Source organism: Arvicanthis niloticus, chromosome 18 (assembly GCF_011762505.2).
Source record: "Arvicanthis niloticus isolate mArvNil1 chromosome 18, mArvNil1.pat.X, whole genome shotgun sequence".
Taxonomy (NCBI): Eukaryota; Metazoa; Chordata; class Mammalia; order Rodentia; family Muridae; genus Arvicanthis; species Arvicanthis niloticus.
In genome coordinates, this window is record NC_047675.1 from 30,961,492 (window position 1) to 31,082,863 (window position 121,372).

Consider the following 121,372-nt stretch of genomic DNA (forward strand, 5'->3'; position numbering starts at 1 on the left):
CTAAGTCCTATTTGTACTCAATGTTGTTTAGAAACAGAATTCTGAAGGCAAAAAGACTTAGAGAAAGCAGATTTTCTAATGATAATTATAAATATGAGAAAATGTGAATTTGTGGAGAGAGGATACAGGATTCTGATGCAGTCAATCTTCTGTAGTCTACAGTCCCTGAAGCACCCATTTATTTGAAGAGGGTCTGGGGCTTGGAGAAGAGGAGACTGGGGATGGGGAGAAGACAATGGAAGAAAGGAAGAAAGAAAAAAAGAAAGGAAGGGAGGAAGGAAGGAAGGAAGGAAGGGAGAAAGGAAGGAAAGAAAAAAGGAGGAGCCTAGTCCAATGAAGGGTTTAAGAAGATGGGGGTACTTTGGGGCTCACACATCCACACTGTTATGAGAGCTTTTATTAACTCTAATGAAAGTTTGTCCAGAATGATAAGGAATAACACACAGAGTGGTTTTCATACATGTCTGAAAGAGCAAATGCCGAGGTCAGAAATGCTTATGTTCTTGTTGGAACAAATGATCACAGATAAATGGACTTCGTTACTTCAGAATTACCCCCATCTGCTTTTAATCTCATGCACCTTTCCTGACACAGGATGCTACAGCTCTGCATGCTTGTCCTGAGATCCCTTTAGCTCCTGGATCTTCTGGGGCAGAGTCTTGGTCCAGAACTGCAGCCTTCTGGCCTTCAGGGCTCGGCCCACAGCAGGCTGTGTGTTCAGCTGCAGATACTGCTCATCTTGGTCCAACACAGGCCAGTGGGGTAGACCCTCGCTGTTGGGGTTCCTGTGGGTATCCCAGCCAGCAAGGAAGAATGAGGGTCTCTCACCCAAAGCCTGATGCTCATATTTGGTCAGGGCAGTGGATAAGCAGACCAAGGGCCTCAGGGGACAGATGGACTGGTGTACTGATATAGATACAAGTGTCACCACTGTGTCTATTCCATGAGAAACAAGGGGAGCTGGCTAGTTTTGTATTTCTCTCTCAGATGCAAAATCTAAAGGACATAACCACAATAGTGTGACTCACCCACCTGGTCTCTGTGGGGTGAACAGTAACTGAAAGCTAGAAGGTATCTGCCTGAGTGTGCCCTGGGTTGAAGAGCATCATGTAATTAAGGACACATGCATACTAATGGAACACACCAACAATGGGGCCCTAGATGAAGACTTGACCATAATGAGGTTGAGAATGGGGTATATTCTCACCCATTTCTTGCAAAGTTGGCCCAGTACTTCATCATCCTCTGTTTTAACAGCTCCTCCTCCTCAGTGAGGTCAACTGTAGACAGAAGGAGAACAAGAGTCTAAGTGCTAGCCTCCTCATGCAGGTGCCAGCTCATGCTCTCCTACAGAAAGCACAGTCCAAGGGAGAACCCAAGACCTGGTTTATACCGTCTTCCCTCCCACTCTGAATCCAGGATCCATCCAAAGCACTAGTTGACGTTTTTTCAGGTTCATTTCTACAGCACTGTGCTCTCATTCCTTCCAGCACAAGCCAAACTAGGACGGGTTCATATTCTAACCCTAGGATATTTTAAGGGGAGCGTGGAGTTTTTTTTTTTTTTTTTTTTTTAAAGCTCATATATGGTAAACACTTGATCCTGTCTCCTCTCAGTTTCCCCAACTGGACAGAGAGCTCAATAATCCCTCAGTAACTCAACTGATGCTCCATTCAGCTCATGGAAACCATAAAAGACTCACATTTCATGCCCCAGAAATAGGAGCCGAAGACAAAGAGAACATCATCCCCATGGTCTGCCTTCGGATAGAATGGCCTGACATGCTTGACAAAGCTGAGCAGATGCTGGAACTCATAGAAGTACACAGGACCGTGGGAACCTGGAAGGGAGGACACATGTTGACATGACTTCTCATATTGAATTTATCTGTCTAACCTTTGGTGACAAGAAACCTTGCTCTTCAGTTATCTGGAATCACAGTTGAGTGGTGAGATCCAGACTGGAGCATTAGATATGGGAAACCTTTCTTAAACAGAGACCCTGGCATTCCCAGCTGAGTAGATGACAAGACACTGAGGTTAACTAACATGTTTCCTCTTCTAGCCCTGGATTGGATGCCAGCCTTTACACTAGACATGAAGATTTAGTGGGGGAAATCTGCCTGCTATCAGAGACCCAACCAAGACATGGGCCCGGCCTGGACACTACAGAGTTTGCCTGGGTTCCACAGCTCTGAGCACTCCCTGTCCTTGCTCGTGTCCTACATGTACTCACGCTGGAAATGTGCCACTTGGAGAGCAGGGATCACAAACATGAAGTCCCCCAGCATCTCTCTGAACTGTGCTTGGAGAGTCTCTGGGTCCTGAGTGTCCCCCATGTACTCTTCCATTAGCAGGTCACCACACTCAGGAGGCAGCATCTATACCAGGAGGGATCAGGAAGAATGGGTCTATGGGTAAAGTTAGAAGCTTTGAATGATCCTACATAGAAACACACACACACACACACACACACACACACACACACACACACGAGAGAGAGAGGGGGGGCGGGGAGGGGAGGGCAATTGGGAGTGGGAGGGAAGAAACATCTAGGAAAATATATGGGAACCTTCTCTACCAGGACAGGAGCCAAGATCTCTCTCACCATCTTTGCTGCTGTGCTCTTCAAAACAGCTGGCAGAGTCTCTCTAGTTATCGTCTCTATGATATGATAAAGGCCCATAATCTGGGAGGCAGAGCATATTCTTAAGTATTGGATAGTTCGGAACTACATCAAGGTACCTTTGAGTTCACACCACCCACCATTTGAGTTTATGTTCTCAGAGATTTAGAACTAGGTCTCACCGTTGGGACTCCCCAGCCACATTCATCTGTGTTGACACCAATGATGCTGGGGACAGGGTGAAAATCCTTAGAGGCCAACAGCTCCTGAGGATACTTGGGTAGGAATGTCCCATCCACCACTCCAGGAATCATCATGAAGACCTATGAATCAATCCTATGAATGTTCTAATGCCCATGAATAACCACAGCAATTCCCTATATCTTAGCTCATCCCAGGGTTCTATGCACACTCTAGGAAGAACTTTACATGATAATTAGCTTGTTTTGTTCTTTTTGCACAGTGTACTGAAAAGACCAAACCATAGAGATGATTCAGCACATTTGAATAGTAAGTAATGGTAATCCCACATCCTGTTCATCAGGTCCTCCAAGACACACAATTCTCCCAACCTGGTTAATAGCCAGGATCTCTTGTTTACTCTTTGCTCGCAGGCAGTGTATCAGGGCTTCTGAGTCTGGGGCCTCACATCCAGATAGGTTGGCTACTGTCTGTAAATGGAACAGACAATAGTTAGCTTATCCCTCTTGGCAGGGAACAGAGTTTCTTTGATTCTAGTAGATGTCATTATTCCTTGATACCACATCCTAGTATTTGTTGTGTATGAATGAAGGAAGTGGAAGTTTTCATATTTTCTCTTGCTCAGAGGTGACAGCTGGGAAAGAACATTTTCCCTGCATATCAGTTTTTTGTTGCTTTGGTGTGTGTATGTGTGTATGTGTGTGTGTGTGTGTGTGTGTGTGTGTGTGTGTGTGTGTTTGTGTGTTTTTGTGTGTGTGTGTGTGTGTTTGTGTGCATACTTGTGTTACAGATGACAATAGATATGAAAGCACATTTTGTCAGTAAAGATCAGAGAACAGTCTCAGCTATTACATGTCACCCTATCCCTTGTTCACATTTGTCTACAGCAGCTTAGCAGGCCTACAATGTTCCAGGGATGCTCTGTCTTTGTTTCCTGTATCTCCATAGGAACACTTGGTTTTCTTAAACATATTAAAACCACCAGCTTTGTATGGGTTCAGCGGATTTGAACTTGGGACCTCACACTTGCACAGCAAATACTTTTACCAGCTGGTTCTTTCCTTCAACTCATGTGTTCTTGTTAGATTTTCTTTTTATCAACTCAACACAAGCCAGGATCATCTGGAAAGAGGAGCATCAGCTGAGAAAATTGCCTCTATCTGATTGGTCCATAGGCAAGTCTGGGGATTTTCCTGAGAAATGACTGATGGAGAAGAACCCACCTCACTGTGGGCAGTGCCACCCATTAGCAGGTGTTCTGGGTTGTATATGAAAGCTAACTGAGGAAGCCATGGGTAACAAGCCAGTAAACACATTGATCCTTGGCCTCTGATTCAGTTTTGGCCTCCAGGTACATGCCTGAGTGTGTACTTCCCTTCAACATAGATTACAAGTTATGAGCTGAAATAAAACTGTTCCTTCCGAAGGAGCTTTTAACAATGGTATTTATCACAATGATAAGAAACCAACTAGGAAACCATGCATAAGTGTCTTTGCTAATGACAGAAGCCACTGGATAGAGATTTGCTATCATTTACTATGCTCAGCATACATAAAATTCACTCAACTGAACATCAGAGTATCAGAGGCATAGACTGAGGTAGCTTGTTTTCTTGAGAGCACTTACCTTGTAGACCACCTCAGAGGTGTCAGAGATGAGGCCAGGCAGCAGGGCCACTCCGCTCTGCATAATGGCTCCATGAAAGAGTCCTTGGGACATGGGGGACACAACATGGGAAGACACGCTTGTGCCTCCTGCCGAGACTCCAAATATAGTGACCCTGTCACGGTTGCCTCCAAAGTAAGCAATATTTTTCTGCACCCAACGTAGGGCAGCCACTTGGTCCAGGTATCCCCAGTTGCCTCTGGCATGCTGGTCTCCAGTGCTGAGAAGTAGCAGGAAGAGGAATTGCATGGCTGCCCATGTACTACTTAGTCCCCATCACCCAGCCTAGTCCCAGGCTTACCTGAAGAAGCCAAGGATACCCAAGCGATACTGGATGGAGACAATTACTATTTCCTCATTGGCTGCCAGTGTGGATGCATCATTCATGGAAGCCGATCCTATAACCAGTGCCCCACCGTGGATCCATACCATCACCTGGAGACAGCAACTCAGATGCCAGGAGGCCCACACACGTCCCAAACTCTCTAGATTCCCCACTAGGTTATCAGCTGCTTTGTTCTGAGCAGGTTGACCTACAGACAGATCTCCTCGGGATCTCAGGAAGTGAGCTGCAGATGAGGTGCTTTAGGCCTATGAGCATGTTTCCATTCCTGCTTCCCCAACAGGAAATCTTAGCATGGCTTAGACTCCAGATCTAAATTAAAGTAATTTTTACTCTCAGACCCATCTAAGTAGAACAAAAAAAAAAAGTGACTTTTGTGATTGCTAATCATAATGGCCATCACATCCCACTGGCAGAACAGATAACTTGCTGCTAGAAATTTGGGTGATGTCAATATTCAGCCCTTGTGCACCATCCTGAGTGAGTCTGCCAAGTTGATAAAACTATTCCTGGTTTAATCAAATACCTATACCCTCTTACATTTCAGGGTACCAGGTCTCTGAGTCACACACACACAGGTTTAGGCATCTCACCATGACATGACATGACTTTCTTGAACCCCAAAACATAAGACTACTAATAAGAGCTTAAACTGCAGTAGAGATCAGAGTTATTTTATCCCTTCTCATCTTCCAGAGAAAGCAATGAACTCTTCCCCAATTGACAATAGCCTGACACTCACAGGCAGGTTTGAGCCCTCCTGGGCATGAGCTGGTGTGTAGATGTTGAGATACAGGCAGTCCTCAGACATAGGAAGCAAGGTCATCCTCATCTCCTCCACACCCTCTAAATTCATCATATCAGTCTGCAGACACCTAGTGACAATGGAAAACAGGAAGTCTAATGTATGTGGTCATCAAACATATATCTTAGTCTGAATTTTCTCTTAGCCACTTATAGCTGCTGCTTTCCACGATGGCCTGCTAACATGATTCTTCTATAAAGTCCCTACCACAGTAAAGGCCACCAGTCCTGTGCAAATGGAAATGGAGCTGGATTTTTCAGGGAGGCCTCTTGATATATAGTGATATTCTGGGAGCTATTATATGGAGACTCTCGCAGCCTCTATGGAAATGATAGGCATTCTGTTCCAACATTCAGTCCTTATGTGTGTATAGTTTAAATCCTGATGTGGTCGTTAGTTTTGATTGTTGACTTGACACACTGTTGAATCACCAGGGGAAAGATCTTACTGAGGGATTATCTAGACCCTGTTGGCTGGTCAGCATGCCAGTGGAAAGTTATCTTAATAATACCCCTTGCAGTAGGAATACCTGCCCATGGTAGGAGGCACCATTCCCTAGGAAGGGGCTGCTGGATTGTATAAGACTAGACAATTAGTGAAGATTAGTAGGCATACACATGTCCTTTAAACTCTTTTCATCATTATGGATGTGATGCAATAAGCTGTCTTAGACTTCTGCCTCTGTGGTTTCTCACCTATGGTTGATTATAATCTGGAATTGTGACCTATAATAAAATCTATCTTTATTAATTTGCTCATGTAAGGATACTTTATCACAGAAATACAAAGGGACCGAAGACAGGACTGAGTGGACAGGACCATTCCATAGGGTAGTGAGACATTCTTCAGTTCACCTCCAAGTACCAATAAGGTACCTCCTTGTTCCACATAGTCTCCAGTTAGAATCATGTGTACGTGTCCTTAGTCAATGGCACAGGGACACAGCATTGTCACAGGGATGGTGAAGAATGGGCTCAGTCTCTGCTCCTTACTGAAGTACCTTTAACTAAGTCCCTATAGGTGCCAAGCTCTGACTCAGCAGGCTGGCACCGGTTTTCTACTATAATCCTTAGCATAATCATCAGAAACATGCACGGGAGAAGCCCCTCAGCACAGGCAGAAAACTGTTATAGAGCTGAGGTGGAGGAAGCACTTCACTGCGGCCTAGAGCACACGCCTGAAGTCCCCTGGGTCCCAGAACTTACATGGCCGGCTGTAAGGTCCCATCTCTCACACCACTCCATGGCTCAGGGTCCTCAGGAGGTGCAAAGCGCAGTGGTCCTACAGGAGGCTTGGCAAAGGGAATTCCCAGGAAGGCGTGGACACCAGATTTAGTGTCTTTTACATGGACAAAACTGCCTCTCACTTGACCTGTATGTGTGTTCCTGATGGGGCTGGTTGAGCCTTGGCCTGTAAGTGGAGAGATGTTATCAGCTGTTACCACATTTGGAAATTTCTACCTCATCATCGCCATGGTGCATGGGGAAGGTAAGCTAGGTAGTCTCTGTTCAGTAATAGGATGTGGAAATGAGGAAACAAGGGCTTCTGGATCACCTAGGGACAGAAACCTTGTCCACTGACCCTCTGGCATATTGACAGGGCTCTTCCCTAGGCAAAAAAGTGACAGGCTCAGTGCCACTTGGCATTATGAATGAACCATTGTCATTATCCAAGTTCAGTAGCATTTCTAGCCACAACCACACACAGAGAAGGGACATGTCCTGCTTGTTCTTCTGTCCCTGTTGCCTCCTCAGTATGTGGTAACCTCAGACATCTCTGATCCCTGTGTGCCCTGGTGGGACATTAGCAAGCACACAATCACCATGCTGTCATCTGTCATTCTCCATCAGCTCCTTTTCCCTCCCTGGTGCTTTCCATCCCACAAGCTCAGCCTCTGATACTGAAGACCTGGGGCAGCTCTGACCCATGTCTCCTGTCTTCATTTAGATAGTCTCACCATGCACATGCTGGAGGAGAAGCAGGAGCCCATAGACCACAACATACAGCCAACCAGGGAGTCTAGCCAAAGGCATGGTTGAATGTCAGGTCTAAACCTGTGCTGCTGCAAGATGAGAGTCTCACAGCAGGAAACAGAACACATCGGCCTGGCTCAGGCAGGAATTTGTACCTTTATGGGTGTAGGTGTGGACATTTGGTTGGATGGGGCAAAGTTCCCATTGTAAGAATTGATAAGGTAGAAGCCACAGGAAGTCAGTAGCCAGCAGGCAGGGCTAAGATACTTCTGCAGTTTCTGCTCCTTCCCTGGCCTTCTGAACAGACACAGCATGGCATCTGAAGTCCTTCTGGAATCCTAGGATCCCTGACCTCCAATATGGAGTCATCCTCATCCCTGGCTCTTTTACTCACCAACCCAATGTGGGTGCTGGTGTGAAATCACGGAGCAGAAAGCTGTAACAGGAGAAGCCCTGGGGCTCCTGTCAACCAGTACACAGTCATGATAGCAACTTAAAGAGAAGAAAAAGGACAGGGGCTTGAGTGTGCCTTTCACCCTCAAGAGTCCTCTGTGCTCACAAGACTCATAGAGTAGTGAGTCCACTCTGGAGGCTCTTGTCCCTTAAATGACCTTAGGATCTCAAATACAACACCCCTACCCCTCCCCGTCCCCAATTTGGTCATGGTAGCTTCATTGAAAGACCCTGAAATTCTGACACTTCTGCTTCCACCTCCAATGTGGTTACTCCCCCCCCCCCCCCGATCCTGTTTAGATCAACTTCACAGTCATTTGCCCATTGACAAACATTTTACCCTTTCCCACCATTTACTTATGTACTGTGTACATGTATGTATGTATGTATGTGTGTGGGCACTCATGTTCTATCACATGCATGCAGAGTTCAGAAGACAATTTGTAGGAATCAGTTCTCTTTTCACCATATGGATTCAGGGACCAAACTTAGGTTGTTATGCTTGGCAGCAAACTCTAACCTGCTAAGTCCCTTGCCAGCCCACTACCTTCCTGTTCCCCACAATCTGACTTCTTATGGACTTTAAGAAGAATGTGTATTTTGTAGCATTTAGATGGAAGGGGTCTGCAGGTGTCTATTGACTCCACTAGATCTATGATATCTTTTAATTTGGATGATAGTGTGTTTGTTTTTGTGTGACACTTCTTAAGTACCCTTTCCCTCTTCATCTCTCCTCTATGCTGTGGCTAGTGTGGTGGCAAACTCTTACTGAGAACAAGTTCAGAGTCATTTATCCCCCTGACAAACATTTTTAGATACTGATATTTCCAACAGTGGGAACACTGAACACTCAGAACATATGATAAAGCCGAAATACTGGGTTATGAACAGGAGTGTCACAATCCCAAGAACCCATCAGGATTCAATAAAGGGTACAGGGTTTTGTGGAGGAACCTGTGTGGGTGTCTACTTTAAAGAGCCATGTGTTCTACATGAGAACCAGTCTCCTTCTCTCCAGCCCTCAGCCTGGAGAGCAGGCCTTCCTCCACAGTGCTTGTCCCTCACCTGGGCAGAGAGCTGTATCAGGATAGTCAGATGGCTCCTATGAGAAGGTCACAGTAAGACCTCACAGGAGAGATGGGCAAATGCAGGAGCTTTGAATGTGACCTCATCCTCAAGATAACTGTGCTTTGAAGACTCAGTTTACTGAGGCTGCTTCCAGGGTTTCTTGTCCCTACACTCATCTTTGGATGTGCCTGGACCCTCTCCCTATTAGGTCACATTTCTTTCAGTAAAACACACTGAAATTGTGTTTTTATATGGTTTTAGAATCCACAGCCCCTGCTCTCTCCCTGTTATGTTGTGTCTCTAGAGCTCAGCTCCTACCAAGATCAACTTGCAGTCACTCATTCAATTAATAAATAATTGTGTTTACCTTTATTTTGCTTGCTGGGAGCCTCCTGGCTCAGAGAGGGTAGTGGGGGGGGGCACAGAGTAGGACTCTTGTGATGGCTTTAAAATCTGAGGGTTTCTGATGCTCCAGCTCTCAAACTGTATTGAAATGCTGATAAGAACCTCTGAGAAGACCTAAAAACTTTCTTGTTCTTTCTGAGGGTAAAAGATTGCTGGCTTAGGTGACTAACACCTGTAGCCTAACAGGGAAGGATTAGGCAATGTTGCCTTTGTTCTATCTCAGCAGGACCTGTGCTTTCAGCCCGATAATCAGAAGTTGCAGGAAGAAAAAGGGACACTTAGAAAAGTGACTATAGCATGTATTACTAAGATGTAAAAAGTTTCCTATGAAAGCTATCTAAGGGGAAAAGCGGAAAGATTCTTAAACTGGAGAAAGGGAAAAAATTCTACTAAGGGAAAAATTCTTCTAAGGGAAAAAATTCTTTCCTATCTGCTTCTCATTTCATTGTCCTCAGTACTTATACATCTTTCAGAATACATGATCGCATGTTAAAAAATTCATCACACCCTCATTCAAAAAAATCAAATCATAAATTGAAATAGAAGTTTACAACAGAGAATGTTTACATGCATATCCATTTAGGAGTAATTATTTGGCTAAACATTCATCACCTGTCTCAGCTCCGCAGGTTCACTAATGGTTTAAAACCATAACTAAGTGATTAGTGAAGGTTTGTATAAATAAACCCAGTCAATATTTTATCTTCTACCCTAGCACTTATAATAAATTGTTAGTTTCCTTTTTATGACCTTTGGTTAATTGTTTTACAACATCTTGGAATGTGCTTTGAATAGAAGAAAGTCTGTTTACTATCTAAGAGCAATTGACTGGTGACACTTGGGAGACTGGCAGAGTTCTCATTGTAGTTTTGACTATCAGAAAAAAAAGCTAATATCAGTCCCACTATAAAAGAGATTGATAATCACAGATATAATTTTAGGAATTCTTATAGGATCATTATTAATATATAAGAAAGCATCTATTTGTCTATATAGCATCACTACAAGACAGTACACCATAGATCTGCAGAGATCTGCTCCAAAGAGGTGGGCTATTACTTAGTGATTGTTATATCCATTTAATAATAACAGGAAAAGTATATTAACAGCAAGAATCTTTTCTAAAATGAATTCCCTTACAGCCTTGCTTAATGAGGTTGAACCCGTCCCAGATTCCATAATAATCTGAAGCAGGCCATCTCAGGAAGACCACTTGCTAGGTATTAGCTTGTCCTGTTATGGCTGCTGACATTTGCTCATGGACATACGCATGTGTGGGTGCGCCCAGGTCATCAATGGTTCATATATGGGGGTGAAAGGATGACTTGTGGTAAGTCCTTCCATTGTATCCATCTCAAGGCAGAACTTAGGTCATCATAATTGCAGGAACGCTCTTTTACCACACCCTGATCAATCTCATTCTTATCCATATGACCAGTATCTAATAGGACCTTAATAACTCCAACTGTGGGGTCAATCTATGATAAAGCTGATATACAAATCTAAAAATAGAAGTTTCGGAATTACAAAGAACCCTGACAGGATGTACCAAAGAATAAAGGATCAGGAGTCCATACACAATCCAATCTAACTCCTTGGAGGAAGTGTTGTGGCCATCAGTGTCAGACAGCCTTTAGAACCACTGCAAATTGACCTTGGCCCCTAATTATAATTGCCATCATAATTATCTAAATACTAACCAAGAGTCTACAGTATGCCACTATAAAACTTCTTCCTTGTGTCTCTCTGTCTGCTTCCCTGACATAACACAGCATGTTTTTTCCTGGTTTCTGTAATCAACAGGGCCCTTTGATTCAATTTCACCCCTCCAGTGCACTCTTGTCCTGTCTGTGGTCCTAGCCTTTCTAGGTAGTTGTTCTCTCTACACAAAGTTCCCCGACCAAAGAATTGCTGCACCATGAAGGCTGAGAAGTTCCCAGTTTGTCCAATCTTGGGATGAAGTAACCACATCTCAATGGATGCTGGGCATCCCTTTGCCTCTTAATCCCAGACATTTCTGTAGCTCAGCTCGGGAAATCCCCGTGTGCTCTGCTACTCACTGCACCATCACTCAGAGGCCCCGTGTTGATGATGGCCATGGCCACAGTGAAAATGTAAAACGAAGAAGACACTCAGGTTCTGCTCTGTGGAAGGAAAGAGTGAATAGGGAGAGCATGAGAGACAAATTCAAGAGACAGAGACAGATAGACAGACAGACACACACACACATACACACACACACACACAGAGAGAGAGAGAGAGAAAGAGAGAGAGAGAGAGAGAGAGAGAGAGAGAGAGAGAGAGAGAAAGTAGAGGTTTAGCTCCATGAGAATACATTCAATGACATGATTCTATATGGCCATTCAGTATAACCAGATGTAAGACCAATAGAACCATGTGTGGGCAAAGACAGGGAGCCCCTGGGCCTCTAGTGTCTAGACATATAGTCATTATAGATGACACTTTGACAGTTTCTTTAAAAGTTAAACTTATTTATCCCGTGACTGATTAATTCAACTTCAGGTCTTCAGTTCAAGGAAGAAGACACCAATCAGAAAGACTCATCCTTTAAAAAGTTCCTAAGAGCTCCATTGAAAGCAGTCACAATCAGGTCAGCTAGATGTGCGTCGACTGGGGAGTGGCTAAAATGTGTTGTGTGCATATGTGGAATGATACTGTTAACAAATGACATACTTACCTCTTAAAGAGGTTTTATTTAGTAACAGGACCAGTCACAAAGAATTTCTTTCCCATCATAAAACAGATGGGGCTCTGATGTTTTCAAATTATATGCAGCTTCCAAACTATAGCATCTGAAAGTGGTTGCTCTGGAACAGAGACCAAACAATGATTGACAAGAGAATAATAGTGAAAGAAGTAGTCTCAGACTTAAGTGTAGGTGGTTGTATATTTCATATTTTTATGCAAAATTTACCCATCTATTCTGGTAAATGAGCAAATTTGGTTGCATAGAAATAACTGACAAGAAAGGTTTTAAAAATATAATATAGATACTGAAATTCCTAAGACCATATGGTGAAGAATCTGTATGTCAGCATAAATGGTGACCTCACAGATGCATGTGTGCAGCAGGAGCTCAATACTGCATTGAGGCCCCAGGACACGTATCAACATCGACTCTCTTGCACTCAGAGGAAGAGGTCTTCTCTGCCCAGCTACTGAGCCAAGGCTAAAGGATAGTTCCATCTCTCTCTGGTATTTGGAATGTGCAATATAAGAATCATCTCATCTATAAGGTGTGCTATAAATTTACTGTCTCCACTCACACTCTCTGTGCTTCCAGGCTCTGTAGCTGCAGATGTTTTATCTCTTCTTAGCACCCTCTCTGGAGGAATAGCTGGCTATGGAGCTGAAAGCTTCCTTCCCCCAGCTCTTCCAAGCTTAATGACATAGAAGTAGCTTCTTTATGTGATCTTCACAGCCCGGTTTGTCCTCTTAATCCTAGGCTGCTATGTAACATGACTCGAGGGAAGGTCCCAAGTGCTCTGTCACCCACTGCACCATCATTCAAAGGCCATTCAATTGTGGATGGTGGAGACCTTAGTAAACATGTAGAATGGAAAAGACTCTCAAATTCTGTCTATCATGGAGGGGGTGAATCTAGCATCTTTCATTTGTAAGCAAGAAGGGAGAGAGCTACTAAAGTCTGTAGAATCATCTTCAAGGAAATATCACTAATACAGGAGCACATAATCAGTGTTGGCAAAGACATGGAGCCACTGGTGTGCTCACACATGATGTCTGGAGAAGATGCCAAATGGTGTAGTCACTTTGAAAGTCAGGTTGACATTTTCTTCAAGGGATAAATACATACTTGTGCTGGGACTCAACAAATCTATTATTGTTGATAGAGCCGACCTGAATTATCAAGTGTCTGTTCATACCTTTTCCTGTCTGCACCTGAGCTTGCTCTTTGCCTCTATGGCATCTACTATCAGATCAACTTAAATCTACACTATACCATGAGGATATTAAGAGTAGTGCCCAGAGTCTGGTGCTCCTGGGCACAGCCATAAGAGGTGAGTTGCACATACATTGTCCTCTGACCTCCATTGTCTGTCTCTTGGCTTGCCATGCCATCTGGAAGAGACCTTAGGGAGCTCAATGTCCCATTCCCAATGGAGGCTTGTTGGACCCCAAGAACAGTCAGCTTAGAACCCTGTCCCACCAATCTTTCCTAGTCTGGTCCTCCTGAGGCATAATTAGCAGAGCTGAGTTGCTCACAGGTGGTCATCTGACCTCTATTGTCTGGTAAGGGGTTTGACCCTCTAGCCTGAGGAAACTTGGGGGACTCCAAGAATTTCCTGCTTCCCCATGAAGGTGTGTGGATGCCACAAGAACCAGCTTTACACTCCCCCCACCAATTCCTTGCCAGTTGGCCCACTTGAGGCACCCTCTGCAGAGTTGGACCCCCGGATCTCCATTGCCTGGCTAATTCCACAACCCCCATATATACGTACTGATTAGTTAAGGGTCAAGATAGAATTTAGAAAAAATTACAGACTTTTTGTGTAATTGAGTGAAAATAAATATACAACATACCCAAATTAAGGGATATATTGAAGGCAAATGTAAAGTCCTAAGGGCCTACATAAAACATTTTGGAAAGATCTCACACTAGTAACTTAGCGCATAACTGAAAAGCTTTAGAAGAAAAAAAAAGGAATTACATTCAAAACAAGTAAATGGCAGAAGTAATCAAAACCAGGGATAACATCAATAATACAGAAACAAAGTACCCCAAAAAATCAATAAAACTAATAGATGGCTATTTTTAAAAAATGAGTAATTTCGACAAACCCTTATCCAAAAAATTAAAAGGAGAAGAGAGGATTTTGATTAACACAACTAGAAATGAAAAACAGGACATAACAATAGACACTGAGGAAATCCAGAGAATCATAAGAACATACTTAAAAAACCTGCACTCCACCAAATTGGAAAAGCTAAAAGAAAAAGATAATTTTCCTAGTACACACCACTTACCAAAGTTAAACCAAATAAGAGAAGCAATTCAGACAGATCTATAACCCCTAGTGAAATAGAAGCAGTCATTAAAACCCTCCCAACCAAATGAAGCCCAAGGCCCGATGGCTTTAGCAAAGAATTCTTCAAGAATTTCAAATTAGAGTTAGTGCCAGTGCTCCTCAAAGTATTCCACAAAATAGAAACAGAAGGAACCCTGGCCAATTCATTCTATGAACCAGTTACTCTGACACCCAAACCATAATTTTCTTCATAAATATAGGTATAAAAATAATCAAATACTTGCTATCTGAATCCAAGAACACATCAAAAGATTATCCTCCATGATCAAGTAGACTCTATTCCAGAGATTCAGGGATGGTTCAACACAGATAAACTGATAAATGTAATGCACCATACAAACAAACTGAAAAAAAAAAAAAACCCACATACTCATCTCCTTAAAAGCAGAAAAGGCCTTTGACATTGTCCAATATGTGTTCATGACAAAATTTCTGAAGAGATTACAGATGCACCTCAGGATAATAAAGGCAGTTTATAATAAAGGCAGTAATGAAGGCATAGTAAAGGCAAGGCCATAGGCAACACCAACTTAAATGGAGAGAAACTGAAAACAATTCCACCAAAAGTAGGAACAAGGCAAGTTTGTTTACTCTCTCCATGTCTATTCACTATAGTACTTGAATTCTAAGCTAAAGCAATAAGACAACTGAAAGATATCAAGGGGATACATATTGAAAGGGAAGAAGTCAAAGCACCTGTATTTTCAGATGCTATGAGAGCATGTGTAAGTGACCTGAAAAAAAAAATCCATCAGAACACTTCTACAGCTGATAAACACTTTCAACAAAGTAGCTGGATACAAAACAAGCTCACAAAAATCAGTCACCTTCCTATATACAAAGACAAGTGACTGATAAACCAGGGAAATATCTTTCACTATAGCTGAAAGTCATATAAAATATTTTGAGCTACCTCAAGATAAAAACTTCAAGTCATTGAAAAAGAAATCGAAGAACATATCAGAAGATACAAAGATCTACCATGCTCATGAATTGCTAAGATTCTTAAAAATCTTTTTAAAAAGGTTTATTTATGTTATTTGTGTGAGTACATTGTAGCTGTCTTCAGACACACCGGAAGAGGGCACCAGATCCTGTTATAGATGGTTGTGAGTCACCATGTGGTTTCTGGAAATTGAACTTAGGACCTTTGGAAAAGAAGTCAGTGCTCTTAACTGCTGAGCCATCTCTCCAGCCCATGAATTGCTAAGATTAACATAGCCAAAAAAAAAAAAAAAAAAAAAATCCTATGAAAAGGAATCTATAGATTCAATGCAACCCCACAAAAATCCCAGTGCAATTTTTCTTCTCAGAAGTAGAAAGGACAATTTTCACCTTCATATGGAAACATACACAAACACACACACACACACACACACACACACACACACACACACACACACACCAAATTAGATAAAACAATCCGGAATAATAAAAGAACTCCTGAAAGTATCAGCATTCCAGATTTCAACTTGTACTACAAAACTACTGATGATGATGGTGATGATGATGGTGATGATGATATGGTTGTTGTTGATGGTGATAAAGAACAGCATGCTATTGGCACCCAAAACAGACATGTTGATCAATGGAATTGAATTGACCCAGACATAAGTTCACACATCTATGGACACATGATTTTGGCGAAAAAAAAATAGGCCAAAAGTAAACACTAGGGAAAAAGACATCTTGAAGAAATGGAGCTGGTCAAGTGGATGGCTGTATGTAGACAAATCCAATTCGGTCCATATTTATCAACCTGCACAAAAATCAACTACAAATGAATCAAAGCCACCACCACCACCATCATCATCATCATCAACAACAGCAACAACAACAAACCAGATACACTGAATCTGATAGAAAAGAAAGTCGGGAATAGCCTTGAACTAATTGGCAAAGAAAAGGAGTTTTGAACAGAGCACCATCAGCACAGACACTAAGATAACATTTAATAAATGGGACGTCATTCATTGAACCGAGAAGCTTCACATGGCAGAGGACATTGTTATTCAGACAGAGACAGCCAACAGAATGGGATAAATGTTTACCAATTACACATTTGTCAGGGGGTTAATATCCAAAATATATAACGACCTCAAGAAATGAAATTCAAAGAAGCAAATAACCCAATTAAAAATGGGATACAGATCTAAACAGAGAATTCACAACAGAGGAAATTCAAATGGCTGAGAAACACTTAAGAAATCTTCAACACCCTTAGCTATCAGGGAAATGCAAATCAGGAGTACTTTGAGATTTCATCTTACACCTGTGACAATGGCTAAGATTGACAATACAAGGGACAGCTCATGCTGGTGAGGAGATGGAGTAAGAGGCACACTCCTCCACTACCAGTGAGTGTGTTTAATAAGGTGTACAGGCCTTACTAAATCAGTGTGGAGGTTCCTAGGGAAGATGGGAATCAATATTCAACAAGATCCAGCTATACCACTCTAGGCATATACCCAAAGATGATTCATTCTGCCACAGAGACACGGACTTGCTCTACCATGTTCATTGCTGCGCTATTCATGATAGCATGAAATTGGAATCAACCCAGATGACCCTCAACAGATGAATGGATAAAGAAAAGTGGTACATTTGCACAATGGAGTATTACTCAGCTGTTAGAAAATATTACATTCTAAAATTTGTAGGCAACTAGATGGAACTAGAATAAATCATCCTGGGTGAAGTATCCAACCCAGATCCAGAAAGCCAGATATTACATATATATTTGCTTATATGTAGAAATTAGCTGTACAGTCAACGATAAGTAAACTACTATTCATTGAACCACAGAGGACAGGAATAGAGAATGAGACCAGATGGAACAGAGTGGTCTCGTTAGGAAAGGACAATGAAATAGATCAGTATGGATGGAAGCAGAGAAGGAATTGGAGGTTAAAGTGATGAGGGTGAGCAGGGGTGTTGGAGGAGGAAGACAGTGAGAGACAGACAAAACTAAAGGGTATTTTAATGGTAGTATGGAAATCTAATACAGTAAAGACTTTCTAAAGTATATATGTACATGATGGTGGCCTAAACAAAATTGTCAAATAATGAGGGAGACAGAGTATCAGCTGGCCATCTTTTGTCACCAAATGAAGCTTCAAGTATCAAGATTAAATTACATCTAATTCAGTTGTAATTGGGTGTTTTGGCCCGAGCTGCTGCTCCTGTCTGAGGGTCAGGGTCTAGCAAGAGAGAGAGAGTGGGGATGGAGAGGAAGAGATGCGAAGAATGGAGACAAGACAGAGGTTCTGGTCAAGTCTCGTTTATTGAAGGGAAATCTGGGGTATTTATATGCTTTGCCATGTGCCTTGTAGGCATGGATACCGTGTGTGCCTTACAGGCATGTATGGCGTGGATACCACGTGCACCTTGCAGCTGGGGGCACTAAACAGCAAAACAAGATATGTGGGATAAACAAGACGTTTGTCAGAGTGTGCTCAGCTGTTGTAGGCTGTTGATAACAAGTCTCTTGTCAGAGTATATGGCTGGAGATGGCTGCAAAGATGATAGACGCTTCTGCTACGAGTCGGCTCCCAACAATTGGGTTGTTAGCCAAAAACATTCCATGGCAATCCCCCAAACAAGCCAGGCTGTTTCTAACACTATAGTTTACTCTCCACAAACTGACAGCAAGGTCTCACTGCTGAAGATGCAAGGCCCCCACAAATGGAGGACCTCACCCAAGCCTCGGGAATTTGCGGCCACCCATTAACTGCAAGACACCAAACTTGATGTAATCAGCAAGAGGCATATTTTAATCAGTATACTGAGGTCAAGACCTGTAGCCCACGCAGGGGCAATGGGGTCTGACCCCCGGGCTTTGGAGACAGAGAGAATTTAAAGCCCAAAACCACAACTCAGGGGGGGAAACCACAACCCACGGGGAGTAAAGGAGGGCTATTGGAGAGCACCTGTGGAAAGTCCCAGCCCATTATTCAGTTTGTGACAGGGTACAAGGAACAGGCTATTCTCTAAGAGTCTATACGTCAGCAAGTTCCTGGTATCCAGGGTGCACAGGCATGCTAACTTGAACTCCCAGCTCAAACCCTATTCAATTTATCTTATGGTCAGTTTTTTAGTTCCTGGTACCCATAGAGCTTGTCACGCTGTCCTGAACTCCCAGCTCTGAACTCTTATCTTACTTATTTTGTCTTGTGTATAGCTAGTTTCCTAGGACCCAGAATGCAGAACAAGCTGATCTGCACTCTTGACTCCATCTATGGAAGGTTTAAAATTTTTTAACTCTTTCAAAGACAACACCCAAACAAGTCATTGAACCCAGAGCTCCAGCTGGTGCCCACATAGAGCCCTCACCCCAACTTTCAGTGTCTTTGGTACAGAAGGGTTCCCTTGTGTGATACTCAAAGAGCCACAAACACTAAACCAGCTCCAAACCCTGTGATCTACAATGCAAGTTCTGTTAGGGCAACGGTGGCACCTAGCTGTAGAAGTGACCAACCAATATGTGCTTTTCCTTAAGGTCCGTTATTTTGATACAGAATCAAGGTCATCATTGGTATAAATTTCTTCTATTGATACAAAAATCTTAAAAGTACAAGGCTTGGACCCAGTCCTTCTATCATGTCACCACAAACTCATCTGAGATGTCTAAGCCTGTGAGTTAAGGGCCAGATAGCAAATTCATGGTTCTGACCTTATTGTTAGGGTGTTTTCAGATAATTTAATTATAAATAGATGAGAGTAGTTAATGGACAACAGTCCAGATTACTTTACATAGAGTAGGTATGCCAAGATGTTAGAGGTCCTGATTTAATCAAAACTTAGAGCCTCTTACCTCCCAGAGCCACAGGAATCTCTCTCTCTCTCTCTCTCTCTCTCTCTCTCTCTCTCTCTCTCTCTCTCTCACACACACACACACACACACACACACACACACAGAGGTTTTAAGCAGCTCACCATGGGTTGATGTGACACTCTTGAACTCAGTAAGGTAAAACTACTAATCAGAGTCTACACTACAATGGAGCTCAGTATTATTTTGTTCCTTCCCATCCTCCACAGAAATAAAGGACCTGTTCCCAATGGCCATAGCCTGACACTCACAGGGAGATTTGAGCCCTTGTGGGCATGGGCTGGTGTGTAGATGTTGAGATACAGGCAGTCCTCAGACATAGGGATGGGACCCATGGTCATCTTCATCTCCTTCATAACCTCTAAATTCATCATATCAGTCTGCAGACACCTAGTGAAAATAGAAGCCAGGAAGTCCAAGGTATGTGGTGGTCAAATCTATATCTTAGTCTGAATTTTCTCTCAGCCACCTATAGGTGTTTTCTTGATGGCCTGATAACATATGGTTCTCTAAAGTCCCTACCACAGTAAAGACCGCTAGCCCTTTGGAAATGAAAATGAAGCCATATTTCAGGGAGAACTGTTCATATATAGTAATATTCTGGAGACTAGTATATGGAGACTTCTGACAGCTTCATTGATAATGATTGGCCAGCTCTGAGGTCCCATCTCTCACACCACTCCATGGCTCAGGGTCCTCAGGAGGTGCAAAGCGCAGTGGTCCTACAGGAAGCTTGGCAAAGGGAATTCCCAGGAAGGTGTGGACACCAGATTTAGTGTCCTTCAAGTGGATGAGCCTGCCTCGGACCTGGCCAGTGTATGTGTTTCTGATGGGACTGGCTGTGTCCTGGCCTGTAAGTAGAGAGATGCCATCAGCTGTCACTAAATTTGGGAAACTTTACCTTGTCATCACCATGATACATGGGGGAGATAAGCTGGGTCCTCTCAGTTCTGCAGTAGGATGTGGAAACAAGGGCTTCTGTATCACCTAGGGACAGATACCTTGTCCACTGACCCTCTTGCAAACTGACAGGGCTCTTCCCTATTCAACAAAGTGACAGGCTCAGAGCCACTTGGCATTATGAAAGAATTATCATTATTATCCATGCTCAGTAGCATTTCTAGGTACAACCACACACAGAGGAGGGACATGTCCTGCTTCTTCTTCTGTTCCTGTTGCCTCCTCAGTATGTGTTAACCTCAGACATCTGTGACTCTCTGTGTACCATGGTGAGACATTAGAAAGCACACAATCCCATGCTGTCATCTGTCATTCTCCATCAGCTCCTTCCCCCACCCCCTTGACTTCCATCCCACAAGCTCAGCCTCTGATTCTACAGATCTGGGGCAGCTCTGACCCACGTCCCTTCTGCTCACTAAGATAGTCTCACCATGCTGGAGGAGAAGCAGGAGCCCATAGACCACAACATACAGCCAACCAGGGAGTCTAGCCAATGGCATGGTTGAATGTCAGGTCTAAACCTGTGCTGCTGCAAGATGAGAGTCTCACAGCAGGAAACAGAACGTATCTGTCTGGCTCAGGCAGGAATTTGTACCTTTTGGGGTGTAGGTGTGAACATTTAATTGGATGGTGCAAAGTTCTTATTGTAGAAGAACTGATAAGGCAGAAGCCACAGGAAGCCAATAGCCAGCAGGCAGGGCAAAGCTACTTCTGCAGTTTCTGCTCCTTCCCTGGCCTTCTGAACAGACACAGCATGACATCTGAAGTCCTTCTGGAATGCCAGGATCCATGACCTCCAATATGGAGTCATTAAAATCCCTGGTTCTTACCAACCCAATGTAGGTGTTGGTGTGAAAATCACGGAGCAGAAAGCTATAACAGGAGAAGCCACGGGGCTCCTGTCAACTGGTACACAGTGGTGATACCAACATAAGGAGAAGAAGGGCAGGAGCTTGAGTGTGCCTTTCACCCTCAAGAGTCCTCTGTGCTCACAAGACTCATAGAGTAGTGAGTCCACTCTGGAGGCCCATGTTCTTTATGATGACCTTAGGATCACAGATACAAGTCCCCTGTTAGGTCATGGTATCTTTATTGAAAGACACTGAAGTTCTAACACTTCTGCCTTCATCTCACAGCCCCAGATCCTGTTTAGATCAACTTCACAGTCATTTGTCCATCGACAAACATTTTAACGTTTCCCACCATTTACTTATGTATTGTGTGCATGTACGTTCAATCACGTTCAATTTGTAGGAGTCAGTTCTATCTATCCACAATATGGGTTCAGGGACCAAACACAGGTTGTTAGGCTTGGCAGCAAACTCCTAACTGGCTAAGCCCCTTGCCAACCTCCCCAATCCCCACAACCACAGTATGACTTTGATGGCTTCTGGTATACATGTACAGAATAGGAGTTTCAGAATCAAAAATCCTAGCAAACCATATCAAAGAATATACAAACAGGAGTTTACAACTAGCCACACCTGACTCTGGAAGAAGTGGTGTAGGAGTCAACATGGGGTAGTCTTTTTTATCTGAGGTTTGACTTTGGCTCTATGGATTGATCCCCAGAGACTATAGAATCCCATAGCCCGGCGCTGCAGGATTTCTTTTATAGCCCTGGTTTCTCCTGCCTCCTTGACACAGTGTCTCCAATATATGCTTGTCCAATCTGTGATCCCAGGCCTTCCTGGAGAATGTTCTACTTTTAGTATTCTGACCCAAGGATGTTTTGGGCTGTGGGGACTGAAAGGGCTCCAATTCCTTCAATCTCTGGGTCAAGCAGTCAATTTCTTTATGTTTCCTGAACCTTCTTGTGCTTTTTCCTAACTCCAGACTGTTTTGTAGCTAAGTTGGAGGTAACTTCCCATATCCTCTGTAAAGAATATTTACCATCATTCAGATGAGGTCAGAGACTTGGTAAAAAAAAAAAAAAATGTGGACTGGAGAAAGCCCAGATTCTCTTCTGTTGAGGGAGTCAAGGACACAGTGTAGCCGACAGACAGACGGATGGACAGACAGGCAGGCAGGCAGGCAGACAGACAGACAGACATTGAAACAGAGGTCTAAAAGCAGAAGTTCAAAGTTCATGGGAATATCTGCATTGAGCCACCACTCCATACCCATCTAGTATATTCAGTGTTGGCAGAGACATGAAACACTTGGCACCCCCATACATGACTGGAGGAGATTCAAAATGGTGTAGTCATTTTGAAAGACAGGGTGGTGTTTTTCTTCAAAAATTAAATATACACTTGTGCTATGATTGAGAAATTCTTCTTTCAGGACTTTAGCACTAGGAAATGAAATTATTGATCACAAAACAACAAATAAACAACAGGATCATTTTTTTCCCCAAAATGTTGATAAGAACTTCATTAACAACAGGAAAAAACCATGGAAACCATATTCATATATAGACTGATGCCCTTTGTCAGTGATGGCACTTGAATATCCAAGACTATTAATTAATCTATTAGTAACAGAATAAGTCACTAATGATTTCTTTTCTATGATAGAGTAGTCAGGGCCCTGATGTTTCTAAATCATACATCCACCCTGAGCAAAATGGGAAAGTTTATGACTTGGAAAACGATTGTCTAATTTTCCCTGATAATTTATTTTAAAACACATGGGCCGGTGGGTGGGAGCTTAGGCGCCAGGCCGGAAGGTCCTGGGAAAGCAGCAATACCGTTATTTGGAGAGATCTGTTAAGGATTGTAAGGACCGTTAGCACCTTAAGAGCCATAAGAAAAATCCCATCTATAAATGAGGTTATTGTGGGTGCAGAGGAGCAAGCAAGATGACTCCTGTCAGGAGGCTGGAAGACAGCTCCGATAGGGAGGGCTTGTTGGGAAAACCAGCCCCCAGAGCTCTAGAGCAGGGTCAAATCTGCAGGCCTGTTGAAGACCATCATTAACCATTTTGAGGGCTTCTCTAGCCTCTGAGGCGACTGTGATGACATTTTCTGCCATTTTAGACCCCTTTAAGAGCTTAAGTCCAGGGGAGGGAGCGCTAATTGCCCAGATGTGGTAAGCAAAGTAAGTGGGATCCAGGCCAAGTTTCCCAGAAGGGTTTGCATGCGAGAGTAGTAGGTATGGGGAAGGTGAATTGCACTTTGGATGATTAATAATATCAGCTGTGATGGTGTGACCTAGAAATAGGTAAGGTTCCTGTCTTATATCTTTTCTGGGCTGTGTACAATCCAGGCATCTGCAAGGCAGAGAAGGTGATCCACTGTCACTTTTGCTTTCGAACTCATCCAGTAGAAGGGGGAAAGCCTCTTGGCTGAGCAGTTCTTTTACAAGGGCAGCATAGGTGTCATCACTGTTTGTTCATTCACAGACACAGCAGGAGACACTCCCATCTTTATTAATAGGCACAGCTGGAGACTTTCCCAAAGCCTGGCTATTCTCTGTAGGCAAAGGGTGAGACTGTTCCGAAGCCTTGCTTTTGTTTACAAGAAGGTCACCTCATCTGAGTCATCTCTCTACCCTCCTACAAACTCAGTTTTTCACAGCCATGATCAGGGTGGCAGTTGGGAGGGGTAGCAACATCTGCATGGATATCTGTCAGGGACAAAAGTTCAAGACTTTGTCATAAAACTTGTTTAATTGCCTGTCAGAAAATCTAAGTTGCTTACTCTCCAATATTTCTTTTAACACTTTCAGCTGAGAGTTGGAGTTACCCATAATGCTTGGAGAGGTCCACTTACTGTCTTGAGAAATGTTGGGGTTCCCTTTTCAGGCACCAGCTGTGGAGACAGAGACCAGGAAGTGGTAGTCTAGGATTATGCCCAGGATTCAGACTCTAGAGAAGAGCACCAGAGTGTAGATATAACTTTATTGTTTATTACATGAGCTTATATAATAAGCTTATATATAGCTGATTTTTCTTTTCTTTCTCTTTTAAAAGATAATTATACATTCTGTTTATACATTCAAGGGCAAATTGGAGTGCAACCTGTGCTGTTCAGCAGAATCTGACTTGCCTGTTCAGAAGCCTGTCCAGAAGCCTGTAGGGGAGGGTCCAATCTCTCATAGAGATTTCTGTGAAGACAGGGGAAGCAGCCGCTGCTATGGCCTTGGGTCCTTTGAATTGTCTCACCAGTATGCAAGGAGTCATACTGGTCAGATCACATACTGTGCACAGTGGATCAGGACTCTTCAAGTCTCAGGAGCCTGTGGCACCTCACCCTCCGTCCCACTTCCTCCTCCACCAGGTTTATCTCCACACGGCCTTAAATCTGTTCACTCCGTACTGTATAGAACAGTGCTTTTCCAGACGGTGGTTTGCACCAACAGACTCTATTGTACAAGGTGCATGTGCCTGTATTTTGAGGAGGGAGGACGATCTGCACCTTGGTAACTAACACCCTCTGTCCAGAACCACCCACAAAGCACAGTAATAATTTACTCTTAAAATGAGCAAGGGTGCCACCATAAATGCTTACCAAAGTAAGTCGAGATTGTAGAAGCACATGGACCTATCACAACAGTGTCAGCAAAGCCAGGCTCAAGAAATTACCGGACACATTAGACGGAAGAAAGGGTGTGAATTGTACCTGCACTCCATAATGAAGAAGGTACTTAACAGCATGATGGTGAGGGCCTCTGCCATCTGATGTCTGATAACTCAGTATGTATGTCCATTATCAGGTGATCAAGAATTATTATCAAGGGACCAACACACAGAGAACTCAATGAAATCCTAGTGGTTTGGCTTGTTCCCAACAAATGACCTAACTCACTTTAACAGTCCACATACTCAGGTCAGTCTGGACCTGGTCTTATCCTTCTCTCCTACGGCATCGCCACGGGACCAACTCAAACCTTCAGTCGACAGTCCACCGTCCTGCAGCCCACCAGCAGGTTTTCTATCCCATCCCTACATTTTGACATTCCTATCAACCTCCTGCTTCCACCTCTCAGTGAAGCCTTTTTGAAAATTCTCGATTACTCTACATATGGCCTCATTAGTCCTTCATAGCCATTTCACTATAAATATATATAGAGAGAAACTGTAGTCAGAATGTAATATCTGAGAGAAGAATAAGTAAAAAAGAAAATATATAGTGATATATACAGAAAGAATATAAAAGTATTTATTGCATAATACGATCTAAGTGGTAAATAAATAAGATTACAATAAAAGAACCTGTGCTTGCTTCAGCTACCCAATGAGAAGAAAGTCCATTTGATAAATTGCTGCCAACAAAACCACCACCATATCTTGTGGACTTTACTGTTATCCAGTCAATTCTGACATCATGGAGAGACATAGACATGCATGTTCATCCATGTTTCTGACATGCACTCCTGATGTATCAAGGTGTTGGGTAGACAAAGTGTGTTCTCTACATCTATGCAGTGAAACTGTGAGACCACCCTGACAAATTCACCATAACAACCAAGGAAACAGAAAGAGCATTTAGAGACATAACCACCCTGCTGGTCAGGCTGTTCCTGATAGGGAGAGAGTTAAAAAAACAATTCAGAGAAAAATCACAGAATGCACTGATTAGTAACCAGCTGTGTCCTTCACAGCCCTAGATAAACATAGCCCACCAGAAATAATTGCTTGAGTGAGTGTGGCCAATAAGTTTAAAGGATAAGCAAAGTGTCCACTTAGGTTTAGACAAATTTTGCTGTTGCTAAAGTCTGCCTATGCTAAAGGATAAAAAGTGTGTGCTTCAGAAATTCAGGGTCCTTCCTTCTACGAGAGTGAAGTGTTGAGGCCCACACTCTGCCTCAACACTTTTCCTCAACGCTTTTGGGGCTAAGTGCTCTGGTCAAGAGAGAGTGTGGCTCTTGGGGCAAGAGACTCGAAGAATGGAGACAAGACAGGGTGTGATTCAGTCTCTTCTATTTTCTCAAGTCTCCCTCAAGTCTCTCTCTTATTGAAGGGAATTCTGAGGTATTTATATACACAAGTAGGAGAACACAGGTGAAAACATTTTACCACGTGCACCATATAGCTGAGGTCACTAAACAGCAAAAACAAGCTATGTGGGATAAACAATATATTTATCAGAGTGTGCTTCAGCTGTTATAGGCTTTTGACAACCAAGTCTTTCATCAGGGTATATGGTTCCAGATGGCTGCAAAGTTGATCCAGCCGCTTTCTACTAAAGTCAGCTCCCAACAGTGAAGTGACCCCTACGTGTCAGAATAAAAATTTCTCTTGCTGTTTGTATCAATCTTGGTCTCCGTGTCTCCATGCACTGCGTGTTGAGACTTTCAGGTCCAACAAAACCTGCAGGCAAGGGAAATCCCTGCTTGAATCTCAAATACACTGTCTTAGTGGCAGAGACAGTCACAGACAGATTCTGTCCTGACTAGAGAGATGGGCCATTAGTGGTTCCAAATTATATGCAGTTTCCAAACCACAGTGCCATAAAGCGGTTAGGTGGATGCCAGGAAGCAGGGTTCTGCACAACGGCTCATGTCAAGAGACATGGAGGAACTTTCTAGAGTAAAGAGAACATTCTCTACTTGAAGGAGGTGTGGTCACACATCTCACATATTTTCTCAGATTTTATAAACTATACAGTTAAATGAGTGAGTTAACTTGCATACAAATAATTATAAAACTTCCCAAATAAGACAACTGCCGAAAGTGTAAAAGGTGTCTTTTGAACCCCTTTGATGAAGTGTCCTTACTGCTGGCACAAATGGAAACCACACAGACTTACATTGGCAGCAGGAGCTCAAATGAGCTATGGCCCCAGTGGAAGAGTCTAGGACCAGCCCTCCTAGAAGTTATCCTTCTCTGATCCCATGGTGTCCAGGATGGACTTGACCCCGAAGGTCATGCTTTCCTGTGGTTGATTTCAATGCAACGTATTAAAAAGACTCTGAAAAGCCAAGAAAACTTGCCTAGTGGGATAAGATGATCAGAGGCAAGGGTGTATGGGAGTCTCAGGACCCCTCAGACAAGAGCCGGTGTCTTAATGACAGGGAGTAAATGCTTTAGGGGAACATGGTCACAATTTGGCACAATTTGGCTCCTTTGAAATGGGATAATAGACATACCCAGACCTGCTTCACATAAAAGATTATTCCACCTACCATTTTGAGACAGAAATAGGTGAATAGATTTGCTAACCATAATATATAATCTACAAATATAATAGGTAGAGACACTTTCAGTGGTTTTCAAATTCAGTGACTGAAATGAGAACCCCTGGGTGCTATGTTTTGAAAGTATCTATGAATCATTTTTCTATATTGAAATCTTCAGTGGGATATTATGAGTTCAGCACACGCAGGGATAATCTCTGTGTACTGTGTGGAAGCCTTACCTGTCAATCAAGAGCTGATGGCCTATTAGCAACAGGCAAGAAGTAGAAAATGGGAGTTCCACTAGAGAGATAGGAGCTCAGGTTCAGGAAGATTCTCCACCAGTACTTGGAGGAAGTTGAATGTGTGAAACTGAGGAGAAGTAACTAGCCACGTGGCAGACATAGAATAGTTTAAGTAGATTAAATAAGTTACAAGTTAATGACCTAGCGAAAAGCCATAAGCATTGGTAATAAATACTAAGCCTCTGAATTGTGACCTGGGAACTTGGCTGGGAGTGGAAAAGCCAATGGTTACAAGTACAGGTCTGCCCAGTGAATATTTGGGTCAGAGAGCTAGCCTTCTTCACGTAGATTTGCTAGAACAACAACAACAACAAAAAGTAGATTGAGCACAATTTGGCATCTTTGTAAAAACACAAAATACAAGCAACTTTGCACCAGTGGGCTTGAAAACATTAAGAACAACAACAGTAAGGTAAGACTGGGAATTAAGCACACGGAAGATCTGAGTAAGGGTTTACCAAGGCGTCAGGAGTTTTCAGGAATATATAGGAAAGGCAGGAAAGCATGCAGTCACAAATGATTCCTTTACATATGATATGATAGGGCCACAGTGTTCTCAAACCACATGTGTTTGCATACTACAGGAAAGTAAAGCTGTATGTGAGGCATGATGGATTTTGGGGGTCAGAGAAGCCCTCAGGAAGACCAGGATAGGAATCTTCTTCTGGTATAGATACCTGGACCTCTTATCTCTCTCATCTCATCTAAGATCTCATGCCATAACCAAACATCTTCACAGATGTGTGTGAGGCTCCCTTCTCCCCTGGAGGGCCACCAGCCCACAAGGACAAAGGAAGCGGGGGTGGGGGGTTGGGGGTGGGGGGTGAGGGGTAGGGATGGGAGTGGGGTGGGGGCGCAGGGGTGGTGGTAGTGCAGGGTTTGTATGGTGTGAGTACCAACAGAAGGATTGGCTTCTGGGATCAGCTTCAGTGAGACAGCTCAACTTTATTAGGGGTGAGCAAGTGTTATGTAGATCTGAGGAAGTAGGTAGGAATTTCCAGGGTGAATGTACATTATTTGTTGGGGGGGGGGATGTTTCCTTTACATGAAGAGGAATTTGCCAAGAACCTGCTGGACAGTTTGTATCTGGAGAGAGGAAGTTGAACCTGTAATTTGAATATAAGCTATGTGACTTTCCTCAGAGGATTTCTGGGGTTACAGGCAGGGGGGGGGGTAGGGGGGCTGGTTGTCATAACACAGTACCTATTTCTCATATGGTGGGAAGGGCTGAGTGGGACTTATGTGCTGAACCCTGCAGCACTTGCCAAAAGCTTTGTGTAGGGTAAGGTCAGGCACCTGTGCTTAGAACACTCTCCAGATAAGAGCAGGTGGAGAAGAGGGAGCCCCATTGAGAAGGGGAGTCTTTCATTTAGCAGCAGGCTCAGAGAGCTTATCTAGACATAGAGGACTGCAACCTTAATTGCAGGGCCGTCCAATAGATGTGATATATTCGTGCAAGTGTGGACCTCAGTGGCTTCAGAAACCCTAGGAACAAGAACAAACTTCACAAAGTGGACAACTGAGAAACCCACCGAGACCTGTGGGACTGCTTGACTAGCCTAGGAACAGGTCCAGTCCTGTTTCCCACGAAAATGAACCAATCACTGTTTTGAAAAGAAATAGGTGAGATTTCATATTCAAGGACAATATATACAAATATTCTCTGGGTAGTTGATACCCTCAGTTGTTGGTGCCAGAGAACTCTGATAGCTATTGTCTAAAAGCCTATGCAGCTCAAATTAACTTTCTGAAACCTACTCCCTAATATCTGACCAGGACCTGGCAAAATGGCTGTACTCTAACCCTTAGCACAAATTCATTAAAGACTCCAGAACACAGAGAGCAAATTGCTATGGAGCTGAGACGGAGGGAACATTATAGTGTGTTATAGAGCTCAGGCCTAAAGTCCATTGGACCACAGAACTTATATGGCAGGGTGGGGTGTCCCATCCCTGACACCACTCCATGGTTCAGGGTCCTCAGGGGGTACAAAGCGCAGTGGTCTTACAGGAGGCTTGGCAAAGGGAATTCTCAAGAAGGTGTGAACACCAGCTTCTATATCTTTCACATGGACAAGGCTGCCTCTCACCTGGCCTGTGTGTGTGTTTCTGATGGGGCTGGCTGAGTCCTGGCCTGTGGGTGGAGAGGTGCCATCAAGATTAGTTCTGTTCAGGCAGCTGCTACTACACTGTTACCAGGGTAGGTGTGGGAGAGTTCTTAAGGCCTCTCAGTTCCGATGTGGGATGTAGGGCTGGGGTTTTCCCTAACTTCCACAGCGGGGGACCTCTCCCAGGGTCCTTTTGAAGAGTACTAGGACACTTCTCAGAGTGTTCACCAAAGAGGTAACACACTGAGAGCACAGCAACACAAACATATATCATTGTCATTATCATCCAAGGTCAGTGATAAAGCCAGCCACAGTGATGGGAGCACACAGGAGGAAACAGGAGGGAACCATCGCTCCTACCCTCTTCCTCCTGACCTGCATCCCAGGCAGGACTCTTTAGATCCTCTTTTGTGGGGCGCTGAGAGGCATGTGCTTTACACACTTTCTTATTTCATCTCCACCTTGTCATCTCTTCCCTACCTGGTGTCTTCTTTTTCACAAGCTCAGCCTCTGACTCAGCAGAATTGGGCAGCTCTGATCCTGGTCCCCATTTCCCACTTAGGGAATCTTACCCTGCATGCGGCAGAGGAGAAGCAGGAGTCCATAGATCACAGCATTCAGCCAGCGGGGAAGCCTATCTCGTAGCATGACGGACTTCTAGGCCTGAGTCTGTGCTGTTACAAATGGCAGGGTTTCAACAACAGGAAACAGAAGATGTGGGCCTTGTTCAGGCAGGAATTTGACCTGACATGACATAGGCAGAAGTTTTATTGGGCGGAACAAAGTTCTTATTGCAAGGGAGCTTCACTGACTAGTCCTAAATGACAGAAGCAAAAGCCAGCTTCTGCAATTTTTGTTCTTTCCTTGCCCCCTAGAAAGGTATAGTGCCCTGGTTAACTTTATGTCAACTTGACACAAGCTAGAGTCATCAGAGAGGAGGGAGTCTCCACTGAGAAAATGTCCCAGAAAATAGCCAAGATTTGTCTATAGGCAAGCCTACAAAGCATTTTCTTAATTAGTGATTGACGAAGGAGGGCCCAGCCCATTGTGGATGATATCACCCCAGGCTGATGGTCCTACAGTCTATAAGAAAACAGGCTGAGCAAGCCACGAGGAGGAAGCCAGTGAGCAACACTGCATCCCTCCCTGTCTCTGGGTTCCTGCATGCTCTCACTGCTTTTCATGATGAACTGTCATATGGAATTTTGAGCAAGATAAATCCTTTCCTCCCCAAGTTGCTTTTGGTCATGGTGTCTCATCATGGCAATGGTGATCCCAACAAAGACTTGTAGAGAGGCTTCTGAAGCCCCTCTGGGGTCCCAAAAGCCCTGTCCTCAGATGTAAAGTCACCATGATTTCGGCCATATCCATCAACCCACTGCAGATACTGGGATGAAGATCAGGGAGCAGAAAGCTATAACAGGAGAAGCCACGGGGCTCCTGTGATACATAGCCAAGACACCACAGACAGAGAGGTGGGTGTGCAAGGGCAGAAGCTCTGAGTTTGACCTCTACCCTCAAAGATCCTGTGCACTGTCAAGACTCAGAGGCCCTACCCCCTTATAGTGATCTTAGGATCTATATATACCCTCCCAGTTAGGTCATAGTAGCTTCATTGAAACACTGCAATTCTGCATGAAAGTCCTCACTTCCTAGTCTATCCATCCTATCCACTTCTATACCACGGCTTCTCTAATGGTCAAATCCTTATAAGAAAACTTCAGTCATCTATCTACTTTGCAAATATTGTTTACTTTTTCACATGCACTTATCATTGTGTGTGTATGTGTGCATGTGTGTGCACATGCATATGCACATATGGGCATTCCTGTGTCATGGCACATATGTAGAAATAAAGTAAAGGGACACTTGAAAGAGTCAGTTGTCTCCTTTTACCATGTGGGTCCTGGAGATTAAACTCAGGTTGTTTGTCAGAGTTGGCAGTCCTTACCCTCTGGGCAATCTTCCCAGGCAAACACTTGATGAACTTTTCATGGACATTGCTGGGGGCAAGTAAGGGGTGGATGGGAATGAAGAATAGTGGATCTTGACAGGTGGGGAACCTGTGTGCTGGAGTTAGGTTTCAGCTGAGATTGTACATGTGGCCGCTGAATGGGGTGGCTAACATCATCATCAGGGTGGAGACAGGGACAGAAAGCCCAGCATGCACTGGGAAGGGCTCAGATCTAATCCTAGCACATCATTTTGAGCCATCAGAGCTTCTGTTTCCTCAGTTGGACAGTGAGCTCAGGCATTCCTCAAGTGATCGTCTGGGTCCCCATCCTGCTCATGAAGAGGGAAAAAAAAAAAAAAAGGAAGACTCATATTTGCTGCCACAGAAGGAGGATCTAAAGACAAAGAAAATATCCTTGCTAGGGCCTGTCTCCATGTTGTGTGGTAGCCTGACATCTTTGAAGAGGTTAGGTTCGTGCTGGAACTCACAGAAGGGGGAGTTCTCACAGGGAGGAGCCTGGGGGTATGGAAATATCGGTCATTACCTGGACCCTTTTGTGTAAGATATCTTGGCCTAAGATTGTCTGAAATCACGTGGCTAGAGGTGTGTGTGTGTATGCATGTGCGCGCGCGTGTGTGTGTGTGTATACTCTAAGGCTGAGACATGAGCCTTGGGAAGGGCCATGACCCTGACCTCTGCACCTACCTGAGTAGTTTGGGGGAATACCTAGAGCAAAATTTCCTCATCTGTGTCATAGTCTTATACCAGACATAAGGATTTACTGAGGTAAAAGCCCTGAGAAACCTGGAACCAAAGAAGAGATAGAGATATAGATGGGGACCTGGAGACCAGGGCTGTCCCTGAACCTACAGCTCTGAGATGTGTCCTTGGAATAAGACCACTTTGTCAGCACTGGAGATCGAACACATGGCCCCATGCATATGAAGCGAGTGTTCTACCACTAGCCAGAGTTCCAACCCAGAGGCATCTTTATAGACATAATCACTTTGAGCACATGCTACTTGCAGGCAGGGATCACAAACATAAAGTTCTCCATCATCTTTTGGAGCTGTACTTGGAGAGTCTCAAGAGTCTTCATTGTCTCCTAAATTCTCCTCTATCAATAAGTCAGCAAAACCAGGAGGCAACATATAGTTCAGAGCGATCCAGAAAAGATGTGTTAGTAAGACTTCAGCACCGGGAACAGTATCCTCAAGTTAAAAGAGGGGTCTGGGATGGGAGAAGGACAAGTTTGAGGGTGGCCCCATCTCTAAACTCAAGCATACCCCAGGTTTTGCTCAAGTGGCACCAATGATGCTGGGTACAGGTCAAAAATCAGCAGAGGTCAACAGCTCCTCAGGATGCCTGGATAAGAACTCCCCACCCACCACAGCGTGAAGAATGACTTTAATGACCGGAGGTACATTCAAAGTGAGAGATCAAATTAGGTCCCAGACACAGTCTGAAACCATGATGGTCATGATGTTTTGTGCAGGAATACAAACCCTGACTAAGACAGTGTATTTCCATATGAAGGTGGAAATTGTCCTTTTTAGTCCTGAGAAGAATTGCACTGAAATTTTTATGAGTGTTGCATTGAACCTATAGATTCCTTTTCATAAGATTTTTTTTTGCTATGTTAATCTTAGCAATTTATGAGCATGAGAGATCTTTGCATCTTCTGGTACTTCTGATATATTCTTCAATTTCTTTCTTCAATGACTTGAAGTTTTTATCTTGAGTTACCTCAGACATTGTATATTATTTGCAGCTATTGTGAAAAATATTTCACTGATTTTTTTATCAGTCACTAATCTTTGTATATAGGAGTGACTGATTTTTGTGAGCTAATTTTGTATCCAGCTACTTTGCTAATTTATCAGCTGTAGAAGCTTTTTGGTGGAATTTTTCAGGTCACTTACACATGCTCTCATAGCATCTGAAAATACAGGTAAACACTTCTTCCTTTCCAACCTGTATCCCCTTGATATCTTTCAGTTGTCTTATTGCTTTAGCTTAGAATTCAAGTACTATAGTGAATAGACATGAAGAGAGTAGAAAAATTTGTCTTGTTCCTAATTTTTGTGAAATCATCTTCAGTTTCTATTTAAGTTGGTGTTGTCTATTGCCTTGCTATAAACTACACTTATTATATTGAGGTGAATCTGTAATCTCTTCAGAAATTTTATCATGAACATGTATTGGACAATGTCAAAGGCCTTTTGTGCATCTTAGGAGATGACCTTGTGTTTTTTTCAGTTTGTTTGTATGGTACATTACATTTATCAATTTATCTGTGTTGAACCATCCCTGCATCTCTGGGATAGAGTCTACTTGATCATGGAGGATGATCTTTTGATGTGTTCTTGGATTCAGATAGCAAGTATTTGATTATTTTTTTAACCTATGTTTATGAGGAAAATTATGGTTTGGGTGTCAGAGTAACTGGTTCATAGAATGAATTGGCCAGGGTTCCTTCTGTTTCTATTTTGTGGAATACTTTGAGGAGCACTGGCACTAACTCTAATTTGAAATTCTTGTAGAATTCTCTGCTAAAACCATCGGGCTTTGGGCTTCATTTGGTTGGGAGGGTTTTAATGACTGCTTCTATTTCACTAGGGGTTATAGATCTGTCTGAATTGCTTCTCTTATTTGGTTTAACTTTGGTAAGTGGTGTGTACTGGGAAAATTATCTTTTTCTTTTAGCTTTCCCAATTTGGTGGAGTGCAGGTTTTTAAAGTATGTTCTTATGATTCTCTGGATTTCCTCAGTGTCTATTGTTATGTCCTGTTTTTCATTTCTAGTTGTGTTAATTAAAATCCCCTTTTAATTTTTTGGGTAAGGGTTTGTCAGTCTTCCTAATTTTTTAAAAAATAACCATCTCTTTGTTTTATTGATTTTTTTGGTATTTCTGTTTGTTTCTATATTATTGTTGTTATTCCTGGGTTTGATCATTTCTACCATAGCAAGGAATCCAAGGAAAATACAAAAATGATCATTGCATCCATGAAAATGACAATGTTATGATGGGTGTGTTCTCTGTTTTAAAAACAGACAACAGTCCTGCACAAAGAATGGGGAATAGGCCAGTCCACTGGAAATACCGCACAACCCCCCAAGGACAAGGCATCATAGAACAAGCCCACTCATCCCTCAACTAACAATTAAAGAAGGGGGTACTGGGAGACCAAGGTCTAAAGCCTCAAGACAAATTATCAGATGCCTTATTTACACTTAATCTTTAAAACTCTGATAAAGAAAGCCTTTTCCTGCCTATAAGCATTGGGGCACCATGATGCCCTGCATCACCCCTCTACCCTTGGTCTACTGGAAGGATTCCCTAACCAATATCTGGGAGAACTGGTCTCACAGCTAATCATGGGATGAGGGTTTGCTTGTTTTTTTCCTGAAGGAGCTAAGAAATCCATCTGGATTCCTGGCTGGTCCATCAAGCCCTGTACCACCAAATACCTAGGTGGAACAGATGGAAACTGAGGACCACATTGCAGATCCTCTCACAAAGGGAGTCTGATGGGGAGGAGGGACTACTGGCAGCTATGGAGCAGCACTCTCCTGACCACTGGCCAACAGGGGGAGGACCACAGAGAACATGCAGGAGGAGAGGATGCCCACAATCAGCCCTCACCCAGGTGACTTGGGGGAACCTCAAAGCCCTCATAAACCAACCCCAGAGAATTTCCCCTGAAGGGAAAGAGACAGGACCCTATACCCTATTCTTGCTCATGTGTGCAATTAAAGCAGCCAATTCACAGACACATGCTGCTCCCATTTTATGGACAGTGATGAGATAGCCACCAGTTCTACTCCCTGTGATTTGGGATTCCAGACTCCTTATAATGTATAGCAATAACCCATGGATGGGAGAAAACCTTTTTTCAGTTAATTCCACCCTAAAAGTAGCCTTTAATGGCTCATACTCTCTTATGGAGGGCCTGGTGGGATTCTGCCCGAATGTAACTGCTTGTCTACTGGACTTTGTTGCTCTAGACAAAGTAGTAACAAGTGATTTTTATAATTGGACTAATAGGCAATGTGGACCACAGAGATGTTGGGCTGTTTCCAATTATGCTGCTTCTGTAGACTATGACTCCTTGACTCATATCCGGTACACATTTATAAGAGGTTCAATGGCAGGTATTAATGGAACTTTCCCAGTAACCCCCAAAACACCTCTCTTTCAGCCGACTCTATACCTTTTGCTCACCTGGAGGTCTCCTCGTTATGTGAGTCATACAAAGGTACTCATGGGTACCTTTGTCCAGAATGGAGATCTACTTACATGGGAAGCCTCTCAACTGACTTGCCACTACCAGTGACCTCCTGAATGGCATTCTGGGTGCAAGCATTTTGCAATTTATTTGACCAATCTCTGCCTCATTTTTTTCTCCTGTGAGACCCACAACCAGATGATCACTGGGCTTTCCAATCACTCTGAGGCCAGTCATTTCTCTGTAGCCCCTGGTTCTGTATGGATTATAGGCCATTCATCCCTATTAAGAGTGGCTCCTCAAATATGGAGACAAAGTGTGGGACAGAAACTGAAGGAGGGGTTGTTTGGAGACCATTCCACCTGGGTATTCATACCATATGCAGTCACTAAAGATAGACGCTGATTTGGATGTCAGGAAGTGCATGCTGACAGGAGCCTGATATGGCTGTCTCCTTAGAGGTCCCCCAGAGTCTGACATACCCAGAGGCAGATACTCACAGCTAACCATTTATCTGATCAAGGGTTTCCCAATGGAGAAGTTAGAGAGAAGACTGAAGGAGCTGAAAGGGTTGGTGGCCCCATGAGGAGAGCAACAATACCAACCAACCAGAGCTCCCCAGGGTCTAAATCACCAGCCTAGGAGCACATAGGGAGGGACCCATGACTCCAGCTGTATATGTAGGGGAGGATGGCCTTGTTGGGCACAAGTGGGAGAGGAGATATTTGGTCCCATGAAGGCTGAACACTGAATGGGGGGGGGGGAATTTGAGGGTGGGGAGGTGAGAGTGGGGGGGTAGGTGGGGGCACACCCTCATAGAAGCAGGAGGGGGGGTGGGATAAGGGGTTCCTGGGTGGTGGGGCGAATGGGGTAAGGGGATAAAATTTGAAATGTAAATATAATATCCAATAAAAAAAAAAAAAAAAGAGTGGCTCCTTTTATGGCTTCCTCTCTGAAAAAAATCGAACCAGACTGTTCTTAGAGGTTCATTGGACTACCAACCACACCTCTCATGGTGGTCCAGCTCCCAATCTGACCTATACTGGGTATCCCTGTGTGAGATCTCCTTTTTTCTTTCTCATCTGGTTCCAAAGTAACACTCTTAATGCCAAGTTAAACTGCTCAGAAATGAACTTTCATTCTCTCCCCCATGAGAGGATCCAGTGTTCAGGGATACTGACATACCACCACCAATCTGGGTCCCAGTAAATGCCACTGATGGCTAGACTGGGGGACTTGTCATCTCTGATCATGTCCCATCTCTGCACCATTAAAAAAGAGATTTTGGCATATGTGCCATAATTTTTGCCACAGTGGTAAGGCTCTTAGCGACAGCAGCTACAGCCACTGAAGTAGCTTTGCAAAACTCTGCAGACAGCATGACACACAATATATGTAAACCCTATGCTCTCCCCCACCCTGCTTTAGATAAGCAGTTCCGGGTAAAACAGCTCTTTTAATTAGGTGTGTTAAATTTACACCATCCAGTGGGACTTTTACAGGATGATGTTAATCATCTATGGGATCTTGCCCAAGTTAATTGTGATCCACGCTATCCTGCTAGCTGCTTAACACATCAGACACACCTCAGTAGTATGGTAGCACTACATTTACAGCCTAGCTATATAACAGTGCATGGAATTCCCTGTTCCTTTCTCTCTTACATCAGCTGCATCAAGACACTGCTTACACTAATGCTACTTCTGTAGATGTTATTACCTTGTGCCAAATGGATAGATTCTTTAAGGATGTAGGGTCAAAGCTGCACCAACTAGTTTCCCCAGCAGCCCTTCTTTATTTATGGTATTATTCTTGTTGGAGGTGAAATTGTGTTTTTCGTAACCTGAGGGTGAAGCCATGGCCATACCATGCCAGTGTAAACACTCAGAAGAGCTAAGGAAAACCTGTACTGTGCCAGGCTGCAGATGTTTTGAGACTATTAGGGGCTGGACATAAAGAACCATGGTGAGTTCTTAGCTGGCATTGAAGTCTGTCTGAGCTTGAGCCGCACATCACTTCCTCTGGGAAGTCTGGCTGGGATAGGTGGGAGCTCCCAAACTTGTACATATTGATGTATCCTTGCAGAGTTTTCTGCGATTCCGAAACTCCTACTTATATGCCTCTATCTTCAGCTTTATCATAGGCTTGAGACCCTAGACTGTTCTCAGTGTTCAAACCGGTAAGGCCCCAGCACTGTTTCTGAAATGCATATAATTGACTGTGTACTTGTTTTTAATAAGAACTTGCCACCAACATAAGCTACAGGATAGAGGTGGGATGAGGAGGGGACTGGTACATAAGAAGTACCACATGACACCAGAGAAACACTAGAATTAAATGATATCCAGATATAACGGGTTCATCATACACCTACAGAATATTTCATCCAAACATTTCAGAATACACATTCTTCTCAGCAGCGCCCGGCATTTTCTATAAAGTAGTGCGTATATTAGGACAAAAAGCGAAATTTAAGAACTACAAGTTCAATGAAACAGAAATCAATTCTGTTTATTTGATTGCAATGGAAAAAAAAAACTGAAAAAAAAAGCAAGAGAAACAATGGAACATATATAATCTCATAAGATTAAACAACATGCTATTGAATCAAAACATCATTCAAGAAGTCAAGAGTGAAATACATAATGTGAAAACAATCTACAGATCCAATGCACAATAAAGAACTTGCAAGATCTTTCCTCCACATATAGAGAAAAAGCAACCTTAAAATTTTCATGAAACAAAAGGATAGCCAATAATTCTTGAATAAAAAGAACATGGTTGGAGGTATCACCACACTGAGTTTTAAGTTTTATTACAGAACCATAGTAGTCTTAGCAGTGTACTAAGGCCCAAAACAGACACAGGCTAATGGGATAGAATGTGGGAGCCAGATATAAGCCTATAGCCATCTGATTGTCTTCACAAAGATACCAAAAACATAGCTGAAGGGCAGCATCTTCTACAAGTTATACTAGGAAACCTGGATATCAATCAATACACAGAGTAATGATGCTGGATTTCTATCTCTAACCTTTGTACAAAACTCAATGGCAAAGGGATCATAGACCTTAACATAAAACCTGTCCTTTAAACTGCCAGAGGAAGCTTCCTGTTCTGGCCGCCATCGGAGAGCAGCAGCTATGGCCCTGCGTTACCCTATGGCCTGGGCCTCAACAAGGGCCACAAAGTGACGAAGAACGTCAGCAAGCCGAGACACAGCCGGCCGCGGGCGCCTCACCAAGCACACCAAGTTCGTGCGGGACATGATCCGGGAGGTGTGCGGCTTCGCGCCCTACGAGCGCGGTGCCATGGAGTTGCTCAAAGTGTCCAAGGACAAGCACGCGCTCAAGTTCATCAAGAAGAGGGTGGGCACGCACATCCGTGCCAAGAGAAAGCGAGAGGAGCTGAGCAACCATGAGGTGTTGGCAGCCATGAGGAAGGCGGCGGCCAAGAAGGATTGATGACCCCTCCCCCAATAAAGGCTCGTGCCTGTAAAAAAAAAAAAAAAAAAAAAAAAAAAAATGCCAGAGGAAAAGTACAGAGCATACAGGCACAGGTCATGGTTTTCTGAATAGGACTCAAAGCATAGGACCTCAAAGCCCGCCCACACTTCTTTCAACACCTACTTTAAGAAGGCCACACCTCCTAATGGTAACACTTCCCATTGGTCAAGCTTATTCAAACCACCACAGGCTTTAATATATAAATATGAGGCACAGAAACACTTCTGGAACAAGCACCTAAAGGTCCTGAATGAGGTAATAGAGTTGCCAACAACTAAAAATATCTCCAGATTTTATTATATCTGTTAAATAAATGTCACTAATGATTGACATTCAAGTTGATTCATCCATTTCTGTTCCATAGTTGTTTCTTATTTTTAAGAAATGACAATCCTGTCTGGGCACACTCATTAGCGTTCAAGTGGTTGAGAGTGACTGGAGCTGCAGAAGAACCATTTGGTTTCTTGGTGTCGACTGAGTATATATGTATATGAAAATTTTACAACAACCCCACACTCACAGAAGTGCACCAAGAAACATTTTATCTTGGAAAATCACCAGTAAACTCCTTTGAGTGATGTTCAATAAGTGGCAAATACATTTCCACTAGATGTGATGCCAGAGTCTAGCCTTGAAAAAAGCACCAGGATATGCAGAAAATGAAGGAGCTAGTTTCTTTAGCTAGAGATTGAAGCAATGGGGTATTTCCCAGCCCACAGCTCATGAATTCCCTGATCACATAATAATTTAGACTAGAAAGAACATCTACCATGAAGGGCTGTGACCACAAACTAGACAAGAGTGCTGTGGTGATTTGAATAAGAATGGTCCCCATAGACTCATGTGTTTGAACGCTTGGCCCATAGACTGTGACACTATTAGGAGATAAGGCCTTGTTGGAGGAAGTGTGTCACTGTGAGGGCAGGCTTAGAAGTTTCCTATGCTCAAGCTATGCCCATTGTGGCACACAGTCTCTCTTTGTTGCCTGCAAATCAAGATGGAGAACTCTCAGCTCCTTTTCTGGCACCATGTCTGCCAGCATGCTGCCATATTTCCCTCCATGAACAATAATGGACTAAACCTCTGAAACCGTAAACCAGCCCCAATTAAATGTTGTCCTTTACAAGAGTTGCCATGGTCATGGTGTCTCTTCACAGCAATAAACCCCAAACTAAGACAAGTGTACTGGAGAAGCTACAGTGAAAGAGCAGCAGACCCTGATGTTTAGAGGAGGCAAGAGCAGCCATGGCTGTGCCTTTCTAAAAGAAACAAAACCACCAAGGAGGACCGTCTTTAGTGCCAGGGTATGGGTACTCAAGACTTCTGGGGACTGGAACAATGGAAGCAAGACAAATCCTCAGATTGTACTACAGACTGTCTGATACTGGTGCCTGCACATCCTCCAGAAACTCAGGCTGGGCTAGTTGGAAGCTTCTCCTGACCCAGGATCCTTAAATGTATCCTGCCAGGGTTCTTTGTTATTCTGAAGTGTCTAACTACAGACTTATATAGGCTCTGAGAGCTTAGCTAGTCCCAGACACTGGAACCATAGTGTCCCCTATTAAACTTGTTGAGTAGGTAAAGGACTATGGACTTCTACTCTCCATAGGAGCTGGCCATGAGAGTAATGCAGGAGGGAGATGGACAGGGTAGGGGATAAGTTCTTCAGAGGAGCCAGGTTTGCAGTGCATTTCAATGAGACAGCTATGTTATTACAGGGAGGCAGATGTAGATGTGAAATCATGCCTGGGATGGGGTCTCCAAATGTAGACTCAGGAAACTAAGTCTTGAAAGCAGAGAGTGGTTTTCAGGGTGCTTGGCACATTCATTTTATCCATGTCACATGTCTCAGAGTAACATCCAATTCTCCTCCTGTGATATCCTCCACATATATCTACTTAGAGGAGACCGCCTGATATTTTCAGTGACAGCTTTCTGCAGTCTCCTGTCCATACCAACACTTGCCCTGGGCTTGTTACTGAAAGGACTGTGAACACTGATTCTAGGTTTGAAGAGAGGATTGCCAGTATCCTAGAAGGACCTTAGGAGTCTTGCTGTGCCTTCTACATGGGGCTAAAGGTGAAGCATGAATGGCAGACATGCCTTGGCCCCATCTGTTGCCTTCTGGCTCTTGTAACCTTTGCCTAGTGAGTTCAAGTTCTATGACTTTGCCCTGGCCCGGCAAACTTCCCACCTACTCCATGTGGGATCCAACTTCCTGCCTGAGAAAGGTCCCAATATTCTGTTTCCTGTCAATGACACACTGGAAACAGACTTGGGCCTACAGGTCTATCATAACACTGGACTACCTCCTAACTGGTTAAATGCTGTAGCCTATGGACTCCTGCCTCTCCCTCCCCTCATGCATGAGCAAGACTCTTAAGGGAGACATAGGGAACCTTAGTTAAAACTGGTAAGGTCTGCAGACTCAGGGGCTGAGACTACAGAGAGGTAGTAACTCACAGAGACGTCAGAAGAACTTGTTAGAAATGTGTGTCTCCAAATTCCCTCACCAGGGCTTGTGAAATGACTTGGCAAGTAAGGGTGCTTGCTTCCAAACTGGTGTTCAGAGTGCAACCCCAAGAACCCACCTTGTGGAAAGAGATAACTGACTCCAAATGCCACAATCAAAGTACATAGACCAAAATACACAACCAAAGACACAGAGTAGCCATCTGCCAAGCAAAGACTACCAGAGGAGGTCACCCATACTGAGGAGCCAGCCCAGAGTGAGGGGATCTGAGTTATGCTGGACCTGCAAGTCAGAGGATAAAGGATCAGATGGATCTTTTCCTTTAGTGTTTTTGTAGCTGTAGCTGCTACAGGACTTTTGGATAATAATATAATATATTCAGGTTGTCAAAGTATCTCTGAGTGTGCCAAGCCCTAGGATAGACCAGATTGGCATCCTTCAACAGGGCACTGTACCAAGTTATTAGGGTATACAGAAGTTCCTGGTGCACCCACCGTGCCTCAGTTGACATTAACAGTCCCTGGGTTCACTTTGTCATGCACATAACCTGGGGAAAGGCAGGTTGGATTTCAGTGCAAATGGCATGTGTGCTCTGAGCCTGTCAGCAACTTTCAAGCTCTTATCAGAAGTTGAGCCAGAATGGCTTTATGCCCAGAGTGTGTGCTACACTTGATGATCCCCGCCCACACCTCTTCCTGGGCCTCTCCAATCTGATAGTGTAAACTTCGTTGACCTCTTCCTAAGCCTTCCCAGTCCAATCCACTGAACTCACCTTACCTGTGAGCCCTGCTGTGGGTCACCAGACTCTGGAAGGTCACCAGGGTTCTCCATGTAGCAAGATCTGCCCGACTCACTCATGGCTACTGTTTAGGACATTCTTTGTTTGGATTCCTGGGCTTAGAATCAGTGACAATTGTAAGAAGGATGAAGTTGCATCCTTTCCCCTCCCTCATCTCACCCTATTCTGCAACATACTTGGGAACATCCAATTGACAGAGCCTTGTAAAGGATGCCCAGGATTACTTAGAGCAGATGCATTAGCTGAATGCTTTGTGTCACATCTGTAAACCCAGAACCCAAGAAGCTGAGATAGCAGGCCAGACTGGACTACAGATAATATTCTGACTCAAAAACTAAAATGAAAAGCAGAAAAAGAAGAAATGTGTTCACCTAATTTGAGCTCTGCCAATGGCTCCTGTTCTAGAGTATGGCCTTTTAGCTAACAGCCAGAAGGACATTTTACCTGATCACACAACATTTCATTGATTTTCTTAGAAGATAAAGCTTTGTGGGCATAGCCAGGCTCTAAGTACGACCATTTCAGTATTTGTTGTCTGTTACAGTAACTGTCAGGCGTCAGTGGCTGGTGCCTTCAGTATGGACAAAGGTGCTGTGTGGTAAGCCTTTGATTGAGGCAGCAAGTCACAGGAGACAGGGTGAGCATTTGGGCTCAGAGAGATGTTGAAAATTTCTCTTTAGTGGCCTTGGCATCATTCACAAATGTGGCACCCAAGATGCTGATTCACATGGTCAGATCGGGGAGGGCAGCAACAGAAGAGTCACCAGGCCAATGTAGGGCTTTTAACTTTTCTTGTTGCAACTCATCAAGTATGTCAACTTCTGCAGTGTCAGAAAGTGGTGCCTTGGGGGCAGGGAGTGCCTGGAGGTGGGAGCTGGTAGAAATCACACACACACACACACACACACACACACACACACACACAGAGAGAGAGAGAGAGAGAGAGAGAGAGAGAGAGAGAGAGAGAGAGAGAGAGAGATAGAGAGAGAGAGAGAGAGAGAGAGAGAGAGAGGTGTGTGTGTGTGTGTGTGTGTGTGTGTGTGTGTGTTAACAACAGGCTTCAGTTGGGTTCACAGAGGGAAGAACTCTTCTTGCCTGCAGGAGGGCTTATGCCTGGTACTTCCACTAGGCCTGAATGCATCATTCAACTCCCACTGCACACATCACTGAGGATTCCATGGCATTTCTGCCAATGAATTGGACATTGGCAAAGAGGTTTTTAGATTTTGAGTAACTATATTGTTGTTGAAAAACTTAATTGTTGAATGTTTGTACATAGCCTGGTTAACTCACAAAGAATATGAACTAGTCAACCAACTTCACTTCAGGCATGAGATTGTTTCTTTCACTGGAAAAAGGTTCCTTCTGTTCATTCATGTCAATCACTCTTTGATCTCTGTTCCTGGCAATCTCTTGACTGCTTTCTGACGGAATAGCTAGAAAATGGTCTATGATTTAGAAGCATCAGGGCCCTGGCTATTCTATCATGGAAAAGAAATCATTGGTGACTCATTCTGTTACTAATAGATTAATTAATAATCTTGGAGGTTCAAGTGCCATCTTTGACTAAGGGCATCAGTCATACATGAATATATATGTATCCACAACCAAGCTGATGGGCTTCAGAGTGGTTTCCATTGTTTTGTTCCTGTTGTTAAGGCTGCTACACTCTTACCAACTTTTTGTAAATTTTTTTTACTGTTGTTGTTTATTTGCTGTTTTTTGTGATTATTAATTTAATTTTCTTGTGCTAAAGCCCTGAAAGCAGAATTTGTCAATAATAGGACAAGGGTGTGCTTAATTTTTGAAGAAAAATGCCATCCTGTCTTTCAAAGAAACCACACCATTTTGAATCTCCTCCAATCGTGTATTGGGGTGTTTCATGCCTTTGCCAACACTGAATATATAACACTCAATGCAGGCATTTCCATGAATATTGAGCCTATGCTTTTAGACCCCTGTTTTAATGTCTGTCTGTCTGTCTCAACAGAAGAGAACCTGTGCTTTCTCCAGTCCACATTCTTACCATGTCTCTGGTTTCTGAATGATGGTAAATGTTTTCCGCAGAGGGTATGGAAACTTTCCTGCAGCTGAGCTACAGAAGAGTCGGGAGTTAGGAAAAAGCACCAGAATGTTCAGGAAACATAAAGATATTGGTTGCTTGACCCAGAGATTGGAGGAGTTGGAGACCTTTCAGTCCCCACAGCCTAAAAGTTCCTTGGATCCAAATACAAAAAGTAAAATGTCCACCAGGAAGGGATGGGACCACAGATTGGACAAGCATGTGTTGGAGACACAACACTGTATCAAGGAGACAGGAGAAAGCAGGGCTGTAAAGAAATCCCGCAGTGCAGGCCTATGGGATTGTATATCATCTGAGAATGAAACCACAGCACCAAATCCAATCTTAGATACAAAGGACTACCTTATGTTGATCCCTACACCACTTCTTCCAGGAAATCAGGTGTGGCTAGTTGTAAACTCATGGTTGTATATTCTTTGATATAGCTTGCTAGGACTTTTGATTAGAAACTTCTATTCTGGATATGCAAACTGAACCCCATTAAAGTCAGGTGGCAGAGGAGGGAGGTTGGCAAGGGGCTTAGCCAGTTAGGAGTTTGCTGCCAAGCCTAACAACCTGTGTTTGGTCCCTGAACCATATTGTGGATAGATAGAACTGACTCCTACAAATTGTCTTCTGACTTCTGCATGTACGTGATTGAACGTGCATGTGCACAATACATAAGTAAATGGTGGGAAACGTTAAAATGTTTGTCGATGGACAAATGACTGTGAGGTTGATCTAAACAGGATCTGGGGCTGTGAGTACCCACATTATGCAGATGGAGGCAGAAGTGTTAGAACTTCAGTGTCTTTAAATAAAGCTACCATGACCTAACAGGAGACGTGTATCTGTGATCCTAAGGTCACCATAAGGGACATGGGCCTCCAGGGTGGACTCTCTCCTGCCCTTTTTCTTCTCTTTAAGTTGCTATCATGACTGTGTACTGGTTGACTGAGCCCCAGGGCTTCTCCTGTTACAGCTTTCTGCTCCGTGATTTCACACCAGCACCACATTGGGTTGGTGAGTAAAAGAGCCAGGGATGATGATGACTCCATATTGGAGGTCAGGGATCCTGGGATTCCAGAAGGACTTCAGATGCCATGCTGCATCTGTCCAGAAGGCCAGGGAAGGAGCAGAAACTGCAGAAGTGGCTTTGCCCTGCCTGCTGGCTATTGGCTTTCTGTGGCTTCTGCCTTATCAGTTCTGCAATAAGAACTTTGCACCATCCAATCAAATGTCTACACCTACACCCCAAAAGGTACAAATTCCTGCCTGAGCCAGGCTGATCTGTTCTGTTTCCTGCTGTGAGACTCTCATCTTGCAGCAGCACAGGCTTAGACCTGACATTCAACCATGCCTTTGGCTAGACTTCCTGGTTGGCTGTATGTTGTGGTCTATGGGCTCCTGCTTCTCCAGCATGTGCATGGTGAGACTATCTTAGTGAGCAGAAGGGACGTGGGTCAGAGCTGCCCCAGATCTGTAAAATCAGAGGCTGAGCTTGTGGGATGGAAGAGAGGGAGAAATTGAGCTGGTGGAAAATGACAGATGACAGCATGGGGATTGTGTGCTTTTTAATGTCTCACCATGGTACACAGAGAGTCACAGATGTCTGAGGTTAACACATACTGAGAAGGCAACAGAGACAGAAGAACAAGCAGGACATGTCCCTCCTCTGTGTGTGGTTGTACCTAGAAATGCTACTGAACATGGATAGTAATGATAATTCTTTCATAATGCTGAGTGGCTCTGAGCCTGTCACTTTGTTGAATATGGAAGAGCCCTGTCAGTTTGCAAGAGGGTCAGTGGACAAGGTATCTGTCCCTAGGTGATCCAGAAGCCCTCATTTCCACATCCTACTGCAGAACTGAGAGAACCCAGCTTATCTCCCCCATGTATCATAGTGATGACGAGGTAGAAATTCCCAAATGTGGTGACAGCTGATGGTATCTCTCTACTTACAGGCCAGGACACAGCCAGCCCCATCAGGAACACACACACGGGCCAGGTGAGAGGCAGCTTTGTTCACGTGAAGGACACTAAATCTGGTGTCCACACCTTCCTGGGAATTCCCTTTGCCAAGCCTCCTGTAGGACCACTGCGCTTTGCACCTCCCGAGGCCCCTGAGCCGTGGCGTGGTGTAAGGGATGGGACCTCAGAGCCGGCCATGTAAGTTCTGGGACCCAGGGGCCTTCAGGCCTGTGCTCTAGGCCACACTGTAGTGCTTCCTCCACCTCAGCTCTTTCTGCCTGTGCTGAGGGGCATCTTCAATGCTTGTTTCTGACAAATGTACTAAGCATTACAGTAGAAAAATGGTGCTAGCCTGCTGGGTCAGAGCTTGGCACTTGTAGGGAGTTAGTTGAAGGTACTTCAGTAAGGAGCAGAGACTGCACTCATTCTTCACTGTCCCTGTGATCATTCATTGTCCCTGTGTCACTGACTAAGGAAAAGTACACATGCTTCCAACTGGAGACTATGTGGAACAAGGAGGTACCTTATTGGTACTTGCAAGGGAACTGGAGAATGTCTCACTACCCTATGGAATGGTATTGTCCATTCATTCCTATAGTTACTATGTGAGCACAGTATCTTAATACCCAAGTATCTTTGTTTTATTTCCATTGCTGTGATAACTTATCCTTAGATAGCAAATTAGTAAAGACATATTTTATTATGGGTGACAGTTCAAGCATATAATCAACCATAGGTGGGAAATCACAGAGGCAGAAATTTAAGAAAGCTGATTGCATCACATCCATAATGAAGAACAGAGTTTAAAGGTCACAGGCATGCCTGTTAACCTTCAGTTACCTTCTCCATTCTTATACAATTCAGCAGCCCCTTCTTAGGGAATGGTGCCTCCTACCATGGGCAAGTATTCCTATTGCAAAGAACATTATCAAGATAATTTTCTACTGGCATGCTGATCCACAAACAGGATCAAGACAATCTCTTAGAAAGATTCTTTTCCCAGGCAATTCTACAGTGTGTCAAGTCAACAATCAAATCAAACCACCACGCCAGGATTTAAATTTTATATACCGAAGGATTGAATGTTGGAACAGAAAGCATATAATTTTCAGTGAAGCTGTCAGAAGTCTCCATAAAGTAGACCCCCCAGAATATTACTATGTATGGCGAGGCCTCCATGAAAAAATTTGTCTCTGTTTCCATTTGCACAGGACTGTTGGCCTTTACTGTGGTAGGGACTTTAGAGAAGAATCATGTTAGCAGGCCATTGTGGAAAGCAGCAGCTGTGGGTACCTAAGAGAAAATTCAGACTAAGATATAGATTTGACCACCACATACCTAGAAATTCCTGCCTTTCACTTTCACTAGGTGTCTGCAGACTGATATGATGAATTTAGAGGTTATGAAGGAGATGAAGATGACCATGAGTTCCATCCCTATGTCTGAGGACTGCCTGTATCTCAACATCTACACACCAGCCCATGCCCACGAGGGCTCAAACCTCCCTGTGAGTGTCAGGCTATGGCCATTGGGAACAGGTCCTTTATTTCTGTGGAGATGGGAAGGAACAAAATAATCCTGAGCTCCACTGTAGTGTAGACTCTGATTAGTAGTTTTACCTTACTGAGTTCAAGAGGGTCATGTCAGCCCATGGTGAGGTGCTTATGTGTGTGTGTGTGTGTGTGTGTGTGTGTGTGTGTGTGTAACTCAGAGTCCCAGGGCTCTGGGAGGTAAGAGGGTCTAGGTATTAGATTAAACCAGGAATTCTATCAATTTGGCACACCAACTCAGGATGGTGCACAAGGGCTGAATATTGACATCACCCAAATTTGTAGCAGCAAGTTATCTCTGCCAGTGGGATCTGAAGCTCATTCTGATTAGAAATCAGGAAAGCCACTCAGGAAGACACTCCTTTTTTGGTCTACTTTGATGAGTCTGAGAGTAACAATGACTTTGATTTAGAACCAGAGCCATTCATCCATGCTGAGATTTCCTGTTGGGGAAGAGGGAATGAAAACATCTCACAGGCCTAAAGCACCTCATCTGCGGCTCACTTCCTGAGATCCTGAGGAGATCTGTTTGTAGGTCGACCTGCACAAAACAAAGCAGCTGATAACCTAGTGGGCAGTCTAGATGAGCTTGGGCTGTGTGTGTGGGCCTCCTGGAATCTGAGTTGTTGACTCCAGGTGATGGTATGGATCCACGGTGGGGCACTGGTCATAGGATCGGCTTCCATGAATGATGCATCCGCACTGGCAGCCAATGAGGAAATAGTGATTGTCTCCATCCAGTATCGCTTGGGTATCCTTGGCTTCTTCAGGTAAGCCTGGGACTGGGCTGGGTGATGGGGACTAAGTAGTACATGGGCAGCTATGCAATTCTTCTTCCTGCTACTTCTTAGCACTGGAGACCAGCATGCCAGAGGCAATTGGGGATACCTGGACCAAGTGGCTGCCCTACGCTGGGTGCAGAAAAATATTGCTTACTTTGGAGGCAACCGTGACAGGGTCACTATATTTGGAGTCTCAGCAGGAGGCACAAGTGTGTCTTCCCATGTTGTGTCCCCCATGTCCCAAGGACTCTTTCATGGAGCCATTATGCAGAGCGGAGTGGCCCTGCTGCCTGGCCTCATCTCTGACACCCCTGAAGTGGTCTACAAGGTAAGTGCTTTCAAGAAAACAAGCTACCTCAGTCTATGCCTCTGGTACTCTGATGTTCAGTTAAGTGAATTTTATGTATGCTGAGCATAGTAAATGATAGCAAATCTCTATCCAGTGGCTTCTGTCATTAGCAAAGACACTTATGCATGGTTTCCCAATTTGTTTCTTATCGTTGTGGTAAAGACCATTACCAAAAGCACCTAAGGAGGAAAAGTTTTATTTCAGCTCACAGCTTATAATCTGTCTTGATTGGAAGTACACACTCAGGCATATACCTGGAGGCCAGAACTGAATCAGAGGCCAAGGAATAACATGCTTACTGGCTTGTTACCCGTGGCTTCCTCAGTTAGCTTTATTATACAACCGAGAACATCTGCCCATATGTGGCACTGCCCACAGTGAGGTGGAATCTTCTCCATCCTGTCATTTCTCAGGAAAATGCCCAGACTTTATGCACCAATCTGGTAGAGGTAATGTTTTCAGCTGAAGTTCCTCTTTCCAGATGATCATGGATTATGTTAAGTTGAGAAAAAGAAATCTATCAAGAACACATGATTGAGGGAAAGGGCCAGCTGATAAAAACATTTGCTGTGCAAGTGTGAGGTCCCAAGTTTACATCCTCTGAACCCATACAAAGCTTATGGTGGCCATAAGTGTCAGAAACCACAGTGTTCCTATGGCAGTATAAAAAACAGACAGAAGACTCCCAGGAAGGTCATAGGCCAGCTAAGCTGGTGTAGACAAATGTGAACAAGGGACAGGGTGACAAGTAACAGCTGAGACTGTTCTCTGACCTTCATGGCCAAAATGTCCTACAGCATACCTATTGTCACCCATGAGTAACACACACACACACACACACACAGAGAGAGAGAGAGAGAGAGAGAGAGAGAGAGAGAGAGAGAGAGAGACCACAGTAACAACAAAACAATATGCAGGTAGAATGTCCTTTCCCAGCTGTCACCTCTGAGCAACAGAAAATGTGAAAACTTCCATTCCTCCTTTCACACACAACTAACACTAGGATGTGGTATTCAGGGGTAATAACTTCTACTAGAATCACAGAAACTCTGTTCCCTGCTAGGAGAGATGAACTAACCATGTCTGTTCCATTTACAGACAGTAGCCAACCTATCTGGATGTGAGGCCCCAGACTCAGAAGCCCTGATACACTGCCTGCGAGCAAAGAGTAAACAAGAGATCCTGGCTATTAACCAGGTTGGGAGAATTGTGTGTCTTGGAGGACCTGATGAACAGGATGTGGGATTACCATTACTTACTATTCAAATGTGCTGAATCATCTCTATGGTTTGGTGTCCTTTCATGCACTGTGCAAAAAAACAAAGAAAATTATGTTGTCAAGTTTTTTCCTAGAGTGTGTGTAGAACCCTGGGTTGAGCTAGGATATAGGGAATTGCTGTGGTTATTCGTGAGCATTAGAACATTTATATGATTGATCTTCAGCACTGACCATCGATGCTGTGTAGGTCTTCAAAATGATCCCTGGAGTGGTAGATGGAAAGTTTCTACCCAAGCATCCTCAGGAGCTGTTGGCCTCTAAGGATTTTCACCCTGTCCCCAGCATCATTGGTGTCAACACAGATGAATGTGGCTGGGGAATCCCTAAGGTGAGACCTAGTTCTAAGGTCCTGAGAACATAAGCTTAAATGGTGGGTGGTGTGAACTCAGAGATATCTTGATGTAGTTCCGAACTATCCAATACTTAAGAATATCCTCTGCCTCCCAGTTCATGGGCCTTGGCCATATCATAGAGAAGATAACCAGAGAGACCCTGCCAGCTGTTCTGAAGAGCACAGCAGCACAGAAGGTGAGAGAGACCTTGGCTCCTGTCCTGATAGAGAATGTGCCTATATATTTTCCCCAAATGACACACCCAAAAATAAAGTGTGTGTGTGTGTGTGTGTGTGTGTGTGTGTGTGTGTGTGTGTGTGTGTTTCTGTGGGAAATCAATGCAAAGCTTCAACTTTTCTACCTAGACCTTGTTTTATTGCTGGTCCCATTCCTTACTTAGAGGCTGCTGCCTGCCTGTCATCATTCTTCCTGATTCTTCCTGGTATAGATGCTGCCTCCGGAATGTAGTGACCTGCTAATGGAAGAGTACATGGGGGACACTGAGGACCCAGAGACTCTCCAAGCACAGTTCAGAGAGATGCTGGGGGACTTCATGTTTGTGATCCCTGCTCTCCAAGTGGCACATTTCCAGCGTGAGTACATGTAAGACACGAGCAAGGACAGGGAGTGCTCAGAGCTGTAGAACCCAGGCAAACTCTGTAGTGTCCAGGCCGGGCCCATGTCTTGGTTGGGTCTCTGATAGCAGGCAGATTTCCCCCACTAAATCTTTATGTCTAGTGTAAAGGCTGGCATCCTATCCAGCTAGAAGAGGAAACATGTTAGTTACCCTCAGTGTCTTGTCATCCACTCAGCTGGAAATGCCAGGGTCTCTGTCTAACAAAGGTTTCCCATATCTAATGCTCCAGTCTGGATCTCACCACTCAACTGTGATTCCAGATAACTGTAGAGCAAGGTTTCTTGTCACCAAAGGTTAGACAGATAAATTCAATATGGGAAGTCATGTCAACATGTGTCCTCCCTTCCAGGTTCCCACGCTCCTGTGTACTTCTATGAGTTCCAGCATCTTTCCAGCTTCATCAAGCATGTCAGGCCATCCCATGTAAAGGCAGACCATGGTGATGACATTCTGTTTGTCTTTGGCTCCCATTTGTTTGGCATGAATTGTGAGTCTTTCATGTTTTCCTAGAGCTGAATGGAGCTTCAGATGAATTCCTGAGGGAGAAATTGAGACTCTGGGAATGGACAGGATAACTGTTCTCCATATCTGAGCTTTAAATAAATCCCCAGGCTCCTCCCCCTAAAGTATTCTAGAGTTAGAATATAAACCCTTCCTATGTTGGCTTGCACTAGACGGAATGAGAGCACACCACTGTAGTAACGAACCCGAGAAACATCAAGTTGTGCTTTTGATCAGTCACGGATTCGGAGTGGGAGGGAAGACGGCATAAACCAGGTCTAGGGTTCTCCCTGGGGCTGTGCTTTCTGTAGGAGAGCATGAGCTGGCACCTGCATGAGGAGGCTAGCACTTAGACTCTTGTTCTCCTTCTGTCTACAGTTGACCTCACTGAGGAGGAGGAGCTGTTAAAAAGGAGAATGATGAAGTACTGGGGCAACTTTGCCAGAAATGGGTGAGAATATACCCCATTCTCAACCTTGTTATGGTCAAGTCTCCATCTAGGGCCCCATTGTTGGTGTGTTCCATTAGTATGCATGTGTCCTTAATTACATGATGCTCTTCAACCCAGGGCACACTCATGCAGACACCTTCTAACTTTCAGTTACTGTTCATCCCACAGAGACTACTGTGGTAATGTTCTTTAGATTGTACCTCTGAGAGAGACACAAAACTAGCCAGCAGCCCTTGCTTCAGATGGAGTAGACACTTGCATCTATATCATTACACCAGTCCATCTGTCCCCTGAGGCCCTTGGTCTGCTCATTCAGTACCTTCACCAAATAAGGGATCAGGCTTTGGGTCAGAGAGACCCTCATTCTTCCTTGATGGCTGGCATATCCACAGGAACCCCAACAGTGAGGGTCTACTCCACTGGCCTGTGTTGGACCAAGATGAGCAGTATCTGCAGCTGGACACCCAGCCTGCTGTGGGCCGAGCCCTGAAGGCCAGAAGGCTGCAGTTCTGGACCAAGACTCTGCCCCAGAAGATCCAGGAGCTAAAGGGATCTCAGGACAAGCATGCAGAGCTGTAGCATCCTGTGTCAGGAAAGTTCTTTGATATTGAAAGCAGATGCGGTAATTCTGAAGTAATGAAGTCCATTTATCTGTGATCATTTGTTCCAACAAGAACATAAGCATTTCTGACCTCGGCATTTGCTCTTTCAGACATGTATGAAAACCACTCTGTGTGTTATTCCTTATTATTCTGGGCAAACTTTCATTAGAGTCAATAAAAGCTCTCATAACAGTGTGGATGTGTGAGCCCCAAAGTACCCCCATCTTCTTAAACCCTTCACTGGACTAGGCTCCTTCCTTTCTTCCTTTTTCCCTCTGTTTGTCCCTCCATTAGTCCCTTCCTTCCTTCCTTCCTTCCTTCCTTCCTTCCTTCCACTATCTTCTCCCCATCCTCAGTCTCCTCTTCTCCAAGTACCAGACCATTTTTAAATGAAGTGGATGCTTTGGGGACTGTAGACCACAGGAGACTGTATCAAATTCTGTATCCTCTCTCATCAAGTTCACGTTTTCTCATATTTATAATTATTAGAAATTCTACTTTCTCTAAGTCTTTTTTCTTCAGACTTCTGTTCCTATAAGTTCATTAACTACAGATACAACTTAGTGTCTGTGTCCTCAGATGTGTGGGGAGAGATAGGCGGATTCTGTAAATCTGAGGCAAGATAATAAGACCCACATCTCTGAAGCAAAACAAAAATCGTAATTTCAGTAACTTACAACAACAGTAACAAATGTACATACAGTCTTATACATTGTGAAATTCGGGATTGAGGTGCCCACAGATTTGCTGTGTGGTGAGAAACAGTTCTCTGGGAAGTTAGTCTCAAGGATTACTTCTTGCGCCCTCTCCTGGTGGGATGCATAAACAAAACCATTGTAAGGATAATATTGTAAGGATAATATCCTTGCTGACTTGAACTGAGGGCAGGGAAGACCTTCCTCTCAGTGAGACTGACCATGTATGATGTTTCCATTCTATATGCACCGTACTGATGGAAGTTCTTACTGCCAGCATGTCTCCACTCATCAGCTTTAAGAGACACTCAGAATATGCTCTAGACTTTTAACAATTATCTCATTTGTGATAGCTTGAGTGTGGGTTGTTTTTATGGTACTAAGGATTGATCTTAGGACTTGTGCCTGTTAGGCAATGGCTCCACCCATGACCTACACACTCAGACTAGTGTGGATTGTTTACATGCAATTAAATTAATCTATTTTAGGTGTGTGGTCGATAAGCCATGAGTAAGTTCTATGCTTCCCTCAGGCCCTTTTTTTCCTGCCATTCAGTATCTTAAACCCTGTTTCAGAGTAAACATGACATTACTTTATCTTACTATCCTGGGACTTGTCTCAAATCCAACATAACTAGAAGGGTTTGTGACTGGTTAGGTCACTGCACATAATGTTTTTGTTTCTTTTTATTGTGGAATGTCATCCACGTGTGCACACAACACATTTTATCCACTTACCCAGTCTGTGAAAACCTGTTGTCCTTGTTAATTAGCACTTCCTTCAGGATACACGGTTTCTACATAGACCAGGAGGGACCTGAACACATGATCTTACTGTCTAGCCTTCCTAAGTGGTTGCATTACAGAATTATAAGTCCAACCATCCCAGGTTTGGGTTTTAATGAGCTGTATGGATATTTCCACACATGATGTCAGGTGATCACATGTACTAAATTTTTAAATTTGCGACCTAGAGCAGAATTGCTAAGTCATGAGATATATGTTAAACGTTTAAAGCAATGGTAAGGCTGGGGATATAGCAGTGGCAGACAGCTTTGCCTATATTTACAAAGCCCTGGGCACCATAAAAAAATAAAATAAAGCCAGATCAGACAAAGTAGGCTTTCAATCCTAGCTACTTAGCTAAGAGGCTAGGGATCTCAAGGTAAGACCTGTCTGAGCTATAGAGCAAGCTCCAAGCAAAGCTGGAATATTTAGTTGTGGTCTGTCTCTACATAAAAAGTACAAAAAATGACCCATAGGTGGCGACTTTGCACACTATTTTTTAAATTATTAATTATTATATTTATTTAAACTTCAAAATTCCCCCTTCCTGGTTCTCCCTCCATGGGCCCCCACCCCACTTCCCCCATCCCTTGATGCTCCCCCAGCCACCCACCCACTCCCACTTCTCTCCTTTAGCATTCCTCTTCTCTGGGGCATCAAGCGTCCAAAGGACCAAGCACAACCCTTCCCACTGAGGCCAGACAAGGCAGTCGCTGCTACATATGTAGCAGGGGCCATAGACAAGTCCAGTATGCTCTTTGATTGGTGGCTTAGTCTCTGGGAGTTCTGAGGGGTCCAGTTACACTGTTGTTCTTCCTATGAGGTTACAATCCCCGTCAGCTCCTTCAGTTCTTCCTCCATCTCTTCCACAGGGCTCCCCAGGCTTGGTCCAATGGTTGGCTGTAAGTTATCTTCATCAGTCTCAGTCAGGTGCTAGCAGAGCCTCTCAGAGGGCAGCCATGCATGGTTCCTGTCTGCCAGCTCATCTTGGCATCAGCAATAGTGTCGGGGTTTGGTATTTGTGCATGGGATGGAACTCAAGGTAGGACAGTCTCTGGATGGCCTTTCCTTCAGACTTTGCTTTGGTTTTTGTCCCTAGATTTCTTTTAGATAGGAACAATCTGGGTTAAAATTTTTGAGATGGCTGTGTGGTCCTATCCCTCAACAAGACTCCTTGTCTATCTACTGGAGGTGGTCTCTTCAGGTTTTATCTCTCTGATGGTGGGCATTTCAGCTATTGTTATCCCCATTGGGTCCTGGGAGTGACTGAGCACACCTTTAATCCAGCATTTGGGAAGCAAAAGCAGGTCCATTTCTGAGTTCTGGACCAGCTTCTTCTACAGAGGGAGTTCCTGGATGGCCAGGGATACACAGAGAAAGACTGTCTTGAAAAAAAGTACAAAAAAAGTCTAAAAATTTAATTTTAATTAGTGAATTATAAAAGAAAGGGGAATAGAAGAAGGAAGAGGAGAAATGAAGAAAGAGAAGAAAGAAGAGGAAAAAGAGGGGGAGGAGAAGTAGGAGGAAGAAGAAGAAGAGGAGGAGGAGGAAGAGAAAGAGGAAAAAACAGCAGCCTACATATAGACTGGGAAAAGATTTTCACCAACTCTACATCTGACAGAGACTCAATATCCAAAATATATAAAGAAATCAAGAAGTCAGGACCAAGAACCCAAATAATCCTATTTTTAAAAGGGGTATAGAGCTAAACAGAATTCTCAACAGAGGAACACTTAAAGAAATGTTCAACATCGGTAATCATCAGGGAAATGCAAATCAAAACAACTCTGAGGTTCCACCTTACACTCATCAGAATGGCTAAGATCAAAATCTCAAGGGAGAGCACATCCTGGTTAGGATGTGGAGTAAGAAGAACACTCCTCCACTGCTGGTGGGAGTACAAACTTGTACAACCACTCTGGCAATCAATTGGGCCTTTTCTCAGAAAATTGAGATAGTACTACCTCAAGACCCAGCTATACCACTCCTGGGTACACCCAAAAGATCCTTGACCATCCCAGAAGGACACTTGCTCAACTATGCTCAATCAGCTTTATTTGTAATAGCTGCCAACTAGAAGGAACCCAGATGTCCTTCAACTGAAGAATAGGTAAAGAACAGATGGTTCATTTACACAACGGAATACTACTCAGCTATTAAAAACAAAGAAATCATGAAATTTGCAGGCAAATGGATGGAACTAGAAAATATCATCCTGAAAAAGGTAACCCAGAGCTAAAAGGACATGCATGGTATATACTCATTTATAAGTGGATATTAGCCAGAAAGGACAGAATCATCCACTTAGCCAAAGAAGCCAAATTAACAAGGAGGGCCCAAAGGAGATGCTTGGATCTTTCTCAGAAGGGGAAATAAAACAGATATCGAGGTGGATGGATGGAGAGAACTAGGTGGGAGAGGGAAGGGGAGGGGAGCTTAGCTGAAGGGTGATCAGGTGTAGGGACAGTAGGGGAGAAGAATGGAATTTGGTGGGGGGGGGGCATCTCTAGGATATGCCAGAGACCTGGGTGGGGAGAAGGCCCCAGGGAATGTATGGGAGTGACTCTAACTGAGACTCCTAGCAGTGAGAGATATCGTGTTTGAAGTGGCCACTTCCTGTTGCCAGGCATGACTCCCAGTGGTGGTATAAGGACAGTGACCCACAAAACCTTCCAAAACGCTCCTGTTTAAAGATGTTCAGGGACAAAGATGGAGCAGAGACAGAGAGAATGTCCAACCAATGACTAGCCCTTATTGAGACCCACCCTATGGGCAAGAAAGAACCAATCCCTGGCACTATTAATGATTCTGTGTTATGCTGGCAGTCTACCATAATCCTCCTCTGAGAAGTTTAACATGCAGGCAATGCAAACCGATACAGTGACCTACAGCCAAACAGCTTGGGAAATCTTGCAGAAGAGTTGGGGTAAGGCCTAAGGAACCCAAAGAGGACAGGAACATTACAGGAAGACCAAAAGAATTAATTAAACCGGACCTTTTGGTACTCCCAGTGATTGAACCAGCAACCAAAGAACATACATGGGCTGGACCTAGGCTCCCAGCATGTATTTACCAGATGTGTAGTTTGGTCTTCATGTGGGTCCCCCAACTACTGGAGTGGGAGCTATCTGTGAACCAGTTACCTGCCTCTAGATCCTGTTCCCCAAACCTTGCCTGGCCTCAGTGGGAGAGGATGTACCTACTCCTGCAGTGACTTGACCTGCCAGAGTGAGGTGATACCCAGGAAAGGCCTCCCCCTTCTCTGAGGAGATAGGGAAGGGGGACTGAAGGAGGAGCTGTGACAAGGGGACAACGAGGAGGAGGTGGATGTTGGGATTTAAAGTGAATGAATGAAAGAATGAATGAATAAATGTATAAATAAATGAAAAGAGAGGAAGAAGAGAAGACAAATGAGGAAGAGGAGGAGGAAGAAGAGATGGAAAAGGAAGAGGAGCCTCGAGTGTCTTTCTTCCAGCTGTTCCAGGCCTGCTTTACCTGGTCAGGCACTTGAGTGTCTGTCTAGGGGCCACCCTGGCAAGTGTGGCTTGGGTAGAGGCTTGGAAGTCATTCTTCCAGGCACCTGGGCATCACAGGCACTTGAGTGTCTTTGTCAGGGCCAACCCACTGGCTAGCCTGAGTTTTATTTTTTAATCTCGGGCTAGAAATATGAAAGTAGATTTGCTGAATCAAAGCACAGTGTGTCTAACTGCTGAAGAAAATGCCAATCTGTCATTCAAGTTGACTACACCACTTTGCATTTGTTCCAGCCATGAGTGAGGACAACAGTGACTCCATGCATTCGCCAACACTGATTATCTAACTATGTAGTAATGGTGTCCATTTGCAACTCATTGGTGGATGTTTTTTTTTTTCTTCCTCCCAAATAGAAAGTTTTTGTTTTGTGAGGAGCAATTTTCAAACTTTTAACTCTTCTTTTTATTTATATTTATTTCTTCTTCTTTAAATACTTTTAAAATGGGAAATACATTTTTTTTTCTCACATAAAACACTCTGATTACCACTTCCTCTCCTTCAACTCCTCCCAGTTCCTCCTCACCTCATCTCGATCTAGATTTATGTCTTTTCTGTCTCTTAATAGAAGACAACAGGCTTCTGAGAGATAATATTAAAATATAACCAAAGTAGGACAAAAAATCACCCACAAAACTACCACCTCAAAGTTGGACAGGACTAACCAACAAAAGAGAAAAACACAAGAGAAGGTAATAAAATTAGAGACACACTCATCCACACACTCAGGATTTGTTTGAATAAAAACATTAAGCCAGAATATATAACCTGGTGCAGAGTTGTGTCAGCTGTTCCAGCCTCTGGAGTTCTGTGTGCTTTGCTTGTGTTGATTTAGAGGGCCATGTGTCCTTGGTGTCCTCTGTCCCCTCTAGTCTTACAGTCTTTCTGCCTCCTCGTCTGCAGGGTTTCCTGGTCGTTAAGGGGCAGGATATGAGGAACACATCTCATTTAGGTCTGAGTGCCCCAAGGTCTCTCACTGTCTGTGTAATGTCTGGTTTTATGTCTCTCTATTTTTTCCCATTTGCAACAGAAGGACATTTCCCTGATGATAGCTGAGCAAGGCACTGGTCTATGAGAACAGCAGATTATCATTAAGAGTAATTTAATCACTCCTTTTTTTCTTTAGACCAGGAAGACTTTTGTTTCACCCTAGGTCCTTGGGACATTGAGTCTCTGGTTCTTGGGCACCAACCAGTGTTGAGAATGGGTTCCATCTCATGGAATGGACCTTAAGTCAAACCAGATATTGGTTGGTCACTTCTACAGCTAGGTGCCCTAACAGAACTTGCAAGAAGGAAACCATTGTAGACCACAGGGTTTGGGGCTGTTTTGACGTTTTTATACCACTCGAGAGTACTTTTCTATACCAGAGACGTTAATGTTGGAGTGAGAGCACTATGCATGCACCAGCTCGACCTCTCTGTGTTCTTTAGGTGTTTGCTTCAGCAGTGAGGTCTTGCTGTCAGTTTGTGAAGAGCAAACAGTTCGGCTTGTTTGAGGATTACCATGGCACTTCTTTGGCTAACAACCCAATTACAACTGAGTTAGATGTAACTTGGTCTTGATATTTGAAGCTTCATTTGGTGATAAAAGATGGCCAGCTGATACTCTGTTTTCCCCATTATTTGAAAATTTCACGTAGATCACCATCATATACATACATACTTTAGAAAGCATTTACTGTATTAGGTTTCCATACTACCATTAAAATAACCTTTAGTTTGTCTGTCTCTCCCCGTCTCCCTCCTCCAACACCCCTGCTTACCCTCATCACTTTAACCTCCAATTCCTTCTCTGCTTCCATTCATACTGATCTATTACATTATCCTTTCCTAACGAGATCACTCTGTTCCATCTGGTCTCATTCTCTATTCCTGTCCTCTGTGGTTCAATGAATAGTAGTTTGCTTATCATTGACTGTACAGCTAACTTTTACATATAGGCAAATATATATAATTATCTGGCTTTCTGGATTTGGGTTGGTTACTTCACCCAGGATGATTTATTCTAGTTCTATCTAGTTGCTTGCAAATTTCATGATGTCATGTTTTAAACAGCTGAGTAATACTCCATTGTGCAAATGTACCACTTTTCTTTATCTATTTATCTGTTGAGGGACATCTCATTTCATGCTATCATGAATAGAGCAGCAATGAACATGGTTGAGCAAGTCCATGTCTCTGTGGCAGAACGAATCATCTTTGGGTATATGCCTTAGAGTGGTATAGCTGGATCTTGTTGAATATTGATTCCCATCTTCCCTAGGAACCTCCACACTGATTTAGTAAGGTCTGTACACCTTATTAAACACACTCACTGGTAGTGGAGGAGTGTGCCTCTTACTCCATCTCCTCACCAGCATGAGCTGTCCCTTGTATTGTCAATCTTAGCCATTGTCACAGGTGTAAGATGAAATCTCAAAGTACTCCTGATTTGCATTTCCCTGATAGCTAAGGGTGTTGAAGATTTCTTAAGTGTTTCTCAGCCATTTGAATTTCCTCTGTTGTGAATTCTCTGTTTAGATCTGTATCACATTTTTAATTGGGTTATTTGCTTCTTTGATATTTTGTTTCTTGAGGTCTTTATATATTTTGGATATTAACCCCCTGACAGATGTGTAATTGGTAAATATTTTATCCCATTCTGTTGGCTGTCTCTTTGTCTGAATAACAATGTCCTCTGCCATGTGAAGCTTCTCGGTTCAATGAATGACGTCCCATTTATTAAATGTTATCGTAGTGTCTGTGCTGATGGTGCCCTGTTCAAAACTCCTTTTCTTTGCCAATTAGTTCAAGGCTATTCCCCATTTTTTTTTTCCTATCAGATTCAGTGTTCTATCAGGCCTTGTTTTTTTTGTTGTTGTTGTTCTTGTTGATGATGATGGTGATGGCTTTGATCCACTTGGAGCTGAGTTTTATGCTGGGTGATAAATATGGACTGAATTGGATTTGTCTACATATAGCCATCCACTTGACCAGCCCCATTTGTTGAAAATGTCTTTTTCCCCCAGTGTGTACTTTTGGCTTCTTTGTCAAAACTCATGTGTCTTATGTCTGGATCTTCAATTTGATTTCATTATCCCCACCTGGGGATCCACCGCACATGCTGCCACCAAACCCAGACACTATTGCTAATGCCAAATAGTGCTTTCTGACAGGAGCCTGATATAGCTGTCTCCTGAGGGGCTCTGTCAGAGCCTGAGAAATACAGATGCAGATGCTTGCAGCCAACCATCGGACTGAGCACGAGGAAGGACTGAAGGAGCTAAAGGGGTTTGCAACTCCATAGGAAGAACAATATCAACCAGCCAGATTGCCCCCCACCCCCACCCCCAGAGCTCCCAAGGACTAAGCCACCAACCAAAGAGTACACACAGAGTGACCTATGGCTGCAGCTCAATATGTAGCAAAGGGTGGCCTTGTTGGGCATTAATGGGAGGAGAGGCCCTTGGTCCTGTGAAGGCTAAATGCCCCAGTGTAGGGGAATGCTGGGGCGGTGAGGTGGGAGCGTGTGGGTGGGGGAGCACCCTCATAAAAGCAGGGGGAAGAGGGGTGGGATAGGGGGTTTGTGGAGGGAAAGTGAGATAACATTTTAAATGTAAATAAATAAAATAATAAAAATGTGTCTGATTTGGTGCCAATAGCATGCTGTTATTATTATTATTATTATTATTATTATTATTATTATTATTATTATTATCTGTAGTTTTGTATACGCCTTGAAATCTGGAATGTTGATACTTCCAGGAGGTTTTTTTTTTTTTTTTTTTTTTTTTTTTTTTTATTCTGGATTGTTTTATCTAATTTGGGTTTGTGTGTGTGTGTGTGTGTGTGTGTGTGTATGTGTGCTCACGCACTCGTGTGTGTTTCTATATGAAGATGGAAATTGTCCTTTCTAGTTCTGAGAAGAATTGCACTGAAGTTTTTTTTGTGGGGGTTGCATTGAATCTATAGATTCCTTTTCATAGAATTTTTTTCTATGTTAATCTTAGCAATTCATGAGCATGGAAGATGTTTGCATCTTCTGGTATGTCCTTCAATTTCTTTTTTCAGTGACTTGAAGTTTTTTTTCTTGAGTTAGCTTAAGATATTTTATATTATTTTCAGCTATTGTGAAAGATATTTCCCTGATTTCTTTATCAGTCACTTGTCTTTGTATATAAGAGGGTGACTGATTTTTGTGAGCTAATTTTGTAGCATCTACTTTGTTCAAAGTATTTTCAGCTGTAGAAGTTTTCTGGTGGATTTTTAAAAAATTTATCTTTGCTAATTTGTATCTATCCAGAAAAATCATCCATTTAGTTTAGATTTTCCAATTTTGTAAAAGTATAGGCTTTTGAAGTAAGATCTAATGATTCTTTGAATTTCTTCAGTGTCTGTAGTTATGTCTCCATTTTCATTTCTGATTTTCTTAATTTGAGTACGGTCTCTCTGCCTTTTAGTTAGTTTGGTTAAGAGTTGGTCTATCATGTTGATTTTCTCAAATAAACATGTCTTTGTGTTATTGATCTTTTTTGTTTCTTTGTTTCCAATTGATTGATATCAGCCATGACTTTATATTCCTAACATATACTCCTATTGGGTGTGGGGTTTTTCCCCTAGATTTTTCAGGTGTGCTTTTAAATCATTAATATGAGAAGTCTCCAATTTTTTAATGAGGACACTTGGTGTTATAAACTTTCTTCTTAGCACTGCTTTCATTGTGGCCAATAAGTTTGGGTATGTTGTGCCCTCATTTTCATTGAATTCTAAAAAGTCTTTAATTTTTTTTCTCTATTTCTTCCTTGACCTAGTGATCACTTAGTAGAGTTGTTAAATTTTCCTGAGTGTGAAAGCTTTCTGTTGTTTCTGTTGTTGTTGAAGTTCAGTTTAATCCATGGTTATTTGATAAGATTTAAAGTGTTTTTTCCAATCTTCTTATATATGTTGAGATTTGTTTTTTGATCAATTATATGGTCAATTTTGGAGAAAGTTCAGTGAGTGCTGAGAAGAAGGTATATTCTTTTGTGTTTGGGTGAAATGTCCTATACATATTTTTTAGGTCCATTTGAGTTATAACTTCTGTTAATCTCATTATTTCTCTGTTTAGTTTTTATCTTCAATGCCTGTCCATCAGTAAAGTGGGGTATTGAAGTCTACCACTATTACTAATGTGTGGGGCTCAATGTGTAATTAAAGTCTTAGTAATGTTTCTTTTATGAATGTGAGTGTCCTTGCATTTGGGGCATTGATATTCAGAATTGAGAAGTCCTCTTGTTGAATTTTTACTTTGATGAGCATAGAGTTCTTCTCCATCTCTTTTGATTAATTTTTGTTGAAAGTCTATTTTAGTAAATATTATAATGGCTAATCCAGCTTGTTTCTTGGGTCTGTTTGCTTGGAAAAGCATTTTCCAGCCCTTTTCTCTGAGGTACTGTCTGTTTGTTGCTGAGATGTTTTTCTTGTATACAGCAAAATGAGGAATCCTGCTTACACATCCATTCTATTAGCATGTGTCTTTTTATTAGGGAATTAAGTCCATTAATGTTGAAAGTTATTAACAACCAATGATTGTTAATTCATTTTGTTTTGATGGTGGTGGTGGTGGTGATGTGTATGTTTATGTGTGTTTGTTTGTTTTTATTTTAATGGTGTGAAAGTGTGTTTTCTTGAGTGTAGTTAGCCTCATTGGGTTGGATTTTTCCTTCTAGTATCTTCTGTAGGGCTGGGATAGTTGAAAGATACTGTTTAAATTTGGTTTTGTATAAAATATCTTGGTTTATCCATCTATGGTGATTGAAAATTTTGCTGGGTATAATACTCTGTGCTGTCATCTGTGACATCTGCCAGACCCTTCTAGCTTTTAGGACTTCTCTGTTGAGAAGTTAGGTGTAATTTTGATAAGTCTGCCTTTATATGTTACTTGGCCTTCTCCCCTTGCAGCTATTAATATTCTTTCTTTGTTCTGTACATTTAGTATTTTGATTATTATATGGAAGAAGGATTTTCTTTTCTGCTCCACTCTTATTGGTGTTCTGAAAGCTTTTTGCACATTTATAAACATCTCTTTCTTTAGGTTAGGGAAATTTTCTTCTATTATTTTGTTTAAGATGTTTTCTGGGCCTTTGAGCTGGGAATGAAGATGTTTTCTGGGCCTTTGAGCTGGGAATCTTAGGTTTGATTGTTTCATAGTATCCCAAATTTTCTGAATGTTTTGTGTCATGAATTTTTAGAATTTTTTTATTCTTTTTGACTGATGCATCAATTTCCTCCATCATATCTTTTATTCCAGTGATTCTCTATTCCATCCCTTGTATTCTGATGGTGATGTTTGTGTCTGTAGTTCCTGCTCTCTTTCCTGGGTTTTCCATCTCCAGGATTGTCTCAGTTTGTGTTTTCTTTATTACTTACATGTACTTTCTCTGTTCTTGGACAGTTTTATTCATATATTTCACCTATTTTATTGTATTCTCCTGTATTTCTTTATATTTATTTGTTTTCTCTTTAAAGTCCTCTACCTGTTTGAGCATATTTTCCTGTATTTCTTTAAGGGGTTTATTCACTTCTTCTTTAAAGGACTGTATCATCTTTATAAGATTGGATTTAAGATCATCTCCTTGTGCTTCAGTTTTGTTAGGATATTCAGGGCATGCTATAGCAGGATACCTGGGCTTTGCTGATGCTGTATTTCTCTGGCTCTTGTTAATTGTTTTCTTGGGCTGTCCTTTGGCCATCTGATTTTCCCTGGTATTGACTAGATGATCCTGATGCCTTGAGAAGGCAGAGGGAGTCATGGGCCAGGCAATGGAGGTCAGAGGACCCGACTCTGCAGACTGTTTCAGGTGGGCCAACTGGCAAGGATTTGGTGAAGCAGTGTCAAGCCCGTTGTTCTTGCCCCCCCCCCCCACGCACACCTTCATGGTGAAGCAGGAAACTCTTGGAGTCCCCCAAGTCTCCTTAGGATGGAAAATCAAACCCAGTACCAGACAATAGAGGTCAGATGACCACCCGTGAGCAATTGAGCTCTGCTGATTATGCCCCAGGAGGACCAGACTGGGAAAAATTGGTGGGGTGGGATTCTAAGCTGGTTGTTTTTGGGGTCCCACAGGCCTCCACAGGGAGCAGGACACTTTTGGAGACCCTCAAGGCTCCTCCAGATGGCAGAGCAAGCCCTGAGGCAGACAATAGCGATCAGGGGACTATGTGCATGCAACTCACCTCTGCTGGCTATGCCCCAGGTGCACTATACTCTGGGTACTACTCTTATTATCCTCATGGTAGAGTGTAGGCTTGAGCTGATCTGATAATAGATACCATAGAGGCAAAGGGCAAGTTCAGATGCAACAGGAAAAGGTATGAACAGACACTTGATGATTCAGGTCGGCTCTATCAACAATAATAGATTTGTTGAGTCCCTGCACAAGTATGTATTTATCCCTTGAAGAAAATGTCAACCTGACTTTCAAAGTGACTACACCATTTGGCATCTTCTTCAGACATCATGTGTGAGCACACCAGTGGCTTCATGTCTTTGCCAACACTGATTATGTGCTCCTGTATTGGTGGTATTTCCTTGAAGATGATTCTAAAGTCTTTAGTAGCTCTCTCCCTTCTTGCTTACAAATGAAAGATGCTAGATTCACCCTCTCCATGATAGACAGATTTTGAGAGTCTTTTCCATTCTACGTGTTTACTAAGGTCTCCACCATCCACGATTGAATGGCCTTTGAATGATGGTACAGTGGGTGACAGAGCACTTGGGACTTTCCCTTAAGTCATGTTACATAGCAGCCTAGGATTAAGAGGACAAACCAGGCTGTGCAGATCACATAAAGGAGCTACTTTTATGTCATTGAGCTTAAAAGAGAGAAGCGTTCAGTTCCATAGCCAGCTATTTCTCCAGAGAGGGAGCTAAGAAGAGACAAAACATCTGCCTATACAGGACAGAGAATGTGAGGGGAGACACTATATTTATAGCACACCTTATAGGTGGGATGATTCTTTTTTTTTTTTTTTTTTTTTTTTTTTTTTTTTTTTTTTAGGTGGGATGATTCTTATACTGCACATTTCAAATACCAAAGAGAGATGGAACTATCCTTTAGCCTTGGCCCAGTAGCTGGGCAGAGAAGACCTCTTCCTTTAAGTTCAAGAGAGTTGATGTTGATACTTGTCCTGGGGCCTCAATGCAGTATTGAGCTCCTGCTGGACACACGCATCTGTGAGGTCCCCATTTCTACTGATATACAGACTCTTCACCAAATGGCCTTAAGAATTTCAATATCTGTATTATATTTTAAAAGCTTTCTTGTTTCTATGCAACCAAATTTGCTCATTTACCAGCATATATGTGTAAATTTTGCATAAAAATGTGAAATATACAACCACCTACACTTAAGTATGAGACTACTTCTTTCACTATTATTCTTGATGTCAATCATTTCTTGGTCTCTGTTCCAGAGCAACCACTTTCGGATGCTATAGTTTGGAAGCTGCATATGATTTGAAAACATCAGAGCCCCATCTGTCTTATGATGGGAAAGGAAGTCTCTGTGACTGGTCCTGATACTAAATAAAACCTCTTTGAGAGGCAAGTATGTAATTTGTTAACAGTATCATTCCACATATGCACTCAACACATTTTAGCCACTCCCCAGTTGATGCACATCTAGCTAACCTGACTGTGACTGCTTTTAATCGAGCTTTTGTGAACTTTTTAAAGTATGAGTCTTTCTGATTGATGCTTTCAATTCCTTGAACTGAAAGTTGAATCTGAAATTGATCTGAAGTTGAATTAATCAGTCACGGGATAAATATGTTTAATTTTAAAGAAACTATCAAAGTGTCATCTATAATGACTATGTCTAGCAATGTATGAGAGGGCCAGGGGCACACACATGGCTTTATGGGTCTTAAATCTGGTTATGGGCATGCAGAAGTATGTCATTGAATGTATTCTCATGGATCTGAACCTCTTCTCTCTCTCTCTCTCTCTCTCTCTCTCTCTCTCTCTCTCTCTCTCTCTCCCTCTCTTGCATTTCTGTCTATCTCTCATTCTCTCCCTACTGACTCACTGCTTTTACAGAGCAGAACCTGAGTGTCTTCTTCATTTTTTGTTTTCACTGTGGCCATGGCCATCATCAACACGGGTCCCCTGAGTGATGGTGCAGTGAGTAGCAGAGCACACAGGGATTTCCCGAGCTGAGCTACAGAAATGTCTGGGATTAAGAAGCACAGGGATGCCCAGCACCCACTAGGATCTGGTTTCTCTATCCCAAGACTAGAGGAACTTGGAACTTCTCAGGCCTCATAGTGTAACAATTCTTTGGTCAGGGAACTTTGTGTATCGAGAACAGCTTCCAAGAAAGGCTAGGACCACAGACAGGACAAGAGTGCATTGGAGGAGTGAAGTTAAATCAAAGGGCCCCTATTGATTAGAGAAACCAGGAGAAACTATGCTGGGTTATGCCAAGGAAGCAGCCAGAGAGATACAAGAAAGAAGTTCTGTAGTGCCATACTGCAGGTTCTGGATTATTATTTGGATAATTACGATGGCAATTATAATTAGGGGCCAAGGTCAATTTGAATTGGCACTAAATCTGTCTGACACTGATAGCCACTTTCTCCATGGAGTCAGGCTGGAGTAGGTATGGGCTCTTGATCCTTCAGTCTTTCTTACATCCTGTCGGAGTTCTTTGTAAATGTGAAACTTCTATTTTTAGATTTGTTTATCGGTTTTATCATAGACTGATGCCAGTGTTGGAGCTATTAAGGCCCCATGAAATACTGGTCATATGGATAAGAGCAAGATTGATCAGGGTGTGGTAAGGGAACGTTCCTGCAATTCTGATGACCTAAGTTCCTCCCTTGAGATTTACATGGTGGAAGGACTTACCACAAATTATTCTTTCACCTCCATATCTGAACCACAAATGGAGCACCCACACGCACACACACATATGTCCATGAGCAAAATAAAGGCAAACACAATTATTTGTTAAATGGGTTTGTGACCGTGAAGTTGATCTTGGCAGGAGCTGGCCACTAGAGGAGACCCATCACAATAGTGGAGAGAACAGGGGCTGTGGACTCTAAAAGCATCAGAAGTTTAGTGTGTTTTATTGAAACAAATGTGATTTAATAGGGAGAGTGTCCATGCAGATCCTAAGATGATTGTAGGAACAAGGAACCCTGGAAGCAGGCTCAGTAAACTGAGTCTTCAAAGCACAGGTATCTTGAGGATGCAAGTCACACTCAAAGCTCCTGCATTTATCCATCTCTCCTGTGATGTCTTACTGTGACCTTCTCAAAGGAGCCATCTGGCTTCTCCTGTTACAGCTATCTGCCCAGGTGAGGGGGACAGGGTTCCTGGTATCCCGGATGAGCTCCAGAATTCATGCTGTGCTTTTCCAGAAAGCCAAAGATAGAACAGAAACAGCAGAGGCGACTTTGCCCTGACTCCTGGCCACTGGCTCCTATCATTTCTCCCCAATCACTTCTACAATAAGAACTTTGATCGACCACAGGTTCCCCACCTACATATTTTGGTTTAAATACCTGCCTGAGCAAGACTTACACATTCTGTTTCCTGTTTGTGAAACATGGTCCTCCAAGCAGCACAGACTCAGACCTGAGAGCCGACCATGTCACAGAACCAACTGCATAGCGGCTCAATGCTGTGCTCTTTGGGCTCCTGCTTCTCGTCCATGTGCAGGGTGAGGCTCACTAAACTGGCAGTGGAGAGTGATTGGAGTTGAAGCTGCCAAGTTCTGTGCATCAGAGCTGAGCTTGGGGGAGGGAAGGCATGGAGAGCAGTTGCTGATAGAAATGATGCATAGTGGTTTTCAACCTGTGGGTCACGACCATTGAAATCCCGTGTTTCTGATGGTATGAGAACCACCCAGACATATGTTTACTTTGGTTACAACTTCCTAACTTCATGTTGCTCTTGAGTGGTTTCTCAGCTCCCAAGAGCATCAGAAATAATGTGTTTTCCAATGGTTGTAAGCCACAGGTTGAGGACTGGTGCAATAGGTAGAAGTATGAGAGGCGTGCCAACCAATTCCCCGACAAAAGCACACACCTTTTGTGAACTCACTAGCACCTAGAGGGTCAGAGACATCTAAGATTCATTCCTCTATACTGAAGAGACAGTTTAGTATTAGGAGCTCTGTAGAGAATAGCAGACAATTCAAGGAAAAATGTGGAGACATTTTTCCCTCCTCAGTGTTTGGCTATGACTGTAGCTACTACTGAACTTTGGATAACAGTGACAATTATAAATTCATGTAGTCAAATGGCTCTGAGTTTGTGACCTTTTGACCAGAGAAATGCTCTGGTAGCCTTCAAAGGAGTAATAGAAAGGGTTCCTGGGGCTAAGGGTTAGGGTAACTCCCACGTTCATACCCCATAGGAGAACTGTGGGACCCTGGGTTTCCTTCTCCTGTGCCCTGATAACAATGAGATGAGAATCTCACAACCTACAGGCAGCTGATTACAGAAAATTAACCATGAAGCATCTCCCCACCAGGTCAGGACTCATCAGAGGCCAGGCCCATCAGAAACACAACACTGGCCAGGTCCGAGGCAGGCTCATCCACCTGAAGGACACTAAAGCTGGTGTCCACGCCTTCCTGGGAATTCCCTTTGCCAAGCCTCCTGTAGGACCACTGCGCTTTGCACCTCCTGAGGACCCTGAGCCATGGAGTGGTGTGAGAGGTGGGACCTCACAGCCGGCCATGTAAGTTCTGGACTCAGAGGGTTTCAGGCACTGGGGAGACTGTGCTCTAAGCTCTGGGCCATGCTAAAGTGTCTCATCCATCTCAGCTACACAGCAGTTTTCTCTCCTTTGGGATGAGTGCCCCATGTGTTTTTCTGGTGATGTGCTAAGGCTGAGTGAAACAACTGGGCCAGGCGTCTGGGTCAGAGCTTGGCACTTATAGAGAGCTAAATGCAGGTACTATTTTTTCCATTAATATATTTATTCATATTACCTCTCAATTCTAGTTTTCTATCTTCTCCAAGCCCTCCCTTATATAGCCTCTCTTTCATCCCCCTCCCCTTCACCTCTAAAAAGGGGGAGGTCCCTTACAGTGAAGCAATGCACTCTGGCACCTCATGTCACTGCAGGACTATGTATATCCTCTCTCACTGGGGCCAGACAAGCTGGCTCAGATAGGGGAGTAGGATCCAGACGCAGGCAACAAAATCAGGGTAAGCCCCTGCTTTCATTGCTTGGGGCCCACATGAAGACCAAGGTGCACACCTGCTACACATGTGCCAGGCCTAGGTCCAGCCCTTGTATGCTCTTTGGTTGGTAGTTCAGTCTCTATGAGTCCCCATGGGTCCAGGTTCATACTGTTGGTCTTCTTGTGGAGGCCCTATCCCCTCTGGGCTCCTCAAGTCTTCCCCCAACTCTTCCACAAGACTTCCGAAGCTCTATCTAATGTCTGGCTGTGGGTCTCTGCATCTGTTTTGGTCAGCTGCTGGGTGAAGCCTCTCAGAGGACAGTTATGCTAGATTCCTGTCTGTGAATCTAAGCTGACAAGAACAAATGTAGCCCGAAGCTCCAAGGTAATTAGAGGAAGGCAGGCCTACAATGTGTCTGAATAGATCTTCTGAGAACAGCCCAGACCATTTCCTCCCTAAATTGGCAGGGCTTGCTACTGGATTTATTTATGTCTATCTCACAAAGAATATCTGTGTATCTAGGCCAGCAGTGACAAATATAGATGTCAATAGTATCTTCACATGTTGTTTCATTGTGACAAGTCTTTGACCAACACAGAGTCATCAAGGTCTCACAGTGTGTTCCTGTGAATCCACTACCTCTGCAGACACTGTGTTTGTTGTTTCCACTGTCCACACATAGACTTCCATGGAGATATGGCTGAGTGTCACATTCATCAAAGTTGAGTTCACAGTGGTCTCCCAGGAATCCATAGTCACAGAAGTCAGCCCCAAGAGCATCCTGACATGGGGCACCATGTAGACATGGCTGGGATCCACAGTCATGAATTTCCAACTCAATTTATACCAGAGTACTCTTGAGGACAGACATGTGTGTATCTTCCTATATATTGAGGTATACAGCACCATTCATACAGGGAAAAGAAACACATTTATGTATGTGCAAGTCACAATGCCTGCCTTGATATCCATGTACACAGAAGCAGGAATAGCTATTGATTTCATCCTGGCACACAACCCCATGGTGGCAAGGTCTGAAAGCACTCTTATTCTGCTCTGTCTCACAAAACCCTTCCAGCATACCCAGCAGGGGAGATGCAGACATGCTGCTCAGGGTTTATGTGTCAGGTGCTTCCGTGTTGGTAGGCACTCCCTCCATAGGGGTTGGTTGCACTCTCCAAGGTCAGCCCATTCTACCTAGGATGCTATTGAACTGCAGGCACCATTGAGAAGAACAAAGATAAAATTGTTCACAGATTCAAATTAATCTCAGTGTCCTCTGTCTCAGTAGGCGGGATCTCCAGGCATGAGTTAATGTGACCTATTAGGCATTGGTCAATACTGAATCCAGGAAAATATACTTCAGGTCTCTGAGGAGTGCAACGGTGATCGATACTTGCTAACTCCACCCTCATGGTCATTGTGACAACCTATAGGGCCAAGTGCCATAGACCAGGAAAAAGTATATGTAATTAATTCCCTCTGGAGACACTGCAGGCAAGAGAAGTTCCCTGAGAGTCTGCACATGTGATGAAGGACTACCCACTACCCTTTAGAGCAGCACTGCCCACTGAATCCCCTAGTAGCTGAGTGAGTCCAACACCCAAATATTACTGTCTTAGATTGTTTTCTGTTGCTGTAATAAAGTACCAACCAAAGCATCTTAGGGAAGAAAGCTACTATTAGAGGCTCCAGATTACAATCCATCCTGTGGGTAAACACAGTGAATCAAAACTACAGGAGCTGCTCACATCACAGCCAAGCCCAGGAACAGAGACTGGAGAATGCTTGCGTGCCTGTTAATGCTTAGCTCTATTTTGTATTCTTATACAATCCCATGAACGTCACTACAGACAGCCAATCATTTCCATACGAACACCTAGATGTTTCTCTATCCCAGACTCAGAAAGATAAAAGCCCAGGCTCCACATGACTGGTGGCCTCCCTAAAAAATCTGTCTCCAAAGCACTTTTCACAGGCCCTGTGGCTGAGAGAAAATCTCCACACACACATTGGGTTTTGATCACCATCTGTGTCTTGGACTATCTGTCTGCTCTTTTCATCAGGTGTCTACAAAATCTTGAATTACTGTATCCAGAGGGCCTGAAGGAGATGAAACTGAACCTGTTTCCCTTCTCTATGTCAGAGGACTGCCCGTATCTCAATGTATACACACCAGCCCATGCCCATGAGGGCTCTAACCTACCAGTGAGTGTCAGGCCATGTCCAGCTTGGGGAGAGGGCATTTTTGTCAAGATGATAAGAAGGAACAAACCTGAGTTCCATTGCAGGGTGAACCCTGATGAAAGTTTTAGCTTACTTGGGTCAAAGGTCATCTCAGTCACATGATGCAGCTGAAACCTGAGTATGGGATGCAGCACTGGAGCACCGAACCATCAAAAGTTCCAGCTCTTTGATAAAACCAGAACTCATTCTACAACTTGTGCTCTGCCAAACCACTTGGGAGCTCAAGACCTCAACACTGAGGTCATCCAAGTGTATAGTTTTGGATTATCTGTTGTGACAATGAGAGTTGATTAATTTTTAATCTGAAGAGATATCCATGGAGATGCCTCTCTTTGTTCCACTGTGAAACCCCCGAGAAATGATGACATTACTGTATACATAGAGGCATGAATTAAAAGTGCAACACATGGTAGGAATGGGCACTAGTAGCTACTAGAGGCCCCTGGCTCTGGCCAAGGATCTGAAATCCTGAGGAGTTTTATGTATTTGTGTAGCTGCACAGTAGTTGATATTCTAGTAAACAGACCAGAGGGCTTGGACAGGCTAGGAGTTTCCTGGTATCTCTCTTGACTTCTCCAGGTGATGGTTTGGATCTACGGTGGTGGACTGGTTGCAGGCATGGCTTCCATGTATGATGGATCCACACTGGCAGCTACTGAAGATGTGGTAGTGGTCATTATCCAGTATCGTCTTGGTGTCTTGGGCTTCCTCAGGTGAGTTTGTGTCTGGGCTGGGCAATGGTTGCTGATCACAACCTAGACATCCCTTTGATCCATAACCCTTCCATTCTCAGCACTGGAGACCAGCATGCAAGAGGCAACTGGGGATACCTAGACCAAGTGGCTGCCCTACGCTGGGTCTAGCAGAACATCGCCCACTTTGGTGGCAACCCTGACCGGGTCACTATTTTTGGCGAGTCTTCAGGTGGCACAAGTGTGTCTTCACATGTTGTGTCTCCCATGTCCCAAGGGCTCTTCCATGGAGCCATCATGGAGAGTGGAGTGGCCCTGCTGCCTTACCTTATCTCCAACACCTCTGAGATGGTCTCTACTGTAAGTGCTCTCAACCCTGCTGCCTAAGCCTTTATATTCTGGTACTCTGGTGTTCTATTCATTAGGGAAATCAAGGACCATGGAAAACAGCCTCTTTCCAATAATTTCAGAGAAACTCAGGGGTTAGCATCTACTCACCTCTACTTCATCCTGAGTGACTATGTTATCTGACCAGCAAACTCGCCCTTGAAGCTTCTATCATTGGCAAAGTCAATAAGTGTGTGCTTGGAAGATCTTCATTGATTTTTAAAGGTGCTGGGAGTGCAAGCCTGAGAACGTAAGTTCAAATACCCAGAATCCCCAAAGGGCTAGAGATAGTAACACATAACAGTAAATCAGATGTTCCTCTGGTCAGGTGGGAGCCAGAGACTAGAGAATCTCTGGATGTTCACAAACCAGCTTAGGTAGTCTAGGCAGCAAAAAAGAAAAGGCACCCTGTTAAATAAAGGAACAGAAAGACTGATATTTTGTCCTCTAATCTTCATGTACAACCCTTGATAGACTTACTCCTTCCCTCATATATAAAATAGAAAAAGGACAATGGAGAAAAAAAGCTACCCTGAACAAAACAAACAGGTATGCAGGTAGAAAGGGTCCTGCTTCCTGGCTGTCACCTTTGAGCAATAGGACAATGGGAACAACATGTATTTATTCCAATCCACGGAACACACTCTATAGTGTCGGGATTAGGCACAACTGCATTGACTTGGAATTGAGAATTCTTCTTCATGCTTGTTCCCTTTGCAGATGGTGGCCAAGCTCTCTGGATGTGAGGCCATGGACTCAGAGGCCCTGGTGCGCTGTCTGAGAGACAAGAGTGAAGAGGAGATCCTGGCCATTAACAAGGTTGGGAGACTTGTGTGTCTGGGACAACATGGTTTACATGATGTGGGATTCTGAACGAAATACCTCATCTTTATGACTTTGTGTTCTTTCAGTTCTGTGTGCAAAATGAATATCAAGATAAACTAGTCTAAATGAATATTCTCCTCCAGGGTAATCAGATCACCCCGAAACTAGTGAGAAATGAGAAAAAGGTGGAGATGACTCGGTGGATATCAGGGTATTTATTTCATTAACCTTCAGCATTGACCACTAATGCCTCACAGGTCTTCTTCCTGATCCCCGCTGTGGTGGATGGGGAGTTCCTACCCAGGCATCCCAAAGAGTTGTTGGCATCTGAGGATTTTCGCCCTGTCCCCAGCATCATTGGTGTCAACAATGATGAGTTTGGTTGGACAATTCCCAGGGTGAGTCACAATTCCAATCATCTGGGAGCCTGGAGACTCAGATACTAAACAGATGTATTGATAGAAACTCAATATATATTTAATCCAAGTCCATCAGACATCACACTATATTCTGTCTCCCAGGTCATGGGCTTTGCTCAGACAATAAAGGAAATAACCAGAGAGAACCTGCAGGCTGTTCTGAAGAATACAACAGCACAAATGGTGAGATATTTCTCATTTTGTCCTAATAGTCAGATCCTTTATATCTTCTCTGACAGCATCCCTATTAATAAAAATCAGTATACGTGTATGATTTAGCATGGGGTTACCTCAGATCATGAACCTTTTTACCTATACCCTATGTCATCCTTGGTGCCATTCTTCTAATACTGAAGGTGGTTGCCAACACACAATAATATGCCAACTTCAATGTTCCTGATCCCCTTGGTGTAGATGCTGTCTCCTGAGTGTGGTGACCTGCTAATGGAAGAGTACATGGGGAACACTGAGGACCCCGAGACTCTCCAAGCACAGTTCAGAGAAATGATGGCAGACTTCATGTTTGTGATCCCTGCTCTCCAAGTAGCACATTTTCAGAGTGAGTACATGTGGGACAAGGTTTAGGGGAGCAGCTCCGAGATGGGGGTCATGGATGAGCACTGTGGAGTGGTGTGGTGTCCAGGTCTCCTCATGCTTAGTTTAAGAGAGTGAAATTGGGTACTGAGGAGAAAATGGGTTCCTGATACTCTGTGGACCTAACAAAACCACTCAGCTGGGAAGGTCATGAGCACTGATTAGTTAGGGCTTTTCCATAGCTAGTGCTCCAGCCTGGGGCTCCTTTCACCATTTAACTTTTGTGATTCCTGGTAACTTTTTGTCAAGGTATCTTGTCACCACATATGAATCAGAAAAAAATTCAGGTTCGGGGCCACTATGTCTCTCTTTTTCCCACCTCCAGCTTCCCATGCCCCTGTCTACTTCTATGAATTCCAACATCAATCCAGCTTTTTCAAGGATATCAGGCCACCCCACGTGAAGGCTGACCATGCTGATGAGGTTCCTTTTGTCTTTGGGTGCTTGCTCTTTGGGATGAAACGTGAGTCTTAATTATTTTATTATTATTATTATTATTGTTGTTGTTGTTGTTGTTATTGTTGTAGCTGAATGAGGTCCCAGATGACTTCCTGGGTGACTGATGAGCTCTCAGTCCATTTGAGAAAACACAGGTTCTGAGAGAGGACAAAATCAAATGTGTACCATATCATGGCCTAAAAATCTGTAAGGGTTTAGAATCTGCATCCCTCCCAGTCTAGCCTGTGATGGAGGATCTGACAGCACATTGGGGGCAGAACTTAAATTAGAGGCTCACATGGATCTTTGCTACTGGATAATAAAGAAGCGAGGCACCAAACTAGTAGTTTGGGGTCCAACAACAGTTGGGATTGTGAGTGTGGCGTGAGGTGGCGTATACTTGGATTTTTGTCTTTCTCATGACTTCAGTTGACATCACTGAGGAAGAAAAGCTGCTGAACCAGAGGATGATGAAGTACTGGGCCAACTTTGCCAGACATGGGTGAGAATACACCTCTTTCCCAATATGTCAGTTGTGTGTTTCTCTCTAGGGCTAAATTCTCGATGGTGACTTTCTTAGCATGCGTGAATCTTTGATCTCATGATGGAGTCTTCTCTACACAATAGCCCATTTACACGAATACTTTGTAGTTATCAGATACTGGTCATCTCATGGGGACATAGCTGGTGGGGTACAGTGCTGTGGTAATGCTCTTTAGATCTTGCCTCATAGAGTGAGACATAAAAGAGCTCGTTCAGTCTTCCTCCACATGAAGCAGAAACTAGGGAGTGACACTTGTATGCACATATCACAACTGCTTTCCCACCAGTCCCCTTTACCACTGTCTTCCTTGTTCCACTTTCATGACCCAAAACATGGAATCAGGCTTTGGACCAGAGTGACTTCACCCTTCTTTGCTTGGTGCATATCCACAGGAACCCCAACAGTGAGGGTCTACCCTACTGGCCTGTGTTGGACCAAGATGAGCAGTATCTGCAGCTGGACACACAGCCTGCTGTGGGCCGAGCCCTGAAGGCCAGAAAGCTGCAGTTCTGGACCAAGACACTGCCCCAGAAGATTCAAGAGTTAAATAGATCCAAAAATATGCACAAAGCTATGTAGTGCCCTTTGTGAGGAATGGTATGTGAGGTTGACTGCTGAGGGAGCCAGCTTCAGTTTCCCAAAACATACTGATACCTGAGTTGATTCTAATATTCACAAAACCTCCATACTTGTCTGTTTTTCTTATTTATCACAAATTCTCTGCATGTGACTCTTTATCAATCCAGATTATCTTTGGTTATACCCACTTGATAAATACTCCCATAACTGTGGATTTGTGAACCCCACAATGCTCCATTTCCTTTCAGAGTTCACTGGAATTAGGCCCTTTTATCCTTGCTTGCTTAATCTCTCGTCCTCATTCTCTCCTCTTCCCTATGACCTCCTTAAGGGAGGCAGTAATGGGTGGGACTGTGGGAGCCAGCCTAAAGTAAGAGTGGTTTGAAATATGTTCAAACCCCAGAAATTTCTTCCTGAGTTTAGAAGAAGTAGGAGTGCCCTCCCCACTCCCCAGGGCCTTATGAGGTCATGTCCTGCAGCACCTGGAATTTCTCCTTATGTACCCATGTCACAGCCTATGATGTACTTTCACCCCAAAGACCCCTACCCACTCTCCAGTGGTTTAATTATCCTTTGTTCCCCGCTTGTTAAATCAACCTGTGTCACCAACGCTGTCTCCTGAGATACTGTTCCAGATGTAGTCACACTGCCTGAGGTCCCCCCACCCACAGCCATTCCTGACTTGCTTTCCTTCTCAGAATTCAACAGCTATGAGTGCAGGCAGATCAAGCAGTGAGTATCAAGGAGTGGAGATTCTACCCTATGTCTTCTAATAGCCTCACAGTCACCAAGTCAATGTGTGTTAACTCTCCTGCCTTTCTCTGATGAAATATTACTACAGGTTCCTGTTAACTCCCCTTTCAAGGTTTCTGCATGCCTCTAAGGATTGTTCCCCAGGTTTATGTCCATGAGCCAGAACTTGCTTTACAGCTGGAAGGGGACCAAAAGAAAAGGGAGGTGTTAGGTTTTCTTGGACTGTGTCTCACAGTCTCACTGAGTGCCATGGGAGCCGCTAGAATAGCATTCGAAGACACCATCTGGTTGTCGACTTCCAGGACAAGTTTGACCAGGCCATGGCTTCCACCTTGAACAGCCTCTAGTCCCTTCAGCCACAGATAACCTCCCTCATGGGGATTGCCCTACAAGACAGGGGAGTGGTCAACCTGCTGACTACTGAGCACAGAAGAACTTGTGTCGTACTAGGGGAGAAATGCTGTTTCTGTGTTAATGAGTCTGGGCTAGTTGAACAAAACATACAGGTATTTAAGGATCTCCTGCCACACCTTTGAGCCTGTTATGATCCAAGTACCTCCACACCATGGTACTAAAACCCTCTGGTAGCTTGTCTTCCTCCCCTCCTTGGCCCTGTACTGGCCATTGGGGCCTTCCTCCTCCTGGATTCCTCTTTCATCCAATTTCTAAAACAGCAGCTAAGCAACAATGCTAAAATCTCTACCAATCAGCTTCTGGTACAATCCCAAACCATTCCTAACCTAGGAGCTGATGACCATGATGATATGTCCCCTTTTTAAAAGTCAAAGTGGGGAGATGTGGAGCCAGGGAGTTAGTCTCAAGTAAGAGTGGAGTGGAGGCATACCCATAGCCCATAAATCTTGTCCTGAGATCTGCTGGGGTAGTACTGATTCCCACCCCTGGCCCTGGCTTGCATGTCCACATGCACACCTCCCTGTATCTTCACCCGTGTCCTCCAGAGGATGTCACACAGCCTGGTAGCCATGTTAAACTTCCTTTCCCCTTATAAGGTCATGTCCCGTAGCACCTGGAATCCCTCCTTACTCAAATGAAGGATCCCTGCACCTGGATACCAGCCAATGATATACTCTTACCCCAAAGACTACTCCCCACTCCCCAAAGGTTTAAATGGCCTTTGTTTCTCCCATTAAATCAAGCTGACTCACTGAAGCTCTCTCCCAAGAGTCTGTTCTCATTGAGGTCAGGCCACTTGAAGTCCCTTCACCCCAGGCTATCCCCTTAACTTCCCCTCTCAGGATCACAATGTGAGGAACAGGGAATGGAGCCTGAATGGGGTTTAGGTAAAGCAGAAGTATTGGAGAATGTTAGTATGGGTTTTCCAAAGAATCCATATCTCATGAGTGGCCATGTCAAAAGTCACATGTTCTCTCTCATCAAGTTCATACTTTAAGAGACCATGAATTCCAAGGTCAAGATACCAACAAGTTTGCTGTATGTGCTCTTGGACTCAAAGATGATACCTTGTGTTTTCACTAAGTAGATGGAATAATTATAGTTCTCATGACCCAGGTCTCAAGTAGGCCTCACTCTTACTAATATCCCATTGGAATCTAAGTTTCAATATAGAAATATGCTTTATAGGTACTTTCAAACCTATTGATGTTCCCATGTCAGTCACTGGAGTTGAAAACATCTTAAAGTGTCTATCTATTCTGTTTGTAGATTAAAAGTCACCTACAATTTCATTTAAGATAATCTATCCATTCTTGGATATTTGTTTATTTATTTCACCCTTCCGACCACCGAATGTCATTCATCTAATCTTTCCCAAAGTAATTACTGGCACAATTTTATATGAAAATTAGGTTCAGGATATATCATATCATCTCCTCAAGTCTTGGACTGTGTGTGTGTGTTAGTGTATGTCTCCGTGTGCCCTGTGTACTTGTGCATGCATATACACATCATATACATCTACATATGCATTATATACATATACCCTTGATATCTATCATGTCAGGTGTCCAGTGTGAACTTTGATGACCTCCCACCAGGATTGCCAATCTAATCCAACCTAAATAGGCCATACTTACCTTACCCTGAGACCCTTGCATGCTGTTTCCCAGGCTCTGGGATCTCACCAAGACTTCCTAAGTTGAATGTCTACCTTACTTTCTCTACTGAGATGCCTGGATTCAGAATCAATGATAATGGTAGAAGACACAGAGTTGTGTCCAGTCCTTCTTTATCTCTTCCAAGCCTGGCTCATCCACCTAACACTAGTGTTATGGGCTGGGATTACTTAAGAGGGTGGGTATAGCTGTGTATGGTGGCACATGTCTGCAACCCAGCACTCTGCATGAGGCAGAGAAACAGCAGAATCTAGCTGCAGGCAGCCTGAGCTACACAGCAAGAGCTTGTCTCAAGCTAGCCAGAAACGTTAATAATAAAATAAAACATCCTGAGTGTTCTGCCTAGTGTTTTTCAAATTGACACAAGCTATAGACATCTGAAAGAAGGGAATCTCAATTCAAGAAATTTCCTTTATAAAACCTAGCTGTAGGACATTTTTAAAATTAGTGATTGAGGCTGGGCAGTGGTGGCGTATGCCTGTAATCCCAGCACTTGGGAGGCAGAGGCAGGCGGATTTCTGAGTTCGAGGCCAGCCTGGTCTACAGAGTGAGTTTCAGGACAGCCAGAACTACACAGAGAAACCCTGTCTCAAAAAAACAAAACAAACAAAACAAAACAAAAAAAACAAAAAAAAATATTAGTGATTGATGGGGGGGGGGGGAAAGCCCAGACCATTTTGGATAGTGTGATCTCTGGGCTGGTGGTCCTCAGTTCTATAACTTCAGGGAATTATAGAGTTGGTCTGGTCTAGCTGCCTTGAAAGGCATGCACAAGTCATGCTTTTCCAGGTTTGAATCTGAAATTCCTGGTACATTTTGTTTGCCTTTCAGTTCCTGAGAAACTGAGGCACTTCCTCAGGGAGTGAGGCATACAGTGTATCTCTCTGGGTACCATAAAGCTTGGTGAAGCATGTAGAACTTAGCTGAACATTAGTCTGGCATCCCCTGTCTAGCTTGCACCCACCATTATATTATGGGAACTATATTGTATTCTGTTTTGATATGTAGATTAAAAGGCTGATTGCTTGGAATGATATAGCAGGACTTTCTGGATTCGACAATGCTTGAAGACACAGAGACTTATTAATTTTTAGTATACTAGGCCTTTAGCTGGGAAGACTCTCAGATAGCTCAATCTGAATTGACCTGACTATTTTTCAGGAACTCCTATGTGCCAGAGAAAAGAAAGGTATTCTGAGATGGAAATGAGCCTAGGATTAGTAAGGGAAAGGAAGATGGGAAGAGGTTAGGCCTGGAACCTAATAGGTAGAGGAGGAAAGAAGGGACCATACCAGAGACCCCGGATCAGGTTAATCAGGGACGGTAAGCGTGGAGCTGGATCTGGCAGCAGCATGGTGTGGTCAGCAAGGTGTAGCCTTGTCCTCCTCCTATCTGAAGTTGACCTCACTGAGGAGGAGCTACTGACCAGGGGGAGGGTGTACTGGACCAATATTTCATAACATGTGTAAGCTGATGGCACTCTCTCAGTCTCCTGGTGGTGGAGAGGAATTCAGAGTTCTGTTTATCTTTGCTGCCCTCACTACCAGGCACTACTTGGTCACATGGTAGCCTCCTTCCTCCGTGCCAAGATCCATTTAGACAGGGATAACTTCTAGATGCTGGCTCTTGGTCATTAAACAAATATCTACTGAATTTAGATATTATGGTTTTTATCTATAGAAGCTTACCTCTGAAGGAAAATAGAAACATCTCCATCATATGGCTCTACATGCAAAAGATACTGATCACTCTGATTGTTGAATCATCGTATTCATACCTCTGTGCTCCATTCCATGACCTCCTTCATTGCCAATACTAATCCTAGTGGCTGATAAGGCTTGGAGTCATCAGGACCCTGAGTGACATTTTTCTCATTCTGCTGGAAGAAGGTATTTGCAGTAACTGTAACATTGATGGCCAGCTCTAGTAGCCTGTGTTCCACCAGAATAAGTGGCATCTGCAGTTGGACATGCAGCATACCATGGACCATGGACTGGAAGTCCACAGGCTGAAGTTCTGGATCCAGACCCTGTCCTCAGATGATCCATAAGATCAAATGGGCTTAGGACAAGCATATAGAGCTGCGGCGTGTAAGGACGGCACTATCCTGAGTGCAAGTGAGGGAATCCTGAAATGCTTGCCCACACTCAGAAAGCCAGGGGTGGCTACATTATATTTGTCTCTATGTATCTATTCTCCGACAGCCTGTTTACCTAGCATTTATGAGAAATCCTCTCTATGCCCCTAGTTACAAAGCCTATATTGTTCCTGTCTTGCTTTATTCCTTGAGTAAATGTCTCAAGTAAAAGTACACACACACACACACACACTACAGTAAATTCCCACAAGACGATGTATATGTATGAACCCCAACAGGTGCCACCTTTCTCCACATCCTCCCCTGAGCCTGGGTTTCTTCGTCTCTCCATTGCCTCATCTTCTCCCCACTTAATCTCCAAGTCTCAAACATTAAAAGTTAGCAGGTGCTTTGAGAAGTGTTGGCCACATTATGTGTAGGTACCAAATTTTTATACTCATCTTTGACCAAGTCCTGTATTCTTGCATATCTATCTATAAGTGGCCATTAAAATCTTGATTAGCTGAAAGTCTTGCATCTTAATAAGTTTAAGCTACAGCAATGTTAAATTTGATTGCCAACTTCATAGTATCTGAAACCAACTAAGAGACACACCTTTGGTTGGGTCTTGAAGATCATTTCTGGGGAGGATTAGCTGAGGAGAGAGGAGCCTCCTTGACAGTGTGTCACAAACATAGAGGTCCATGCTAACAGCAGCATTCCTTGCCTTTTTACCTCTGTTTCTTTCTGGTGTACATCTACCTGGCTCTGCTGATGGTGCTGCCATCTTTCGATGACATCAGACTTTAGTTTCTTCAAGCCTTCCAATGTGTGTTGAAGACAAGAGATTCCAGGAATCTTCCAGGCTTTCAACACCAGATTGGAACTGCTAGGGTATTGAACATCATGGACTAAGCAGCTACCAGGATTCTAAACCTTTCTAAAGTGCAGATGGTCACCATTAGAGAACCTAGTACTTCTCATGTAAGCCAGCCATTCTAGTAAATCCCCCTATATAATGTACAGTTTAACAGTTCTATTTCTTTAAGAGACTCTGCATGATGCAGCTGTTGTAGCAAAATCATCCTAAGCTGCTAGCTTTGTGTTGAGGCGGATGGCTATGGCCTGGCTACTTGGAAGGCAGAGACATGAGGATTGCATGAGCTCAGGATTACAAGACTAACACATTTGGTACAGAGGAATGACACATCAACAATTATATATAAAAATATTGGTATGGCTATACATATCATAAGTTTTCAGCTTATAAACAATAAAGTTTTGCTCATAGCTTTGGAGATTTGTAAGTCTATGTTTAAGATGCTAGTAGATTTGCTGAGCTGTAAAGGACTAGCTTTCAAGTCCAAAGATGTAACTTGTATCCTCACAGCATAGAAAATAGAAGCAGTGTTGCCTATGACTTGACAACCGTATTATAACTGTCCCAGATTCTTAATATTATTATGTTTAAGAATTAGCTTCTACTGGGCTGGAGAGATGGCTCAGTGGTTAAGAGCACTGACTGCTCTTTGAGAGGTCCTGAGTTCAATTCCCAGCAACTACATGGTGGCTCACAACCATCTGCAATAGGGTCTGATGCCCTCTTCTTGTGTGTCTGAAGAGAGCAATGGTGTACTCATATACATAAAATAAATAAATAATTTTTTTTAAAAAAAGAATCAGCTTCTACACAACTTAGGTGTCACCTATGACTGACATTTAAGACAATCCAATCATTTATCTATTTATTTCATAAGTGGTGGGTGATGCATATTTTAAGGAGATCTGGACTTGGACTTGCCGATTAGTCCCTCTAGCCTGAGACAGTGTGTGTGTGTGTGTGTGTGTGTGTGTGTGTATGTGTGTGTGTGTGTTTGCATATGATTGTGTATATTGGAGTCTGCTGAAGTTTCTCCTCACACCTCAGGGCATGGAGGTTCATGTTCCCCTGCTCAGAGCATCATGTTTGACTGTGACGTGTGTCCATATATGGACAGCTATCTCTAACTTTCATAGATCCCGCCCCGCCCCCAGACTCTTTGGTTTCTTGTGACACAATCCTCTCCTTCAGTTTCCATATTATTAACTTATATTCCTACGTCATTACCCTAAACCTTTACTGAGACCTCCATTGAAATACTTTCTCTTACACTTTATGCCACCATATAAAGGTGACGAATCGTGCTCAACCTGTCTCTGTGTTCCCCTAAAGCATGTCATTAAAGGTTTCTGTCCTACCTAGCCCTGCCACAGGTACCTGGTTACAGAAAATGGTCACTTCATGCTTCGCATCCTCTGTTACTAGGAGTCTTTGCTAGGGTTACCCTTGTAGATTCCAGGGAGTTTCCACTGCACTAGCTTTCCACATCACCCTCCAATACCAGTCATCTCTCCCAGTACTCTCTCCTCCATCCCTCCCCTGCTCCTGATTCCTCCTGTTACCATTCTCCCACACTCCCACTCCACCCATAACACCTGTTTTATTTCTCCTTCCCTGGAAGATCCATGTGTCTTCCCTTGAGACCTCCTTGTTACTTAGTTTCTCCAACCCTGTGGATTGTAGTGTCATTATTCTTTACTTAGCAGCTAATATCCACTCATAAGTGAGTACCTACCATGTTTGTCTTTCTTGGTCTGGGTTACCTTACTCAGGATGATTTTTTTTTCTAGTTTCCTCTGTTATACAAACTTCATGGTGTCATTTTTCCCCTAACAGCTGAGTAGTACTCCACTGTGTAAATGTACCACATTTTCTTTACCCATTCTTCAGTTGAGGAGCATCTAGGTTGTTTCCAATTTCTGGCTAGTATGAATAAAGCTGCTATGAATATAGTTGAACAAGTGTCCTAGTGGTAGGATGGAGCATCCATTAGGTATATGCCTAAGATTGTATCGCTGGGTTCTGAGGTAAATCAATTCCAATTTTTTTTTTTTTTTAGAAACTGCCATATTGACCTAAAATTTGTCCTGCTTGCAATGTGTTCTGGGTCAATAGTGGTACAGAACATGTGAAATGGTCAACTAATGACTGATCCAATTTGAGGCCCACATCATGAGAGGGATCTCACACCTGACATTGCCTGAATGGCCAGAAACCAGAGGCTGGATAGCCCAGAGACCTAGGATAGAACTAAGTACAACTTGCCAAAAAGTTTAATGAAATGATTCCCAGTGGTAATGTGCTATGCTCACAGATCTATGCCCAATCCGGTTGTCATCAGAGAGCATCAATCAGCATCAGATGGGAGCAGTTGCAGACACTCATAGCCAAATATTAGGCAGAACTTGGGTACTCCATGAAGGGGTGGGGAGGCAGAATTGTAGGAGGGGCTAAGGATAGCACAAGAACACAGCCCACAGAATCATCTAAGTAGGGCTCATATGGGTTCACAGAGACTGAAGCAGCAATCATGGAGCCTGCATAGGTCTGTGTAGGTCCTCTGCATGCATATTATGGTTGTATACCTTAGTGTTGTTAGTGTTCTTATGGGACTTCTAACAGTGGGAGTGGGGTGTCTTGCCTACTCTTGAGACCCTTTCCCTCCTCCAGGGTTGCCTTGATGATGAGGGTTTGTACCCAGTCTTATTGCAACTTGTGAAGCCATGTTCAGTTGATATCCCTGGGAGGCTAGCTCATTTCTGAGAGTAAAGAAAGGAAGAAGTGGATCTGGGTTGGAGGACAGGGATCCGGCATTCCAGAAGGACTTCAGATGCCATGCTGTGTCTGTCCAAGAGGCCAGGGAAGGAGCAGAAACTGCAGAAGTGGCTTTGCCCTACCTGCTGGCTATTGGCTTCCTGTGGCTTCTGCCTTATCCGTTCTTCTGCAATAAGAACTTTGCCCCATCCAATCAAATGTCCACACCTACACCGCAAAAGGTACAAATTCCTGCCTGAGCCAGGCCGATCTGTTCTGTTTCCTGCTCTGAGATTCTCATCTTGCAGCAGCACAGGTTTGGCTGTATGTTGTAGCCTGTGGGCTCCTGCTTCTCTTTCAGCATGCGCATGGTGAGACTGTATAAATGAGCAGAGGGCGCTTGGGTCACAGCTACCCCAGTTTTGCAGAGTCAGAGGCGGAGCTTGTGAATGGAAGGAACCAGGGTGGGAGGAGGAGCTGGTAGAGAAGACTGTCATTGGACTGCCTCAACCCGCCAGCTCCCAGTAATGACACAGAAATTATTATTATTTATTATACCTCGGGTCTTAGCTTAGGTTATTTCCAAAGTGACTCATATTACTTAAATTGACATGTTTATTCTGTTGTACATTTGTCCCATGGCCTGTTACCTCTAACTCAGTCCCAGTGCATACAACTTCCTCTGTTTGGCTAGCCAATCCCTCACCTCTCAGTTCTTCCCACAGTTCCTATCTCTACCCAGATGTCCCTCCTTATCTCGCCTGCCTCAGCTATAGTCATCAACTCTTTATTAAACAAATCAGAAGACGATGAAGAAGATGTTTACAAAACACTGAAGCAGGTGGCACTTCATAAAAAATAACAATACCAAAGTCTGGAGAGCACCCAGCTCTCTGCTGGCACAGAAATCAAAGGCAACCTTTGCACAGTGCATAAAAAGATTTTCCCAGCTTCTCCTTCTTTTTATCCAATGAAAGACTCTTTCTAACATAAATTATATACAATAAGGAAATTATAAGAACTATCTGGTAAGATTACATTTACAATGACTAGTCTATTGTATTTGGCAACTTTGGAGAAAGTACTCAATCTATATCTTATCTTGGTGAGTTCAAAGTTCTGTACATAAATCACTTTCTACTATGAATGGCATTACTAATATAAAAGTATCTCTTTTAAACCTCAAAGCATTTTCTTAAATCCTAAACAACTTAAGCTTAATGTTAGACTATAACTATCTAGTTTTCCACCCCATCAGAGACTTGAGAAGGATGAATATTACCTGAGTAAACAGGAAGTACAGAGCAAACCATTTCCAAAACTACAGAAATTGCAAAGACTACTTGCTGCCTGGACAGTCACCCAAGTTCCTCTGCAACACTGGGGCATCCATCTATCTTTGGCCTACAGGTCCAGAGTATCTGACAGACTTATCTATGAAGCAGGAATATTGAAACATGGACCTACCTTGATAATGTAAAGTTAGTCAATTGATTTTCCAGTGTGCTGTTCATCCACAGCTTGGACAGCATGCTGTCAACAGTCAAAACAAGGGCAGTTTTTGCCCAATGCCTAGCTTTACCACATTTGAAGCAAACCCTATATGGAGGTTCATCGATGCCCATCATCTTCTTTGAAATAGTATGGGGGTGCTGCCAGGAACTGACGTGTCTCACAGTTATGAAAGTCTTTTGTTATTAAAACATATTAAATACCATAACATCTCTAAGGGGATAAGAATAATGGCTCATCTTCTCCTCATTTCCAAGTTTCTAGAATATTTTTTCCCTGCAATTTAGTAATTGTATACAATATAGGTTGACAGAATATAATGCATCATTAAAAGGTCAAACCTGATGAGGAGTGAAAAGAAATATTAAGTCATTAACCAATAAGGGAAACTCTGGGATAAAAAAATGAAAAAGTAAAAGTATATATTCTGACTTGTTATGTGCTGAACAACCCTTGGAAAGTGTCCTATCTATAAAAACCCCTAATAGTTCCATGATAGGAAAAGCAAGAAATCAGAGAAAGGGATTCATTCAACTCCACTGTCTGACAGTTTTAGAGTCACAAGAGAAGGGTGAATAAGTTTCTGTGGATTTAGCTTTGTAAGTGTTACTTACACCAAGTCTAGGAGTATGTAGGGGCATGTTTTCTTCCACAAGAGAAAATTATGAGAATGACGTGTGGAGGGGTTCACTGGGACACAATTCCTACAGTTACTGAACAGCTAATGTTACTAACACTCTTACATGTTTTGTTTACTGGAAATGTAATTTTATAAACATAATGTAAGTCATCACTACAGCTACCAGGTCATTTGCGAATGTTTACACCTAGCTGAATAGCAATTTGAAGTCCATTCAGTTCTCACACTGTCAGGTAGAAGGTTCCTGAGGAATTTGCAAGAGTATGCTCAAAATGGAAACATCAGCTCATTAATAAATTACTTTGGAAATGGAAAAAACCTAGCATATTAAATGCTATATTCTGTGGCTCTCTGAAGTCTTTGAAGACCTTCTAAGTATATCTGAACAGGCAAATGTTGCTTGTTTCTAGCTATTTGCTATCTGCTTAACTTTAAAAACTAACTTTAATTTTTTTAAAGCCTACTTTTAATGATGGTTCTTAAATGCTTTAACCCCTCTTCTAGCCCACCACCCACCAGAGGTGGTGGAAAAGAAAGGATACGGGGGAAGTGGACCTGTTTAGAAATGGTTCTTTGGTGCAAATCCCATCTGCATTACCAGGAAACCAACAGTTCAGTTCATAGGTCAGTAGTGGCAGCTTGATCCGCTTGCAAACACTTCAGAGATAGATCAGCAGTCCAGTTCAGTAGTGTCAGGAGAGCAGCAAATGGCACGACCTAGCAGAGCAACCAGGCAGAAGAGATTTAAACCATCAGGAGTGTCAGGAGCAGGTCTAGGCTGTGTCTCTCTCAACAAGCAAAAGATCAGTGAAGATGCAAGACCAACAAGCATTGCACAGCTAGCTCCATAAGCAAACTAAACCCAGCCAAGCCTCACGGTCCTCTCCCAGTCTATTGAGTCTTATTTATACTCCCTCCAAATATCATGTGTCCTCCACAGGTCTTGCTTGCCTCATCACATGTGTCTTACCTCAGCATGTGTGTCTGTCCCAGCTAACATCACTCAGCCAATCGGCCTGAGTACTCGGAAGCAGCAAGAAGCTACAGCATACCACCAGTTTTTTAGTGCGTTTCTCTCTATGGAGTTCTGATAAATGGAGCTTAACTATGCAATGTCAGGCTGACCAATATGTGTTCACGTGTCCTTTCACATGATTGCTTTAGCAGAACATCCTTTCACCTGTGTCTGCTTCAGCAAAATGCTCCTTCACAACTCTGCCATAACCTTTCACCTGCACCCACTGCAGTGAAATATTCATGTTTGCCCCAGAAAAACACCATCCAACACAACTGACTTTCCAAGGAACCTTTAAGTTTTCACTTCAGAAAACATCTCCAGAGGGCTAAATAAAGCTAATTTCTGTAACGAACTAAACTAGGACCTAGCAAGACTACAAGTTTGATTGTAATAGGTGACAAACTACTAACCTGCATTTCTTTATTATCCTACAGTTTGTAATAGTAGCTTTCAAGGACTAGAACTTTACATTACATTTTAAAATGAGATGCATAGGTACAATACCTTAAAGAAGAGCTGAAACATATGTACAGTATGTTGTAACAAAATAACCTTAAATTTATATCAATGTACAAATAGCTATACCAATACAAAATATTTGAGACTTATAGGGTTTTTTTTTTTTGCTACAAAAGTAGAACCAACAATCTACTCTTTTATTCTATCTTTCCTATAGCCGCCCCCCCCCCCATGCACGTTTCTGATGAATATATTAAGGGTTAGAGTAGAACAGTTGTGCCAGCCTGCTGGGTCACAGCTCTGCACCCATAGAGACTTAGTTGAAGGTACTGCAGTAACCAGCAGAGACTGAGCCCATTCTTCAGAGTCTCTGTGACCATCTACTGTCCCTGTGCCATTGACTAAGCAAAAGCACACATGCTTCCAACTGGAGACTATGTGAAACAAGGAGGTACCTTATTGGTACTTGCCAGTGAACTGAAAAATGTCTCACTACCCTATGGAATGGTATTGTCCATTCATTCCTATAGTTGCTATGTGGGTACACCACCCCAATCAATACCCAAATATCTTTGTTCTATTTCTGTTGCTGTGATAACGTATCCTTAGATAGCAGATTAGTGAAGACATATTTTATTATGGGTTACAATTCCAGCTTATAATCAACCATAGGTAGGAAAACACAGAGCAGACGTTTAAGAGGGCTGATTATATCACATCCATAATCAGGAACAGAGTTTAAAGGACGCATGCATGCCTACTAATCTCCACTTACTCTCTCCATACTTAGACGATTCAAAACCCTCTTCCTAGGGAATGGTGCCTCCTACAATGAGCAGGTACTCCTATGGCAATGAACATAATTGAGGTAACTTGTTACTGGCAGGTCAACTAGCCAACAGGGTCTAGGCAATCCCTCATTGGGACTTTTTCCCTGGCCAGGCGGTGGTGGCGCACGCCTTTAATCCCAGTACTTGGGAGGCAGAGGCAGGCGGATTTCTGAGTTCGAGGCCAGCCTGGTCTACAGAGTGAGTTCCAGGGCAGCCAGAGCTACACAGAGAAACCCTGTCTCGAAAAACAAAAACAAACAACAAAAAAAGACTCTTTTCCCTGGTGATTTAACAGTATGTAAAATCAACAACTCAAATGGCTACACCACAATTTAAATTGTACATACAGAAGAGATGAATGTTAGAATAGAAGGCCAAACAGTTTAATAAAGGCTACCTGAAGTCTCCATATACTAACCCCCAGAATAATACTATCCAACCAGAGGCCTCCCTGTAAGTCCTGATCTACTTCCATTTCCACAGAGCTGGCGCCCTTTACTGTGGTAGGAACTTGAGAGAAGAATCATGTATTAGCAGGCCATCATCAAAAGCAGTAGCTGAAGGTGGTTAGGAGAAATTCCAACTAAGATTTACGTTTGTCGACCACATATCTTGGGCTTGCTGTCTTCCATTTTCACCAGGTGTCTGCAGACTTATATGATGAATTTAGAGCATGTGAGGGAGATGAAACTGAACATGCTTCCCATCCCTATGTCTGGAAACTGATTGTATCTCGACATCTACACACCAGACCAGGCCCATGAAAAGATCCAAGAACTAAAGGATTCTCAGGACAGGATTTCTATGAGTGTTAGGCTATGGTTCTTGGGAAGAGGTCATTTCTTTCTCTAATTCTGAGCTCCACTGTAGTTTAGACCTGGATTACTAGCCTTAACTTATTAGGTTCAAGGGGGTCATCTCAGCTCATGGTGAGCTGCCTAAACCTGTGTGCATGTGACTCAGAGTCCTGGCGACCTAAGAGGTAAGAGGGTCTAGATTAAACCAGGAATACTTTTATCAACTAAGCAGACTCACTCAGGATGGTGCACAAGGGCTGAATATTGACATCACTCAAATTTCTAGCAGCAAGTTATCTGTTGTATCAATGGGGTCTGATGGCCATTCTGATTAGCAATCACAAAAGTCACCTTTTTTTTTTTTTTTTTTTTTTTGTTCTACTTAGATGGGTCTGAGAGTAACCATGACTTTTATTTAGATCTGGAGTCTAATTCATGCTGAGACTTCCTGTTGGGGAAGCGGGAATGAAAACATCTCACAGGCCTTATCTGCGGCTCACTTCCTGAGATCCTGAGGAGATCTGTTTGTAGGTCAACCTGCACAGAACAAAGCAGCTGATAACCTAGTGGGCAGTCTAGATGAGCTTGGGCTGTGTGTGGGCCTCCTGGCATCCGAGTTGCTGTTTCCAGGTGTATGGATCCACAGTGGGGCACTGGTTCTAGGATCAGCTTCCATGAATGATGCGTCCACACTGGCAGCCAATGAGGAAATAGTGATTGTCTCCATCCAGTATCGCTTGGGTATCCTTGGCTTCTTCAGGTAAGCCTGGGACTGGGCTGGGTGATGGGGACTAAGTAGTACATGGGCAGCCATGCAATTCTTCTTCCTGCTACTTCTCAGCACTGGAGACCAGCATGCCAGAGGCAACCTGGGCTACATAGATCTTTTTCTACAAGGAATGTGAGGTCCCTGGGGAAGGGGATAACCTAGTAGATTGAAGTAGAGACTTGGATGTGTCCTGGATTCTAGGTGGTGAGGGAAGAGGGTATAAACCAGGCCTAAGGTTTAGCATTGGACTATGGTTGCCTGAGTAGGGCCTGAGTTGGAACATGCATGGAGTGGCTAGGTCCTTGTCCTCCTCCTGTCTGTGGTTCATCTCACTAAGAAGGAGGAGCTGAGGAACGAAAGGATGATGAAGTACTGGGCCAACTTTGTAAGACATGGGTGAGATTACATCCCTCCCTTAACTTCTTTATGGTCAAGTCTCCATCTAGGGCCCCATTGTTGGTGTGTTCCATTAGTATGCATGTGTCCTTAATTACATGATGATCTTCAGCCTAGTGCATACTCAGGCAGATACCTTCTAGCTTTCAGTTATTGTTCATCCCACAGAGACCAGGTGGGTGAGTCACACTACTGTGTTTTTTAGATTTTGTGTCTGAGAAGGAGACACAAAACTAGCCAGCTGCCGTTGCTGCACATGCAGTAGAAACTGGAGGTGACACTTGTATTGTACACCAGTCCATCTGTCCCCTGAGGCCCTTGGTCTGCTCATCTACTGCCCTAACCAAATTAGGAAATCAGGGTTTGGATCAGAGAGACCTTCACTCTTCTTTACTGGTTGGCAACTGGCCTGTGTTGGACCAAGATGAGCAGTATCTGTAGCTGGACACCCAGCCTGCTATGGGCTGAGCCCTGGAGGTGAGAAGGCTGCAGTTCTGGACCAAGACTCTGCCCCAGAAGATCCAGGAGCTAAAGGGTTCTCAGGACAAGCATGCAGAGCTGTAATGTCCTGTGTCAGGAAAGGTGTCTGAGGTTGAAAGCAGATGAGGTAATTCTGAGGTTATATAGTCCATTTATCTATATTTATTTGTTCCAACATTTATGTAAGCATTTCTAATATCAGCATTTGCACTTTCAGAAATGTATGAAGAACAGTCTGTGTTATTCCTTATCATTCTCGACAAACTTTCATTAGAGTCAATAAAAGCTCTCATAACAGTGTGGATGTGTGAGCCCCAAAGTACCCCATCTTCTTTAACTCTTCACTGGATTAGGCTTCTCTTTCTATCCTTCCTTCCTTTCTTCTTTCCTTCCTTCCTTATTTTTTCTTTTGTTCATCCTTCCTCCCTTCCTTTCTTCCTTCCTTCTTTCCTTCTTCCCTCCCTTCCTTCCTACCTTTCGTTATTTTCTCCCCATCCTCATTCTTCTCTTGTCAAAGTCCTAGACCCTCTTCAAAGGAAGTGGGTGCTTCAGAGACTGTTGACTGCAGGAGACAAATCACAGAAAATCCTATATCCTCTCTCAGCATTTATAATTGCCATTAGAAAATCTGCTTTCCCTAAGTCCTTTTGCCTTCAGAATGTTGTTTCTAAAAGATCATAAACTACAAATAGGAATCATAGTATATGTGGTCTCAGGTGCGTGGAGACTGAGATAGAAGGATTACATAAGTCTTGAGCATGATAACAAGACCCACATCTCTGAAACACACAAACAAAAAATCATAACTTCAGTAACTTACAAACAGTAACAAATATACAGTTTTATAGATTGTGAAATTTGGGGTCAAGATGCCCACAGGTTTGCTGTGTGGTAAGAAAAAGTTCTCTGAGAAATCAGTCTCAAGGATTACTTCTTGAGCCCTCTCCTGGTAGAATCTGCAAACAAGGCCACTGCAAGAATAATATTAAGTCCTTGTTGACTTGAACTGGGGGCAGGGAAGACCTTCCTCTCAGTGAGACTGACCATGTAGGATGTGTCCATTCTATATGCACCGTACTGATAGAAGTTCCTACTGCCAGCATGTCTCCGCTCATCAGCTCTGTGTAGACACACCAAACTGGGTGTCAGTTATGTTTGAGACTTTTAATAATTATCTCATTTTTAATAGCTTGGGTGTGGATTGTTTTTATGGTGCTAGGGTTTGATCTTAGGACTTATGTGTGTTGGACAATGGATCCACCCATGAACCCTAAGACTACTGTAGGTTGTTTAGATGAAATTGAATTAATCTCTTTTAGGTATCTGGTTTAATAAGCCTGAGAAAATTCTCAAGACATGCAACTGTCATCCAGTCAGATTTAGAACATTGCCCCCTTGCCTCCCACGGGGCTTCCCTCAGGCCCTTTTGCTGACATTCACTGCCTTTAATCCTGTTTCAAAGTAAACATGACAATACTTTAATCTTACTATCCTGGGTCTTGTCTCTAATCCAATATAAATAGAATGTTTTGTGACTGGTTAGGTCACTTCATGTAATATTTTTGTTTCCTTTTATTGTGGAATGCCATTCAAGTGTGCACACAACACATTTTATCCACTTATCAGACTATGCATAACTGTTGTCCTTGTTTATTCCCTCTTTGTTTTGGAGACACAGTTTCTATGTAGTTCAGGAGGGCCTTGAACACATGATCTCACTGCCTTGGCTTCCTCAGTGGGTGGATTACAGGATTATAGGGGCACCCATCCTATGTTTGAGTTTTGATAAATTGTATGGATGTTCTCACGCATGATTTTATGTAATATCAAGTATTCTATTTTTAAATTTACAACCTAGAGCAGAATTGCTATGTCATGAGACACATATATTAAATGTTTAAAGAAGTTGTAAGGCTAGGGACATAGCAGTGGTAGACAGCTTGCCCTGCATGTACAAAGCCCTGGGCACTATAAAAAGTAAAAGAAAACCAGAGCAGATGACATAGGCTTATAGTCAGAGAGCTGTTGTGACCATGTATGATTGTGGTCAGTTAAGACCAGCCTGAGTCATGGAACAAAACTCCAGGCAAAAATTCCATAGAACAAAACTGGAAAAATTAATGGTGGTCTATCTCTACATAAAGAGTAAAATACATGGCCTCTAGGTGCAGTGGTTATGCCTTTAATTCAGCACTCTAGGGAGAGAAGCATATGAATCTTTGAGTCCCAGGCCAGCCTGGTCTACAGAGGGAATTCCAGGATAGCCAGGGCTATACCGAGAAACTCTGTCTTGTAAAACCCAAAACCAACTCCAAAAAAATCTTTTAAAATGTAATTTGAGTTAGATTGTTATTAAAGATGGGGGAGGAGGAGAAAAAGGAGGAGGAGAAAGAAGAGAAAAGTGGATGAGAAAGGGAGAGGAGGATGGGGAAGAAGCAAGGAGTAAGAGCAGGGGTAGGAGGAGAGAGAGAAGAATGTGGAAGAGGGGGAGAAAAAGGAGGAAGAGAAGAAGAGGACGAGGAGGATGAAGATGAGGAGAAGGACAGCAAGAAAAAAATGAAGTTGGTAGGAAAATGTGGTGGTGTGGTTTTGGGAGGGTGACAGTGAGGGGAGTAGGGTGCATTGTGTTAGTTTCTTAAATTATCAAAGGGAAAAATCCCCAAGGTTCTGGGACTAAAGCTCGCCGGTATAGAACTTATCTGATGTATGTGAGACCATAGATCCAATCCTCTGTGCCCTCTTTAGAAGCTCTGGGGTAATTGTCTTCATTGGAGCTGGTTGAGTGTCAAATGTCCACATCCACTTCTTATCAACAACCAAGCTTTCTCATGTCTACCAATGACTTATAACACATCTGATAAGCTGCAGACCTGTGGCCTCCATCAGTTCAAGCTGCCATTAAAAAAAAGAGCATAAGCTGCCAGCTAGTTCAGTCCTGAGATGGAAGACTGAAGCAAGAAGGTTTTATGAGCTCAAGAGCTAGCGAGCTACTCATAATATATATGTATATGTATATATATCTGCATCATAATAATATATATGGTATATGTGTTTGCATGTGTATGTTTCATTCCATGTGCGGTTTATAAACAATAGAAATGTGCTTATAGTTGTGGAGAGCACAAAGCTCAAGGTTGAGATACTAGCATATGTGCTATGTCATGAGAGCTAGCTCTCTTTGCCAAAGACACAAAGTTGAGCCTTGTGTCTTCAACTGGGCAGACAGGATAAATAATGGTGTTCAAGATCTGGACACATTGTGCTCATGTATGAAACTACCAAAGAATAAATTAAACCCCAATGTTACAGGGATACAGCTTAGTGGTGGAGTACTTATCTAGAGTATGAAGACCTTAGATACAGTTCTCTGTAATAACTCCTAAAGACCAAACTCATACTAACATCCCATTAGTGAGGAGGTTTCACCATAAGCGTGTGATACATCAACTTTCAGAACATAGCACTGAGAGGTCCCCATATCAGCCACAACTCTATCTTTGTGTTTGTAAATCAAATGTCACCTGTGATTGACATTTAAAACAATCTATTGTCAGTCCCAAAATAGAAAGGAGTGTATAACTTTTATTAGAAATAGGTCTGGGTATCAGTTTTTTGAGCCTTAGGAGGGCTCTCTCTCTCTCTCTCTCTCTCTCTCTCTCTCTCTCTCTCTCTCTTCTCTCTCTCTCTTTCTGTGTGTGTGTGTGTATCTATACATGTGTGTGTCTATGTATGTGTGCCTATGTATGCGTGTATGTGTCAATTTTGTGTGTGTCTATATGTGTGTGTTGGGAACACCAACCCACCCAGAAAACCTTTCACCCAAAATTTGTCCTGCCTACAAGATATACAGGGAGAAAGATGAAGCAGAGATTGAGGAAATGGCCAACCAATGTCTGGCCCAACTTGAGACCCACCCCACAGGAGAGTGCCAACTCCAACACTAGCATATCTATCTTCTGAGAGGCTTCATCCATCAGCTTATAGAAACAGATGCAGAGACCCACAGCCAGACATTAGGCAGAGCTCAGGAAGGCTTTGTGGAATGCTGGGGGAGGGATTGAGGATTGAGAACCTGGGTGGTGGGCCAGTCAAGGACCACATAAGAAGACCATAACATAACAGAGTCAACTAACTTGGGCCTATGGGGACTCACAGAGACTGAACCACCAACCAAAGAGCATGCATGGATTGGACCTAGGCCCCTGACACATATGTAGCAGCTGTGCAGCTTGGTCTTCATGTTGGAACCCCAACAATTGGAGTGGGGGCTATGTCTGACCCGGACTCTGTTGCCTGCCTTTGCATCCCTTTCCCTTAGCTAGGCTGTCTCAGTGGGACACTGGGAGAGGATTAGCTTAATCCTGATGAGACATGATAAGCCAGGGATGGTTGGTACCTGGGGGCAGGGTGAGGATCCCCTTCTCCTCCGAGAAGGGGAGGAGGAAATACAGGAAGGGGGGAGGGGAGGGGAGGACTGGGAGAAGAAGAGGGAGGGAGCTGTGACCAAGATGTAAAGTGAATAAATAAGTAAATTAATGGAGAAAGATATTTTATATTATCTAAAGCTGTTGTGAAAGATATTTCCCTGATAAAGAAAGATATTTATCAGTTCACTTGTCTTTGTATACAGGAGGGCAACTGATTTTTGTGAGTTAATTTTGTAGCCAGCTACTTCGCTGAAGCGCATGCTATCATATCATCTGAAAGCACAAGTGCTTTGACTTTTTCCTTTTCTGTTTGTATCCCCTTGATCTCCTTCAGCGGTCTTAGTGCTCTAGCTTAGAATTCACGTACTATACTGAGTATGTATGGAGAGATTAAATGAACTTGCCATGTTCCAGATTTTCCTGGAATTGCGTTCAGTTTCTCTCAACTAAAGTTTTTGTTGCCTGTGGTCTTGCTGTAAAATGCCTTTATTGTGTTGAAGTATATCCATAATCTCTTCAGGGCTTTTATCATGAAAAGGTGCTGGGTTTTGTCAAAGGCTTTTTTCTGCATCTAATGAGATGAACATGTGTTTTTTTCTCTCTCTGTTTGTTTACCTATATTGAACCCTTCCTGCATCTCTGGGATAAATCCTACTTGATCATGGAGGATGATCTTCTGATGTGCTCTTGGACTCAGATCGCACGTTTTTGATGAGGAATTTTGTGTTTTGGGTACCAGGGTAACCGCAGCTTCATAAGATGAGCAGGGCAATGTTCCTTCTGTTTCTACTTTGTGAAATAATTTAAGAGTATTGGCATTGATTTTTCTTTGAAATTTTGGTAGAGGGGATGAAGGAGGCTGCCACAGGTGTTTGGATGCAGAGCTGAGGACGAGACTGGATTTGGAGGAGAAGGAGAAGTTAGCGTTACCTGTTCCCTTGGTTAGATTGTGTCTGTGATCTCTCTCTCTCTCTCTCTCTCTCTCTCTCTCTCTCTCTCTCTCTCTCTCTCTCTCTCTCCTAAATGTAAATGACTTCACAACTGTCCCTTGTACACAGATTTGACACTCTTCTCCACTCTACATATTTACTCTGGTCTCTGCTAACCTCACTGAGGGGCCTCTGAATGGTGGTGCAGATGAGTGACAGAGCACATGGGACCGTCCTCCAAGCCACGACCCACAGCAGAAGGGACTGGGGTTACAGACAGTATTGAATGGAGACACTGAATCTGTAGAGTTCTGTACTGGAGGCAGGTGTTGTTCTGAGTTGTGGGTGCACTAGACTTGGGGTCTGGTCAGCAGGACCTAGTCCTGGAATATTCCTGAAGTCCGAGGTTGCTCACTGTACCACCTCATCCAGGAATTTAGACCGAGATGCTTCAGACTCTTTACCATGTACTCTGTGTATCCGGGCAGGGTTCTCCAGGATTCTGAAACTCAGGGTCTGAAAATGTTAGTCAGGTGAAGATAAATGTCTTTAAGTTTGATCTCAGTGGGAGCTTGCCATTAGTGTGCCTACAGAATGACAGAGAGACGAATAGAATATGGGCACTTAAAGAGAACCACACAAAAAATAAACAGAAAATACGATTCAAATGATATCATAGATCAAATGGACTTAACAGTTACCTACATACAGTTCTATCCAAAGACTACAGAATACACATTCTTTTCAGTAGCCCTTGGGACTGTCTGTAAAACAGTTCATGTATTAGGACACAAAGCAAGTTTTTTTTCTTTTTTTTTTAATTTATTTTTTATTGGATATTTTATTTACATTTCAGATACCATCCCCTTTCCCCTCCCTAGAAAACCCCTATCCCATGCCCCCTTCTCCTTTTTGATTTTATACATTTTTTAATGTTAACCAAAGGCTTTGTAAGTTTGGTAATGCTCAATATCAATCAGAAGTGTAACCCAATACCCAACCTAGATGTATCAACTATCTTTGACTGGCGGAGACATGTGAACATCCGCCTCCATGTCTGTCTGTCTGTCTGTCTGTCTGTCTGTCTGTCTGTCTCTCTCTCTCTCTCTCTCTCTCTCTCTCTCATGACCTAGCTCCTCCTCTCCTCTCCTCTTCTCTTTACTCATCCTCTTTCTCTCCGTACTCCTCCCATCTTAGCTCCTCATATCCTACATATCACCCTTCCTGTTAAAAATAAAACTTTTTTTCTCAAAATACAATTAGAGCATAACTATATCAATTTATGTCAGTAAGGTGCAAGATAGACCTAATACCCAGTCATCATTTTTTTGACTAAGCAGAACCTCTGTCATCTCTCCTAACTAAAAGACTTAGTTTTTAACTTTTTTTTTTTTTTTTTTTGGCTTTAGAATGAATGTCAGCTGAAAACCATCCTCTCAAATCTTTTCTCTCAAAGTAAATAGCCAGGATTGGCTATAAGACTATAAATATTCAACCCTGTCAGAAATCCAGAATGACTGAGTTAACTGAAATTATGGGAAATACAAAGCACAGCTTCTAAAACATAGTCAATTTATAGAGACCACTGAACACCTGGAAAGCCCCTATACTACAGAACATTGGAGCATCCAATCTTCAGCCTTCTGGCCCAGGATCATCTAACAGACATAGTGATGCAGAATTATTAAGGGCTGATTACTCTGTCTTGGCAGATATAATCGGTTGACTATTCTGCAAATGTGTCCTTTTCTGGACAGTAATTTGTCTGTAGATGAAAAGAGGCAATTCTTGCCTAGTGGCTGTTTCACCACAATTGAAATGAATCCAAAGATGCTCAATTTCTTCTTAGAATCCAAGACAGGAAGTTGTCAGGAGCAGACAGGTCTCTAATCAAAATGAACATTAATACAGAAATGTTTGTAACGTCAATTCTGTGGATTTCTGATGTTTTGAAAACCAACTATCCATGTAAGGTAATCATGACTGTTGTCTGCTAACTCCTCTCAGCTATTTCTAAAGAAAATATAGAAAACACCCTAACAATAAACTCAGAGCCATGAATTTGCTATAGGCCCTTAACTCACAGTCTAACCATCTCAAATCAGTTAAAAGAGTTAAAGAAGGACTGGGTCTAAACCTTGTATTTCTAAATGTGTTATATAGGCACAATGCCTATGAGAGTAACAATATTCATCTCTTTTATATCAATAAGAAGCTTGTGCCAATTAAAACCTTAAATTTGAAATCAAAGTAAATTTTGTACCATAAGAAATTATGACTTCATCTTAATAACAATTATACTTATTACTACCAGTAGGTTATGGCTATGTAATAAATCCTAGCTAATCCTCCCTGTTACAACAAAACCACTACTTTTCCCTAGAAAGACAGCCCAATATTAACCACCTCAGTCCCCAAGCTCAGAGAATAGGGGCGCTGACCCTTCATTAACTTCTTCAAGCTGATTATGGGCGTTGAGATATTAGAAGAGGGGCGGGGGAAAGAGTAAATTGATAAGCCTCTGACACTGTGTCTTCACTGCATCCAGCTGGAATTCCAGGACATCAGAGGTTCAAGCAGGTCTGCTCAGTTTGCTTGATTAGAAGATATACCAAGGCTATGTATTCTGCAATATACAATTCTCAAAACAAATTTTAGTATCAAGATAACTTTTTGTTTGAATTCTGGAATCTAGTCTTCTGGCAGCCTGCCTCTGTCATGTCTAATCCATATAATTCTGGGAGTTTTTGTGAGGGTGTGCTCCCACCATCCTCCCATTCCCACCTCCCTGCTCTCAAATTTCCCAACACTAGGGAATCCAAACTTTCAGGCACCAAGGCTGTCCACTTCCATTGATGCCTAACCCCTTACCCCATACCCCCTCCTCTAATTACTATCAGGGTGTGCTCCCACCATCCTCCCATTCCCGCCTCCCTGCTCTTGCAATTCCCCAACACTAGGGAATCCAAACTTTAAGGTACCAAGACTCTCTACTTCCACTGATGCCTGGCAAGGCTACCCTCAACTACCTATACAGGTGGAGCCATGAGTCCCTCCCTTTGTGTTCTTGGGCTGGAGATTTTAGAATGGCTACTCCAGCTTGTTTCTTAGGACATTTGCTTGAAAAATTGTTTTCCAGCCTTTTACTCTTAGAGTCTGTCTATTTCACTGAGGTGGGTTTCCTGTATACAGCAAAATGCTAGGTCCTGTTTATGTATCCAGTCCATTAGCCTATGTCTTTTAATTGGGGAATTGAGTCCATTGATGTTAAGAGATATTAAGAAACAGTGATTGCTGCTTCCTGTTATTTTTGTTATTAGAGGTGGAATTATCTTTGTGTGGCTATCTTCTTTTGGATTTGTTGGAAGAGGGTTACTTTCTTGCTCTTTCTAGGGTATAATTTCCCTCCTTGTATTGGAGCTTTCCCGCTATTATCCTTTGTAATGCTGGGTTTGTGGAAAGATATTGTGTAAATTTGGTTTTGTCGTGGAATATCTTAGTTTCTCCATCTATGGTAATTGAGAGTTTTGCTCGGTATAGTAGCCTGGGCTGGCATTTGTGTTCTCTTAGGGTCTATATGACATCTGTCCAGCATCTTCTAGCTTTTATAGTATCTGGTGAGAAGTCTGGTGTAATTCTGATAAGTCTGCCTTTATATGTTGCTTGGCCTTTTTCCCTTACTGCATTTAATATTCTTTCTTTGTTTTGTGCACTTGCTGTTTTAATTATTATGTGACGGGAGGTATTTCTTTTCTGGTCTAGTCTATTGGGCGTTCTATAGGCTTCTTGTATGTTTATGGGCATCTTGTTCTTTAGATTAGGGAAGTTTTCTTCTATAATTTTGTTGAAGATATTTATTGGCCCTTCAAGTTAGGAATCTTCACTCTCATCTATACCTATTATCCTTAGGTTTGGTTTCCTCATTGTGTCCTGGATTTCCTGGACAAATTTTGTGTTAAGAACTTTTTGCGTTTTGTGTTTTCTTTGACAGTTGTGTCAATATTTTCTATGGTATCTTCTGCACCTGAGATTCTTTCTTCTATCTCTTGTATTCTGTTGGTGATGCTTGTGTCTATGACTCCTGATTTCTTTCCTGGGTTTTCTATCTTGAGGGTAGTCTCCCTTTGTGATTTCTTTATTGTTTCTACTTCCATTTTTATGTTCTGGGTGGTTTTGTTCAATTCCTTCACCTGTTTGGTTGTGTTCTCTTGTAATTCTTTAAGGGATTTTTGTGTTTCCACTCTAATGGCTTCTACCTGTTTGCCTGTGTTCTTCTCAAATTCTTCGAGAGTGTTATTTATGTCCTTCTTAAAGTCCTCCATCATCATCATTAGAAGCGATTTTAAATCTGAATCTAGCATTTCTAGTAATACGGGGAATTGAGGACTTTCTTGTGGGAGAACTAGGTTCTAATGATGCCAAGTACCCTGGGTTGCTGATGCTTATGTTCTTGCGCTTGCCTTTTGCCATCTGGATCTCCTTAGTGCTACCTGCCCTGTCTCTGACTGGAGCCTGTCTTTCCTATTATCTTAGTTGTATCAGAACTGTGTGGGGTGGGTTTTACTACTGGGGTAAGAACTGGGGCCCAAAATCTGATCAGTGCTCAGGGGCAGACAAGATACTGCCCGGGTTAGAGCTCCTGGGAGCCCTGCTTCCTCTGGGTTCTGTGTGATTGGGGCAGAGCTGCCTTCCGGGATCTGCTCAGTGCTCTGGCCCAGACCGGAAGGAACCAGTGCTCTGGGCCAGGAGTGACTTCCTGGGTCCTTGTGGGTCCCAGTTACTCCCTGTTGGGGGTGGGCATTGCTGTCTGCTTACCTAAGATACTGCCCGAGTTAGAGCACCTGGGAGCCCCACTTCCTCTGGTTTCTTAGAGATTGGGGGCAGAGGTGCCACCCAAGATCTACTCAGTGCTTGGGCCCAGACCGGAAGGAAAAAGCAAGTTTTAACAAATATAGAAAAATTGAAATAATTTCTCCTATTTTATTACAAAGCAATAAATCTCTCAACTCACACCAACTATGGAACACACACAGTCTCATGAATATTAAACAACACACTTTTGAATGGTGAATGTGGCATTCAAGAAGTTCAAAATGAATTTAAAATTCCAACAATCAATTGACAATGAAAAGGGAAACAAATGAAAAGCAAAAGACTCCTCCTGAAGATAGAGCAGCCCTACCAGGGAGCATTTACAGGCCTAATTCCCAGGGTGTACATTTCACCTGTCCAACCCCTTCTCCATTTATGTTTTCTCCATCCGTGGGATCCTCAGCACACACCAAAATCTCCATTGCAGAAAAAGAATCTTCAGTTTCCTGCCTCCATACCTTTAACCTTGCTGGATCTGTGACAAGAAGTGACCATGGTTTGGGGTGAGGTTTGGGTAACCGTTACTGGCATTTGGAATGACTTCAGAGTCCATGCTATGCCTTCTGAAGCTGGTGGGGGTGGGGCATGCACAATGAAAAAGCAAAACAGGTGAGGTGGCCTTGCCAGCCTGATAAGCACTGGCTTCTTTACCCTTGCCTGGCCTTTCAGTTCTCCTGCAATAATACCCATAATGCCCTGCACTTCACCATGGAGCTGTGTACTTCACCATCTGTACTGTGTTGGGTGCAAATTCCTACCTGGCAAGCCCATAACCACTTCCTCTTGGGAAACACAGTGCATCCCATAGCAGCCCAAACTCATGCCTAGAAATTGATCATGGCCCTGGATCACTGTGCTGGCCAGCTTCCTGACTGCTCTGGCCTACACACATAGCATCTCCTCCTGTGGGTGTGTTCAGTGTGAGACTCTGAAACAGGCAGATGGGAAAGAGGTCAGAGCTGCCAACTACTGCAGACTCAGAGACTGAGAGAGGGCAGGTGGCAATAGATTAGGGAGGAAGGAACTTACATGGATGACAGACAGCAGTGAGGGAAAAACACCTCCACTAAAGCCCACAGGGTGGCCCCTGTAGCACACACAGGGTCATTGATGTCTGAGGACACTCAGCACTGAGGATCCAGCACAGTGTGAGAGATTCTGGTGAGTGCTGGGCCTTGAGTTCAGAAGGACCAAGCAGATGATCAGGAACAGAGGGGAAGATGGGACATTTCCCTGTTTGTGTGGCTATAGCTAGACTGTGATTGCTCATGCTGAGGACCCTTGGATAACAATGAAACTGTTAACACCATCCCAGTATCCTTGTGCTCTGATTATTCAATTCCTTGGTCAGAGATTTACCTAGATGCCCCAAAAAGACTTTAGAAAGTTTCCTGGCTCTGAACATCTAGAACTTTCTAGCCTCATACCCCACAGTTGAAATGAGAGGCCCAGGTTCCCTTCCCAGTGTATCTGGCCTTGGGCAAAGGTATAGTTTGGTTTCTAGGGCAAAGACCATGTGGTCCTGCCCTGTCCCTTATCAGAAGCCGAGCCAACAGAGTACTGGGGCAGCATGTGTGTGCTCATACCTTGGTGCCTCTTATACCCAGACATTCTACTGAGAACTCTGGAAAATTCCTACCATGTCCTCCAGTCTGACCCACTTTGAGGAAGCCATACTTCCCTCAGCCTGTGGCCCTTGCCTGCTGTTTTCCAGGCTCTAAAGATCACTTGACCTTATAGGCAAGAAAATTTGCCCAGTCATGCATGGATGCTCTTCTGAACATTCTTGGTTCAGGTACCTGGGTTCTGAACCACAGACGATTATAATAAGGCACAGAGTTGTATCACACCCTCTTCTGTGGCACCCATAACTGGCTCATCCACAGGGACATCAAGGTGACAGTGTCTTGCACACAATCCCCAGGATTCCTTAAAAAGATAAGCATGGGCAAGGTCTGGCTCCACATGCCTGTCAATCCAGCACTCTTGATGGAGCACAGTAAATAAGAGATTCTCCAACTGATGTCAGGCAAGAATCCATTCACACAGCACAAACCTGATATATAGGATGTGCTAGGGCTCATAGGCTCAGAAGACCCCATCCCTTCAGATCTCTAGGTAGGTAATGAACACTGAGAAGGAAAGAGACATTTTCTTCAGTGAGACATCTACTGGTAAATTGCCCATTCTCCTGTAAATAAGCCCTCACCCAATTAGTTACTGTAATTGAATTACAATTACAATTACAACAACAATTAAGAAGACAATAAAGTAGAAGGCCTAGGGCAGAAAGGAAACAGGGATAAGTGAAAGTTATAGGGGAATTACTATGAACAAATACCTCATTCACATGTACTAAAATGTCACAATGAAACCCATTATTATGTAACATTAGTATATACTAATGAAAAACATAAAAAGAACTCTAACGCTATGAATGATGTTGACTGTGAAGATTATGTACATCGAGACCACATTGCTTTTACAAGGAGGTATTTAAAAAGAGAGAGAGAGAGAATATCAAGAGAGTGTGCTTCCTACTACAAGGTCTGGGATTCTTATAAAGAAGAACCTTGTTTACAGTACCACATCCCTGGTAGAATTCTATCCAGTGCACATAAGTAACCACCCATGATCCCATTCACCAACAAAGAAAAGGGAGGTTTCTTCCCAACCATTTGAGATGTAACTTCAGAAGTCTCCAAAATCAGATATATGACTATGGCAACAGGGAGACTCTCTTGAGACACCAACACACATGCTTGAGTGTGTCTTGTCCTTTTATGGGTTAACTCTCTTAAACCCCTGTGCTAAAAACATAGCAACATCTCTTCTTTAAAATGCCAACTCTGAAAGAAGTAGACTGGTAGGGAAAGGAGACTCTTGGATCTGTTGACCATCATGAAAACCTCACATAAATCTCTAGGGATGTAGCTATCTTGAGCCATCACTTAGCCTGGGGTGGTCTTTGAGTTATCCTGCTCTTGTAAGCAATCTTGTTAAGGTCCTGCTTGAGTTCGGACCAAAAGTTGATGGATTTGGCAGTTGATGCTCTTTTACTATTTTGGGGGCCAGAGCTGATGGCTTCTGGCAATTAACTCCTATTAATAGCAGCAGGGAATTAAGAAAGGAAACTTAGTTATTTGGACTCTATGTTCTTTTACTCAGAAGCAACTGTTGGCCAAGTTAGAGACTTGGAGTTTGTTAACACTTCATGAGCCAGAGAGAAAGAAAAAGAAAGAAAGCACACACACACACACACACACACACACACACACACACACACACAATGGATGAAGCAGAAAAGGGATACACTATCAGTTTAGTTTTGCTGTTAGTTTTTATACCTTCTCAGATAAAAATTACCTCATAATAATTATCTGGTAGAATCATTATAGTGGGATAATTGATTACATGGCTTTCTAAACACTTTTACATTTCATAAATTCATGATAAATTTAAAGCAATAGTTCATGTAATAGGTTGATAAGGTTTAAGGAGTCACAGCAGAATTGTTTACATGCCTTTTCATTAAGACTAGTACCTGACTAAACATTCCTTATCTATTTTCTAGCTCCACAAGTTAATTATAAGTTTAAAGCAATATTTTTTATGTCACAAGTTACCAAGGTTTTGTTAAGAGACAAATAATCTGCCTTGTATCTTATTATTTTGAAGTCTTATATAAATAAACTAGTCAATCATTTATTTTCTGTCCTGGCACCTACAATAAATTGCCCATTCCCAGTTTATGACCTTTATGACCGACATTAATGACCTCATTCCTAATCTAAAAGGAATGTTTTCCTTGATTGCAAATTTGTTCCAAGCCTATCTTCTTCTCCTAGTGCAATTAGCTCATGACATCGAATTCTATTTGTAGCCTTTTATTCTAGAGGGGGCTTAAAACTACCTGTATCAGTTCAGGAGTTCTATAAAATTATTGTCAGGAATTATGAAATCATCATTTCATCTAAACAGCATTATTACATGAAAGTACACCTTCATATTGATCTGCAGGAAATGTGCCCAATAAGGTGGGCTGATGCCCAGGATTCATTAGGCCCTATATAAGTGGCAGGAAATGCATATCCTCAGTGAGAAACAATCCTGGGATGAAGTCTCTAGGGTTCATGCAGCTCAGCACACACCCATACAAACTGGTGGGCTAACTCCAGGTAACTCATTTGCTTGCCATAGCCTTCCCTGTATAGTTTTTGTCACAACCTCTTACTCATACTCCATACCCTAATGAACTCACTAGTCACCTCACCCCACCCCCCAAAATGCCAGCTCTGCTTAATAAAAATAACCAAATGCAAAAAGAGGATAGATGTGTGCACATATCTTTGGTTTTTACAGATTAGTCACAATCTGACATGTTTCTGGGATGGATTTAGCAACCTCAGACTAAAAGTACACCATTCTACTAAATGCCACTTCAAGGAAAGTTTCTCTCAGAGGATGAGGCATCATGATTGTACCATGCTCTAAGCAGGAACACCCCCATCAGCTTTAATCTGTTGCTTTAACAATGTCGGGCATCAGTTGAGGACTCTGAGCTCCATGGTCAGAAAAACCACGTGACAACATATCCTATGTATGCAGCAAGTCACTGAGGATGGGGAGCTTCTGTTGACCTTGGAAAGATGTAGGTAAAATTCTCTGATGCTTGTATGTGCTGCTGCTCTGTCCTCATCAATGTCAGTTGGCAGAAAAGATGCTGATCCATGTGGCTCAGAGGGCATTTCAGAAACACCAGGCTGATTTGCAGATTAGGTTTGTCAAATGTCAAACCTAAGTCATCCCAGTGTCAAAACATGATGATTTATGAGGTGAGGTGCCAGGGAGGTGGGAACTTGTGGAGAAGATAGAAGGACCTCACTGGACACTTCTGTACTGGCTGGTTTTGTGTGTCACCATGACACTCACAAAGAACGGAACCTCCCTCGTGTCCGTGAGATCCAGCTGTAAGGCATTTTCTCAATTAGTGATCAAGAGTGGGCGGACCCATTTTGGGTTAATCTTGAACCAACCAGAGGATGATCATCAGTTACAATGGTTAATGAGGTGAAGAGAGGAAGCCAGGAATATTAAAAGGTGAAATAGAGCTAGGGGATTGAATATTGTCAAAGATCAGTTACTTGGTGAAGGGCAGTTCTCTGATTTACAAGAACAGATTTGATTTGATGATGCCATTATAGAACAATGTCACTTAGAAGCTTTAAGAGCTTGGGACAAAGTTGAGAAGTTTGGAAAAAGGTCCACCACATTTATTAGGATTGTATAAGGCTCTGGGGAAGCCTTCAAAAAAAAATTTTTTTTTTGTGAACATTGGTTTCAACTGTGAACAAAGCCATAATCAGACCCTGGCATGAGACTGGTGTTGATAGAGACCTTGGCATATGAGAATTTGAGTACCAAATGTAAAAGAGTTATTAGACTGTTAAAGGTGCAAGCAGCATCACTGGATGAGTGGAGAAGGGACAGAACTCACAGATTCCCACAAATATCATGCTAATATCATAGGACAAGCTATTGCTAAGCGTCTGTGATATCAAAATGCCTGGTGCTTCAATTGTAGTAAACTCAGTCATTTGCAAAGAAGCTGTGACCAAGCTGTCAAAATCCTCAGATCTCAAAATGCCCAGCATGCGTTAACTTTGAGAAATATAATACTTTCTGCAAGAGAAGTGATTAAGCCATTTCTAGTGACAATAGGTTCTTGGAAAGAATGCTTTCCTTCTGTTTGCCTTCTTTGGGTTTTATTATTTGTATTCTGTCCTTTTTGGCCAATATCCCTTATCAATGAGTACGTACCATGCATGTCCTCTTGTATCTATCCTGTCTCTCATCATACATGGTTCTAAGCCCCCCATTCCCCTCCTTTTTCCCTCTCCCATCCAGATTCCTCCCTCTGCCTCCCATGACTATTTTGTTCCCCCTTCTAAATGGGATTTAAGCATTGAAAAATTGGAAATAGTTCTACCTGAAGATCCAGCTATATTGCTTCTGGGCATACACTCACAAGAGGCCCCACCATACCACAAGGACCTGTGCTCCACTGTGGTCATAGCAACTTTATTGGTAATAGCCAGAAATTGCCACCGGAAGCAACCCAGATGTTTCTCATCCCAAGAATAGATACAGAAAATGTGGCTCATTTATGTAATGGAATAATATTCTGATATTAAAACCAAGGATATAATGAATTTTGCAGGCAAATAGATGGAGCTAGAAAATATCATCCTGAGTGAAGTAATCAAGCAGGCACAAATCCCTAACACTATAATTGATGCTATGTTGTGCTTGCAAATAGGAGCCTAGCATGGCTGTACTCTGAAAAGTTTTACCCAGCAATTGACTGAGACAAAGGCAGATACCCATAGCCACTCATTAGATGGAGGTTGGGGACTCCTATGGAAGAGTTAGGAGAAAGATGGAAGAAATGGAAGGGGATGGCATCCCCATAGGAAGACCAAGTGTCAACTAGCCTGGACCTGTGGGAGACTGAGCCAGCAACCAAAGAGCATACACCGGCTGGTCTGAGGTCCCTGGCACATATGTAGCAGAGGGCTGCCTTGTCTGGCTTCAGTGGGAGAGGATAAGCCTAATCCTGTAGAGACTTGAATGGAAGGATGGGTGGGGCACTCTCTCAGAGGTGAAGGGAGATGGGGAAAAGAATTCTGTGAGGGGGGCTGGAAGAGGGGCAGCATTTGGAATGTAAATAAATAAAATAATTAATAAATTTTTAAAAAGGAGAAATGCCCAGGCTTCCTGAGGTGTGCAGGCATTGTGGCAAGGGATACCATTGGACAAGTAAGTGTAGGTCCAAGAGGGATATCCAAGTCAATATCTTGCCACCAGGAAATGAAATGGGGGCCTGGCAGCCTGAAGCCCTGCAGCCAAATATATGAGCCATTTCTCTTTCAGCCAGGAAATAACAAGCAGGCAGGAAAACCACAACTAAGTATTGCAAGCTACTGTAGGAAGTACTGCTCTGAAGTTGGCCACAGATACACCTCTTGCCCTATCTTTAAAATTTAATATTGCAAAATAACCACTGGAGTTTATGGTCCTTTGCCAGTGTGGACAGTAAGGATGATCTTGGGAAGAAGTAGATTAACTTCCCAAAGATTCATTGTACATCCAGTAAATATAAATAGGAATTTCAAAGAAGAATTAAAAATATGGCCTATGTAAAAAAAAAAAAAAATGATGGGGTGGGGGTGTGGAAGGGCTGGAAAATGTTTTCTGGCAAATAGTGGTTAATGATCAGAGACCAAAATTAAAATTTCAGGTAAACAGTGTTGAAATAGAAGATTTGGTGGATAGAGGAGCTGATGTGACTATCATTTCCCCAAATTATTGTAATTCAGAATGGACATTTCAGAAGATTTGTACACAGTTTATAGGAAATTGGAAAATTATCTGAAATAAAACAAGATGTAACATGGGTTAAATGTGTAGGACCGGAAGGAAAACCAAGGAGTTAAGACTTTATGTGGCTGACATACACATGAAGTTATGTGAAAGAGATCTTTTGCCGGGCGGTGGTGGTGCATGCCTTTAATCCCAGCACTTGGGAGGCAGAGGCAGGCAGATTTCTGAGTTCGAGGCCAGCCTGGCCTACAGAGTGAGTTCCAGGACAGCCAGGGCTATACAGAGAAACCCTGTCTCGAAAAACCAAAAGAGAGAGAGAGAGAGAGAGAGAGAGAGAGAGAGAGAGAGAGAGATCTTTTAAAAGAGATCTTTTACAAAAATGAGGTACACAAATTAATTCCTGCAATCCCAGAGACCACTCATGATGAACTGATGGATGGAGTATTAGATGCTCCTGGGGATGGTATTGATATTGTCATCAAAAGCAATCCTAGGCTATGTCTAAATGCAGGATATTTCAGGGATTGAGTTTTCAAACTTATAGTGGGGGGAGGCACTGCTGAAATACCAGTTGCCCTACCCCTAAAGTGGTTGACAGACAAGGAAAAAATTACAGCCACTTGAGCAACTGGAGGTTCAACATATAGAAGAGTCTATCAGCCCTTGGAATTCTTGGTTTTGATATTTAAAAGGAAGGAAGGAAGGAAGGAAGGAAGGAAGGAAGGAAGGAAGGAAGGAAGGAAGGAAGGAAGGAAGGAAGGAAATAAATCAGAGAAATAGAGGATTGTAACAGTTTTAAGAGCAGTGAATAGACATTCAATCTATGTGTTCATCACAGTTGGAATTCCTTTACCTTCTTTATTACCTAAGTCATGGCCTATGGTAGTAATTCCCACCTGATCTGCGGGAGGGAGGCATTCTTATCTCTGTAGAGAGCCTTCCACTTATAGAAAATGCAGGATACCTAAACAGGAATGACAGACATCTTACCAATCCTGGGGCACATTTAAAGATTTGACTCTGGAGAAGGGATTTAGTCCAAGGGGCAGGCATACCATCGCCATCATTTGATTTCCTGCCTGAGCTCTTTTAAGTCACCAGCCTGATAAAGATATCAATTTGGAGGCTTAGTCTGGGTGGTGTGGACATTAACCAGGATTGCCTGGAACTCTGGACTTACAGCAAAGACTTGGAGGTGGCCGGGTTTCCAGGAGGTGGAAGGAGGGGCGGAGGGAGAAGTGGCATGCTGTGCAGAGTAGGGAGGATTAGGGTGAACTGGGTGGGACTACAATGTGATCCCATGACAGAGGAAGCAATTGTTTTGTGAATCTCTGCTATGGCCTTTTTTAGTGCTTCAAGATCTGTGATGGGATGGTCTTCAGGACATTCATCATCAGAGCCATCTTATGGGGAAGATGAAGCATCTTTGGTGGACCCCACCTCAGAGGGAACCACACATTGGTAGACAGAAACTATAATGGGTAGAAAATGGAGGAGAAGGGGGCTTTCCTTCCTGGTTCCCTTGGCAGTGGGTGAGATAAATGACCCAAGTTCATTGTACTAGACTCATAAGGATCACCTACCACCATCAAGGGTCCATCAAGGACCCCTTTCTTAAAGGAAGTGGCTTTCTTTTGAGTAAGTTTCATGCAATGGGTCTTGAACAGGGTGCTTGGTCTTCTCACTTGAGACTCCTTTTAATGTAATGATGTATTTCCCATGTTAGAAATACCAAAATCAGAGGTAAATGTTTCTGGTGGGGCATGTAGCTCCACAGGGGATTCCCCAAAGTCCCACACACAAGCCTACCTGCAGATTTCATAGAATCTGATGACCACCCTAAGGGATTTTAACTGGTCATTGCATTACTGGGTTTTTCAAAGAGAGAAAAATATAAAGGTTTATGGTCAACACCCAAGAGGGATGATGGGTCTGGGAAGAGGGCTGAGGGGATCTTACCAATACCAAGGAGTATTTGTGGTCAGAAGGTGTCAGTTGCCCTAATCAATGTACCCAGTCCCTCAATATGATGCAAACCAAAAGTAAGGGAAAGAAAAAAGACTGTAAGTCCTTGTCACAGGAGGCAAGATGACTGTGCGTGTGCGTGTTTGTGCGCAGGCGTGAGTGCGTGTGTGTGTGTGTATGTGTGTGTGTGTGGTCTTCATGCCCCACATTGTGTAGCCAGATGCTATTAGGCTCCACCTTCCTGTTCATCATGGCACGCTAGCTGCCATCAACAAATATGGATCCTGAGAGGGGAAGCCAGGTAGGAACAGTCAAGAGCAAACCACTGCAGGAGTAAGTAGAGAACATTGAGGGTGAGTGTACATCATTGGCTGGGGCCAACACACTTAGGATGCCTCATTTGCATGAGAAGGAATTCCAGGTGCTGCCTGGCTAAGTGACCTCCTTTGAGTGGGGGGCAAAAGTAGGGGCACAGGGCTATGTGTGCCTGGACACACAGACCACAGGCAGTGGGGAAGCAATCCTATTCCTGCCAATCTCAGGACAAGATTTCTGGGGTTTGGACAGGCCATGACATCACTCTTGTCCAGGCTGGCTCCCCACCCTTAACCCCTGGTCCCGCAGATCTGTGACCCCACACATGGTAGTGCCAGTAGTTCCATGTCTTTGACAAGACACAGCTGCATGAGTCTTAAATATGGTTATTGTAACAGAAATACAGTACTATGTCATTAAATGTATTTTACTGGAATTGAGTCTCTACTTTCTTCTGTCTGTTGCATCTCTGCCTATCACATTTTCACTGTGTCCATGGCCATCATCAACACGAGGCCTCTGAGTGATGGTGCAGTGAGTAGCAGAGCACTCGGGGATTTCCTGAACTGAGCTACAGAAATTAAGAAGGGATTAAGAAGCACAAGGATGCCCAGCACCCATTGGGATTTGGTTACTTCATCCTGAGATTATACAAACTGGAAACATCTCAGCTCTCATGGTGTAGCAATTCTTTGGTCAGGGAACTTTGTGTAGTGAGAACAGCTACCAAGAAAGACTAGGACCACAGACAGGACAAGAGTGCATTGGAAGGGTGAAGTTAGAGGAGTCAGAAAAACCATGCTGTATGCCAGGGAAGCAGCCAGCGTGACACGAGGAAGTTCTGTAGTGCCATACTGCAGGCTCTGAATTACTTACTGAATTATTATCCTACTGAATTAGGATAATAAAGATGGTAATCATAATTTGAAGCCAAAGCCAATTCTCATGGGCACTAAAGGCTGTTGGACAATGATCTCCACAAACTTCTCCCAGAGAGTCAGGCTGGACTGGGTATGGGCTCCTGATCCTTCATTCTGTGATATATCCTCTCTGGGCTCTTTGCAATCCTGAAACTTCTATTTCTATATTTGACTCTCAGCTTTGTCTTAGATTGACCATAATGTTGGACATCTTAAGGCCCCATGAAATACTGGTCATGTAATTAAGAGTGAGAGTAATAAGGATGTAAGAGAATGTTGCTCCAGTTCTGATGACCTTGAGATTTACCAGTGGAAGGAGAAGATGCACTTAACACAAGTTCTCCTCTCGCCTCCATATGTGAACCAGAGCCCAGGAGCATCTGCACACAGGTGTATCCATGAGCACAATAGATGTGAACAATTAAAATTATTTGTTAAATGGATGAATAGCTATGAAGTTGATCTTGGCAGGAGATGACCACTAGAGGAGACTCATCATTTACTGTGGAGTGAATAGGAACTGTGAACTTTAAAGCCCCAGAATTTCAGTGTGTTTTATTGAAACAGATGTGACCTAATGGGGAGAGGGGAAGTCCATGCAGATCCTAAGATAATTGCAGGGACCAAGGACCCTGGAAGCAGGCTCAATAAACTGAGTCTTCAAAGGCCAGGGGAGTCTTGAGGATGAGGTCACACTCAGACCTCCTGCACTTGCCTGATTCTCCTGTGACATCTTGACTGTGACCTTCTCACAGAAGCTCTCTTACTTCTCCTGTTACAACTGTCTGCCCAGGTGAGGGGACAGGGCTCCTGGTACCCCAGACAAGCTCCAGAATTCATGCTGTGCCTTTCTAGGAGGCCAGAGAGGGAACAGAAAGATGAGAGGTGACTCTTCTTGCCTCCTGGCCATTGGCTTCTATCACTTGTGACTAATCACTTCTCCTACAATGAGAACTTTCACCAACCACAACAAGATCCCCACCTACATTCTTTTTGTTTAAATTCCTGCCTGGGCAAGGTTCACAGATTCTGCTTCCTGTTTGTGAAGCGTGATCGTCCTTGCAGCACAGAGGCAGACCTGAGAGCAGATCATGCCACGGAACCAACTGCATAGCTGGCTGAATGCTGTGCTTTTGAAGCTGCTGCTTCTTCTTATCCATGTGCAGGGTGAGACTCACTAAACTGGCCATGGGGAAATGACAGGAGTCAGAGCTGCCAAGTTCTGTGTGTCAGAGCCGAGCTTGGGGGAGGGAAGGCATGGGGACGGGGAGAGAACTGATTGAAATCATAGGTCAGACATTCTCAAACTGAAGGTCACGACCATAGGAAAAAAGCACAAATTGAATGGTATTAGAAGCACCCAACCATAAGATTATTGTTATTGCGACTTCCTAACTTAATGTTGCTGTTGAGTGGTTTCTCAGTTCCTAATGGCATCAGAAATATGTGTTTTCCAATGGTTGTGACCCACAGGTTGAGGACTGGTGCAATAGATAAAAGTATAAGAAACATGCCTACAAATTTCCAGACAAAAACACACAGTTTTGTGGGCCCACTGGCACCTAGAGGGTCAGAGACATCTAAGATTACTCGATAATGAGGAGACAGCTCAGGGTAAGGAGCTTTGGTGAGCGCAGTAGAAAATTCGGGAAAAATAAGAAGGTATTTTTCCCTCCCCTGAGTATGGCTATGACTGTAACTTCTACTGACTTTTGGATAAGAACGAGAATAATCATAAATTCAAGTGGCAAAATAGCTCTGAGTGTGTGACCTCTTTGACCAGAGAAGTGGAGAGAAACCCATGGAAAATGAAACAGCAAAGATTCCTGTCCCCGAAAAACAGGGAAGTTCCAATACTTAAACCCTAAAACTGAACTGGGGTCGGGGCTGGGTTTCCCTTCTCTGTGCCCTTGTAACAATAGGATGGGAATCTTACAGTCTCCTTGGGGTAGGTTACACAAAAGTAACCCTGAGGCATCTCTCCACCAGGTCAGGACTCACCAAAGGCCAGCCCCATCAGAAACACACACACTGGCCAGATCCAAGGTAGCCTCATTCACGTAAAGGACACTAAATCTGATGTCCACACCTTCCTGGGAATTCCCTTTGCCAAGCCTCCTGTAGGACCACTGCGCTTTGCACCTCCTGAGGACCCTGAGCCATGGAGTGGTGTGAGAGATGGGACCTCACATCCAGCCATGTAAGTTCTGCACCCAGAGGGTTTCAGGCACTGGGGGAGACTATGTTCTGAGCTCTGGGCCATGCTGAAGTGTTTTGTCCATCTTAGCTACACGGTAGCTTTCTCTCTTTGTGGATGAGTGCCCTGTACATTTTTCTGATGGTGTGCTAACACTGAGTAGAACAATTGTGCCAGGCTCCTGGGTCAGAGCTTGACACACATAGGAAGTTACATTTAGGTATTATGGAGGGGAACAAAAATAACATGTTCACAGATTCAGATTAAGCTCAGTGTTCTCTGCGACAATGGGACGTATCCCCAGGCATGAGTAAGTGTCACCTATTAGGCATCAGTGCTCCTGACCCCAGAATATACTTCAGAACACTGAGGAGTACAACAGTGATCAATATGTGCTAACCCCACCCTCATGGTCACTGTGGCAACCTATAGGGCCAAGTGCCATTGACCAGGGAACAAGTATATGTAATTAATCCCTTCTGGAGACACTGCAGACAAGAGGATTTTCCTTAGAGTCTGCGCATGTGATGAAGAACTACCTGCTATCCTTTAGGGCAGCAATTGTCCACTGAATCCTCTAGTAGCTGTGCTAAGTCCAACACCTAATGCTGGGATCTCAGTTTGTTTTCTGTTGCTGAAATAAAGCACCCAAAGAAAACAATGTAAGGGAGAAAGCTACTATTAGAGGCTCCAGAATACAATCCATCCTTTGGGTAAACACAGTGAATCAAAACTACAGAAGCTGCTCACATCACAGCCATGCCCAGGAACAGAGACTGGAGAATGCTTGCGTGCCTGCTAATGCTTAGCTCGATTTTCTTATGTAAGTCCATGAACGTCACTACAGACAGCCAATCATTTCCATGGAGACATTGACTAGTTTCTCTATCCCAGTCTCAGAAATAAAGACATCGAGGCCCTAACATACTGAGGGCCTCCCTAAAAATCTGGCTCCACCCAGCTTTCACAGGGAGCAGCTGAAGGTGGCCAAAAAAAAAAAAAAAAAATCAGACTCACATTTTGTTTTGAGCATCACACATCTAGTGGAATATTTGATTGCTCTTTTCACCAGGTGTTTGCAAAATCTTGATGTAATGAACATGGAGGGCCTGAAGGAGATAAAACTGAAGCTTCCCCCTCTCTCTATGTCGGAGGACTGCCTGTATCTCAACATCTACACACCAGCGCATGCCCATGAGGGCTCTAACCTGCCTGTGAGTGTCAGGCCATGGTCTACTTGGGGAGAGGGTATTTTTTTCCAAGATGATTAGAAGGGACAAAAGCAACCTGAGTTCCATTGCAGGGAAGACCCTGATGAAAATCTTAGCTTACTTGAGTCAAAGGCCATCTCAGTCACATGATGCAGCTGAAACCTGGCTATGGGACACAGAGCACTGGAGCATCAAGCCATCAAAGGCTTCAGCTCTTTCATAAAACCAGAACTCATTCTACAACTCGTGATCTGCAGAACCACTTAGGGGCTCAAGACCTCAACACTGAGGTCACCCAAACTTAGACTTTTGGGTTATCTGTGGTGACAATGAGGGTTGATGATCCTTTCCATTTTTAAACTGGAGAGGTATCCATGGAGACTGCCCTCTCTGTTCCACTGTGAAGAGCCTGAGTAATGATGACATCACTCTATACATAGAGGCATGAATTCAAAGTACAATATGTAGCCAGGATCGGGAATCAAAGAATACTAAGCAGCTACTAGATGTTCCTAATAGTGGCCAAAGCCCTGCTGTCCTGAGAATTTTTACATATATCTGTAGCTGCACAAGAGGCACAGCATTTGATATTCTAACAAGCAGATCAGTGATCTTGGACAGGCTAGGAGCTTACTGTTTCTCTTGACTTCTCCAGGTGATGGTGTGGATCCATGGTGGTGGACTAGTTACAGGCATGGCTTCCATGTATGATGGATCTCTATTGACAGCCATTGAGAACTTGGTGGTAGTTACTATCCAATATCGTCTGGGTGTTCTGGGCTTTTTCAGGTAAGGCCATGGCTGGGCAATAGTAGCTGACCAGAATCCAGATACCCCTTTGATCCACGTCCTATCCACTTCTCAGCACTGGAGATGAGCATGCCAGAGGCAACTGGGGATTCCTGGACCAAGTGGCTGCCCTACGCTGGGTCCAGCAGAACATCGCCCACTTTGGTGGCAACCCTGACCGGGTCACTATTTTTGGCGAGTCTGCAGGAGGCACAAGTGTGTCTACACATGTTGTGTCCCCCATGTCCCAAGGGCTCTTCCATGGAGCCATCATGGAGAGTGGAGTGGCCCTGCTGCCTTACCTTATCTCTGACACCTCTGAGATGTTCTCTACTGTAAGTGATCTCAGCCCTGCTGCCTCAGCCTGTATATTCTGGTACTCTGGTGTTGTGTCTATGGCAAAAGCAAGGGCCATGGGAAAAAATCACTACTTTAAAATAATTTCTGAGAAACATATTGGTTACCGTGTACTCAACTTTACTTCATACTGGATAGGTATGTTATCAGAGAAGCAAACTGCTCCTTGCAGCTTCTATCACTGGTAAAAAAAATAAATAAATAAGTATGCATGTGCTTGGGAGCTGGTTCATTAGTTTTGAAAAGTGCATGGAGTGCAAGCCTGAGTCCATAAGTTCAAATCCTGAGGGTACACAAAAGGCTGGAGACAGTAACATGCATCTGTAACTCTCATGTTATACTGGCCAGGTGGGAGGCAGAGACAAGAGAATTCCTGAATGTTCACGGATCAGACCAGGGTCTAGGAAGAAAAAAAAAAACCCACTCTATCATAAGTGGGACAATAAGGGCTTAAGGGCTTACACTTTTTCCTCTAACCTTAATATACAAACCTTAAAGGATTATACTTTCTGTCATCTATTAAACAGAAAAAGATAAGAGGAGAAAACAAAACTATCCTGAACAAAACAAACAGGTATGCAGGTAGAAAGGGTCCTGCTTGCTGGCTGTCACCTTTGAGCAATAGGACAATGGGAACATATGCATTCCAATACACACAACACAGACTAGAGTGTGGGAATTAGGCACAACAGCATCAGCTTGGATTGAGAACTCTTCTTTTTCTTGCCTCATTCCCTTTGCAGACAGTGGCCAAGCTCTCTGGATGTGAGGCCATGGACTCAGAGGCCCTGGTGCGCTGTCTGAGAGACAAGAGTGAAGAGGAGATCCTGGCCATTAACAAGGTTGGGAGACTTGTGTGTCTGGGAGAACCTGGTCTACATGATGTGGGATTCTGAACCAAATACCTCATCTTTATGACTTTGTGTTCTTTCAGTTCTGTGTGCAAAATGAATACCAAGATAGACTAGTCTAAGTGTAGATTCTCCTCCAGGGTGAGCAGATCACCCCAAAACTAATGAGAAATGAGAAAAAGGTGGAGCTGACTCGGTCGACATCAGGATATTTATTCCACTAATCATCAGAATTGACCTCTAATGCCACTCAGGTCATTCAGATGATCCCCGCTGTGGTGGATGGAGAGTTCCTACCCAGGCATCCCAAAGAGTTGTTGGCATCTGAGGATTTTCGCCCTGTCCCCAGCATCATTGGTGTCAACAATAATGAGTTTGGTTGGATGATTCCCATGGTGAGTCACAATTCCAATCATCTGGGAGCCTGGAGACTCATATACTAAGCAGATGTATTAATGGAAACACAATACATCTTTAATCCAATTCCATCAAACATCACACTTAATACTCTCTTCTGTCTCCTAGATCATGGGCTCTGCTGAGACAATAAAGGAAATAACCAGAGAGAACCTGCAGGCTGTTCTGAAGAATACAACATCACAAATGGTAAAATATTTCTCATTCTGTCTTAATAGTCAGATCCTTTATATCTTCTCTGACAGCATCCCAATTAATAAAAATAAGTATATATGTATGATTTGATATGGGGTTACCTCAGATCATGAACCTTTTTATCTATACTCTATATCATTCCAGGTCCTTCCCTCAATAGTTTGGGCTACTGCCTACCTAACCTACAATATGCCAACTTCAATGTTCCTGATCTCCTTGGTGTAGATGCTGCCTCCTGAGTGTGGTGACCTGCTAATGGAAGAGTACATGGGGGACACTGAGGATGCCCAGACCCTCCAAGCACAGTTCAGAGAGATGATGGAAGACTTCATGTTTGTGATCCCTGCTCTCCAAGTAGCACATTTCCAGCGTGAGTACATCTATGACAAAGCTTAGTGGAGTCTTGTGTCATGGCTGAGCACTGTAGAGTGGTGTGGTGTCCAGGTCTCCTCATGTCTAGTTTAAGAGAGTGAAATCTGGGTACAGAGGAGAAAACCGGTTGCTGATACTCTATTGACCTAACAAAACCACTCAGTTGGGAAGACCATCGGCACTGATTAATTAGGGCTTTTCTACAGCTAGTGCTCCAGCAGTGGGTTCCTTCCCCCTTTTAACTTTTGTGATTCCTAATAACTTTTTATTAAGGTACCTAATCACCAAATATGTAAATATGTATCAGAAAAAATTCAGGTGAAGGACCACTATGTCACTCTTTGTCCCACCTCCAGGTTCCCATACTCCTGTCTACTTCTATGAGTTCCAGCATCAGATCACTTCTCTCAAGGATATCAGGCCACCCCATGTGAAGGCTGACCATGCTGATGAGGTTCCTTTTGTCTTTGGGTACTTCTTCTGGGAAATGAAATGTAAGTATTCCTTTCTTTTCTTGAACTAAATGAGGTCCCAAATGACTTTCTGGGGGACTTCTGAGATCTCAGTCCATTTGAGGAAACCTAGGATCTGGAAGTGGGGAAAATTAAATGTATGCCATATTATATCCAAAAAACCATGCCCACTTTAGAATGTACAGCCTTTCCAGTCTAGCCAGTGATGGAGGAGCTGAGGTCACATCGGGACAGGAAATCAACTAGAAACTTGCATGGATATTGGATTCTGAATAATGAAGAAGGGGGGCAAAAAAGTCAATAGTTTGGGACTCAGACAGCAGCTGGGATGATGCATTGAAGAATGAGTTGGCAGTTGCATGAGGTGGCATACACTTTGTCTTTTTCATGACTCCAGCTGACTTCACTGAGGAGGAGAAGCTGCTGAGCAGGATGATAATGAAGTACTGGGCCAACTTTGCAAGACATGGGTGAGAACACACCCCTGAACCTTACATGTGAGGGTCCCTATTTAGGGCTCCCTTTTGGATGGTGGCTTTCTAGCATGCATGAATCTTCCAGTACATGATAGAGTCTTTTCTACCCAATAGCACATTTATACAGATACTTTGTAGGTGTCAGATACTGGTCCTCTCACAGTGATCCAGCTGTTTGGGCTATAATGCTATGGTACTGTTCCTTAGATCTTGCCTCTTAGAGGTAACATAAAACAGGTCAAGTAGTCCTGCCTCATGAAGAAGACATGAGTCATGAGTGACACTCATATGCACATATCAAGACACCTGACCCATCAGACCCCTTAACCAGTGTTCTAATTGTTCCACTGCCCTGACCAAAAACATAGGATCAGGCTTTGGATGACTGTGACCTTACTGTTCTTTCCTGGCTGCCATATCCACAGGAACCCCAACAGCAAGGGTCTACCCCACTGGCCTGTGTTGGACCAAAATGAGCAGTATCTGCAGCTGGACACCCAGCCTGCTGTGGGCCGA

At 43.3% G+C, this 121,372-nt stretch overlaps 3 protein-coding genes and 2 pseudogenes across 7 annotated transcripts in view; 4 read left to right on the plus strand and 1 right to left on the minus strand.

Annotated features, from left to right (window-relative positions):
- Positions 1-379: 379 nt before the first annotated feature.
- Positions 380-30,605, minus strand: LOC117723169 (pyrethroid hydrolase Ces2a-like). Of its 5 annotated transcripts, XM_076915730.1 has the most exons (15): positions 30,445-30,567; positions 12,238-12,367; positions 11,600-11,683; positions 8,008-8,105; positions 6,846-7,050; positions 5,578-5,710; positions 4,794-4,927; positions 4,454-4,712; positions 3,198-3,296; positions 2,808-2,948; positions 2,608-2,688; positions 2,236-2,380; positions 1,703-1,840; positions 1,208-1,280; positions 380-785 (listed from the first exon to the last, which is right to left on the minus strand). In XM_076915730.1, exons 3-15 carry the CDS (start codon positions 11,605-11,607, stop codon positions 599-601), a joined length of 1,701 nt encoding a protein of 566 aa, XP_076771845.1. In that variant the 5' UTR covers positions 11,608-11,683; positions 12,238-12,367; positions 30,445-30,567; the 3' UTR covers positions 380-598. The 5 variants fall into 5 exon arrangements, with proteins under 5 accessions (XP_076771845.1, XP_076771847.1, XP_076771846.1 ...); XM_076915732.1 differs by lacking the exons at positions 8,008-8,105; positions 11,600-11,683; positions 12,238-12,367 and adding an exon at positions 24,115-24,209 and having other exon boundaries at positions 30,445-30,561; XM_076915731.1 differs by lacking the exons at positions 8,008-8,105; positions 11,600-11,683; positions 12,238-12,367 and having other exon boundaries at positions 30,445-30,605.
- An 8,563-nt stretch (positions 30,606-39,168) lies between these two features.
- Positions 39,169-39,520, plus strand: LOC117723334 (large ribosomal subunit protein eL36 pseudogene; annotated as a pseudogene).
- Positions 39,521-46,171: 6,651 nt separating this feature from the next.
- On the plus strand, positions 46,172-53,544 carry LOC117722907 (pyrethroid hydrolase Ces2a). Its single transcript, XM_034522180.2, has 12 exons — positions 46,172-46,324; positions 46,860-47,064; positions 48,235-48,373; positions 49,053-49,186; positions 49,268-49,526; positions 50,646-50,744; positions 51,014-51,154; positions 51,274-51,354; positions 51,607-51,751; positions 52,145-52,282; positions 52,675-52,747; positions 53,140-53,544. Exons 1-12 carry the CDS (start codon positions 46,252-46,254, stop codon positions 53,324-53,326), a joined length of 1,674 nt encoding a protein of 557 aa, XP_034378071.1. The 5' UTR covers positions 46,172-46,251; the 3' UTR covers positions 53,327-53,544.
- Positions 53,545-68,978: 15,434 nt separating this feature from the next.
- On the plus strand, positions 68,979-77,249 carry LOC117722909 (acylcarnitine hydrolase-like; annotated as a pseudogene).
- Positions 77,250-114,531: 37,282 nt separating this feature from the next.
- LOC117722901 (acylcarnitine hydrolase-like) overlaps positions 114,532-121,372 on the plus strand; it is a 7,140-nt gene continuing 299 nt past the window's right edge. The window contains exons 1-12 of the mRNA XM_034522170.2: positions 114,532-114,685; positions 115,508-115,718; positions 116,788-116,929; positions 117,582-117,715; positions 117,792-118,050; positions 118,816-118,914; positions 119,178-119,318; positions 119,449-119,529; positions 119,761-119,905; positions 120,264-120,401; positions 120,778-120,850; positions 121,282-121,372. The exon at positions 121,282-121,372 is cut by the window's right edge and continues 299 nt beyond it. Coding sequence (XP_034378061.1) covers positions 114,610-114,685; positions 115,508-115,718; positions 116,788-116,929; positions 117,582-117,715; positions 117,792-118,050; positions 118,816-118,914; positions 119,178-119,318; positions 119,449-119,529; positions 119,761-119,905; positions 120,264-120,401; positions 120,778-120,850; positions 121,282-121,372 — 1,590 coding nt within the window. The 5' untranslated portion in view covers positions 114,532-114,609. The remainder of the gene's footprint in view (positions 114,686-115,507; positions 115,719-116,787; positions 116,930-117,581; positions 117,716-117,791; positions 118,051-118,815; positions 118,915-119,177; positions 119,319-119,448; positions 119,530-119,760; positions 119,906-120,263; positions 120,402-120,777; positions 120,851-121,281) is intronic.

Excerpts from the sequence above, each read along its gene's own strand:
- LOC117723169 (XM_076915730.1), bottom strand. Across the intron at positions 5,711-6,845 it reads GGGACCTTACAGCCGGCCAT|GTGTCTGCAGACTGATATGA; the intron begins GTAAGTTCTGGG and ends CATTGTCACTAG. Across the intron at positions 2,949-3,197 it reads AGATCCTGGCTATTAACCAG|GTCTTCATGATGATTCCTGG; the intron begins GTTGGGAGAATT and ends ATTGATTCATAG.
- LOC117722907 (XM_034522180.2), top strand. The coding sequence starts at position 46,252 with ATGCCTTTGGCTAGACTTCCTGGTTGGCTGTATGTTGTGGTCTATGGG. Across the intron at positions 46,325-46,859 it reads GCTTCTCCAGCATGTGCATG|GCCAGGACACAGCCAGCCCC; the intron begins GTGAGACTATCT and ends CTCTACTTACAG. Across the intron at positions 49,527-50,645 it reads CCCCTGAAGTGGTCTACAAG|ACAGTAGCCAACCTATCTGG; the intron begins GTAAGTGCTTTC and ends TTCCATTTACAG.